Source organism: Lissotriton vulgaris, chromosome 1_1 (genome assembly GCF_964263255.1).
Source record: "Lissotriton vulgaris chromosome 1_1, aLisVul1.2, whole genome shotgun sequence".
Classification (NCBI taxonomy): domain Eukaryota; kingdom Metazoa; phylum Chordata; class Amphibia; order Caudata; family Salamandridae; genus Lissotriton; species Lissotriton vulgaris.
Window position 1 is genome coordinate 1,784,343,818 of NC_141685.1, and position 144,179 is coordinate 1,784,487,996.

The following is a 144,179-nucleotide window of genomic DNA, read 5'->3' on the forward strand; positions in this document are numbered from 1 at the left end:
TCGCAATATCCTTTACAATGCATGTCACTACAACGCAGGCATTACAACGCATACCATTACAAGGCATGACACTACATCGCAGGCATTACAACGCATACCATTACAACGCATAGTACCCCTACACTGTCTAACACTTACCCTACTGTAGCACCCCTTGGAGTTAGAATAGTAATTTTAACCCCTACACTATCTAACACTTACCCTACTGTTGCACCCCCTGGAGTTAGAATAGTAATTTTTACCCCTTCACTATCCAACACTTACCCTACTGTTGCACCCCCTGGAGTTAGAACTGTAATTTTTACCCCTATACTATCCAATACTTACCTTATATTCAATGTAATGGTATGCGTTGTAAAGGTAGTATGCAATGTAATGGAATGCGTTGTAAAGGCCATTTTCTAATATGCGATGTAGTGTCATGCGATGTAATGGAATACGTTGTAGCGGATGTTGCGATGTATAAACTGCGTTGTAAGTGCATGCGTTGTAAATTTATGCATTGTAACGTCATACATTCCCACAGCTACCTCTTGGAGAGCTTTCTAAGGTTGTCTAAGACCACTAAAATCATTTTAAGGGTTGTCTGGAACAGTGCAAGGTGTCCACTTAGGTAGGTGTACATCATATACTGAGCAGCCTCTCACAGAATAATTATCAAAAAGAGGTAGCTAAACCACCAGGAAGAAGGATGTGAAACCTGTTATATCTTTAGTTCACACTGCCCTCGAAATTCATTTATCTTCCACGATGCAGGTACATCTTTAAAATGCTATCTGTGTATAACTGGCCTGAAATTAGGTGGGTAGTTTTAGTTATTTTCAGAGGTAACGGCAGAAGGTAAGGAATTGCAGAAACGATTTCATGTGCGCACCTGATTTTACAAGTGTTTTGATGATAGATTTAATTTTCATGTGCTAAGGTTGAAACGGCCAAATGCTTAAAAAATTTGAAAACAAAATGCCTTACTTGTTTCATGTTTGTATAGACTTATTTACAGCTGGTTTGTGCACTTGGATCACAATTGTTTGTGCTGCTTTGTGCTAATAAGTGCACCTTGTGGTTGCTGGGAATCTGTCCTCACTGCGGGAGGGAAGACTGATGGGCTCTGGTGCAGCGGTGGCGCAAGGGACTTGTAAATAGGGCCCTGAGTGCTCAGGCGGGTGTTCCATAATTTGGAAGAGGCAATGGGAGACCCATTAGTTTTTCAGGGGATAATGTCACACACTGACTCCTTGCCAATTGGGTATTGGGACTTTGCTGTCTACCCCCCAGGAGTGCAGATCTGCTCTCACTTATTATGGGGTGACACGAGGCCTCTTTTCATGGTCAGGGGCCCACATTAGTACACATGTTCTAGTGGTGGGGAGTCATCACTCAGTGTGTACAATTACCTTTTAATGTCCAGTGCATGCTCTTGTTAGCGATGTTTGGGCATAGACCCTTCAATTATAAAGTATAATGAGAGATGTGCTCTTCCCCCAGCGCAGAGCAATGTCATCTAAATCAATAACGTCTCTTAACCTTGTGACCCATCCTGAGATGGATGAAAAAGGTATTTAGTCCCTCTTTGTTCCTGAAATGTTGTAAAAGGCATTCTACACCCAGTCGCTACTTTTCTGTTTTTGGATTTACTATCTAAACAGTAGTTGTGTGTCATAATATCGTGTATGTATAGATCCACATCTAAATACCGTAAATATATATAACATTAAGATAGTGTGGAGATAATTATTATAATATACCATCACATTCTGCATAGTCTTCATCTTCATTCGACATTACGGGCAATTAAGTTTACCTCTAGGCAGAGCATCCAAGCCTCTATTAACATTTTTTAAACGAGCTGCCCTAGTAACGACACCACGAATGTTCTAGTATATGTGTATGGTGCAGCATTGAAAATATATTATAATTATTATATGCACCCTGGTTAATGCAGAATAGCTACTGCTTATATAATCCAGCTTCCATTTTGAAGCACGGACTTAGAAAAGCTGGTATAATGGACATCGCTCTGGAGAGGCCCAGATCTTACATTGCAGACTGAAGTCAAGCTGTGTCTGCACCTTCATTCTCATCCCAGACTTGAAAAACCAGTTGTGATGTATCTCAGGATTCCATGTTGCCTCCCATTATTGAACATATTTTTGTTTCTCCCATAAGGACTTCTATATCAGGCAGGAGGATATATTACATATAATCAGACAATACACAATCACTTTTCAAGACCTCTGAAAGGTGCAAGACCAATAGCAAAGTATTGGACTAAGGACTAGTTTATTCATTAACCCTGATTTGCTGGAGGATGTCCACTCAACTACTAAAGTTGAATTGATCCAAACCTGAGATTCTCGTTGTTAACATGACCTATAATAGATGGACTTCCTTTGGTTGACCACTGTTTATGGCCACCGTCCATTCCCTTGTAAAATGTATCCAAAACGTGGGCATCCACCTACACAGCCAACTTTCATTTGAAACTCAGATTGTGAATGTTTCGAACAGAAGAGCAACTTTCATATAAAGCTACATAAAAGTGGTTCCTATCTTTCACCACATCAACTTATTCCCATTCTCAGTGCCCTTGTGTTATCCAGGATTTATGGGAATGCAATATACTGAGGTACACCTGCTAAGTTCCCTTACCTGCTGCAGCGGGTCCAAAATACCGGAGCAAGACTCATTACAGGTCATCCAAGATTCAGTCATATCAGCCTCATTATCTGGAGTTTGTATTAGCTGGTCATGGTCATTAGGGTTTTTGTGAGAAATTGGGTTGTTGGGTGAGTGGGGGTGAGCCCTGGTCAAGCAACAGTCGCAATCCCTTCCAGGGTGAACCATTAAAATGTAACAAATTAACCTGTGCTTAACCCTGGGTAGCTTGGCAGAAAAAGCAGTCAGGCTCAACTTAGAGGCAATGTGTAAAGTATTAATGAAACACACACACAGTGGGAAAGTGAAAACACAACACAAGAAAAATCCCACACCAATTTAGAAAAAAAGAGTAACTTTTAATAAAGTATTTGACACCAAAACGACAAAATCAGTAGAACTGGAGTTATTCAATTTGAAAGATTTTAGTAAAAATAGCACCAAAAAGCAGAAAGCGCCATCTGATCGAATGTATGATATAACAACGCATACATTTACAACACATGCCTTTACCACACACTTTTTACCTTGGAACATCCTTTACAACGCACTCCATTACATTGCATGACACTACATCGCATTTTTCGAAACTACCTTTACAACGCATTCCATTACATCGCATTACACCTTTACAACGCATTCCATTACATCACATTACACCTTTACAACGCATACCATTGCATTGCATTTAAGATAAGTATTGGATAGTATATGGGTGAAAATTACTATTCTAACTCCAGGGGGTGCAACAGTAGAGTAAGTGTTGGATAGTGTAGGGGTAAAAATTACTATTCTATCTCCAGGGGGTGCAACAGTAGGGTAAGTTTTAGATACTGTAGAGGTACTATGTGTTGTAATGGTATGTGTTGTAATGCCTGCGTTGTAGTGACATGCGATGTAGTGTCATGAGATGTAGTGTCATGCGTTGTAATGCCTGCGTTGTAGTGACATGCGTTGTAAAGGATGTTGTGATGTAATGACTGCGTTGTAAGTGTAGTGTGATGCAATGGTTGCGTTGTAAAAGATGTTTGCCTATCTGATCATCCCGAATTGGGTCAAAGTCACACTTTCAGACTGAGCTCTAGCCTCGAAGATGAGAAGTGGACCTGTAACTTCATCTTGAATTCAAGGCTACCAGCGTGACTCCAAGGGCTAGTCTGCAGGCCTTGTGATCTGAACCTCAGGAACAAAAAAGACTCCCTAACATCCTACAACCCCACCTAGACAAAGCTGAGGCAGGTTTCTGACCCCCAAGTTTTACCCTTCAGGTCCTTGTCCATTAGGATGGCCTCAGAGAGCTGTATTTAAGTTTTTGGGCTCTCTGCAACCACAAACAGGCCCGTCAGCACAAGGAGCTCACCACTCACATTTAATTCAACGGCAGCCACCTCTTCATGCTACAGCATCAACTGCTAGAGAGGACTGCCAATGCAAAGCTCCAGTAATGCCCGTCCATGATGACTTCGGGTTATTTGCACTCCCGCGATGACCACTTGTGATGCCTGGTCTGCTCTTTGTGCTACTCTAGCAGCCTCCTTCTTCGTTCTCCCATGTCCTTGCGGCCCCCTCCACTGCAAACTGGACTCTTGCCTCCGACTTGAGAAAGTAAACTTCAGCAGGGCAACAGTTCAGCAAAGCAGCAGGGCAGCAGTACAGCAAAGTAGGAGTAATTTGAGAAGCACAACAGTCATTCTAGCTGGCAGAGTCCACAAGTCCAGAAGTGTACTGAAGAACTGGTGTCTGAGGTCCTACTTTTATAGCCTGGTGCTCTGGTTCTGGAAAGTGGGAGAAGCTTCTTGATGGTGACTTTGAAGTGCATGGAAGTTCCTGATTCCCCTGCCCTCGCTCAAATCTGGCTGCGGTGACAAGGTGGAGGTGATCAGTCCTTTGTGTGAGGGTAGAGCACACCCTATCGAGTTGCACGTATGGCTGCGCTCAGCTCCGCTCCCTCATCCTGTCAGCAGATGGCCCTTTATGGCAAACCAAATCAGTATATTGTGTAACTGGCTGGGAGAAATTCACAAAGTCTAACTGTAAGTTACACCCAGTCATGTGACCCAAGATAAGCTAGAGGCATCAAAGGATAAAGGGCAGCAAAATGACAACTTTATAAAAGTGGCTTTTTCAAAATTGTTATAAAAAAGGCTTTACCATTAAGTGCGTTTTTTCATTACAATTCCAAAGACACCAATCATGATATAGCTGCCTGCTCCCAATTGTAAATTACAGCTATTAAAATGTAATAAGGAACCCCCAATGTTATCCTATGGGATGGGTAGGCCTCATAATAGTGAAAAACGAATTTAGGAGTTTTTCACTACCAAGACATGTAAAACATATTAATGTCCAATGTTCAAATCACACAGCATCCTACCCTGTAGGATACCTAATGCCTACCTTAGTGGTGGCCTATATATAATCAAAGGGGGATTTAAGGATTCACAAGGGGGTTTAATTGTCAAGTCGAAATGGCAGCTTAACACTGCAATCAGACTGAATGGCAGTCCTGGAACATGTTTTAGAGTGCTACTTACATGGGTGGCACAATAAGTGCTGCAGGCCACTAGTCACATTTAATTTACACTCCCTTGGTATATGGTTTGGCATTCTACAAGAGGCTTACAGGTAAACTAACTGTTAGAAATGGGATTTCTGGTTGGCCAGGGCATGCGCTTAAGCCTGGCACAAACCACCACTCTAGCCAGGGCAAGGGAGTTACACGCTGAAGATAACCCCTGCTCGCCACCTTGGTGGCTGGACAGAGCAGTCAGGCTTATCCCAGAGGCAATGTGTAAAGCATTTGCGCAACACACTCACACAGCAGCAACACACTTGTCACACCACAAAAGAAACTCCACACAAGGTTATACAAAAATAGCCTTTGTATTAGCATAAAAAACACATTAGAACATATCACATATATACACTGTGCCACCTGGCACTTGGTATGACTTTACAGGGATTATATACACTACAGGGGCAATCAGCCCACTGCCGTAACCATCATAATTCCATGTTAGTGAAGACAACCAGTAACTACTGGTAACATTGCATTAGCATAAACACCTTAGGCATGAAACTCATAGCATTACCTAGGACAGCATATTATGCAAAACATAATAATTACATCAGCCCCACCTTTGACCTACACCTTGTAGTGTCATTCCTATATTCCCAATAGACTCTGCGCATTGGAATAATATATCCTGTAGTTTAGACATGGGACTGATGTCGACTAGGTCTCTATCGAATCTATTAGACTTAATTGTGAGTGCCAGCTAGCTCAGAGGCCACTAGAAACTTTCTCAAATTCACAAGAAGGGATTTGTTTCTGACAACCGCATAAACATGACAACTTTATTTCCCAAGATTAAGAAATCAATCTCTAGAGTCGCGGAAACTATAGATAGCTATTTTACTCAGTCAGTCGTGCATGCTTCGTTTCACCAGAGGCTCTGAGAAAATAGAGAGACGGGCGTTTTCAATAAAAAGGATTTATTGAACAGTCTTCTTTCTCAAGCATAAGAAATGTACTGCTACAATCGTAATACTCGTTATAAAGTACACGGTATATAAGACGAAAAGTATTATAAAGTAGTACTGTAAAAGCATGATATGGTTTCTAAGCAATAAATTGCCTTAAAACATATAAAATACATACAGTGATAAAATAATGACTAAAAGTACTCAACTGGTGCTTCTAAAATACGCCTACCCCGGTGTACCTAACCTAAGTCTAGTACAAGGGAAGAAGTAAGTGAGGAGTAGGCATGGGCGAATTTTGCGGATCTCGCGTTCGCGAATTTTGCGGATTTGCGGATTCGCAATCCGCAAAATCCGCGAATTCCCGCGAATTTGCGGATTTTTTTTTTTTGTGTTCGCCCGTGTTTCTGCCAGTTCGCGAGGGTTTTTACAATTTCGCAATTTGCGAACTTACCTGTCGGGTCGCAAGTTTTGCGAACTTGTTGTTTCTACGTGTCCAGCCTGTTTGGGACACTCTTCTTCATCACTGCCACTCTCTGTCACCACTGCCACTCTCTGACTACTCATGCCACCCTCTGGCCCACCCATGCCACCCTCTGTTTCATCACCACACCCTCTGGTTGTCCAGTGTACATTATTTTCGGCAAAGCAAAGCACACCTTCCCTGCCTCAAGTGACCTGAATTAATTTGGGGCTGATTAATGTGTCACAGAATATTTTTTTAGCTGGCACCTGCTTCCTTAGTGCGCCCTGATTAGGGATCTTTTGCACTTGCTAAGTGCTTTCATTGTTGCAAAATTAGTTACAACACCTGCCCTGCCCCAACTGACAATAATGAATTAGGGGCTGATTAATGGATTTTAACTTCCAGCCTGGCTCCTGCTTGTCTCCCTTAGCTGTAATTCAGGACCTTTGTGGCATATGTGTAACTATTCTGAGGTTCAGAGCAGGGTCACATAATAGTTTCAACTGGCAACTGAACTCTGGAGGGGCCCCTCAGGAAGCACTACAGGAAATGGCTACTAATGATGAGCCTGAACTTTTGAACCTGGTAAGTAGTTACTTTCAGTTTTGCTAAGATCGTATTTCTGCAATTTTGCACTTATTCGCGGGGCGCGAACTCACGCGAACAGTGCGAGCAGTGCGAGCAAAATCCGCTGCTCGCGGATTTGCGGATTTTGCGGGAGATTCGCGAATCTCGCGGATTGCGAATTTCCCGAAAATCCGCAAAATCCGCGAGCGGAACGGATTTTCTGCCCATGCTTAGTGAGGAGTAGCTTAAGTTTAGTATTCCTCTGCCAAGAATCGATTCCAAGAATTCTCTAAGGGTCTAATCAGCTCCGTACCTTGGTTTTAGAATGAAGGAGGTCTTGTATCTCTCTCTCAGGACTCGATTTCCCAGCAACCTGCAAGGGTAACTAGGAAACACTGGAGCTTGATTACTCTGCAGGAGAAAAGACAGAGTCTCTCAGTGCGTCTGCTGGAGGGTCGGCTTCCTTCGACACTTGCTGCTGCAGGGCGTTGGGCAAGTAGGTAGTCGATCTGCTCCAAACCACCGTGTGTTTGTCTGGGCAAATGTAGGCATATTTATACTTTGAAGGTGCTGAGTTTGATGTATGATTGGACTTAATAACGTCATTGAAGACTCAGTTCTTTGAAAACTCCATGATTTCCTAGATAAATTAGTATTCAGGCAAGGGGATGTCCCTAGCTGCTGAAGGTGGGTTTCTCTATGAAATCGTTGATGATTCTTGGAACTTAGTGGAAGTAGCCCTGCCGTATTTGGACTGCATAGGCTCGGTCTAAATATGGTAATGATTTCTATGCCTATATAAGGATCGGGTAATCTATACCTATATAAGGGCATGAATCGGGAAAATAACATTAGGGTCCTCTATTCATATACAACAACCTCATGAGCAGAGTAATACCATAAGCACTTATTAGGTGCATACATCACCTATTGGTATTATGTCTGTTAGAAATGGATTTCTGGTTGGCTAAGGCTTGCGCCAAAAGGCAGGCCGAAACCACCACTATAGTCAGGAGAAGGAAGTCACCCACCAAGATAACCCCTGCTCACCCCCTTGGTAGCTTGGCACGAGCAGTCAGGTTATCCCGGAGGCAATGTATAAAGCATTTACGCACGCACCCAGCAACAACACCCAAGGCCCACCACAAAGGAAACTCCACACAAGGTTATATATAAAATAGCCTTTGTATTATACTAAACACATTAGATAATAAACACACAATTTACACTGTGCCACTGGCACGGGCGGAATTTAAAGGGGATTATATACACAGGACAGGGCCACATGGTCCACTGTCAGGAATAAGCACTTGGTAGAACTAGCACTTTGTAGAAATAGCACTTAGAACATAGAATAATTGTAGCACCAAACAGCAAATATAGCACATTTATTTTATTTTTTAAACTAGTAAGGTGCAACAGCTACCCAAAAAGGGTTTCCTGGCGCTGAGACACAGAAAGTGGCAAGGGATTGCAGGGTCATTCATGTTATTGCTCGAACAACCAGGTTTTGATGTTCTTTCTGAACCTAGCATGGTTTTCCTCCTTGCCAATATAGGGAGGGAGTGCGTTCCAAAGGGTTGGTCCTAGATGAGCAAAGGATCTGCCTCCCATTCTTGCGAGTTCGAACCTAGGTACACAAAAGTTAGCTGCTGATTGCGACCGTAGGTTGCGTTTGGGAGTGTAGGGATGGGCAAGTGCTAGTAGGTATTTGGGTGTAGTACTTGCTTTTATTCTGAACATATAGTTCAGGGCTTTAAATCTAATTCGGTTTTCTACCCTGAGCCAATGCAGCTCACGTCGGTAGTTCGAGACCCTAGATGTTTTGGGAATTCTACACAGCAGCCTAACAGCTGAGTTCTGGACAAGCTGCAGCCCCGAACTACGGCTTTATTAGAGCTAAGGTACAGTATGTTACCGTAGTCAAGCCGAGATGTAATGAGGGCACTGACTATGGTTTTTTGGGTGGAGATGGGCAACATCCAAAGGATTTTCCTCAGCCACTTAATGATGGTAAAGCAAAGGCCGACGACTTTGCTGGCCTGTTGTTTCATGGAGAGGGAGCTATCCACAATGACCCCCAGATTACGTACCTGGGGGGCTGGGGTTGGGAAATTTCCCATCTGGAGTGGCCAGTGGGAGGGGTTCATAGATCATGTTGTTTCCCCAGAAGGAGGATCTCCGTTTTTTCTCCATTAAGCTTTAGCTGGTTTCTAGTCATCCAACTGAAGATGTTTTGAAGACCAAGTTTGAGGAGAGACAGGGATAAAGGACTCGATTCAGACAAGGAGAAGATGATCTGAGAGTCGTCGGCATAGGTCATGAGGGTGAGTCCTGATTTGTCAGCTAGGTCAGCCAGAGGTCTAAGATAAAGATTAAAAAACAGTGGGCTCAGAATGGATCCCTGGGGCACACCGTGCGGGGCATCGAACATTCCGGAGCATGCAGAGGAAGATGTAATTTGGAATGTCCGTTGTGTCAGGAAAGACTTGATCCATTCAAGTGCCCTACCACAAATTCCATTTTTTCTTAACCTCACAATGAGTCTTTCATGAGATATAGTGTCAAAGGCCGCGCTCAAGTCTAAAAGAACGAGGGCGACCGTTTGACCATCATCAAGGAGTTTCCGGATGTTTTCGGTGACTCACAGTAGAGCTATTTCTGTGGAGAAACCAGCTCGAAATCCTGATTGAGACGGATGGAGGAGGGAATTATCTTCAGAAAAGTGGGTTAAGACCGAGTGGACGTGTCTCTCCAGTAATTTCGAAAAGACAGGAAGCAGGGATATAGGTCTATAGTTTGCCAATATTCCAGGATTTGCTGTGGACTTCTTTAGCATGGGCTTATCATGGCGTGTTTCCAAAGAGCGGGAGCGGTAGAAAGTTCCAAAGAGGAGTTTAACGTATCGACGATAATTTCAAGGGAGGGGGCATCCAGTTGTTTTAGTACTTTAATAGGGATGGGGTCACGAGGGGAGACGGATTTGATGGTCTTAAAGATGGCTTTCAGTGTGTCTATCGTAATGGGAGGCCAGTATTCCAGGGTATTCTCAACAGTGGGGACATAGTCCGAGTCAGCCTGCGGGGTGGGATCATTATTGTTGCTATTGATATCCCTAACTAGTTTGTCAATTTTGTCAGTGAAAATAATGGCAAGATCTTGACATTGTCGTTCATTTAGCGGGGAAGCAGTAGCTGTAGTTTGCGCACCCGCTAGTTCCTTGACCTTATTAAACAGAGTTTTGGGTCTATTTGTTGCTTCCATAATGGTGTTTGAAACATACAAGGCTCGCGCTTTCGTGCAAGCTGTATGGTATATGTTTCTGGCGTTATGGCATTTCTCTTTTTTGTCAGGTGAGTAGCCTTTCCGCCACTGACGCTCTAGGGCCTTGCATTTCGATTTCTCAATTTTCAGTGAGTCGTTGTACCATGGGGCTGGGGGTCGATGGCTATTTCCCTTTGTGTGAGGGGTTGGTAGGCAGGAGTCAGTGGCGTCACTAAGCCACTGTTGTGTTGCTATTGCTATTCTTTCCATATAATGACCTTTTATGGGTTTTTTTCGCAGAGTACCTTGTTGAGTGTGTGTTTTCCAGTTTTTCCTAGATGTTGCTGGAAAAACAGGCTGCACAGAGGTGATGGTTGGTAGTTTAAGGCTGAATTTTATTAAGTAGTGGTCTGACCAACATATAGGGGTGGTATCGTGCCATGTTAAATCGGTGAGATTGGTAATGATAGGGTCGAGCAGGTGTCCCACCTTATGTGTGGGTCTGGAATTAAGTAGTGTCATATTTAAAGCTGTCAGGTCTTCAAGCAAGCTGGAGCATGTGGGGTTTGATGGGTCGTCAAGATGCAGGTTGAGATCTCCAATTAATGAAAAGTTTTTGGAGGCTATATAAAAAGGTGTGATGTAGTTGGCTAAATTGGACGCCCATTGGGTGGATTTCCCGGGGGGCCGGTATATCAACAGGCCTGATAGCGTAAAATTGGGGTTCAGGGATATTTTAAAAAAGGCCGCTTGACAGTCTGGGATGTCAACTGGGTCTAAGCTACATTTCAGCTCTCTGTGAAAAACGATTGCAATCCCACCTCCAGTTTGGTCCACTCTATCTTTCCTAATGATTGCATAGTTGGAGGGGAGGGCAGTGGCTACGTCGGGGCTTGCACTATCATGTAGCCAAGTTTCAGTCAAAAAGAGGACGCTAGGTTTGTCTTCTAATAACAAATTAAAGATATCTAATTTGTGTTTAGGTAATGAGCGGCAGTTGGTACTATAAAACAGGAAGTCTTGCACCCTAACATTTGGGTGCTGTTTTCGCTTCCTATGTCTGTTCCTGGGATCCGGGTACAGTTGAAAATCAATGAGTGTGAGATTGCAGTTGGGACAAGAAATGGCTCCTGTCTGGTGGAGCTCAAGTGTATTACACATAACGTTTGTGGTCGGGCACAACGCTTTTAACTGACTGGAGGACCTTACCAGCCTGTTTTGAGCCACCGAGTCATGGCCCTCTGCCCCGTGCCCCATCCTGGCCCGGACGGGCACAGACGGGCTGGTCTTTGGCGTGTCTTCGGCGCGTGGACGGTGCAGACGCTGCGCGCATCCGCTGCGCGTACCTGGAGGCATCTGGTTTATGTAGAGGACGGGCTAGCATTCAGCTCTGCCTCCACACACTCGCGCAATCAGTGCCAGCACCGGGAGGGAACCCGGAAGAAGGTACCGCCCTGCACCCTCCACAACAAACAAGCCTAGCGCTTGCGGTGGACCGGGGTTGCAGGGTCGACAGAGTGCAGCGATGGATTCGCGTGAGCAAAGCAGAACAGTGAGTGAATACAAATTAATTTGTTAAAAATGGAGCAATTGCTTCAGCGAAAATATAAAATCAATCACACAAGAAGCGTTTTAAAAATACCAGGTCACGCAACAGAAGTGAATTACATCCGTGCAATTTTTCAGTCAATCACAGCAGATTAGTTTTAAAAATGTTCAGATTACGTTACAAGCAAACGCACTGCAGTCAATCGTGCGCGTGTCATCAGGGAGAAGGTATTCTTTCAATGGGTTTATGTAGAGGACGGGCTAGCATTCAGCTCCGCCTCCACACACTCGCCCTATCAGTGCCAGCACCGGGAGGGAACCCGGAAGAAGGTACCGCCCTGCACCCTCCACAACAAACAAGCCTAGCGCTTGCGGTGGACCGGGGTTGCAGGGTCGACAGATTGCAGCGATGGATTCGCGTGAGCAAAGCAGAACAGTGAGTGAATACAAATTAATTTGTTAAAAATGGAGCAATTGCTTCTGTGAAATTATAAAATCAATCACACAAGAAGCGTTTTAAAAATACCAGGTCACGCTACAGAAGTAATTTACATCCGTGCAATTTTTCAGTCAATCACAGCAGATTAGTTTTAAAAATGTTCAGATTACGTTACAAGCAAACGCTCTGCAGTCAATCGTGCGCGTGTCATCAGGTCATCAGGTAAGCACACCCTACGTAATCCTAAACACCTTAGGCATATATCACGCAGGGAACCATGAACTCACTAGCATAACTACACTAGGAAAAACAACCTCCTAAGCATAAACACATTTAGGGGTATAGGCAAATAAGCATTGCATAATATGCAGAAATCACATTGGGTCGGTAATCACATTTGCGCCAAAAATCGCATAACTGACCCCAGGCCAACTTGGCCTCTCAAGGGCTCACAGGCCCAATGTCCAGAATGTCTGGGCTGGCTGCGCAGGCAGCCAATGAAGAATGCGCAAAGGTTCGGGCCTAAACGATGCAGTTGCCCACTAAGTGCTGGGCAGCTGAGGAACTGAGCCTGGGCACCAGCGTGCACCCTGGATCTTCTCTGGGCTCTAATAAACAACAGTGCCCAAGAACAACGTGGAAGCCTCCTCGGCTCTGAAACAAATGTGCCCCAAACACGTGGGAGCCTCGCAGTCTCTAATTAGCAAAATGTGGCCATACGTTGGAGCCTCGTGGACTCTAGATACAAAATGCCCAATATGTTGGTGCCTCATGGGCTCTGGGCCAAATGCGACCACACTGGGGGAGCGGCCCGCTGCCAGGGCTGCTCTACATTCGGAAATGCCCTCAACAATGTGGGTGTGGGAGCCTCTCTAGCTCTAACTAAAAATGATGCCCAACAATGTTGGAGGCCCTCCCTGGGGGACTCGTGAATCAGAAGGGGCCTCATTGGAGCGGCCTGCTGACCAGACGGGGCCGCTCGACACACCCGGAGAACACTGTGCCTCTCTCCGGCACTATGGACATGCCCGGAGTTCTCCCCCCGCCCATCAACACTTACCGGGCTCTGTTGCGGGGAGGCTCCGACGTCACGTCCAACTTCTTCTCGGGTTGCCAGGGTGTTGCGCGGCTCTCCTCACGCCACGGGAGCCCCGCTAGCACTGGCAGCCCTTCTCCTTCCCTAGAGGCACCCCGGGGCTCTTTTTCCTGGCACGTCTTTGTCGGTGGACCACAGGAGCGCGGGGTAGGCTCCCGCCACTTCCTGCTTCTTCCCTTCCTTTAGGGGCACTAAGTGTGTGTATATATATTAATGCATTTTATGAATTATTTGCAATTTATTGCATTTGCTGGTTGTGATTAAAAACAATGCTGCAAACTTTCTTTGAATTTATTTTATAATCAATTAACATTGCTCTATATTGCTCTCCTTTGTTCTGGGACCATTTTGTTTGTATCATCTTCTCCGGGGGTGCACGTGGGAAGCCCTCGAGCCGGGGACCAATCCCTGCGCGGCCCAGGGATGACTTCAGCGGCTGTACTCCTCAGGGAGGGCTCGGTGCCACTGCGGTAATACAAGTCAGCCGAGGGGTAGGCTCCATCATAAAAGGAAATATAAAGCGGGGTGGGCACCCGCTAGGGACATATGTAAGAACACACTCGCACAAGGTCCCTGGCGGGGTGGGCACCCGCTAGGGAAATAAACCGTCAAAATTGCGGGGTAGGCACCCGCTCAGGAGATAAGAGGCAGATGAGCGGGGTGGGCACCTGCGCCGTAAATAAGCACAAAAGGGGGGGATCCCCACGCCGGGGGATCCCTCGACGAAGGGGACTGCAGCACTGGGCTGCAGGTGAAAGTAGAAGCGCTACTTCTCTCAGGATGCAAAGGAAGCGCTTCCAGGCACTACAAAAAGCCCAGAGTTTCAAGTCCAGGACAAGTTCTTGTAGAAAGGCAGGGGGGGCAAAGGCTGGGCCCAGGGGCCAGCTCACAGCGCCCTCCAGGCAGGTAGGCAGTCCCCAATGGTGGTCCTCCTGGCACCCAGCAGCAGCAAGCCCCCCTCAAGTTAGGATCAGGAAGAAGAACAGTTTACATGGGGTCACAGCCCCTCTTTTATACACATAATTCCTATGTCTCTAGTTGCAGGGTTAAGGGAAAACCAGACGCAGCTGGTTTTGGAGCACTCTGTTGTGCTCAGCCCCTCTCCCCATTCAGAGGACAGGCTAGGGACATCAGTCGCACCACAGCGGACGGAGCCAGCATTGTGTAGAGAAAGCCCAGCCCTATTAAGGCCCCAGGTGCACTCCTCTCACCCATCTGGCTGTCAATCTCTCTATTCACCACCGGGGCATACCATCCTGACTCCTGGAGACAGGCACACCAGCCAGCTCATCACAAGCCAGACAGTCAATTCACCTTTATTACACAGACATGCCAACTTCTAGAAGTGGCACATCCACACTAGACACATTAACGCCGCACACATCATCGCGCAGCATTCGATCTCACGAGTCCGCACATCCCAAACTCGACCCTGCATTCCCCACGCATAAGGAACTACCATGGATACTCACATTCCCCATGCATACCTATGGGAGGGCAGGCCAACCTCACCACCCGCACGCACTTTACCCTGGGAAACAGTAGTAAAGTGCATAGAAGCCAAAAATCACTAGCAGCAGGTCACAATTAAAAGCAAAAAGTTTAGGGGTGAACCTGCCAGAAGGGCCAAGTCCAACAATGTCTCACCAAAACAAAGGGGCGAACATTAGGCAGTCTCATCCTCGGTGGCCTGTCCTGAGCTTTCCCGCAATGCCCCTGTTTAAAGTAAGGACTCTCCAAGATGCATGTCCCTTCCATGGTTATGAGGCTTTCAACTAGCCCCCTAGCTGCAGATGCAGCAAAAACAATGTCCCCAACAGGACTTTAATATAATGGGAGAAGGGGCGCAACTCACCCTTGCCTCTTCTTTGGAGAATGCCCTCGACGTTGCAGCTGCCCGCAACCCTGCTCGCAGCTGTGACTATGCTGGCAAAAACAGTGTGCCTCGCAGGCCCTACTCACCGGGGCCTCTCCCTCTACCAGGAGGGAAGTTGTAGAATGGAGGCTGCGAGGCTCCGGTTAAACGAAGGCAGCAGGGCTTATTACCGGGGTCTCTTCAGTCTCTTGCGGGAGAGTGGACCTTCCTCTGGACTGCATGAGGTACCAGATGCTCTGACTCGTTCCTGCTACCTGCCCTGCCCATGAGCAGGCTCAGGAAGCATGCAGGGCTCTCCTCGGCAACACAGGAGACCCTACTCCAAACAGGCTGCACCTCTGCCTGACTTCCGGTTTCGCTCACGGTCAGGCTCCTTCCGCCTGACCTCTGGTTCACTATGAGAGGTTCTCCCTTGAGAGCCTCTCCTCACGCTGGCTTCACTTACGAGCGACCGCGCAGGCATAATTAAATTACCCTCAGGTCAGAACAAACATCACCTCGCCTGCACCTCTGAGGACAATTGGCTTCGAGGCACACGTCCAGCAGGGAGTAGAGCCACATGAACGCTGCTCCTCTTGGGAAGTGAAAATGCCCCAGGTACAAAGAAAAGTAGAGCGCTCTGTGTCTCCCACGGTGAGACGCAACCAGGGGCAGACAGTGCCCCTCTCATAAGACTGGCAAAGGGCAGGGCTAGGCCCAGGCAGGCCGGATCACAGGGCCCTCCAGCAGAGGGGAAGTCCTTTGTAGCAGTTCCTACTGGCACCCAGCAGTCCTCCTGCAAGCACCAGTTCAGTAAGCACAACAACCAGTACATAGTGTCACAACCCCAATATTTATATCCCTCAAGTTTTTTGTTCTGCCCTAGCACAAGGCCTTGGACCCAGTCCAAGACAGTTTTGGGGGGCACTTGACAAGCGCACAACAGTTCCCATTTTAGTGTAGGCTCTGGCCCCAGACACACCACAGGGGGAAAGAGCCAGCATGTGGAAGGCAGGCACAGTCCTATTCAGGTTCATGTGCTACTCCTTCTCATACTCCAAATGCAGATTAGACCTACTCAGCTAGTGCTGACTCACCCAGGCCCTCTGGGGTCACTGTACTTCCCTAGCCGCTGTCATCCAGAGCTAAACATGCAATACACAACAGGCAGGCACAAAGACACGTAGCACACAGAAATGCCCACTTCTGAAAGTGGCATTTCTTAAATAGTGATAATAAATCTGCAAACACCATTACGTGGCATTTATTGCCACTATTTCAAACGTGATTATGTCACCCCTCTCCTATCAGGACTTACCACTGAAACACATTTAAGGGATTCCCAAAATAGGCTGTTTGTCACTACCAGGACATGCCACACAGTTAAGGCACTTGTCCTACCTTTTACCTAGACCGCCCTCTCCCCATAGGGCTAGCTAGGGCGTACCTTAAAGGTGACTGATATGTAGTAAAAGGGGAGTCACAGATGTGGCAACCACTTCATGTGCCATGTCACAGCGACAGTATACTGGGCGCGCCAGCCCTGCAATGGCAGTGGACTGAGACAGATTTGAAATTCTACTTTGGTGGGTGGCACAAGCAGCACTGCAAGCCCATCAGTAGCATTTAATGTACTGGACCTGGGTATATGAGATACCACTTTACAAGGGACTGGTAGGTAAATTAAATATGCCAAATAGGTGTAGACCAATCATACCAAGTTTACTATAGCGAAGATGCACTTGAACACTAAACAGCAGTGATAAAGTTCAGAGAGTCTTAAAACCACCAACAACAGGTCAGAAAAAATATCAGGAGGAAGGGAAAAAGTTCTGGGATGACCCTGCAAAAAGGGCCAAGTGCAACACTAACTATGCCAATTGGATATAAGCCATGTTTTAGGGGAGTGAGTACATGTCCTTTAGCACTGGTCAGCAGTGGTAACGTGCACAGACTCCTAGGGCCAGCAAATATAAATACAGCAAAATGGAGGAGGTGAGGAAAAAGGTTTGGGTGAAGACCACCCTAAGGCTGACAATTTAACAGTCCTCAAAAGGATCTCCCAGCCTCTTAGCTTCTAAATTAAAGTTGCATCAACCACCACATGCCTCATGGTTCTCACCATCATTGGAGGCTTTCTTTTCCCATGTCCCAAACTGGCTTTTCATGATCAGGCTTTCTTTATTGTCACCCTATTCAGTAGAATTTCCTCGTATTCCTTCTTCAAAGATATCGGAACCTCAAAACCTCTCTTTTTGTTATTGAAAATTTAGGGCGTGATTATGAGTTTGGTGGATGGGATACTCTATCACAAATGTGATGGGTATCCTGTCTACCGTAATCCGAGTTCCATAGGATATAATAGAATAGTAATTTGGCAGACGGAATATCCGTTATGTTTGTGATCGGAGTAACCCTATCCTCCAAACTTGTAATCAGGCACTTATTCTGTTCTGTTATGTAATCAGTGCATTTATCGTTCACTTTTATAGTGAGCCTATCACTTTTGAGGGAACCCAGTTCCTTGTAACTGGTGTGTGAGATTGGCATGTAGAGAGTACTTAAAGTGCCAAGTCTTCAGCTTCATGCATCAGTCAAGAAGAGAGGAGGATGCTCTAATGTGTTGTGGGAGCTCATTTCAGGCCTTAGAAGTCAGGTATGAAAATGCATCACCCCCAACTCTGCTTTTGTGTATGCATAGGGTGTGTGCTTGTGAGAGTCCAGCACAGCAGAGATGTCTGCACGCTTGGTGTAAATGAATGTAGGTATTTAGGTAGGTAGGTCCTTTTTTGTGAGGGGTGAATGAAAAGTTTGAAATGTGTGCACTTGTGTATCGAGAGTCAATTGAGTTCCCTTAAGAGTGGTGTTGTGTAATGCTGGCTTGGAATGTGAGGTTGAGGACTAGTCTGGGTACTGCATTCTGATGTTTTAGTCTTTTTGAGAGCTGGTTGGTTATCTGGTTATAAGTGTTCCCTTAGTATAGTCTGCTGGTGATGAGGGCTTTGGTGATTGTTTTCATGGCACTTTCTGGTAGCTACTTGAAGATTTTCTCCAGCATTCTTAGGGTGCCGAAGCAGGAGGAGGCAACTGTGTTGGCTTGGGTGGCCTGTTGTGCATAATGATTCAGAGGTTTCTCGCATGTGAGCTAGGCTTGCGTTGGGTCTGAGGTCTGTGTGCAACCAGGTGAACTCCCAAGGTGAGGCATCTTCCCCGAAGACCACCACTTCAAACTTGTCCTAGTTCAGTTTTAAGTAGTTGGATTTTATTCAGGTGTCCACTTCATTCATGCATGCAATGCACTTCTCCCTGGTCTTTCGTCTGAGAGGGACAGTATGAATTGCAAGTCGTCTGTGTATATGAGGCTATTTATGTTGTGAGTCTGGAAGACGTCAACCAGTGGAGTCATGTAGATGAGCATCTGGCTGAGCAAAAGAGCCCTTCAGGACTCCACAGATGAGTACCCATGCTTCAGAGGAGTAGGGAGGCATGTTGACAGTTTGGGTTCTTCTGGTTATTAAGGTGCAGATCCACTTGAAGGCGAGTCACTGAATGCCTGCTTCATGGAGTTGTTAGATCAGGTTGGGATGGGAGATGGTATTGAAGGCTGCTAATAGTCCAGAAGGATGAGTGCTGCAGTATCCTCCTTATGACTATCATCCAGGTGTAATCTGGTGCTGCTAAGAAGGTGGTTTCTGTACTGTGTGAAGGTAGTCACTGGCTAGATGGTTGGAGAAGAGCTTGTTGATGGTGTTTTCCAAGATCATGACTGGGTAAGGAAGGAAGGATATGTCAGTTTTTGGCAAGTTTGGCTAGGCTGGGCCGAGAGATTCTGTAGGAGAGCATTGATGCAACAGCTACATGTTTCCGAAGGTGGCTGTACTGATAGAGGTGCTGAGGATGGAGGTGAGGCCTCGCTGATTGGGATCGCTCCTTTGTCGTTGGTGTAATAAATGCAGGAATCCGCCGGGCCTGAAGTGTATGGCAGTGGTTTCCTTCATGATTGTGTCCCACATTGTGATTGTGTTGTCTTCGTTCACCCCTTGAGAGACTAAGGGGCCGCGTGTGAGGTGAAATTGATGTATTTGGAGGTGCTCTTGCTGCAAAAGGAATTTCAAAGGTCATTGCTCAGTTCTTGGATTGGGCTGATGTTGCCCGAGGAAGCTGTAGGTGTGTTGTAATCTTTGATGAATACAAATAATTCTTTTTTTGCTGCTGGAGTGGACATTTTCATTTGATTAAAGTCTTTCTCTTAGTTTCTCAGATTAGCTGGTGGTACATTCTCTGAATGGCTTTGAAAGTATATCTCCATTTCTGTTTCACTGTTTGCAGTGTTGCTTGGTGATCCTGGGGTCTTTTGTGTACCAGCTGGCTTGTGTTCTAGTGTTTGGTATCTGGATTAGTTTCTTGTGGGCTAAGGTGGAGGTTCAGCGGGTGGTGCCCTTGTTGAAATCTTTAATGTTGCATGCTGGGAGGCCTGGGGGTTTTAGTTAGTTGTCTGTGAGGGTGGATGTTTAATCCTCCTCTGCTAGGTTGTTCCAATGTTGATGCACTGGGCCCACTATAGGGGTTCCTCTGCATTGGTGGATGCTGATTGTGAAACTGATTATAACATGGTCAGTCCAGGTAATGGGCCTGAATGTGTTGATGATGTAAAGAGTGGACTTAGGATACGTCCAGTGGCATTAGTTAGTTTCATGTTTCTGAGACTGTCAAGGAGTGCAGCTGAGTTGGGGTCGGTCCAGTCTTCTAGATATCAATTTAGGTATTCTAGTAGTGTGACTGAACTGGAGTCGAGGACTAATGGGGCGATAAAGTGCAAAATGTTGCGGGCAAATTGGCTCTGGGGAATGGGGGCCGGTAGACAAGGGTTTCAATGAGGCTGAAATTTGCAGCGAGTTGTATTTTAAAGTTGAGGTGTTCCATGTACTTTGTTCTGGCTTCTGTGGAGGCGGTGCAGTTTAAAGTACTCTTATAAACAATGGTGATTCTTCCTCTGGTTCCTTTTTAGGTGGTCTGATCAGAAGATCATGTAACCAGTGGGGATGGCAGCAGCGATGTCCAGTGTTGAAGCTATGGTTCGACATATTTCTGTGAGGAAGAGAAGGTCCGGGATGACGTTTTGCAGAAGGTCCCAGATATTTGTGGCATGTTTATTGAGATAATGGGTGTAAAGAAGCATGCATGATATTGATGTGTGAGCGGTATGAGTGTGTTTGTTGGTAGGTGTTTGAGTGTGTGTGGGGGTGAGTGTTGTAGGCATGTGCTTGGTGGAGTTTGGAGTTTCTGGAGTGGTTGTACAGGTGGAGTGGTAAAAGGAGCATGTAAAAGCTCCCTCTGTGTTGTGTGGTGGGGCGCACAAGCAGAAGGTGGCGTGACGTCCGAGGTTCAGAGCACAAAGGAGACAGGTGGCATAGTGCTGGATCGGAGGAGGACCAAGGTTTCTGGTGCTGGATGTGGTCCAGGCATGGACGGCGCAGACGGTCTTGCCAAAAAGTAGGTCCTGAAAGGGGAAGGAGCACAGGGGACAGTAGATGGGACTGAGGAGGAGCACAGGGACATCAGATGGGACTGAGGAGAGCAGGAGAGTGGGAAGAAGAGAGGGGCTAGGATCAGTTAAGGAGCAAGAGAAGATCCCGCTGGCGCAAAGAGGATGAGATATGCAGCGTGGGTAAGGGCATGCAAATACAGTAATATAAGATAGAGTGACATGGCACAAAGGTCACAGAAAGAGTGAAAGATATGGTGAAAAGGCCAAAGAAGTAGTGGGATAGAAGCAAAAAGAGCAAGGGAAATGTCACAAAAGAACCAGAAATGGCAAAAAGAGTGAGACATGTCAGAAACTGTGAGTAATGGCAAAATGAGTGAGATAAATGGCACAAAGCAAGATAAATGACAGAAAGGGTGAGAGAGTTGGCAATGGTCAAGAGAAATGGCACAAAACAAACAGAGCAAGAGATATGGCACTAAAAACAGAAAGGTCATGAGAACTGGCACAATATTTACAGAAAAAGGGAGAAAAGTGGCACAAAAGTTACAGAGAAAGAGAGAGAAAGAGAGAGAGAGAAAGAAAGAGAGTAAGGTGAGATCGAGAGGGAGAGAGAGGAAGATAGGTAAGTTGGGTGACGCGAGGTGTTGAGAAAGGGTACGCAAGGACCTTGGCGAGTTAAATGACTGGTCGCAAGTGAGTCCATGGGGGCTGGGCCATTGTACATGATTAAAGTCTCTATCTATGTAACTCGGCCACATTTTCTTTTCTAGTCTCCAAAGACTTCCTGCAGTCATAGTAGTTTTTTCTTTTACTGTAATATTTTTTTATATTAGTGTCAAGAACCTGCATAATACATTTAACATAACATAACACACATGAAATGAAATGTAATGCTTTCATAGAGCCTATTTATTACTGTAAAAATAATATTTTTTGTGTTTTGAGTGTCAAGTCTTGTAATTCCTGAATAGTGCCAGGTTCACAATAACAAACATAGCACTGGGTTAAGAATGGAATTTTTTTATTTTGCACCGTTTTGTTTGCTGCCTGTATCATAGGTAGTGAAAGTACTTAAAACGTAACCTAAAGGTGGGTAACTTTGTAAACTTTGGGGAATATTTACATGGCAGTGGCGGAGCGTGGCTTTGGCCTCCTTGGCTTACCGCCCCACTTTGCTACTTCTGAAATGCAGGGTTGCACCGTATTTACAAGGATACCGTGGTGGCACTAATTGAGCTGCTAGCGCCAATGCAGGCACCCTTATACCGTAGTGTAAGGGTGCCTGCGTTGCAGGGGAAAATTGTCTATGTGCAGATTGATGTCCCTTCTGCACAAAAACAATCTGAAATGCCGTTTTTTAACTTGCATGTGTGCTGCTTAATGCAGCACACATAGAAGTTGCAAAACTTATTTTTTATTAAATGATTCTTTATTTGCAGGAAGGGGCATCTTCTTGTACATAAATACTCAATGGCCTTTTGCTGTTTCTATGTGTGCTACACAATGCAGCAAACATGGAAACAGCAAAAACAAGGAGAAATTAAACATTTCTCCACATTGTGCCAGGTTAAGATCAGGTTTTCCCTGGTCTTAATTTTGGCGCTGCCCCATATTCACGCCACCCTTGTAAATATTGGGCAGCATCAAAATCAATGGGTGTTGTGGTGGAACCCCAACCACAACACCCATTACCCTTCCCTTTCATTATAAGTATAGCTTGAAAGGGTACCTTATTCACAAAGCAGCATTAAGCCACGATTAGTTACCAACTTTGTTTGCGGAAGAAGATTTACATTTTTTTTTTAATTTGGCAATTTTCTCGCACTTAACTTTAGTGGGCATACTTCTCTAGATAAGTGATTTTGTCATGTTATTCTCAGACAAACCTTTTTTTAATGAGGGGTTTTCCCTGATATTTGTTGTAGGTGAAGCTGTCTGCTTTTTAACAAGTTTACAAAAAAAATCAAAATATTGTAAATGAAAAATCTTTCTAATTTCGCACACCCTGCATATCAGCATAAAGGAAAAACAAAACGCAGATAATGAATATGTTCTGTGATTTCCATCTCTCAACAGACGAACAATTAAAATAGGTTTGCGGTCCAATACGTTTTGCTCCAATTCACAGTGTAAATACTGGAATTAAAGTGTCAAAAGTATTTAATTTATTAGTTGAGTAAAAGGTACTGTATGGCTTAAATCAGATATGTTCTTTATGAACATACAGTATTCAACAAGTAAAATGACATAGCAAAACGTGTCACATACTTTATGCAACAGTGTGATCAGAAGGAACCAAGACCCATCATGCTGTATGCTCCACACATTAGGTAAGTTGACCACGTTTTAAAGTGTTACATTTAGTACAACACCGCCCTCATGCATAAATACAGATATTATTCTTACATATTACAATTGCGAACCTACCTTATGATGCTCTCAAACCAGTTGTATCAAGACAACAGTAGATTTATCACACCAAAATGCCACCCCCTCCATTTATCCAGAGGCCCTAATGCCCACTTCCTTTATTATAACTACAATATTAATGTGTCCTAGACAGTCCTTCGAGTTGAGCCAATATACCAAGGACTTCAAATCTGTTCAATTGTATACCTCTAGCAAGTAGCCTATGTACTCTGCAAAACACCACGGTTCTCATTTAAGGGTTGCAGATGGACCACCAGCCAGACTGCTGGTCCAGAGGAGGACTGTCCACCTAATTTAAAGGCTGTTAATGTTGTGCTGGTGCATTTTTGCTGAAAGTCCTTCCGTCAATAGGGGTGGCAAATTTTTGACAAAACTACACATGTGTGGTCACCTCTGCACAATTGTGGCCACTTCTCAATAAAAACCTGTAGGAATAAAGATGCAGAAACATTCTGGTCAATACCAACTCCTGCTTTACAGAGTCTATGAAAGCAGATAAACATGGGACAACCTTACTAGACGTAACTAACGGAATCAACGGCATTATCCTGAATGGCAGATGATCTACTGTCAAGTTTATCAAGAGTGGGAGTCTCCTGCCGTTTTATATTATACTACCTAAATTGTAGTCGAGATCTTTTACTAAAATGTAATTATTTCAGTACCTAGTTACAGAAGGGAGTGACCATGCTGTGACTCACTTAAATCTATTCCTCCATGGACTTTTTCGCACATGAATAGCATCACTATTACAAAAAAACAGGGTCAAAATATTTGGAATGCTGTCAGCATAAATAAAATAAATGAAACAACAATTTCTCAACAGCTGAGTACAACAAACAACAGCATCAGCCTAATTTCCGGATTGCCAACCGACCCATGCCCCCACCACATCTTCAACAAAGCAGACTCCGTCATCGCACCCCAACTCCGAGACATTATCAACTGCTCCTTCAACACCGCCACGTTCCCGGAGAGCTGGAAGCATGCCGAATTCAGCGCCCTCCTGAAGAAACCATCAGCAGACCCCACCGACCTCAAGAACTACCGCCCCATCTCGCTCCTCCCATTCCCCGCCAAAGTCATCGAGAAGACCGTCAACAGTCAGCTTGCCGCCTTCCTCGAGACTAACGGTTCCCTCGACCACTCACAGTCCGGCTTCCGAGCCAACCACAGCACCGAGACCGCCCTCATCGCAGCCACAGACGACATCCGAATCCTGCTCGACAACGGGGAAACAGCGGCCCTCATCCTCCTGTACCTCTCCGCAGCATGCGATACTGTCTGCCACCGCACCCTAGTACAACGCCTCAACAACGTCGGTATCCAAGAGAAGGCACTGGAGTGGATCATCTCGTTCCTCGCCGGAAGAACCCAGAGAGTTCGCCTCCCCCCGTTCAGATCAGAGGCCACCGAAGTCATCTGCAGCGTACCACAAGGATCATCACTCAGCCCCACCCTCTTCAACGTCTACATGAGCCCCCTCACAGCCATCGCATGCCAACACAACCTCAACATCATCTCCTATGCCGATGACACCCAGCTGATCCTCTCCCTCACCAACGACCCTACCACCGCCAGAACCAACCTACACGAAGGAATGAAAGAAGTAGCCGAGTGGATGAAGAACAGCCGCCTGAAACTGAACTCAGACAAGATGGAAGTCCTCATCTTGGGATCATCACCCTCTGCCTGGGATGACTCCTGGTGGCCCCCGGCCCTAGGCAGCGCACCCAAACCAATGGACCATGCACGCAACCTGGGCTTCATCCTAGACTCCTCCCTCTCGATAACCAGACAAGTCAACGCTGTCTCATTATCATGTTTTAACATCCTATGCATGCTCCGAAAGATCTTCCGATCCCCCCCACTGAAACCAGGAAGACGGTCACCCAAGCACTCGTCACCAGCCGACTGGACTACGGAAACACCCTCTACACCGGAACCACAGCCAAACTGCAGAAAAGACTCCAACGCATACAGAACGCCTCCACACAACTCATCCTGCACGTACCCCGACACAGCCACATTTCTGGACACCTGAGAGACCTGCACTGGCTCCCCGTCAGCAAGAGAATCACGCTCCGTCTCCTCACGCACGCACACAAGGCCCTCAACGACCTGGGCCCCAGGTACCTCAACAACCGCCTGACCTTCTACACTCCCACCCGCCAACTGCGATCGACCAACCATGCCCTCGCCGCGGTTCCACGCAACCGAAGAGCCACCATGGGAGGAAGATCCTTCTCCTACCTGGCTGCCAAGACCTGGAGCTCCCTCCCCATCCACCTCCGTTGTACCCAGGACCACTTCTCCTTCAGGAAGCAACTCAAGACCTGGCTGTTCGATCAGTAGCGGACCCCTCTCCCCCAAGCGCCTTGAGACCCTCTGGGTGAGTAGCGCGCTATACAAATTTCTTGATTGATTGATTGATTGATTAATTTCAAATTTCGAGCAAACTCTCTCATCCATAACTTATGCATTACAGAAGATGGCTTTCCCCTATAACTTCTCCTCCATGACCAAGAAGAACTTCCTGGTGGGGGGATATTTTCGAAAGAAGGAATGGGCCAATCAGACAGCAATTCATCACCTTTTCCGTTTCTAGGAAAATAGAAATGGCCTCCCTAAAAAAAAGAACTGAAAAGAATTAAGAAAAAACCAGCAGAGAAATAATGGATACAAATTGGAAATTAGCAGCCTGGCAAAAAAAAGCAAACAATTCTGCCACCTAATCTCAAAAGGAATCGGAAGTAGAAAATCACTGAAGGCCACTCCAGTTTCACAGAAAGATTGGGAAAGCTATCTGCTGGAGCTATACAAAGCAAATCCAGATCATCTCAACAGTAGTGAAGTCTGCAATTTGAGGTATGAACCTGACCAGCAATTAACACCACCTTCAGAAAAACAATTCGAATCATATATCATGAAGTCTAGGACCTCAGCCTCTATGGGTCCAGATATGATCCTAGTAAAATTGATCCAAAGCAGTCTGGCAAGTAGGAGAATTTACTTAGCACCTCCTATTTCTCATTGTTATGACTCAGGCCAAATTCTCAACTCATGGACAGGAAGCATCATCATCCCCCTCGCAGAAAAAAGGCTCTCTCCTCAATCCCAGTAACTATTCTGAAATTGCACTCTAAGGGCTACATGTATCAAGCTATTTAGCGCTCGCAAATGGGCCGATTCACAGAATCGACCCATTTGCGATCGCTAAAAAGGCTTTTTACATGTATTAAAACCCATTTTGCAAAACGGTAACCTGTTACTTTATTTAAAAGCAATCACAGACATGGTAGTCTGCTGGCCCCAGCAGGCCACCATCCCTGTGATTTTAGCGACTCCTAGGGAGCCGCAAGTAGCGAACTACCTCATTAATATTAATGAGGTAGAGCGATTTGTGACCCGTAGGAAACGCTATATGAAACACTTTGAGTTTCATAGATTGTAAATTGCGATTACCTAATTGCGATTATCAGAAATTTGCAATTAGATATTCACAAAAAAATACCATACCTAGCATATGCAGATGACATAGTGATCTTGTCTCTAACTCCGAAATGACTCCTGTAGCATCTGAATCAACTACATACCTACAATACAGTGAACGGATTGATAGCCAATGTGTCAAAAACTAAATATTTGACGTTTGGACAGTCTTAAAACCTCAAAAGTGGATATTAGAATAAACTTCAATTGAGGTAGAGAAACAATACAACTATCTCAGAGTAATCTTTGGCCATAAGTTATCATGATCAAGCCATAAGGCCAGTAAAAATGCAAAATCAACAATTATTACTAAATCAATCTTGAAATTCATGAAAATATTTGGAGGGAATGCAATTCATTCATCACTTAAAGCATTACAAATGAAATTGATTATTTCCTTATTATATGCATCTCCAGTAATGAATATGAAAGTAATTCTTGAACTTGAGAACTGCTTTATGAAATGAGTACGCACCATACTTCATCTTCAACAGGCAACACCACATTGTATCATAAGATTGGATTTGGTCTAAAATCCCTGGAACTGTGGCATAAGATAAGTTGTGTGTACTACATTATTGATTGTGTCAAGGCTGATCTATGCACATTGAAACACCTAATATTTGAAGAGCTCAGGTGTGACAAAGTCAGAGATTTAGAACTCTATAGTATAATCATGGAATTAGGATCTTATGGTCTGCCTGACATACAGGAGAAGGGATGAAAATCTAATACATAATACGCAAACTACAAAGCAGTAGAATTCAGATCTTCTACAAGCTAAAAAATATAAACATATGGATTTTGTAATCAATACATATACCATACAGGCTCAAGAATATTTAGGATGGAATATACCTAGTTACATAAAATGGAAATATTTAAGGTTTAGGCAATTATACATCCCTGTTGGGGAGATTGAAGGGAAACGGAACAAGGCACTTGAAGGTATACAAGCACGTCGGCTTTGTGGAACTTATAAAGAAACTCTCGAACATTTAATATGCATCTACCCTAAGCTTCTGTCCAAACAGAGGACATATTTACATCCCTTATATAATTATGCTACAATAAGAACAATTGCAGAGGCTGTATGATACTGTTTCAGGCTCAAAGAGGACAGTGCAATAAAAAGGAGAGTACTGTTTTTAGAGCATGCCTATAAAGTATTAATTGTTTAGACGGCTTTTATAATATCTATATATATGTAAATTCACTGAAAATGCCATAGGTTTCAGGGTTGTTATAGTTAGCTGGACATTTCACTCGTACAAAACACTTGAAATTCCTCCGTTATAGTTAGTTCTACTAACTATAACTTGCGCGCCCGCAATCCACTGCTGATGATGTCCCATATTACACCAATCATGACATGGTCAGTGAAATCACGGATGACATCTCAAATGACATCACTGATGACATCATTGATGACATCATCCAGTGAATGTGGTTTGGTTTGATATTGTATTGGTGAGTCAATGGTTTCAAAAATGGTACTTTGTATTTTATAGTGAGTGAATAAAGGTTTTACTAGTATGTGATAAGGTGTAACAAATTGTCACATGGATGATGTCATAAGTGATGTCATTGGAGATGTCATCAGTGATGTCATCAGTGATGTCCCTGACCATGTCATGAATGATGTAATATGTGACATCATCATCAGTGGATTGCTATAGGGGAGGAATTTCAATGGTTTTGTACGAGTGAAATGTCCAGCTAACTATAACAACCCTGAAACCTATGGTTTTTTTCAGTATATTTCTAAGGTTTTTTAAATGCTAATTACTAACAATAACATGTCTGAAACCTATGTTTTTTTCAGTGAATTTCGAAGGTTTTTTAAATGCTGATTCCTAACTATAACATGTCTGAAACCTATGGTTTTTTAGTGAATTTCAAAGGTTTTTTAAATGACAATTTTAAATATAATACATTTTATATTTACTTTTTTGATACTTATTTTCTACATTTTTAACTATTTATTTTTACTGATTTATTTGTTAATTACATTATATATTTTTAATGGAAATGAAAAAAATGTTTTTTTTAAAAATTGTAACTAATGTTTTTTATTTTTTTAATAATTTTTAAAAATATATTTATAATATTTACTTGATTGTTTTTTTTCTCCAAATTTTTTTGGGAGTCGCGCACCCAAAGCGTACTGTTCTCGATCACTGCGCGGAACCTAGCTGCCATTTTAGGATTGTTGCTGTGCGATTGCCATGCGATCGGTACGCGACTCCAGGCGCATACGCGACACATATGTATTACTTTACGCAATGCTTGCTCGCTCGCTTACGCGTGACGTCATATACATGTTCAACGCGGTGGGTGCACGAATGTCTAAAATTATATATATATATTTAATGTACATTTTAGGGCAAGACATTATCTAAGCTAATCAGAAAAATATTATACTTTTACGTTTAACAAACTTATATTAGTTTTAAATGCAATTTCACGAAGTCGCATTGAGTGCCTGCTGCCTGTGCGCACGGTGTGCGGACCCCATGTGACCTGAAAAAAAAAGATTTGAATGGTTCATAACATTTCTATTGTAACTATTGAAGGACCCCACTCATTTCAATCATTCTTCTTAGACCTTCTTTGGAGGAACATCTCAGAGCTGAGAAGAACTTTTATTTGCTGATTTCCACAGCTGATATTGATTTCCATCCCAAGACAATGGCTTCTGGTCAGCAGCCACCATCAGACTCAGAACACTCTTCTGATGATGGATTTGTTGCTGAACCTCCACGGCCAGAGAAATACACCTCAGTGGTGTGGAAGTTTTTTTCCATACCTGAAGGACAAAAACGCTCAGTGCTGTTAAAGTTACCTGTAAAGTCTGCCAAAGGGTCCTGTCTCGTTGTGATCCATTTAAAAAGTACTCTTGTTGGACCGCCAGCATGATGAAGCACCTCAAGACTCTGCACCCCGTGAATCTGGCGAACAAGGAGTGCAGAAGACTCCGCCAGAAGTGGCAAGCACATCTACGGCATCGTCATCTCCTGGTCACCCGGACATACATCCAGTATTTGGAAAAGTTAAAATTAGTTGCATTAAATGCAACAAAATGCTCTGCTATGGAGAGCAATCAATTTACCTTATCTGCAGAGCGCAGAAAAATCACCGGTGTTAGATTTTTGTTTATTTTCTTTTCCTGAAGTTCACTGCTTTGTTACTCCTGTTCTATTTCTTTTTCTTTTTAAAAAATCACAAAATTGTTTAAAAAACTACAAAGAAATATAAAACAAACAAAAAGTTATTTTCAGAACTAAAGTCTCTGGTTAAAAAAGAGCTATCTTTGTATGATAGTGTGTGAAAGTTTGGTTGAATGGATGTGTAGTGCATAATTGACTAAAAGAATGCATTAGTAGTGTATAGTGAATGTATAAGTGCAGAACCACTAGGAAGTGCTGCAGCATGACACTGTAACCTCTTTAGCTGATGTGTGCTGTGGTACTTCTGAAGCACAGGGATGCCACATATGTCCATAAATATGTTGCAAGTCTATGTTTCCCTCTGCACTGCTGCTTAAACTGCAGCCATGTAGTGACACAGGTACCCTTGCACCATGGTGCAAGGATATCTGTGTTGTGTGGAGTTTGTTTTTGTGCAGGAAGACACACCTTCCTGCACAAAAACAATCAGTAGAGGTCATTTTTCTCCTTCAATGTATGACGTGCAAAGCAGCATATATTGAAAGAGATAAAATGAGGAGAAATTAAAACAATTCTCCTTGTTGAGCCTTGCTACACCAATTGGAGAAAGGTGCCGCATTCACACACATGTCCAGATTTATGTTTTCTGATAGATCTGGAGATGTGTCTTCTTCTATGAGTGTTCTGTGGAAACAAGCACAGCAAAGCCTATAGAACGCCCTTTCAATGCAAAGTGATGTGTATGATTAGGTCGTATTTACATGGAAAAGAAAAAGATACACAGAGTGCCTTTTCCTTTCTGATTATAAATGGAAGAGTGTCTTGTGCCATAACTATGTGACAAAAAGTGACATATTGTTGGCACAGGATGCTTTTAAATTTGCCCCATAAGTGCTTAGTTATTGGCAGACTGTTACAATAAGAACATACTGCTACTTCGGTGTTTGAAAAATTGCATGAGAGTTATCTCTCCAAAGATGCTCAAAGAAGAATGAGTGACATGATTGCAGTCCTTCAATAGGCACAATGGGAAATGTTTTGAACCAATCAAATCTTTTTTTTTCAGGTCACATGGGATCCTATGACACAGTGATTCCAAAACTACATAGGAATAAACTATGTATTTTAAAGACTGCATTAATGGAAAGGGGCGACCACTCGGTCCCCCCGAACGTATGGCTGAGTGCCTCGATCCCCCCGGGAAGCCATTTTGGGCGGGAGGCGCGTCTCGGCTGGTATGCCCGAAGCGGCGTAGCCGGGGCGCGCTTTTTCCCGCCCTAGAGTGGGCTGGCCTAGACACCGACGCAGCCAGCCACGCCCTCGGGGCGGGCAGGGGCGGGTTTTCGCCCGCCCTGAAGACGGATAAAAGAAGGCGCAAGACCAGAAGACGTCCTCTTGTTCTTGTGCTCCGAAGCTGCACCTCCTCGCTACACGTGAGCTCGGGACAGAACGAAGAGCCAATTTTGAGCGTTTTTGATCCTTTTCTTTGTCTTCCAGATACTTCCTCGGAGAGATGCCCAAGAAAGGCGCAAAGAGAATGACGACCGACCAGATGGTGCGGGCCCTTTGCAAAGAGGTGTCCGACATAAAGAAACGGTTGGCGGAGCGAGATGGGGAGGAGGGTTCGGGCCCTGCGCCGGCTGGAGGGAGACCTAAGAGGTCGAGAAGGGTTCCAGCCGGTGGAGACGCCCCGGTTCCCTCTGCCCCGCTCGAGGCGCCGACCCCAGTACCGGCCGAGGGGAATCCAATCCCCGTTGTCGTCACCCCGACACCCAAGGAAGACATGCCCCCCGAGCTGGCAGCACAGCTAGCAGCATGGTTGGGGGATAGCAGTGATGGCGCCACGGCTGCCGAGGCACAGGCGCTGATAAAAGGGCTTCGTGAGAAGAAAGAGGCAGCTAGAGTGGCTGCACCGTTGGCAGGGATAGACAAGCCGCAAGCGGCAGAAGCTGCGTCCGGTTCAGGTAAGCGGCCATTGCCGATTGCACGGGACGAGTCAGCACCTTCTCGTAGAGAGAGATTGGGACAACATGTCCCCTTAGCGATAAAAGAAAAGATCTGGGCAGGGGAATACGTGAATATTTTTTCCTTGCTTGTTGATCATTATGATGTGGAGCATGTAAAAAGTCAGAAGGACCTAATGCATCCGAGTGTTTGGCGCGCAAAAATGGCCGCCTTTAAGGTAAATGAGAATATTGGTAACTGGGGCAATGCTTGGGGTATTTTTACATCGATTTTGGGGGAACGTAGGCCCGAGTTACTTCCTGAGTTTCCCGTTTACCAATCAAGGATTATGAGTTACTCGACAGCGTATCAAGGTAACCATTGGTTTTGTTATGATAATCTGTTCAGGAAAGAAAAAGAACATAACAAGAGTTTGACTTGGGATTGTTACGATTCTTTAACATGGGATAAAATGAAAGAATCGGGAATGTTAAGAATGCCATTGGTTGGGAGCAATGTTGTTGATTACTCCCGCCAAAATGTGGGGTCGCCCTTTCGACCAAGTTCGAGCACCGACGACCAGTCGAGGCCCGCAGGCAATACAGGGAGAAAGGGTTTCTGTTATAACTTCAACAGAGGGAAATGTACCAGGCCTCCGGGATCATGTAAATTTAGACACGAATGTAGTACGTGTGGGTCATCCCATCCTGAGTCAGCGTGCAGAGCCAGAACGAGTGAGAATGGGGGTAAGGGAGGCGCCAAACAGGTCTAATCTAGGCCGAGGGGCGCCTTTACCAACTCCGATTGATACCTTGGCAATGATTCCCTGGCTCAGCGAATACCCGGATCGGACTTCTGCCGGGATGCTGCGGAACGGTTTTACACATGGTTTCCGCATCCCGGTAGGGGACTTTCAGGGTGTAGGGGTGTGCAAAAATCAACTTTCCGTTCTACAACATACATCTGTAGTGCAAGAGAAAATTCAGAAAGAGGTTAGCCGGGGACGGGTCGCCGGCCCGTTTAGTGTACCCCCGGTACCGGATTTTGTTTGTTCTCCGTTAGGGGTGGTCCCCAAGAAGGACCCAGGTGAGTTTCGATTGATTCATAATCTGTCTGCTCCACATGGTCTTTCAGTGAACGACGCAATTGATCCAGAAGTTTGTTCGGTGCGATACGCATCTTTTGATGAGGCAGTAGCCATCTTGAATCGCCTGGGGCCCGGGACGTTGATGGCGAAATCGGATATCGAGTCAGCGTTCCGGTTGCTCCCGGTACACCCAGACGATCAGCGTCTTTTGGGATTCGGGTTCCAGGGATCATTTTACATGGATAGGTGTATGCCAATGGGATGCTCTATATCATGTGCTTATTTTGAGCAATTCAGTACTTTCCTGCAATGGGTGTTCACTAAGAAAACGGGTTTTCGAAATGTAATGCACTACCTTGACGATTTTTTGTTCCTTGGTCCCGCCCAAAATCCCGAATGTGCCCAGGCCTTAGATGAATTCTGTTTGTTGATGGGTCAATTTGGCGTGCCATTGGCACCGGGTAAAACTATGGGTCCCACGACTTGCCTCGAGTTTTTGGGGATCGAGTTGGACTCAGGGGAGGGGTGTTTCCGTTTACCAGCTAGCAAAGTGTTTAAATTCAGGACAGCCCTCCAAGTATGTTTGAATACACCTAAGGTTACACTGCATCAGTTGCAACAATTAGTGGGGAAGTTAAACTTTGCCTTGAGAGTAATCCCAATGGCTCGCCCCTTTTCCCGCTCCATTGCCCAAGCGATGGTTGGCCTGAAGGAGGGTCATCATCGAACGAGGTTATCGGCTGAGGTCCGCCAGGACATGCGGATATGGTTAGCATTCTTGGCGGACTTCAATGGCCGAGTCGTCTGGAACAAGCCAGCCGTGACCTCGGAAGAGCTTGGGCTATGGACGGATTCAGCAGGAAGCATAGGTTTTGGCGCCATCTTCGGCACAAACTGGTCTGCTCAAAGATGGCCCTTATGGTGGCACGAGAAGGGGCTAACGAGTAATATTGCTTTCCTTGAATTATTTCCCATTCTCGTGGCCCTGAGAACCTGGCCAGAAGGTTTCAGAGATCATTCTGTCATTTTTTGGTCCGACAATATGACCGTGGTAGAATGCATCAATAGTCAGTCAGCCCATTGTAAATTGATTTTGAGGCTGCTTAAAGAAATCGTCCTACTTTGTATGCAACTGAACGTGGTATTCAGAGCAAAACATGTCCCAGGGGTGATGAATCAGGCTGCTGACGCATTGTCTCGTTTTCACATGCAGGCTTTCTCGGGTTTCCTTCCCTCAGCGGACCCGGAGCCGGCACCCTTCCCCGAAGCTCTCTGGTCTCTCGGTGCCCCGAACTTCGTCACCTCGTGGGAGAGAGTCTAGCACCCAGGACAAGGAAGGCATATGAAGGGGCGTTCCAGGCCTATTTAGCCTTTTTGGGGGCAGAGAGAGGGGGTCTTTGGGGTCAGGAAGAGTGGGTAGTGCTCTTTCTTATGTCTTTGCACAGGGCTGGGAAATCGGTGGCTACGGCCCAAAGGCATCGTGCCGCCATTTCCTTTGTTGCCAGGGCCCATGGCATCCGGGACCCAACAGCGTCTTTCACAGTACAGAAAGCGCTGCGTGGGTGGCAACGCCTAGAGGGTCGCAGAGTAGACGTGAGACGACCGATAGGTCTAGACAGGTTGTCCCAGTTACTGGCCACACTCCCGAACACATGCTCGTCCCCTTTTGAGACTTGTTTGTTCCGGACTGCATTTACGCTGGCGTTTCACGGGGCTATGAGAGTTAGTGAGCTGGTTGCAAGGAACAAACAGGATGTGACGGGGGGCTTGTGCAGGGAACATGTTCAGATCAGGGGGGATGCGATGATTGTCTCCTTTCTCAGGTCTAAGACTGACCAAGATGGGAGAGGGGACTGCACGATCATTCGCAGGAACCCCGAGTCATCCATGTGCCCGGTACAGTGCTTAGAAAATTACCTAGCACAGAGAGTGGCATCATGGGGGGGGACATTGTTGAGGCATGCAGACGCCACCCCGCTGACGAGGTTTCAGTTTCAACGGGTGCTTGCAATGGCCATTGCCGCAGCGGGTTTGGACCCGGGCGAATTTGGGACCCACTCCTTTCGTATAGGGGCTGCCACTGAAGCTACAGCCAGGGGTCTTAATGTAGAACAAGTGAAACGTGTGGGGCGCTGGTCCTCCAATTGTTATAAGAGGTACGTGCGATTGCACATGTTGTGAAGCTGTAATCATGTACTCACGCCTCTTGTCTTTTGTTTGTTTTCAGTTGCGCAAGCCTACGCGGCAGGGCAGACTGAGCAGTCAACCCAACACCGGGCCAGCGGTCGCACGTCACCGGCTGTGAGGAAGGAGGTGTGGGTCGTGGGCCACTCATACGTGAGACGGGCCGCAGACGTATTCAAAGCAGGTGACATGATTCACGTACCTGGGGAATACGGGTACAGAGTGTCCTTCTACGGAAGGGGCGGTCTCTGTATTGACCAGTTTCAGGAATTTTTTGAGGGCTTGTTAGAGCGGATAAGGTCACCGCCGTCCATAGTCATAGTGCATTTGGGGGGCAATGATTTGGTCACCACCGGTAGACGACTTCTCCTGGAGGCTATGCTTTCCACGGTAAGTTGGTTAGCAAGGAGAGTTCCGGGGTGCCTAATTGCGTGGTCTCATATGATCCCACGAAAAGTGTGGCGGGGGGCTATATCGATCCCTGCTTTGAATCATTCCGTTAAAAAATTGAATAATAAAGTGAGTAGGTTGTTCCGTTCCAAGACATTGCATTCGATCTCGCATAATTGTATTAATGATGACAGTATGTATCTGGGGGATGGTGTGCATTTGTCGAGGGCGGGGAATGAGTTACTCATAGGAGACTTCTTAGCCTGGTTAAAATCTTTAAAACATGACCTTTAGGTAGGAGTTTTTGTGGGGGGTCCGGATAGCCGGTCAACTATCCGGACCTGTGGCGGTAAGGTCATGATCGGTGAGCACTAATTGGTAGATCCCTATGAGTAGGCGTCACCCAACACGGATGGGAGCGCTCGGGAGAGGTGGCCATTGGCCCCTCAGTGGGGAGGCGGTCCCGTCTAAGGGCGGGTCGCCGGAAGTAAAGGAAAGGCGGTCAAGGCCCCTTCCTTTGTAGGAGGGGTTACAGCCCCCTCCTGGGGAATTTCCCGGGGCCAGTGTCATCTGCGACGGCAGATGCGGTAAGTTGTGTGGGGTGGGGAGAGGTCAACGATACCTTCTAGATACCACACACAAGTGTTCGAACGACCTTTAAATGGCGTCGAGTCTTAAGTGCCCCCGTCAAGTCAAGGGAAATTGTTCGTAGTTGCACTTGAGGTAAGCCTCTGTGCTGTCGCCCCTCCCACGTGGGAGGGGTAAGTCTGGTTAGGGATCTTGACACCGGTTATGACCTTGCCGTTGGCCCTTAAACGTTAGGATGTACAATTTCAGTGTTATTAGAGAATGTTTTTGTAGGATGCTAGTTCGGCTAGGAGAACCTCTGTATTAGAGATTATGTTAAGGTTAGCCAAACATCGTAATGTGATAATGAAATTGTACATAACATGAAAACGTTTAATGTTTAATTTTTTGTTTTAATAAATACGGCCGGGGATGGTCACTCCATCCCACATCCAAAAACTTTAAGAACTGTTTCCGGTTTCCCTCCTTTTGGGGATTGTGTTGAGAGGGGGTGGCGGGTATCTCAGCCATATGGAAAGGGGCGACCACTCGGTCCCCCCGAACGTATGGCTGAGTGCCTCGATCCCCCCGGGAAGCCATTTTGGGCGGGAGGCGCGTCTCGGCTGGTATGCCCGAAGCGGCGTAGCCGGGGCGCGCTTTTTCCCGCCCTAGAGTGGGCTGGCCTAGACACCGACGCAGCCAGCCACGCCCTCGGGGCGGGCAGGGGCGGGTTTTCGCCCGCCCTGAAGACGGATAAAAGAAGGCGCAAGACCAGAAGACGTCCTCTTGTTCTTGTGCTCCGAAGCTGCACCTCCTCGCTACACGTGAGCTCGGGACAGAACGAAGAGCCAATTTTGACCCACCCACCAGCCCCTGAGGACAGCAAGTTGTTGTACAATAAAGTGAATTGATAAGTTTGTTTTTTCCATTTCGTTTACAGGCTGTGACAGTATCAGTTTGTGGTTAATCATAATAAAGTATGGTGAATATCGTCTAGGTTGTTACGATTAAAATGATTTGATGTAGTGTTGCATTTCTGGCATGTTCTTTCGGTCATAGCGACCAATGTTTTATAGGTTTAAGAATTGTCGTATTTAATTTTTGGTAGGCGGTAAGGTCATGATCGGTGAGCACTAATTGGTAGATCCCTATGAGTAGGCGTCACCCAACACGGATGGGAGCGCTCGGGAGAGGTGGCCATTGGCCCCTCAGTGGGGAGGCGGTCCCGTCTAAGGGCGGGTCGCCGGAAGTAAAGGAAAGGCGGTCAAGGCCCCTTCCTTTGTAGGAGGGGTTACAGCCCCCTCCTGGGGAATTTCCCGGGGCCAGTGTCATCTGCGACGGCAGATGCGGTAAGTTGTGTGGGGTGGGGAGAGGTCAACGATACCTTCTAGATACCACACACAAGTGTTCGAACGACCTTTAAATGGCGTCGAGTCTTAAGTGCCCCCGTCAAGTCAAGGGAAATTGTTCGTAGTTGCACTTGAGGTAAGCCTCTGTGCTGTCGCCCCTCCCACGTGGGAGGGGTAAGTCTGGTTAGGGATCTTGACACCGGTTATGACCTTGCCGTTGGCCCTTAAACGTTAGGATGTACAATTTCAGTGTTATTAGAGAATGTTTTTGTAGGATGCTAGTTCGGCTAGGAGAACCTCTGTATTAGAGATTATGTTAAGGTTAGCCAAACATCGTAATGTGATAATGAAATTGTACATAACATGAAAACGTTTAATGTTTAATTTTTTGTTTTAATAAATACGGCCGGGGATGGTCACTCCATCCCACATCCAAAAACTTTAAGAACTGTTTCCGGTTTCCCTCCTTTTGGGGATTGTGTTGAGAGGGGGTGGCGGGTATCTCAGCCATATACTTTGTAGCTTCTTCCAGCTCTGCATGCATAGTTTATAAAGAAATTAACTTGTACAAGGGTTAATGGCTGACCCAAACCTTAACTATATGACTAAGAAGTAGAGTAATTTCAGTAGTGGAAACAGAAAACAACATACAATTATAAGTACTTAGGTTTTGTCTAAGTGATAGGACATGTTTATAGCGTGGTGAAGGGAAGGGATGGGGCCTTATGTGACATGTGCAAATACTCTCCGAGACGTGTTTTAAGTTGAGGAATTTAGTCTCTATTAATCTTGAAAGTCCCTGGGTCCTACTAGCTCAAAATGTCTCTCTATTTAACATCATACAGCTGCGCTGCAGAGAGGTGGTCCGACGCCATGTCCCATTTACACCTCTCTGCAATACTACTCTCTGGCACTTTATGCACATATCTGGTGGCTTAGTTGGCCCCCAGGGACACCCAGGATTCAAGGAAACTTTATCCCGTAACTTAATACGCCCACAGAGCACCTTTCCGCACATATCTACTCCGTCCTTTCTTCACCAGTGTGCAAACACGGGCCCATTGTTCATTTTAATACTTAGTTAATCTTACCTTCACAGTAATAGGTATAAAAAATACTAGACATTTTTTTCAGTTGTTTTTATAATTAAAATTTCTGAAAATGTTATGTTTAAAATTAGGATCTGTGAAAGAGGAGAAAAATATACAGTTATATTATATAATATTATATTGTTTACAACACAACATAATTTTATCATTTTATAAATTATTTTCTTTGCCTTTTTTGCTATTCTCAGAATATATTGAATTTCACTACAAACAGTGATTTCAATGTTACTCATCACATAACAGCAGGCAAAAAAAACAATCAATTAGATTGTTTAAAAAAAAACAAAACTACTTCTAAAATATTTTTAATATACTCAAGTATTTCTGAACATTCCATAAAAACTACATCCTCAATAAAATACCATATAATACAAATCTTTCTAGTGATGGCATGTCTTATAGCTGACATAAAACTGTTTACTCTTCCTTTGGTTATGACAGGAAGTGGAAATCCAAAACGACATTTGGTATAAAACCTTTCCTTACAATTGTACTTTCGTCGACAGTATTTTCCACATCGATGGCATTGGAATCCTAAGACTTGTTGTCTTAAGTTTTTTTCTTCTGTTCTGTTGGGTATAACACATGTGGCATATTCCTCAATAAAAGACACAACAGTATCATCAGAATCACTTCCGAATTTGGGGGCATCCTTGATCCACATCAGCATATGTATATGAGGAGCACCTCTAGCTTGATACTCCTTTCTCCAAAAGAAATCCACAACTTCGTTACGAGGAGGATTATTTTTATTGCAGATAAAAGACATCATAGCTTCAAATCTATGATTGAAATAACTGCATACATTAACAGGATCCAAAGAGCACAATTCTCCAGGTGTCTTGTATTTAATATTTTTTAAATTCGAGTTTGCCTATTGAAGAAATTCAAGTAAATCATCCCAAGCGTATTCAGCACAGCTTAGGGTAAGAAACCACATAGGAGTTCCTAAATTCCCTAGCATGCATTTAAGTTCTCCATGACAACGGTACCAGTACTCACTAGTTCCATGCTGACATGCCATCAAATTAATCAGCTGAGATTTTAAATGATCGTCTCTCTGATGTACTTTATCTATAAATTCCTTTGCAGAAACATTTTGAAGATGTACTCCTGTTTTCAAAATGTGGTTGACTGCATATGAAAGTCTAGACAAGTCACTCTCAAACAAAAGATGAAATATATATGGGATGCATTGTCAAAATCTTGGATCTTCTGCATACAATCTTGTTGTTCGATATTCCGATGCAGAAATCTGTACAGGTCGTTCATCATATCATTTACCTTTTTCAGTTGGTAAGAGCTGCGGGAAACAACGAGCTTCCAAACTTTTCTTCCATACACTCATGGGAGTACCCTTTCCTTCCTTCATTTGGAATAATTCAATAGTATTCCCCATCACTTCTTTTAAATGAATTGGAGGTACACTATAATGTTCATAGATTTCTTCACTTTTCGACATGTCCACTTTTTCAATTTGACCACTTGACATTTCAGTGTCATCTCCTAAAAGTATTTCTTCTTGTCCCACATACACATTTTTACAGTACTCATTGTTTTTTTCAGATACGGTGTTGCCTTTTGCACTTTCCTAAGATCCACTAATTCTTGCCAGATTTTCTTACTCTTAGTAGGAACACCATTAACTAGAAAAACTAATGGTTCACTTTCTACATTTTCTATACCAATAGTTTCAATATTTTTCTTTAAATGTAGAGGTAAATATACAACTCTTCCTTCTAATTCTCTCTGTAAATCTGTAGGAGGAAATGTACCTGTTTTAGACTCCATACGAACAATAGCCTGAAATGGGTGAACACATGGAATCAGAATAGACTCATACGTGTTTAAATCTATCAGTTCTGGAGGAATAGTTACCAACTCTAGATTATTATGGACAGCTGTAGCGGGCATTTTATTTTTGTCTAATTTGTTATAACAATATTTGCAAATACGCTGATCAGAACCCAAATCAAAACAATTCTCTACCAACAAATAAGCTGTAAATTCCTTCCACTTATTATTATTTTCTCTTTCCCTTTTTAAATACAGATCAACACTCCTAGTCTGATTTTTATAGTGCGTTCGCCGGCAACAAATACAAGAATATTTTGGCCTTTCACCTGAAATCACCTTAAACTTTGTAATTCTTTCCTCAAAATGTTTTTGTAGTAGTATGTTGCACATTCTCTTCAACATTTTCTTCAATTAATGTCTCAATGTTTGTACTCTCTTGTTCAGGACCAAAGTATCAAAACTTAATTTCATCACAAACCTTCTTCACATCTGATACTGACCCACGCAAAAGAGCACTGTTCAACTCATTTAATTTTAGTGCTTGACTTTTTGCATAATACAATCTTCTGACTAACTTCCGCATTTAAGAGTAATGTACTGCTAACATCCTGAAATGATGATAAACACTTTGACATACTTTTCTAGAAAGACAAGCAAGATAACGACCTTGCAAACCAGTATTTTTCTCATCTCTGCAAGAGTCTAGTCCTTGCAACATCATAATCTTTTGTTTAACACTTTTTTTATTGTATTGTCGTAAGAAATTGCACAAAATATCAATAGATTCTTGTCGTACACTACAAATACGACTGCAATTTCAAGTGTATACTGGGCTTTAGGATGTCTTCCTAGAACTTCATCAACTAACACTTCTTCTGCATTTCTGGGAACCATCTTCTCTTTCTCAATTGGACAACCATTTCTAACCTCATAAGCTCAACCACTCATATCAACTGCATGCTATAAGTTATTGGTCTGAAAATAACTCTCTTCATTAAAGAAAGGCTCTGCACTTGAACTGTGTTTTCATTCTCCCAAAAAAAATCACAACAATTAGTTGTGTTAATTACTCTTTTCCTCTTACTTTTGGCCTAAATAAAACGGATTGGTTTATCTAGTGATTGGATTCTGTTTAAAACTAAAATAAATAATTTCCCTTTGAATTCAAAAGCTTTTTGAACAATGGATTCAATATGCTTCTTTTTTATAAAATAGTGCTTTTTAAGAAATATTTCTTCACATCTTTGAGCAAGTTAAAAACCACTCTATTTAAAACAATCTTTTTCCTGATTTCTTTATACTGATTTTGTCTTCTTTTACCATTCATTGTGTCTTGTGAATATAACTTTCCATTTCCTCCTTTCTTTTTACTTACATTCTTTTTTCAGGTCGAAGCATTATTTGTAGTTTGTACAATCTGCACACTATTGCTAGGCTTTGAAAGTTTTTTAATTCATTCTTTATTTGCCTTACCAGAAGACGTTTTCTTTTTACCACCATGATGTTGGTCATCCAATACTTGTTCTGTATTTTCTTCAAATAATTGTCCTTTTGCTGTCGTTTTCTCTTTCTTGATTTTTCAGGCATGATGACTTTATTTTAATGTTGATAAACAATATCTGTAAAAAGTTATTATAAATACATTCATTTTAATACATTTATAAATTATACTTTTCAATTACTATACAAACATGTTGCATGTGCTAAGGCCTAGCTCACTGTATGAGTAGTTGATTAGCAAAACAATCATTTGAGTACTACAAAGAGAGTGCCTGGGTCAATGTATAAGTGGTTCAGTTTTGGCAAAGTGAATGGATTAGTACATAGTGCTGAATGGGTCTCTACAACAGTGTAAGGACAGTTACAGGATGTTTTCTGGAGTGTATGGGTACTGCCTGGGGGAAATTAAGGTGTGTAGGATAAGTGTGTAGGTGATTAAAGGACTGCATGCATATTCAATAAAGATTTGTAGCAGTCCATGTGCTGAAGCCTGGATCACTGCATGAGTACTTGCGTACTGATTAAATGATTAGAGTACTGCAAGGAGAATGTGTGGGTGAATTTATAAGCAGTTGGATTAGTACATGCTGCAGAATGGGTCAATACAAGATTGCAAGGGGAGTGACAGGGTGTTTCCTGGAGTGTAAGGAGACTCACTGTGGATTTAATGGCCTCAAACACAAGTGCATAGATGGTTAGAGGACGACATGCATAGTGGATAGGAGTTTGAAGCACTCTATGTGGTGAAGCTCTAAATCACTGAATGAGTATTTGGGTACTAACTGAATGATTAGAGTACTGTAAGGAGAGTGCCTAGGTCAATTTATAAGTGATTGGGTTTTGGCGCAGTGAATGGATTAGTACATGGTGCTGAATAGGTCACTAGAGGAGTGCAAAGGGAGTAGCAGGGTGTTTGCAGGAGTGTATGGATACTGACTGGGTAATTGAAAGTGTGAAAGACAAGTGTGTAGGTGTTTAGAGGATTGCATGCATAGTAGATAGGCGTTTGAAGCAGTCCATGTTGTAAGGCATGAGTCTCTCGCAATGGTTGCCCAACTTGACAACATGACAAGTTTTAAAGCAGTTATCTGTCTGCAAAGACATGAAGTAACCAAATGCTTCCCTCACAATGATTGCCCAAATGCACAGAGACTCACTGTGTGATTCTAGACAAGCAACACTATTCCTTGGAGTTTACCAAAACACATTCACTAGTCTGGAAGGGGTAAGGTGACTGCACACATTTTACATAATTCACTACTACAGTCTAGTGTGAATGCCTGTCTAATTTTGCAAATGCATAAGCAAAGACTGGGTTATAATACTACTAAAACTTGACAACATGACAGGTTTTAAAGCAGTTATGTGTCTGCAAAGACATGTAGTACCCATATGCTTATCTCCCAATGGTTGCCCAAATGCACACAGACCCACAGTGTGATTCTAGACAAACAACACTATTCTTTGGACTTTCCCAAAACACATTCACTAGTCTGGAAGGGGTAGGGTGACTTCACACATTCTACATAATTCAGAACTACACTCTAGTGTGAAAGCCTGACTCATTTAGCGAATGCATAAGCAGTGACTGGCTTCTAATACTACTAAAACTTCACCACATACCATGTTTTAAAGCAGTTATCTGTCAGCAAAGACGGGAAGTAAGTAAATGCTTCTCTCACAATGGTTGCCCAAATGCACACAGACTCACAGTGTGATTCTAGACAAGAAACACTGTTCATTGGACTCTACCAAAACACATTCATTAGTCTGGAAGGGGTAAGGTGACTGCACATATTTTACATAATTCTCTACTGCAGTGTAGTGTAGATACCTGTCTCATTTTGCGAATCCATAAGTAATGACTGGCTTCTAACACTACTAAAACTTGACAACATGACAGGTTTTAAAGCAGTTATCTCTCTGTAAAGACATGCATTAATCAAATGCTTCCCTCACATTGGTTGCCCAAATGCACACAGACCCACAGTGTGATTCTAGACAAACAGCACTATTACTTGGACTTTCCCAAAACACATTTCCTAGTCTAGAAGAGGTAAGGTGACTGCACACATTCTACATATTTCAGAACTACACTCTAGTATGAAAGCCTGATTCATTCTGTGAATGCATAAGCAATGACTGGTTTCTAATACTACTAAAACTTGACAACATGACAGGTTTTAAAGCTGTTATCTGTCTGCAAAGACATGAAGTACCAAATGCTTCTCTCACAATGGTTGCCCAAATGCACACAGACTCACAGTGTGATTCTAGACAAGCAGCACTGTTCCTTTGGCTTTACCAAAACAGATTCACTAGTCTGGAAGGGATAAGGTGACTGTACACATTCTGTACATTTCAGAACTACACTCTAGTGTGAAAGCCTGACTAATCCTGCATAAGTAGTGAATGGCTTCGAATACTACTAAAATTTGACAACATGACAGGTTGTAAAGCAGTTATCTGCCTGTAAAGTCATGAAGTAACTAAATGCTTCTCTCACAATGGTTGCCCAACTGCACACAGACTCACAGTGTGATTCTAGACAAGCAACACTGTTCATTGGACTTTATCAAAACCCATTCATTAGTCTGGAAGGGGTTAGGTGACTGCACATATTTTACTAAATTCTTTACTGCAGTGTAGTGTGGATGCCTGTCTCATTTTGCGAATGCATAAGCAATGACTGGCTTCTAATACTACTAAAACTTGACAACATGACAGGTTTTAAAGCAGTTATCTCTCTGCAAAGACATGAAGTAACCAAATGCTTTTCTCACAATGGTTGCCCAAATACACACAGACCCACAGTGTGATTCTAGACAAACAACACTATTACTTGGACGTTACCAAAACACATTCACTAGTCTAGAAGAGGTAAGGTGACTGCACACATTCTACATAGTTCAGAACTACACTCTAGCATGAAAGCCTGACTCATTCTGTGAATGCATAAGCAATGACTGGTTTCTAATACTACTAAAACATGACAACATGACACGTTTTAAAGCTGTTATCTGTCTGCAAAGTCATGAAGTAACTAAATGCCTCTCTCACAATTGTTGCCTAAATGCACACAGACTCACAGTGTGATTCTAGACAAGCAACACTGTTCCTTTGACTTTACCAAAACAAATTCACTAGTCTGGAAGGGGTAAGGTGACTGCACACATTCTGCATATTTCAGAACTACACTCTAGTGTGAAAGCCTGACTCATTTAGTGAATGCATAAGCAGTGAATGGCTTCGAATACTACTAAAACTTGACAACATGACAGGTTGTAAAGCAGTTATCTGTCTGTAAAGTCATGAAGTAACTAAATGCTTTTCTCACAATTGTTGCCCAAATGCACACAGACTCACAGTGTGATTCTAGACTAGCAACACTGTTCCTTGGACTTTGCCAAAACAAATTCACTAGTCTGGAAGGGGTAAGGTCACTGTACACATTCTACATATTTCAGAACTACACTTAGTGTGAAAGCCTTCCTCATTAACCAAATGCATAAGCACTGACTGGCTTCTAATACTACTAAAACTTCACAATATACCAGGTTTTAAAGTAGTTATCTGTCAGCAAAGACATTAAGTTACCAAATGCTTCTCTCACAATGGTTGCCCAAATGCATACAAACCCACAGTGTGCTTTTTGACAAACAACACTGTTCTTTGGACTTTACCAAAACACATTCACTAATCTGGAAGGGGTAAGGTGACTGCACACATTCTACATATTTCAGAACTACAATGTAGTGCAAAAGCCTGACTCATTTAGCGAATGCATAAGCAGTGACTGGCTTCTAATACTACTAAAACTTGACAACATGACAGGTTTTAAAGCAGTTATCTGTCTGTAAAGACATGAAGTAACCAAATGCTTCTATCACAATGGTTGCCCAAATACACACAGACCCATAGTGTGATTCGATACAAACAACACTATTACTTGGACTTTACCAAACACATTCACTAGTCTAGAAGGGGTAAGGTGACTGCACACATTCTACATATTTCAGAACTACACACTAGTATGAAAGCCTGACTCATTCTGTGAATGCATAAGCAATGACTGGTTTCTAATACTACTAAAACGTGACAACATGACAGGTTTAAAAGCTGTTATCTGTCTGCAAAGACATGAAGTAACAAATGCTTTTCTCACAATGGTTGCCCAAATGCACACAGACTCACAGTGTGATTCTAGACAAGCAACACTGTTCCTTTGACTTTTCAAAAAGAAATTCACTAGTTTGGAAGGTGTAAGCTGACTGCACACATTCTGCATATTTCAGAACTACACCCTAGTGTGAAAGCCTGACTCATTTAGCGAATGCATCAGCAGTGAATGGCTTCGAATACTACTAAAACCTGACAACATGACTGGTTGTAAAGCAGTTATCTGTCTGTAAAGTCATGATGCAACTAAATACTTCTCTCACAATTGTTGACCAAATACACACAGACTCACAGTGTGATTCTAGACAAGCAACAATGTTCCTTGGACCTAACCAAAACACATTCACTAGTCTAGAAGGGGTAATGTGACTGCACACATTTTACATAATTCACTAATGCAGTCTAATGTGAATGTCTGTCTCATTCTGCAAATGCATAAGCAATCACTGTCTTCTAATACTACTAAAACTTGACAACATGACAGATTTTAAAGCAGTTATCTGTCTGTAAAGACATGAAGTAACTAAATGCTACTCTCACAATGGTTGCCCAAATGCTCACAGACTCACTGAGTGATTCTAGAAAAGCAACATAATTCCTTGGACTTTACCAAAACACATTCACTAGTCTGGAAGGGGTAAGGTGACTGCGCACATTTTACATAATTCACTACTGCAGTCTAGTGAGAATGCCTGTCTCATTTCGCGAATGCATAAGCAAAGACTGGGTTATAATACTACTAAAAATTGACAACATGACAGGTCTTAAAGCAGTTATTTGTCTGTAAAGACCCGAAGTACCCAAATGCTTCTCTCACAATGGTTGCCCGAATGCACACAGACCGACAGTGTGAATCTAGACAAACAACACTGTTCTTTGGACTTTACCAAAATACATTCACTAGCCTGGAAGGGGTAAGGTGACTGCACACATTCTACATATTTCAGAACTACACTCTAGTGTGAAAGCCTGACTCATTTAGCGAATGCATAAGCAGTGAATGGCTTCGAATACTACTAAAACTTGACAACATGACAGGTTGTAAAGCAGTTATCTGTCTGTAAAGTCATGAAGTACCCAAATGCTTCTCTCACAATGGTTGCCCGAATGCACACAGACCGACAGTGTGAATCTAGACAAACAACACTGTTCTTTGGACTTTACCAAAATACATTCACTAGTCTGGAAGGGGTAAGGTGACTGTACACATTCCACATATTTCAGAACTACACTTAGTGTGAAAGCCTTCCTCATTAACCAAATGCATAAGCACTGACTGGCTTCTAATACTCCTAAAACTTCACAATGTACCAGGTTTTATAGTAGTTATCTGTCAGCAAAGACATTAAGTTACCAAATGCTTCTCTCACAATGGTTGCCCAAATGCACACAAACCCACAGTGTGCTTTTTGACAAACAACACTGTTCTTTGGACTTTACCAAAACACATTCACTAATCTGGAAGGGGTAAGGTGACTGCACACATTCTACATATTTCAGAACTACAATGTAGTGCAAAAGCCTGACTCATTTAGCGAATGCATAAGCAGTGACTGGCTTCTAATACTACTAAAACTTGACAACATGACAGGTTTTAAAGCAGTTATCTGTCTGTAAAGACATGAAGTAACCAAATGCTTCTATCACAATGGTTGCCCAAATACACACAGACCCATAGTGTGATTCGAGGCAAACAACACTATTACTTGGACTTTGCCAAACACATTCACTAGTCTAGAAGGGGTAAGGTGACTGCACACATTCTACATATTTCAGAACTACACACTACTATGAAAGCCTGACTCATTCTGTGAATGCATAAGCAATGACTGGTTTCTAATACTACCAAAACGTGACAACATGACAGGTTTTAAAGCTGGTATCTGTCTGCAAAGACATGAAGTAACAAATGTTTTTCTCACAATGGTTGCCCAAATGCACACAGACTCACAGTGTGATTCTAGACAAGCAACACTGTTCCTTTGACTTTTCAAAAAGAAATTCACTAGTTTGGAAGGTGTAAGGTGACTGCACACATTCTGCATATTTCAGAACTACACCATAGTGTGAAAGCCTGACTCATTTAGCGAATGCATAAGCAGTGAATGGCTTCGAATACTACTAAAACCTGACAACATGACAGGTTGTAAAGCAGTTATCTGTCTGTAAAGTCATGATGTAACTAAATACTTCTCTCACAATTGTTGACCAAATACACACAGACTCACAGTGTGATTCTAGACAAGCAACAATGTTCCTTGGACTTAACCAAAACACATTCACTAGTCTAGAAGGGGTAATGTGACTGCACACATTTTACATAATTCACTAATGCAGTCTAATGTGAATGTCTGTCTCATTCTGCAAATGCATAAGCAATCACTGTCTTCTAATACTACTAAAACTTGACAACATGACAGATTTTAAAGCAGTTATCTGTCTGTAAAGATATGAAGTAACTAAATGCTTCTCTCACAATGGTTGCCCAAATGCTCACAGACTCACTGAGTGATTCTAGAAAAGCAACATAATTCCTTGGACTTTACCAAAACACATTCACTAGTCTGGAAGGGGTAAGGTGACTGCGCACATTTTACATATTTCACTACTGCAGTCTAGTGTGAATGCCTGTCTCATTTCGCGAATGCATAAGCAAAGACTGGGTTATAATACTACTAAAAATTGACAACATGACAGGTCTTAAAGCAGTTATTTGTCTGCAAAGACCCGAAGTACCCAAATGCTTCTCTCACAATGGTTGCCCGAATGCACACAGACCGACAGTGTGAATCTAGACAAACAACACTGTTCTTTGGACTTTACCAAAATACATTCACTAGCCTGGAAGGGGTAAGGTGACTGCACACATTCTACATATTTCAGAACTACACTCTAGTATGAAAGCCTGACTCATTTAGCAAATTCATAAGCAGTGACTGGATTCTAATGCTACTAAAACTTGACAACATAACAGGTTTTAAAGCATTTATCTGTCAGCAAATACATGAAGTTACCAAATGCTTCTCTCACAATGGTTGCCCAAATGCAAACAGACTGACAATGTGATTCTAGACAAGCAACACTACTCCCTGGACTTTAGCAAGAGAAACACATTAGTTCTATTACAAATAAAGGCACCACATACAACCCCGCACAAATTAATAACTCGCCTTTCAAATTGATTTGTAGAATAAGAAGTATGTCATTCAAACACCAGATTTTCTTATACAGAAAGTCTGTATAGCACTGCTCTTAGCAAAACCAAAAAATGGCAAACTTTCCCTCTCATTCTGCACACATATACATGTAAATATCAAATCACATTGCTTCCCACATTAATTTAAAAGCTAACACACATTTCTATTGGTTACACATTTCAATACTTTCCAATTGACATAACTTTGAACCTTACCCCCAATCTTCTTACTGTCTATTACCATAGTAACAATTCATGGAACACTCAACTGAACTCACAGGTCACAAATTCAGCACACAATGTTGCTAATCCAGACAGCAGTGTGCATGACTTTTCAAAATATCAGCTTATCCTATGTAATGTTCCTTTCAAACAGTTTCATGAACCAATAAGAAACATGCTTTTAAAACACAGAAACATGCACCCTACTTTTCAGTCTATAATGTTCTCAAACGTCCAATCATTTCTTTTTTTTAAACTTCATCTTATCCACCATTTTAGAAAAATCTTACTTGTCAAACTTCCATTTCACATACAGACACCTTCTGAGTGCATCTAGACCTCGTTTCAAGATGCTTACAGTGTGGATTGTGGGACACAGCTATATTTTATGGAGCCAAAAGTAGGCAGAAAACAGTGGCATTGACAAAGACCTAGCTTTGCCAAATGTAGACATTAAATGGACTGGACAGAGAGGTTTAAAGTGGCACCAATTGATGCCATTGGTTAAATCCTTTTTGTATCTCCAACACCCTGACCTCATAATTGTGCACTGAGGAGGCAATAACCTAGGCACATTGACTGGGGTAGATCTGGAATTGCTAACAAATTGATATCACTTTTCCCCCAAACTGCCTTTGTCTATTTTAACATATGTCAAAGACAGAAATGGAACTGGTCCAATATATTTTGTCCACAAATTGAGAAAGCTAGGAACAATGTCAATAAATCATCTTCTGCTTATCTCAGAGATTATAGAATGGGGTGAATTTACAAGAACAATTTGCGTTTTAATATGGACGACATCTACAGAAGAGATGGTGTACATTTTACAGATGAGGGTAACAGAGTCTTTCTCAACAACTTTAGACTCTGCATTGTTACTTACTTGTAGGTACCAAAATCTCCCAATAAACACAACAGCTCTTTTTAGAGCCACCCAAGATCTAAACACATAAGCTTGATATATATCTGAAAAATATTACTTTTTTTTGCTTGGAGTCGTGCACTCAACGCGTTAGGAGTTGTGCACCCAACATGTTAGGAGTCACACACCCCACACGTGCACACCCGAGGGCAGTGCTGAGCGCCGCGCTGGATGCGCAACTCCTAATTTTACAGTAAAAAAAAAATTTGAACCTATGACTAATTTTTATTCTCCTTGGGGACCTCATCCCCCGGGGCCTATATACAACGTTGGGGACCATGGGGGGAGCCCCAATGCCCCCATGGTCCCAGACGGCTCCCCATGTCCTTCGGGAGCCGGCATCCCTGTATGGAAAAGCGATCTGGTTTGCATTTTGAAAGAGAGAGCAGGTTTCCCTGCTCTCTCTTTGAAAATCCAAACCAAGTTTGCTGTGACAGGGCATGAGCCTCGACTCCCACCCTGCCATAGCAAACAGCAGTGTCCCGGGGTGGGCACCCTAGGACACTGCAGGATCCAGCCCTGGGGGTGGCGGTCCCCAGGGCCATGACAGGCTCTGGGAGAAGGGCCGCACGGCCCCCTCCCACCACTTACAAAGCCCCGGGGGTGGTGGTCCCCGGGGCTTGGGGGTCCGTCATGGACCCCTCAATTAGAATACTTAGTGCCCTGGGGAGGTGGCAGTCCCTGGGGTGTGTGGGGGGCTCAAACCCCCCCACACAGGTTTATTTATTTTTTAAAAGCCCCGGTGGATGGCGGTCCTCGGGACTGCGGGTGGCGTATTTAATAATATTTATTTATTTATTTATTTTCTTATAGAGCGCAGGAATCGACCCCCTAGAGGGGCATCTCCGCGCTTACGATTTTTCCAGAGAAGCCAAATATTGACCATAGCTGTGGTAGACTGTGTGTTACTATATTTATGGAGCCGAAAAAAGAAACGTTTTTAAGGTCTTCCTAAAAGACAGAAGGTTAGTAGTTTGTTTCAGTGTGTGGGGAAGTGAGTTCCATAGAATAGGGCCTTTATATGAAAGAGCTCAACCTCCCTGCCTAGCCTTCCTGATCCTTGGAACCTGGATCAGTTGCTGACTGCTTGAGCGCAAAGTGCACTCAGGACTATAGGGGTTGAATTTTTCCTTCAGGTACTTGGGTCCTGTACCAAACAGGCATTTATGTATTACGCAGCAGATTTTATATTTTACGTGTTGCCTTACCGGCAACCAATGGAGTTTGTCCAGGAGAGGGCGTGATGCGGTCCTTGGCTGGGCATTGAGAACAAGTCTCGCTGCAGTATTCTGGACTACTTGCAATCTCTGTAGTTTTTCCTCATTGGCCGAGATGAACAGGCCGTTACAGTGGTCCAGTCTACTAATTACCAATGCCTGAACAAGTGTTTTCCTATGGTTGTCAGGTACGAATGGAAAGACACGTCGTAGCAGTCCAATGACATGAAAACAGGATCCTGCTACTTGGTTTGTATGTTCTTTTAACAGGAGTGCCTTATACAATCGCACACCAAGATTTTTAACAGTCTGTTTGGGAGTTGGTACTGGTCCTAAGTCCGGGGGCCACCATTCTGGGGACCAGAGAAGCATGGCCTCCCCAAACAACATAACCTCCATCTTGCCTACATTACACTGGAGGCAGTTTAGAGCCATCCAGTCTGATATCACACTTATTCCTTCCGCAGAGGATCTCTGTATTGCAGGCGTCAGTGTCTGGAAGGGGAACAAAAGCTGAGTGTTGTCAGCATATGACACCGGGGTGAACCCATATGCTCTTGTAATGTCTGCCAAGGGGGCCACATACACATTAAAAAGTGTGGGGCTTAGGCATGAGGCCTGTGGCACTCCCTTGGCGAGCTTCTTTAGGGTGGAATGATGGGAGCCCAATCTGACTTCTTGCGAGCGACCCGAAAGAAAGCTCTCCAACCAGGACAGAGCTACACCTCCTATACCCACCTCCCTCAAACGACCGAGAAGTATTTCATGTGACACCGTGTCAAAGGCAGTGGATAAGTCCAACAGCACCAGAATCATTGAGCCTCCTCCATCTAGTGTCATCCTGATGTTATCGGTCACTGAGAGGAGGGCTGATTCAGTGCTGTGGTTGGGCCTGAACCCAGATTGAGAAAAGTCCAGGCCCTCCGCTGCCTCGATGTATTTAGACAAGTGGGTGTTCACATGTCTCTCAGTCATTTTACTAAGGTAAGGTAAGAGGGAGATGGGTCGGAGGTTAGAAAGATCCGTACAGGGAAGTGCTGCGCTCTTTCGTATGGGGTTCACCACCGCTTATTTCCACTCTGTAGGCACACATCCTTCCCTGAGAGAATGATTTATTATTCCTTGGATATAGGGTCCAAGCAAAGTATTCAGGGAGGCAACTATTTTGGCAGGTAGAAGATCGTCTGGAGACCCTGATTTTATGTGGCTAAAAAGGGACGGTAAATCAGAATCACTGACTGCTGGAAATGCCATTAATGAGATGTCTCTCGGCTTTGGCGGGGTAGAAGGAATGAAGATAATATTCATTTTATTCTTTTGGTCAGTGGCCTTCATTATTTTATCATAAATCAGATTGATTTTATCTTCAAAAAACAAAGAAATATCATCACATAGGAGTTATGAAAAATTATCTGGACTTTCACGTGCTACTGGTTTAACAAATGCCTGTAGTATTTTATATAATACCTTAGAGGAATTGCTCGCCTCTGCGAGTTACTGAGTGAGGCTGTTCTTTCGTGCAAGGTTAATATTCTTAAAGTAATTAGACTGAGCCTCATTATATAATTTCTTGCTTTCCTCTGTTCGGATTTTCCTCCATTTCTTTTCTATCCTCCTACATACCTGCTTCTCTATTCTGAGGGCTTCAGTGTACCAAGCTTCATGCTTGGAGGTGGGGTATTGTTTGTGTATCTTCAGAGGGGCTATTTTATCAATTGCTTCTATGAGCGAATTGTTAAAATTGGATAGTGCAAGTTCTATGTCATCCTTTTCTATGGGAGTAGGCTGTGTCCATACCTTCTGCAATTCCTCTGCCGTTACTTTGTGCCACTGTCGACGCAAAATAGGTGGGAGAGTGTTCTTTTGGGAGGACTTGTCAATTCCTAATAGAGAAAATTCCACTATAAAGTGATCAGACCAATTTATTTGGACAGTGGGAAAGCATCGTACTCTAGAGCAGTTGGAGAAAAATAAATCCAGAGAATGACCTCCTATATGTGTGGGTCCGCTATTTTGTAGTTCTAAGCCAAGAGCAGATAGATCATTGATCAAAGATGTAGTTTCTGGATGTACTAAAATGTCGGCATGAATGTTAAAATCACCAAGAAGAAGAAATTCTTCTTTTGCTTTAAATTGTGGGGCTAAAAGCTACAAGAGAGAAAGAGAGAAGTTCACACAAGATCCTGGTTAAAACCTCATGTAAATGAGGCGATAAACTAAAGCTCCTTTCCCGAAGATTTGTGTGGCAGTATTAATTTTAAAAATCATTATTTCTAGTTGTGGGCAGTATTTGTGTTCTAATATGGAGACCTTTAGGTGTGTTTTATACATTATGGCTATACCACCACCTGTTTTCTCTGGGCGGTCTATATTTAAAAACTTATACCCCAAGGGAACCCCAACGCTATGGCCAGAACGGTATGAGGTTTTAACAAGGTTTCCGTTAGGAAGAATAGATCTAGTTGCAGTGTGTGTACCAGATCCCATACTTCCAACTGGTGTTTGGGTAGGGATCGGACATTAAGAAGAAAACACTTTAGCCCTTTTAGTGGTACTGATGTCACATTAGTGACCTTAAAATTGGGGCTAACATGAGATGTCTGAAAATGGCAATTGAAGCAGGAAAAGGCAGCTTCTGGGCATGGCCAGAAGTCTCTATTGCACTCTTTGTGAGGAAATGTCCTTAAATCAGGTAAAGTTTTAGCCGAATACCTGATTAAATGTATCCCTACAGATGGTTTATCCATAAGAGTTGATTCCATAGCCCTTAGTCCCGTCCTGTCGCGGACGGGCGCAGACGGGCTTCTCTCTGGCTTGTCTCAGGCGCGTCCCTGCGCACGACCGCTGCGCGCTCCTGATGACGAGAGGGCTAAATAGCCCTTCGGTTTAGCAGCTACAACGCTAACCGCTCCAATGGCCGGAAGCACCTGGCTCTCCCTGTCCCGCCCTCCGCTCAACGGTACTAACTACCGAGTCGGACCGGGGCGGGCAGGATGTAACATCGAGCACAGGCTTCCAATGTAAGTATCAGCAACCCTTAAGTTTCCCACAAGCACAAGAATTGTGTCACAGAAATAAAGATGTTGTTAAAACACGGCGCGTATGTGCAATTTAAATGCAAGCAATCTGCACTTCGAAATTAAAAGGTTTCGTGATTCTTTAAAATGATTACTTAGATCAGATCTAATGCAGGAACACAGGGAATCTATGCAGCAGCACCCAAATCGGGCTCAATGTCTGTTGCAAAGCGTAAAGCGGGTCGGAGAGACACTGTAACTGTCGCTCCCTACCGCCATATTGCCCCCGGGACTTGACTCCCCGAGGCTTATTACCATTATATCGGCAGGAAACGCGCAACCTGCGCACATCTTCCCATTTAAAAAACAAAAAACTATTTTTGGCCCAAGGGCTCCTTGCAAGCCTAGGGGGTCGGGTGTTACTGCCCTCCCCTCTATTTGTGTCTTGTGCACTTTTTTCAAGGATTTCTTGTGCCTACCGAGGCACAAAATGGCTGCCAACACTTCCTGATTTGAAGTGTTGACAGCCAGTTGACAGCCAATTAGCATGCAGCTTGTGATCGGGAGGGTGCAGGCAGGGTGCGCTCAGGGTGCACGGATCTAACGCGGTCATAGATATATATATATGATTTTACTTTTGATTTTCTCAGCAACTACTGAATGGATTTACACCATTTAACCAAAAGGCACGACTCTGATCCAAGGGCTACCTCATTGCCAAATTTGATGTAATTCCGTTCAGCAGTTCGGGCTGTAGCTGCGACTAAAGGGTTCTATTGAAAATTGCTTTGGGAAAACATGTTTTGGGACCCCCCTTTTTCCTCAGCCCCCATTCGACGAATTTCCCTGAGATTGCAGGATAGGAGCGGACTGGAGCTGGCCAAAAGTTTTGAAAATTTTGCGAAGATTCGTCAACCGGCGCCAAAGGTTTTGGGAATAGGATGTTGCGGATTTCCTATGGAAAATAGGTCCTAACTATATCTACCTACAGGCGACTGCCAGTAGGTAATATATACATATATACATATACTAGCAGCCCGTTCCGACATTGTCCGGGTATGAATTGCTGCCGGCCAGTAGTATATTGTTTTGTAGGATTTCGTTTTGATAGCAATTTCCTATCTGTGACAGGCCTGTGAAACGCTCCGATTCACAGTGCACTGCTGATGCACTTAAGAGTGCGCGTTCAGTAGTGTGTGAACTCGAATTTCCCTACTTTATTTTTCATTGCAATATTATATAGCGTGAACTCGACAACATGGCATGAGCACAATTTACATTACAGAAGAACACATTCATTTGTGGTAGGCACGGGGAACCAAAGCGATTTGCCTGGAATCACAGGATGTTGAGCTGATGCCGAGATTCGAACGTAGCTCCCTAGCTCTAAAGTTCGCAATTCTAGAACTTGTGGCGGGAGGTGTGTCTAAAAGTGTATGTCCGTGTTGGCCATCAATGAGAGAGACCTGTGCATTTTTCAAATCGGTGGTGAACAAATATCAGTATGTTGCTGGAGATGTGGGCCGCCGTGCCACCAATGTACTTACCGGGGGAGGGTAAACACACAATGTTCCGCAACTTTCTTTCCGCATACCATCACTCCGCATACTTTCATTAAAAAAGTACCATGACTTCGCAATGCCATTATTACACATGGCATTACAATTTATATGCTTTTACCACGCATACATTTACAACAAAATTTGTTGTAAATGCATGAATGGTAAAAGCATGTTTTTTTCAATGTTTGGATAAGGTAAGTATGGGTATAGGGGTATATGTTTTGGGGACTGAGGTATATGTTTTGGGGTGTTTGGGTATTTTAAGGTTTCAGATATAGTTTTGGGTTATGGTGTACAGGGGTAGTTTTAGGGTTTAGGGATAGGTATGGGTTTTGGAGTACAGGGGTATTTTTAGGGTTCAGGGCTAGGTTTGGGTGTTGGGGTATAGGGGTATTTTTAGGGTTCAGGGGTGGGTTTGGGTTTTGGGGTAATGGGGTATTTTAAGGGTTCAGGGCTAGGTTTGGGTTTTGGGGTACAGGGGTATTTTTAGGGTTCAGGGATAGGTTTGGGTTTTGAGGTACAGGGATATTTTAGGGTTCAGGGGTAGGTTTGGGTTTTGGGGTACAGGGTTATTTTTATGGTTCTGGGCTAGGTTTGGGTTTTGGGGTACAGGGGTATTTTTAGGGTTCAGGGCTAGGTTTGGGTTTTGGGGTACAGGGGTCTTTTAGGGTTCAGCTGTAGGTTTGGGTTTTGGGGTACAGGGGGTATTTTTAGGGTTCAGGGCTAGGTTTGGGTTTTGGGGTACAGGGGTATTTTTAGGGTTCAGGGGTAGGTTTGGGTTTTGAGGTACATGGGTATTTATAGGGTTCAGGGCTAGGTTTGGGTTTTGGGGTACAGTGATAATTTTAGGGTTTAGGGATAGGTTTGGGGTTTGGGGTACAGGGTATATTTATAGGGTTAAGATGGGTTAGTGTTTAAGAGTGTTGGGGTATTTTGAGTAAGGGTGGGATATGATTATGGGGTGCAGGGATATTTAAAGGGAGCAGGGTGGACACCCGGAGCTGGAATGTACAGAACCTGGGAAGAAAAAACAATGAAATAATGGGCACAACGCTCGCTTTTTTCCGTAATCCCGCGCCGCACACACTCCCACGCCCCCACCACAAGACCCCACAGAACATGATATGAGACATGGCATGAAGGTCGGAACGTACCACACGCCCCCAGCATTTGTCACGCCTCAGCACATGCCCACAGGGGACTACTTTACTGGCACGGTTCTTTTACCTTTTAAATGTATATGGTGGGCGTCTGCATAGCCTATGTCCTTCTGCTGCAACTCCCCTTTCCAACGCTGTATTGGGTGTTGTGATTGGTGCTGTGGTTCCTGAGATTACCCGCCTCAAAGGTTTGGGCTCTCTCTTTATTATGTTAGTATGCATATATACACCGAGGAAGGATATGCGCCGAAACACGTCTGTTCGCTTGGCAAGAATAAATAATTAAAATTTGCCTTACAGGTTACCCCACGAGTGTGGCTTTTCTTTGTTGAAACAAAGGAATTTTGGAGCTATATATATATATATATATATATATATATTTGTGAAGCTCGTCACTTTGAAGACAGAAAGACAACTGCCGGTTCCACAGTGACAAAGAGTCGACCCAAGAAAGTGCTGGTGCAAAGGTGGTTTATTGAAATAAAGCCAGCGCTGCCGCCATGACGCGTTTCGCCTTCGGAGAGGCTTGATCACATGACAAACTGCTCGTCATTGAGCGGGGCATTTAAAGTGACAGTGCATTGGAATGATTCATAAACATGGTAAAAATACTTTAAACATTAGCGCTGTTGTTATTGAATCGGTGAAGTAAAACATTTAGGAATCATATATATTTCCAAAAATACCTTACATCCAATAGAAACAATTATTTAGTTAATATATGTACAAGCATATTTACATAGCACGCAAAAATAGAGTTGATACCATCTAAAAAACATGACAATTAGTTATGCCTATGTATATACTAGCAGCCCGCCCCGGCGTTGCCCGGGGGCAGAAGGGGGCTGGGGGCTGCATTTTGTGCTTTAGTTTAGTCCCGGCCAGGCCCCCCGCCCTCCCGCCCCGACATTGCCTATACCACTGCCCGACCGCCTGCCTCCCACCCGCCTCCCGCCTCCCGCCTCCCGCCTCTGCCTAGCAGCCCGCCCTGGCGTTGCCGGGGGGCAGAAGGGGGCTGCATTTTGAGCATTTGTTTAGTCCCAGCCGGGCCCCCCGCCCTCCCGCCCGCCCGCCCGCCCTGACATTGCCTATACCGCTGCCCGCCCATCTGCCTGCCGCCCGCCTCCCGCCCGCCTCCCGCCTCTGCCTTACCTCAGCCTCACTCCGCATTAGCCCCCACTCCCGGGCCCCCGCCCGCCCGACATTGCCCGGACCACCTCCCGCCTCGCCTTACCTGAGCTGCCGCGCCATTCCTTGCCGCAAGTCGCAGCTCGTCCCCGCTCCTCCCCGCCTGTCGACATCACGCAAGTGTAGGTCTTGGTCAGCGCTACGTCGTGGCCGGCGCTTGTTTTAGGGGACTACTTTGTTTTTAAACTTTAATTTTTTAATTTACGTTTATTTTATGCAGCCTATGTCCTTCTGCACACCCTGAGGATTACAACAATGTATTGGGTGTGTGGATTGGCGCTGTGGTTCCCGAGTTTACATTGCCAAAAGGTTTCTGTTCTCTCTTTATAATAGTAGTAGGCATGGGCGGATTTTGCGGATTGGCAATCCGCGAATTTGCGGATTTGCAAATTTGCGGATTGCGGTTGCGGATTTTTTTGTTTTCGCACGGGTTTCTGCAAGTTCGCGAGGGTTTTGTACAATTTCGCAAATTGCGAAATTATACAAAACGCTCGCGAACTTGCAGAAACCCGTGCGAACACAATGTGCCTACTCATGTATGTGCCTCTTGTGTGTATAAAAGGTCAGAGAAAGATCAGTTCAGCAGATGAAGAGAAAGAAGCTCCTGGTCACAGGAACAGCACGGGTATTGCGCTCGTGAAAGTCAAGGATGCAAAGTCTATCCAGCATCACAGCTGATTTTCCACGGTAGATTTGGGAAGAAGGCACACCTGTCCAGCCTCGACGACGCTCACGATTGTTTTTGGGCTAATGAATGAGTCACTGAATTTGAGCATCAACTAGTTCGAGCGACCATGTGTGTGTTACTATGCAATCGCCCCGAAGGGCGCAGGGGTCCCTTGAGTGAGCTGTAACTATTTTACAATGGCGCCAGCAAGCTGTCAGCTCCGTTGTAAAATAGTTACAAAGGACCCGATTCACAGAATGAACTTAAGACTAAATCCTAAACTTACTACTATTTGGTATTCACAGAATGCACTTACTACTTTCGGGATTCACAAAGTGAACTTACTACTTTCGGGATTCACAGAATGAACTTACTACTTTCGGTATTCACAGAATAGATTTAAGACTACTAACTTTACGTCCGCACTCGGGCCGTAAATTCCGGCCCGGAGGTGGAGTTTCCAGCTTCGGGGCGGGGCTTACGGCCCGGAGGCGGAGCTTGCGGCTTGGAGGCGGAGCTTCAGGCTCGGAGGTGGGTATTTAGCCATGGCTGAAATCTCCACCTCTGGGCCAGAAGCTCCGGCTCCAAGCCGCAAGCTCCGCCTCCGGCCCGGAAGCTCCGCCTCTGGGCCGTAAGCTCCGCCCCCACGCCGGAAACTCCGCCTCCGGGCTGGAATTTACGGCCCGAGTGCGGACGTAAAGTTAGTAGTCTTAAATCTATTCTGTGAATACCGAAAGTAGTAAGTTCATTCTGTGAATCCCGAAAGTAGTAAGTTCACTTTGTGAATCCCGAAAGTAGTAAGTGCATTCTGTGAATACCAAATAGTAGTAAGTTTAGGATTTAGTCTTAAGTTCATTCTGTGAATCGGGCCCAAAGTTAGCTTGCACAGGAAGCACTTAGATAAAATAAAGCAGCACCTGCTTCGTTTTATCTAGTGGTTCCTGTGCAAGCTAACTTTGTAACAATTTTACAACGGCGCTGGCAGCTTGCTGGCGCCATTGTAAAATAGTTACATGAGTGGGGGTTCAACTTTTGAACACGTTACGTCCGCGGATTTTTTTTTGCGGATTTTGCGGGATATCCGCAAAATTCGCGGATTGCGGATTTCCCAAAAATCCGCTAAATCCGCGAGCGTATTGGATTTCCCGCTCATGCCTAAATAGTAGTACAGGGGACTACTTTGTTTTTAAACTTTAATTTTTTAGTTTACGTTTATTTTTTATTTTATGCAGCCTATGTCCATCTACACACCCTGAGGATTACAACAATGTATTGGGTGTGTGGATTGGCGCTGTGGTTCCCGAGTTTACCTTGCCGAAAGGTTTCTGTTCTCTCTTTATAATAGTAGTATATATATCTATATATATATATCTATATATAAATATATATATATTTATATATATATATATATATATATATATATATATATATATATATATATATATATATATATATATATATATATATATATATATATGTGTGTGTGTGTGTGTGTGTGTGTGTGAATACGGTATTATGAAATGTGTAACACCTTTTATAGGAAGTTTTATTGGAATAATTACATCTCCTAAATGCTCGCATTTTTATTGTAATCTAATGATTAATACAATAAAGCATTTTGCTACTACTATTTGCAATTTACAATTTTGATACCTGTAGCCCTTAGACGCTATTGGTAAAATTTTCACAATGAGTAATCTTGATCATCTAAAAGACTAGACTTCCTCCAGGGAGGTAATTCCAAAAGTGCAAGCTGGGTTTCAGTCAAACCATTCTCGGACTGACAACAAGAAATCACAGGTGGTATATAGTCTGGTTGATGATTTCGCAACACCTTTCGGCAGGGTTTATGGACCTACCCTGTGGAGGAAATTAATGAAAATGGGGATATCTGATGATCCCTTGAGGCTAATTGTTGCCCTCTATTCTTATACTTAGTTTAATGTTCAGATGGGGGAAAAAGGTTTGACCCATATGATGCCCATCTCAAATGGTATAAAGAAGGGTTGCCCTTAAGCCCCCATCTTGTTTTCGCTTTTCCGAAGTGACTTACCAAATAATTTTACAAGAATAAAGAATTTCCCTCTCAAAATAGCTTCCGCAAATATTCATGTGCTAATGTGTGACGACAATGTGGTTCTCTTCGATCTCACTCCTTTCGGCTTACAGAGTAGCATAAACCCCCTTAGTAGGTATACAGAAGCAAATAAAAAAATATGTAGCTCCAAAGCAAAAGTGGTTCAATTTAGGGGTGGAAACATTATATCCACTTCGATTGGAAATTAGATGGGATACCAGTTGAGGTGGCAAAAGCATATACCGATCTAGGGTGACCTTTTACATATTCTCTAGAAACCACTTCCATCTTCCAGCATATGGATCTAAAAGTGGTAGCTCATATAAATGCGCTCCAAAGGTTTTTTTCCTCTTCTGGTAAGAGACACTTTCATTTTCTTCTTGAAATATATTGGGCTAAAATTCCCCCTAACTTAACTTACTCAACAAAGTATATCCCTAATAACAAATGGCAGATTCTGAATCCGAATGAAGTTAAATTACTATGCAAAATAACATTTTTGAGCTAAGCTACACTTGTTCAAGTTCTTTAACTAGAGCTCTCCATTGCTAGTGCCTTTTCAAGAGATCTATCCAATGTAATCAGATGGGCATTTCACCTTTTACATGCAGAAGAAAGCTTTTAAGGGGCCTTGTTAAAACATGAAACTTTTAAGGCTGGAATAAACTGTAAGACCTGGTGTTATTGGTGAGGGTTTCCCCTGTATTTTCGTCTTTGACACCGGGTAATTTGTTGTGTGTTAGACTTCGTTTTTGCTGGTCTAGATACTTTGGGCACTGTGCCACTGCTGTGCAATGCCAAAGTGCAAGTGCTCTATTTGTAAATTGTTATTATGGATTGGTGATTCCATAATTGGCAGATTTGATTTACTAATCAGTCCCTAGTACAGTGCACTGTGTGTACCCAGGGCCTGTAAATAAAATGCTGCTAGTAGGCTTGTAGCACTGATTGTGTCACCTACACAATCAGCTTGGAAAAAGGTCTCAGGCCTGCCATTGCAGAGCCTGTGCAGTCTGGTAGCCATGTCAACTTGGCAAGGGCACCCAGATGCAGGCCCTAAACCTCCGCTTTCTTACATGTTAGTCACCCCTAAAGTAGGCCCAAGGTGCCACTGTGGGCAGGGTGCAGTGTATTTTAAAGGTAGGACATGTCCTTGTGTGTGTGGCATGTCCTGATCATGAAATACTGCCAATTTTTCACTTTTGTAAGGCTAACTGTCTCCATAGGATGGAATGGGAGTTTGCTCATAACATCTTATGATTCAGAAAAGGGGGTGGTGATGAACAGAGTGTCTGAATTAAGCAGACCACTCTTACCCAGTCCAAAGATCAGGGCTTGATCCATCACCGTTATTTATCTCACTGCACCATCCCAGCTCAGAACCTGGCTATATGCAAATCAGTCTGTCCCTGGCCCAGTGCATCATGGGAACAGGGCAGACTAAACTACCAAGCCAATTCTTCACCAGAAAGGAGACAAGCTACCGGGGACCGGTTTCTGGCATTTCAGCCGTCTTCGGCCCGGCTTGCTTGAATCCTGATGGTGCAGTGAGAAAGGGACTCATGTCTGAGTATACCCTGCCACACCTATAGTGGCCAAAAACGATTCAGAAAAGGGGGTGGTGATGAACATAGTGTCTGAATTAAGCAGACCACTCTTACCCAGTCCAAAGATCAGGGCTTGATCCATCACCGTTATTTATCTCACTGCACCATCCCAGCTCAGAACCTGGCTATATGCAAATCAGTCTGTCCCTGGCCCAGTGCATCATGGGAACAGGGCAGACTAAACTACCAAGCCAATTCTTCACCAGAAAGGAGACAAGCTACCGGGGACCGGTTTCTGGCATTTCAGCCGTCTTCGGCCCGGCTTGCTTGAATCCTGATGGTGCAGTGAGAAAGGGACTCATGTCTGAGTATACCCTGCCACACCTATAGTGGCCAAAAACAATTCAGAAAAGGGGGTGGTGATGAACAGAGTGTCTGAATTAAGCAGACCCCTCTTACCCAGTCCAAAGATCAGGGCTTGATCCATCACCGTTATTTATCTCACTGCACCATTCCAGCTCAGAACCTGGCTATATGCAAATAAGTCTGTCCCTGGCCCAGTGCATCATGGGAACAGGGCAGACTAAACTACCAAGCCAATTCTTCACCAGAAAGGAGACAAGCTACCGGGGACCGGTTTCTGGCATTTCAGCCGTCTTCGGCCCGGCTTGCTTGAATCCTGATGGTGCAGTGAGAAAGGGACTCATGTCTGAGTATACCCTGCCACACCTATAGTGTCCAAAAACGATTCAGAAAAGGGGGTGGTGATGAACAGAGTGTCTGAATTAAGCAGACCACTCTTACCCAGTCCAAAGATCAGGGCTTGATCCATCACCGTTATTTATCTCACTGCACCATCCCAGCTCAGAACCTGGCTATATGCAAATCAGTCTGTGCCTGGCCCAGTGCATCATGGGAACAGGGCAGACTAAACTACCAAGCCAATTCTTCACCAGAAAGGAGACAAGCTACCGGGGACCGGTTTCTGGCATTTCAGCCGTCTTCGGCCCGGCTTGCTTGAATCCTGATGGTGCCCATGGAACAAGATAGGAAAATAGAGTTTGATATTCCTGAACTCAGAATATTAAGATGCACCTTTTAGTGAGGGTGATTTTTACCAACCCGGGGCATAGTGGGGCTACGCGGTGAACCACGGAGTCTCATGATAAATGCGCATGCTCGGGCGCCCGCGCATGCGCAGTTGTCATCAAGAAGTCACGATGGAGGAAGAGGGCAACCTGGGGACACCGCAGCTTGTATAATAATTGTTAATAGGGCGGTGGGAGGTGGGGGCTGGTCAACTCCGCCCATCGCAGACTTTTGCCTACTTCTCGGAGCGTGGAGTAGGCAAAACTCTGCACACACCGTGGTCGGGGAGGAGCTCACCACCCACCCTTAAGTTTTACATTCAGGATTTGAAGATACCACTTTTAGAAAGCAGGTATTTTATTCGACTAACCGTCCAGTGTGCCTGTGCTAGGTGGTGTATTGATTGTCTGGCTTTAGAGTGACAGGGGCTGTGCATTCTGTTCAGACCGCCACTTGGGGGTTGAGGTTCAAGTTCAAGTTCAAGTTCAAAAATTTGTATAGCGCACTACTCACCCAGAGGGTCTCAAGGCGCTTGTGGGAGGGGGGGTACATTACTTATCGAATATCCAAGTTTTAAGTTGCTTTCTGAAGGAGAGGTGGTTCTGTGTAAAGCGGAGGTGGGTGGGGAGAGAATTCCAGGTTTTGGCCGCTAAGTAGGAGAAGGATAGTCCCCCCATGGTGGATCTATGGATGCGCGGAATTGCGGCGAGGGCTTGATTGGACGATCGTAGTTGGCGGGTGAGGGTGTAGAAGGACAGGCCTGTGTTGAGGCATTCGGGTCCTAGGTCGTAGAGGGCTTTGTGTGCGTGGGTGAGGAGTCGGAACATTATCCTCTTGTTGACGGGGAGCCAGTGGAGGTCTTTCAGGTGACCGGAAATGTGAGCTCGGCGGGGGATGTCTAGTATGAGTCTGGCTGAGGCGTTTTGGATGCGTTGGAGTTTTTTCTGTTTTATGGCTGTGGTACCGGCGTAAAGGGTTTTTCCGTAATCCAGTCGGCTTGTGACCAGTGCGTGGGTGACCGTTTTTCTTGTTTCGGTGGGGATCCAACGGAATATTTTTTTGAGCATGCGTAGGATGTTGAAGCATGATGATGAGACGGCGTTGACTTGTCTGGTCATCGAGAGGGAGGAGTCCAGGATGAAGCCCAGGTTGCGTGCGTGGTCCGTTGGTATGTGTGCTGTTCCCAGGGCCGGTGGCCACCATGAGTCGTCCCAAGCAGAGGGGGATGAGCCTAAGAGTAGGACTTCCGTTTTGTCCGAGTTCAGTTTTAAACGGCTGTTCTTCATCCACTCGGCTACATCTTTCATTCCTTCGTGTAAGTTGGTTTTGGCGGTGTTCGGGTCTTTGGTGAGGGAGAGGATCAGCTGGGTGTCATCTGTGTAGGAGATGATGTTGAGGTTGTGTTGGCGCGCGATGGATGCGAGGGGCCTCATGTATACGTTGAAGAGGGTGGGACTGAGTGAAGATCCTTGTGGTATGCCACAGATGACTTCAGTGGGCTCCGATCTGAAAGGGGGGAGGCGGACTCTCTGGGTTCTTCCGGCGAGGAACGAGATGATCCAGTTCAATGCTTTTCCTTGTACTCCAACGTTGCTGAGGCGTTGTATGAGGGTGCTATGACAGACTGTGTCGAAGGCTGCGGAGAGGTCAAGTAGGATGAGGGCAACTGTTTCTCCGTTGTCCAGTAGTGTTCGAATGTCATCTGTTACTGCGATGAGGGCGGTTTCGGTGCTGTGTTTGGCTCGGAAGCCGTACTGTGAGGGGTCGAGGGATTCGTTGGATTCGAGGAAGGCGGCGAGCTGATTGTTGACGGCTTTCTCAATAACTTTGACAGGGAATGGGAGGAGCGAGATGGGGCGGTAGTTCTTAAGTTCAGTGGGGTCTGCTGTGGGTTTCTTCAGAAGGGCGCTGAGTTCGGCATGTTTCCAGCTTTCCGGGAAGGTAGCGGAGTTGAAGGAGCAGTTGATGACGTCTCGGAGATGGGGTGCGATGATGGAGTCTGCTTTGTTGAAAATGTGGTGGGGACATGGGTTGGTTGGCGATCCTGAGTCGATGGAGATCATTAGGCAGATGGTGTCTTCAGTGGTGATTGGGTTCCAGGCGCAAAGGTTGTTAGAGGGGGGTTCTGGTTCGGAGGTGGGTGGAGTGGACTGGTCTCCGGATTGGTTTTCAAAGCAGTTATGTATGTCGGCGATTTTGTTGTGGAAGAAAGAGGCTAGGGAGTCGCAAAGGTCTTGGGATGGAGTGATGTCGTTGGTGCCGGCGGTGGGGTTAGTAAATTCTTTGACGATGTTGAATAGTTCTTTGCAGTTGTGGACGTTGTTGTCAAGTCGATCCTTGAATGCTGATTTCTTGGTGGATCGGATCAGTTGGTGGTGTTTGCGGGTGGCGTTCTTGGAGGTGGTCAGGTTGTCGGTGGTTGGGTTTTTTTCTCCAGGCTTTGTTGAGGGTACGACATAACTTCTTGGATGTCTTAATGTCATTGTTGAACCAGGGGGCTTTTTTGCTACTTTGCTTGATTTGATGGTTTTTCAAGGGTGCTAGTTCGTCAGCGCTGTGGGTGATCCATTGTGTGAGGTTGGTGGCTGCTTAGTTTGGGTCCGATGGAGGGTTTTGGTGAAGCGAAGTGAAGAGCTGGTCGGTGGTAATTTTGTTCCAGTTTCTTCGGGGGATTGGTTGTGGGAGGTTGTGGGTCGTGGTCATTTTGTAGTTGAAGTGAACGCAGCTGTGGTCCGTCCAGTGGAGAGTTGTGGTGTGGTTGAAGGAGATGTGCTTGCTAGAGGTGAAGATTGGGTCGAGCGTGTATCCGGCATAGTGGGTGGGGGTATCAACAAGTTGTTTGAGTCCGAGATTGGCCAGGTTGTCCAGAAGGGTGGTGGTGTTGCTGTCGTTTTTCTTTTCCAGGTGGAAGTTGAGGTCTCCCAGTAGAATGTAGTCCTCGGAGGGGAGGGCGTGTGGGCTGATGAAGTCAGTGATGTCTTTGCTGAATTGTGTGCGGTGTCCTGGTGGTCTGTATATGAGGGTGCCTCTGAGTGTGGTCTTGGGGTCGGTGTGGATCTGGAAGTGAAGGTGTTCGGCGGCTGCAAGGATATCGTCTGAGCTGGTTGTGATGCGGATGGAGTTCTTATGGACGATGGCGATGCCTCCTCCTGTTTGAATGGTGCGGTCCTTTCGGATGATCTTGTAGCCGTCCGGGATGGCTATGGCGATGTCGGGAGCTGATGAGGCGTTCATCCAGGTTTCTGTAAGAAAGGTGGCGTCCGGCGATGTGGTGTTGAGTAGGTTCCAAAGTTCAATGGCGTGTCTATGGACCGAGCAGGTGTTGAGTAGGATGCACTTCAGGTGGTTAGTGTCGGAGCTCTGTTTGGAGTCTGTGGATTTGGTGTGGGTCCTGATGCAGTCGAACTTGCAGGAGTGGCAGGTGAAGGGTCCATGGGTGTGTCCTGGGGCAGCTTGGTAGCAGTCTTGGAGGCGGCCGGGGTTGAGTGCTGAGAGGGATGCGGCATCATATGTTAAGCGGGTGGAGTGGGATTTGCGAGGACCAGGGGGTCTGGCGCTGGGCGCAGTGCAGGCGTGGACGGGCGTAGACGGGCTTACCTTTGGCAAACCTTCGGTGCGCATAGGGCGCGACCGCTGCGCGTGAACGCTGCACGCAAATGCATCTGACATAAGTGGACAGTGGAGGGGGGCGGAGCGAGGGAGGAGCAGCTGGGAGGCGGGAGCGGGGTGGAGAGGACGGGCTCCGAGGCACAATAACAACAAAATGGCAGCAAAAGCGAAACCGGAACAGTTGGGGCACAGAAATCAATTACGCTCTGGGCAGTGGCACTGGCACAATCAGGCACGATTTATTATTTAAATAAATAAAATCATATAATGCAAGCGCTATTATACGAAACTGGCCCAGACACTCTTTAAGGCAATGCGGGCGATGTACAGGGAGGCAGAAATACCCCAATGCGAGCAATGCACAGAAGAGAACACAAGCAGGCACTACTTCTAATTAAGGCAGCAAAGTAATGCGAGCAGACAATACGATACCCAGGAAAGACCAGGAGGCGTGGGGAGCAACCGCTTCTGATGGAGTCAGGACGGTCACAGTGCATCACGGGACGGGGCGAGCCTTAGCAGACAGTGGGAGGGAGGAGCAGCTGGGAGGCGGGAGCGGGGTGGAGAGGACGGGCTCCGAGGCACAACAACAACAAAATGGCAGCAAAAGCGAAACCAGAACAGGTTGGGGCACAGAAATCAATTACGCTGTGGGCAGTGGCACTGGCACAATCAGGCACAATTTATTATTTAAATAAATAAAATCATATAATGCGAGCGCTACTATACGAAACTGGTCCAGACACTCTTTAAGGCAATGCGGGCGATGTACAGGGAGGCAGAAATACCCCCATGCGAGCAATGCACAGTAGAGAACACAAGCAGGCACTACTTCTAATTAAGGCATCAAAGTAATGCGAGCAGACAATAACGATACCCAGGAGAGGGTGAGCCGGAGCTGGGCTGAATAGACCTGGGCTGCATTCAGAATAGGGGTAGGAGAATTCTTTCACACCTGAATGGGCCTGGTCTGCCAAGGATAATGCTGTCTTCAACTCCTGCCAGGAAGCTGAACCAGAGAGGACAGAACTGGGTTTGACTGGGTAAAGAGCTTCTCTGCATTAGAGAACAAAGAGGTTTACCCTATAAAAAGAAGAACCCAGACCCCAGACTTTTAGATCACTTCTGGGAAATCAAGAGGAACCTTTGCCAAGGACAAGAGCTGGAGAAACTAAGGAGGAATACTGCCCCTGTGCATTTTGCTGTCTGGGGTTGACCTGCAGTGGCTACTTTCTGCCAAGAAAACTGAAAAGGACTTTGCTGTTTGCTGTGTCGCCTGCTTGAGGAAGATCTCCAAGAGCTTGAAGAAGAGCTTGCCTCCTATTCTGATGTATCAGGGACAGAAATACTTCACCCTCAAATCCCCTGAACTTCCTTGCTGGGAGTTCTGACCGCCAGGAGTTGCCTGTAGCTGTTCTGGGCCTCTGTAGGTTGTTCTGGCTGTGGGAGTTGGAAAAGCAACGCAACAACGAGAAGTTTGACACATCCGTACCTGTTTCTGATGCATTGCTGAAGAAACCAATGCAGCGCCTGCCCGTGGATCAAGAAATCACTGCACGCCACATTGAGTGTATCGGTCTCCAAAGTCTGAGATCACTGCACCTATTCTGATGCAAGCTCAGCTGTGCGGTTTCAAGAACCCATGCATCGTCCTGGATCGTTGCATCGCATCGAGGATCTAGGTCTGTCGCATCATTGGGAGACACAGTAAGAAACCAACACATCACCTCCCCATGCAGTAAGAAACCAATGCATCACCTCCTCTCCAGTAAGGAACCAATGCATCACCTCATCTGTGCAGCAGTAAAGAACCGACCCTTCACTTCCCCAGAGCAAGGAAATGATGCATCACCTTCCCTGTGACCCTTTTTATTTGTGTGCGCAATGCATCCAAGGTACTATGTGTGAAAAGTGTCATATCTGCAATTTGTACAAAATATACAACAAAGAGAGGCAACAGAAAGACAATTAAGTAGTCAATTGTGGAGGGAGCAACTGAGTTCAATGCGAGTCCATTCAACACGAGCATGGGCTGCATGTGCACTTGATTGAAACCATTAAAAGAAGAACTCTATTTACCTAAGACACAAGAATATCTCTTTGACTATTTCATTGTCTTTCTGTTGTCTCTCTTTATCTTATGATTTACATCATTTAATTGTAAGGAATAGAAGCAGCAAACCTTGGAGGTGGGCAATACCATTTCCATGTGAATTTTAAGTTCTAAACTAACCAAAGTGACTATCTGGGCTGTGCGGCTTTAATCATCCCTTGCTGCTTGTATATCTTGAAAAAGCATATGCAATTTGCATTGAGCTGAACTGTGTATCCCATTGGAAAGTCATATTTTTATTGCAGTAGTGTGGATTTTTGTTGTTTTTGTCTTTTTTGGTTTAGATAAAGATTACTTATTTTTCTAAACTGGTACAGTGTCCATTTGTAGTGTTTTCACTGTATTACTGTATGATATCACAAATGCTTTACTTACTGTCTCTGAGATATGCCTGTCTGCTCGTAGCAAGCTACCAAGGGGTTGAGCAGGGGTTATTTTAGAAGTGTATCCCCCCTTACCCTGACTAAGAAGAAGGGTCCCTACTTGGACAAAGGTACCTACCTCTGCCAACTAAAGAGGCCCATTTCTAATATAAACCAATATACTTTTAACAAAAATCTTAAGATAGTCTAAGAGTACTTTCAATGCACCAACATTTTCTTACAATCGTGGTCTTGAGTACATTTAGAGCTATTTTTAAAAGATTTGACTCCATAACTTAGGGCCCAATTCTGATCTCATTCGGAAAGCATACCAAACTAATCAGTTCCAGAATGCTTTCTGTACAACTCAGATCGGGGAAGTCCGACGGAATGAGTACGATGCATCTGTATGCATCCAGATATGATTACAGTGGGGCACCCATTGGCTTCAATGGGAACCCGTGTTCCGAATGAGAACACAGGCTCCCATTGAAGAAAGGGGTAGCTGGGGAAAACCTTGCACCCTGTGGAGGACATGGTGCCTGCCCCATGTGTATAGTTGGAAAGGGGTCCATTGGGTACCCCCACAGGCCCGATCTGGATGGCCCTGGGTGAAGGGGGACTGCTAGGGGCCCCAACGACTGATTTCAGAAGCCTTTTCTTTACAGGCAAACAAAATCGGAAAAGCTGTCCAAATCATTCATAGTACTTGCTCACTCTGAAACCAAGTTCGTAGAGATGTACGCATTGGCTCTGGAAGGCTCGATCTCTCTTAATGCCTTCAGGAACCGATTCGGTCAATGCTAAGGGTGTCCAGGCATTGTACTTGGTCATTCAGAACTGGGAACGATTCAGTCAGAAACAAGGGCCATATCTGATTTGGAGCCCTTCCCACCAAGAATGAAATCGACCCGATAGATTCTATCTTGATATGGAACACTGTTATCAACTATCTCATTATTAGTCTTTTGCATCTAGTATTGAGTTCAAGACTCACCAAAAATATCTGAGTTACACTCTAGAACATAGTGTCTGACGATGCATTATTATGCTTCATATAGGTATATTACCTGTGCCTGCTTATACAAACAGCTGGAGTGACACAAGTGAAAGCACAGAAATAGGTGATAAATGTAATAGAGGAGGCAGAACTTAACGTATGCACTTTAAGTTTGTTCCAATAAAGTTCTGGTAGAGGCTGGGGACAATTTTTTAAAACCCATATGTTTTGGTTATAACTTTCCACTATTAATGACCTGATTGGTTTTATGAAATACCTGCCAAATTAATTTGTTTGTTATAATATATATATAAATTCTTTAACCCCTTCGATGCTGATGACGAGCTCAGCTCGTCATCAGCCACGGGTGACGTGTGCGGATGACGAGCTGAGCTCGTCATGTAACGCGGTTATTAGAAAACAGCCGCACAGCGCAAAAATCACCGCAGCAGCGATGCAGTTAAATCTTTTTTTATCTATATTTTAAAAGGTAAATCTTTATCATCATGTTTAAAAGTCAAAAGCTTTATATAAATTATATAGATTATGTATTTATTTTAAAATGTTGATCTCCGTGGAGGTCTACATCAACAAAATAAAATTGAAAAAATATTGTAATTGAAAATCAGTAGTTAGGCCACCCCTCAATGTCAAAGCTGCAGGATCATCTGGCTGGCAAGCGGGAATTATTATTTATTTTTCCATTTTTCCCAACAAATTTCTAGAATGCGATTTGGTCTTTTTAGAATGTAAAATCAATCTACCTATCACACTGACAGTATTTGTTTCCTAATAAATGAGGGGCTTTGCTATTTTCCCGGACTGGCACTACCACGCAATGCATTGAGTTTCTGAGGAGAAAAAAATGGTTTGGAAGCCTACCTGAAGTGAGGCTGGCTGAGGGCTGTACTATAAAAAAAATGGAGATGGTGGTCTGCTGATGCTGGTGTACTGCAAAGTTGTTTCCAAAAACGGAGTTTGCTGAAGCTCTGTCACTGAAATATGGGAGTTCCACCTCCTCTAATTTAGCCAGGAGAACAAAGAAGTGGACAAATATGGTTTTCACATACTGTTTGCAGATGACCCATTACTATCCACCTCTGAAAAAAGCCCTACGTTCAGATAACTGTCAGTACAACTCTATCTGCTTTGTTCAAATGTGTGAGCCTTTGATAGGTTGGATGTCCTGTAATAACCAATGTGGTGACCATAAAAGGTGGAACTGTATGGTTCAATGTTGGTCCCGTATAAAACCCTTGTTATTATCATAAATTGTGAATAAATGGTCCTCAAGTATGATGTCTGTGTTTGAACAGCTCACCATTTCAAGTTCAACCAGGAGCAATATAACAAGGATTTACCAGATCTGTGTAAATCAGAATAACTATTATTTGAGTATTCTTGGCTAATTTGCCAATTTAATATTAGAAGCACCGACTCATTATCTGCAGAATAATTCGCCTTCAGTTGTCCAGCCATAATATTCTGTCAAACACTGAATGGTTTGATCCGGAGCACAGGAAAGTGAGGCCAGTCATTGCAAAAGCCCAAGGGCCTCCTTTATGAGAAGGGAAGCATTGCTGCGTGAAAGCACTGATGCGTCTCTTCTCAGTGCGCCCTCCTTGTGGTATGATTGATGTGTCATATTTACTGTATGACGCATCATGTCGCAAGGAGTTAAAGATTTGTCAGTATTTCTGACCTATCTGTATGGCGCAAAAGTGACGCATTGCTGGAGTGTGTCACAAAAGTGACGCAACTCCAGTAATGTGTCCTTTCACATGGGGCAAGCCCCATATGAAAGGGCCTTCGTCAGTATTACGCCTGCTGTGAGGCAGGCGTAAGATATTGATGCATTTGCACCCTAGAAGTGGCGCATTGAAATCTGGTAGATTTCACTGCGTCACTTCTACGAGGCTTACTTACATGGGAATGCCCACCCTGCATACATTATACCTGACGCAGGTATAATGTAGCGCAGGAGTTTACAAAGTGACGCATCTGCTTAGACGTGTCACTTTCTAAATAGGGCGCAACAGGAGGCATGTTTTACGCCGCCGATGCGTCACAAAAAGTGACACAATGGAAGCACAAACTGTCACAAGGCCTCATAATTAAGGCCCCAAGTATTCACCTCATAGGTGCCAACTGATATCAACCAACCCGTTTCATTTTCAGGCTCAAAATCTCAAAGGACTTTCACCCATCCCTCTGAGGTTTCCCACCACTTGTTCCTTCTTTAGAGTATTAACCGAGTTTAGGGTGTATACGTTAGTCATTCCTGTAGCAAAACTAGAGGAGAACTCCCCTCGCTACTGAACCCATGCAGAGAAAATTAGACCTAAGATAGTTGACATTTATTTCACCATTCACTGCAGTAATACTTTCTGGTTTAAAATGTATTCTTTTTCACTGTTACTTGAATTCGGATAAGCTAGAGTAAACATAATTTTCAATAGAGCAGCATTGTTTTTGACAAATATACGTGATCCATTTTAGTGGTTTGCCAAAACACGAATTAAAATACTTATGTTGTTGAGGAAATTGGTAATAACGATGCGGGTACATTCTTTAGAATGCTTACATTCCTTTGAAATGGGGCTGACATTGCCATGTTGAGCTGAATGTTCCGTAAAATGTTAATACTGTTTAAATGAAACTGCGTATGATTAACATGCTCACTGCACTGATTTATGACGCTTGATAATAAATATGCAATTGTTTTTAATAACGGGTGCAATTCTATTTGAGCAAACTGCTGCTATTAAGCTTACAGAGAAGCGTCTTGTGATGAGAACAATGCACAGGTCGTCTTTTCATGTACAGTAGGTCAGAATTAACAGATGAATAGAGAGAAATCCTTCCAGTAAGGACGGGTCACTGCACTCAGGCAGCAGACAATCAGATGCAGCTTATCTTGAACCTTTCTTTTAGGCCGGGCACGCCACGTGTGATTCACACAATAGGCTGGGGGTGCAATTAGGACCGCCCACGAGAGAGAGTCAGGGATTGTAACTAGGCACGTGAATAAATATAATTTCACTGACACGTTTCGTAAAGTGACAAAGTTCGCAACTTCACAATGCTAACAATTTTCCACAGGATAATATATTGGACTGCTGAACTAAGATTAAGATTTTCACCTTTACCTAGGTTTGAATTGATCATAATTTTTTTGTTTCTGGTTGTTCTTTACTTTGTCTGAATGAATTGTTTATTCACAGTAGTATTATCCTATCTCCACAACTTGATTTAGAGATTTGAAACATGCTTATGTCTTAACTAATTACTGGTGTATACCAAAACGGCTTGTAGGAGACGCACACCTGTTTGCTAATGTAGACAAAGTATATATGGATGGGTGGTGCCCGCGGAGTAACCCCCCTGTACTCGGGGTGAAATAAAGCTGAATTTTGCACTGTTTCCCTTGAGATCAGTGTCCCCCCGGGGCACTCGGGGGTGAGTTCATAGGTTTATTCAAAAAAGGCAGTCAAAGTTCTCTTATGAAGTTAGTTTCATTCTTCATGTGCCTTCACTTCAGTGTATTTCCGCATTGCCTCCTGCACCAATGCGGTGAAGTCAGGGAACACAGCCAATGTTGATCCCTGCCAAGTGATTGCTCCTCGCTCTCTAGCAAGGTGCAGTGCAGTGTTCCTGTCTTAGAAGTTCAAGATGCATGCAATTATGGGTCTAGGAGGGCAGCCAGGATTGGTGCGAGGGTTTAAGGAGCGGTGTGCGCACTCAACAAGAAAGCCAGGCGTGAAAGCCTCTTTACCAAAAAGGTCAGATAGTAGACTTTCAAGAAATAGATTGATTCGGCCAGTGTTGGTGAATTCAGGGACCACAAGAATATGAATGTTGTTCTGCCTACTGCGCGCCTTTAAATCCTCATTTTTGATAAGAACGTTCTTGAGGATTTTTGCTATACTTTCCAAGCACTTAGTTGATTGGGCTGTCCGGTCCTCCAAATCTGAAACCCTCCCTTCCACTGTGTCCAACTGCTTATCATGGACTTCAATTTTGGCCCCCAGGTTGTCCAAGCTCTTTTCCAGGGCGACAAATCAGTCATCTAGTGCTCTGAAACCGGCTTTAAGCTCTTGTAAACCGGGCTTGTCGAAGGATCGCTTGTGGGGGTGGCTTCTTCTCCACCTTTGGAGTTCTGGACTTTTTGGTTCCGTCCAGAGGTGTCAGGGAACAACACCCGAAGACCCCGGAGTTCCACCTGCCTTGGTGCACAAATAAACAGAAACACGGGCTTCTCGATGGTGGCGTCAAAGACCAAAGGTTTATTACTGCAGGGACACAGAAGTCACAGAAACCACGCATGGGCAGTGTCTAGGAGCCTGTTCGATTTGTACATAGAGGGTTGCTCCTTATATACTAAAAATTGTGCTCCAGGCAAATACTTCACATGTTAGTACATTCCCAAACCTTTGTGTCCTAAACAATAAATATTTGGCGTTACACAGGAACCGTTGATAATATCTGATGCCAAACATTACGAAGAGGGGTTCCCACTAGTTCATCACAATCCCTTGTCAATATTGCATTCAAGAGCCGGACCGCCTCATCGTAAATTTCGTTGCCTCCCCCTAATAAAGATTCAGAAAGAAAGGAACGGAGCCAGGTGTGGAAGATAGGAAAGTGGGATAAGGGATGTTTGTGGGTTGTAAATGGGCAAGGCTACCGGCTTCGGCCGCCTAATCATGATCGGGACAATGGACGCGAGAACCAGTTCAGTAGGGCTGGCCTCGGGCAGAGGAGGCAGCCTTTGTCGAGTCATGCAGCTACAGCGTGTTCTGTTCCAAGGTGCACGTGTCACTAAAGAGGTGAATCGCCGGCTAAGCCTACGTGTCCTTAATCGAAATGAAGTGATCAGAGGTTATTGCGTATGTGAGGGCAAGAAACACAAAATGGCTGCCATGATCTAAGATGGATGCCATGGGTAGATCAGAAATGTGTTTATGACAGGAGTACTCTTGCTCGTAGCATAGCGAAAACACCAGGATATGCTAAATGGATCATTTGCGGTTCGCTGATACCAATATTATGTATTTCCGACGATATTGAAAACACGGGTTCAAATCGTCACGGAACCTCAGGCCCTCCTTTTGCCCTTACATAGGCAATTACTCAGTCTATGTCAGAGTCTAATTCTATGCTCATCAGGTCAGTGACATGCTGTTGTATCATCATCCTTTCTCGCGCCTTTTCTCCAAACGTGGGTGGTTTCCTGAAACACGTTGCAGCACAAAGACTACACAGAGCTGGACCACACTGGATAATCAGGCAGCATGAGAAGAGGAATATTAAGATGACACCAATGACCATTAGAACCTTCCATCCCCACGCTGAGATCAGAGTCCAAAACCACTCCATGAAGGACCAGTTTCCCTTGTCTACATGAATAGAGTCGGAAATCTTGTGTAGCTTCGAGATCGCCTCATAGACTGTTGGAGCATTATTAGGAATAAAGACACAGCAGCTCGATTGGATCATTCTGCATACCCCACCTCGATCTGCAAGTATTACGTCTAGAACCATACGGTTCTGCAACGTCATGAGTCTATCCGCCTGAAGCTCAGCTGTCAAATTGCTAAGGGCACCAGCAGTTTCGGTAATAGTAGATTCAACTACCCGTGTTAGCTGACGTATGTTTCTACTATTGGCCATAGGCCCCCAGAACGGAAGGAAACCTTTGAAGAAGTCTCCAGCTTCCTGACCAGCGGTATCTTCCTTGCTGAAGACACCTCTTGCTACTCTGGTCTTGTGGTAGTCAGATGAAGCAGTGTATGTTGGAGGTAACAATCGAGCAATATAACATGATCCTGAAAAGTCAGCAGGCAACCATGTATATGCCCTGTCTCGGCAGATGAAGTAGGTACCCCTAGCAGTAAGAAAAGCAGGGGAAGAGTTAGACGGAAACACGTAAGTCTCTACGCATTCACTCCTCCCTAGCTGAGCTCTCGGATTTCTCCCATTACCTTGCAAACAGACTTGACCTCGGTGAGGTACGACCCAGATTGGAGTTGAGCTTTTACGCTTGCTTTCTCCCAAACTAAGGTGATACTCTGAAGAATTCCAACTCAAATATACTCGCAATTCGTCTCTAGGGTAAGATGGAGTATTATTGACGTCCTTGATCATGTCAATAATTCCCTTGACTAAGGCTTTGTTGGCAGAGTTATATTTAGTGGAACGTGGTGGACGCGGAGGATAGGTTTCAAGGGCATAAGCAAAGATGGTTTGAAGGGCCTGAAATGATCCATTATAGCTGAAAGGCAAAACCAGATAGGGAATGCCTTTATCCATAGTGTGGGGTATCAAGCCACACACCCAGCAGTCTGTAGTGTTAACTACCAGTTGGTGTTGGTGCAAGAGCTGTACAAAAGTGTTATTAATGAATTCTGAGCGTCGAGCTTGTTCATGTTCAGGAAATGAGTGAAAAGAGTGTATAGAAGAAACAGTAGAAGTAGCAGGATCAAGGGGAGGTACTGTGGTTACTGGCATAAAAATCAAACTCATACCAAAGACGATTCCACCCACCAACGTTATCAAAACAATCAAAAATGTAATGGCACATTGTATCAAAAAGCATTTGCTGTGAAGAATTCTGTAAAGTCTGTTTCTGCGAACATAAATCACATTTTCTCGTTGCAGCGCAGGAAGCTCCATCTTTTACAATCCGCTCGCGACCACTGATGATGTGTACGTAGATGAAAATGCCTCTATTAGCCCTGGGAGTTCCCAGAACCAACAGAAAGATCGACCTTGTGTCTGACCCCCGCAGATTCAACTAGGCACACAGCCACGACCCTACGGCTACCCAGACGGCAAGGCAATTTTAAAAACAATAAAACAATAGCAAACTTCCTGGCTGAAGGCAAAAGTTCAAAATTTCAAAATATCACAATAGGCAGTTGCCTGCTTTATTTGTCCATATTACGAGGTCGTAAATTGTATCTTTGCTTTGCAGGTACTGTTTGATCGGCAAATAGCGTATCACTAGTAGTTGTTGCAGTGTTCAAGTTCGCAGATGACAGAGTTTTTTCTGATGCAGGGGACAAATGTTCAGAGTTCAAAGGAGTCTTTTCAGGAGGAGAGTCAGAGTTCGGAGTGTCGGTAATCAATTCGGCATCGCTGAAAGGGATGAACTTTGGCGTTTTTTCAAATTCGGAGGCACCAATTCCCTTCTTCACCCAGTCGTCGTAAGGAAGTGGCAAAGGTACACGTTTGACATGGGACGCATGTACCCAGTGCTTGCGACCAGCTACACGAACAGCGGTTCTTGTCACAAGCAGAACTTGGAATGGGCCGACGAATCTTTGCTGAAGGTTCTTCGTCCTCGCGAAGTTTCTGATCACGACGTGATCGCCGGGTTTCAGCTGATGCCCTGGACTCTCCGGAGGCTTTGGCAATGCATCGAAAACCTGTTGGTGAATAAGACTCAATTTAGCAGTCAAGTCGTAAAGGTAGTCGATCAACATAGGATATTCTAGAGAACAAAACTCCTTTGGCCTAGGCACACCCCACACATTTGCCGGGCGGCCAAAGACAATCTCATAGGGACTAAGCCCTACTCTAGAATGTACAGTTGCTCTCGTTGATAACAAAGCCAAGGGTAGTGCGTCTGGCCAGGATAAACCAGTGGATGCTTGTATTTTGGCTAGTTTTAGTTTGAGGGTGCCATTGTAACCCTCAACTAAACCAGCAGACTGAGGATGGTTTGCACTATGGAACTTCTGTTTGATGCCCAAACCGGCACACACACTCTGCATAACTTTCCCTATGAACTCACTTCCGTTATCTGACCATACAATCCGTGGCATTCCGAAACTAGGGAAATATTCTTTGAGAAGAATTTTGGCAGTTGATAGGGCAGTATTGTCCTTTAGTGGATATGCTTCGATCCATCTGGAAAAAGCACAGACTACCACCAGGACGTATTTCAAATTATTACACCGATCCATGTGAATGAAGTCTAACTGAATCACTTCAAAGGGGCAGGAAGGAGGAGCGAAGTGACCAGCAGGAGTTGGAGTTCCCTTGCCAGGATTATGCATCAGGCATACCATACAATTTTTCACCACTCTCTCTGCACATTTACTGATCCCATCATTCTTCCAGACTGGAGCCAACATCTTACAGATTCCTTTAGAACTTATATGCGCTACTCCATGCGCCATCGTCACCACTGCAAGCACATACGCATCAGGCAACATCCAACGCTGTTGTTCTGACAAATCAATCCAACACCCACTCGAATCCAACTTGCCCGTACTTTCTCTCCATACACGTTTTTCCTCCTCAGTTGCTTCTTTCTGAATCTCTTTCACACTTTCCATTGTATCCTCACACATTCCAGACTCAGCAATCCATCTTGCAGACGTAGCAACATACATTCTACTCATCATGTCTCAGCTGTCTGTTTAGCGGTCTCATCAGCAAAAGCATTCCCACGACCAACATCATCCGTGATTGCTTTATGAGCACTGCACTTTACAATCGCAACTTCAGTCGGCAAGGTTAGAGATTCCAACAGATCGTTAACTAGCTGACCATGTTGAATCTTAGTCCCATGGGACGTAATGAAACCTCTTTCTTTCCACAAACGGCCAAAACTATGGGCCACGCCAAATGCGTACTGACTATCTGTAAACACATTCACTCTCTTTCCCTTAGCTAAAACACACGCTCTTGTTAGAGCTATTAATTCTGCAGCTTGGGCAGAATTCTGACTCACTCTTGCAGTCACAAAAGAACCTCTGGTGGAAAGCTCCACTAGTTTTCCAAGCGCACTACGAAATTTTAAAGTATATCAATCGAAGACAGTGAATTTCTTAGTATTTCAATTAAATAATCAAAAAGGAAGAAAGATTTCTTTAGAAAACGTTATATTTTTGTAATCAATCACATATGAATACACATTCGTTACAATAAATCAGTCATGATTCAATTAATGCTGAACCTATTTCTTAAAAATAGCAAATGAATCGCTCCAAAAATAAATTGTTACAATGAATATTTTGCAGAGAATTGTTCTGATACAATAGAGATCAAAGTTGAGAAGTAGGCCCAATGCATTTCGGGGGGATTCCCTTCTTCAGGGGCACTGCGAAAATAAAACAATGTATCAGTGATTCACAATTACAATCCTTAGGTTTAAACTTAAAAAACATTCAGAAACTAATTAGATGCGGGGGCAGTTCATAAAGATCAACTGAGAACACATATGTAAGTCAAACTGTAAAAGATACATATCTTTTATAAATCAAACATGTGCATTAAGGACATCTTAACCAGGTCACCGGACTGGGGCGTCAAAACTTGTAGTTGAAGAGAAAGACTCTTATTACCGGTGGTAAATGTTGTTGAATATTTGTGTATGAGAAACACAGATAAATATTTGCGTCAAATTCAGTGCCTAATTCAACGTATTAAATAAGATTGTGTACTCACATCTCAACTATTCACATTCACATTGTAATAGGAAGATACTTCAATCACGTGACTACCTCTGTTACAATTCTTTGAGCTGAGGGCGCAAGAAAATGAAATTGTCACCACTTATTATACATATGCTGATTGAAACACACAGCCATTCTCCTCCAATGAACCACAACTTACTTATATGTATTGAAAACTCTGGCTGGTACGTCACTGAGCTCTGTGCTGATAGTAAACACAGAAGCTGATCAGGCATCTACAAGCATTAAGTCCATCTTTGAAAGAGCGGATTATCACTGCAGCGATATAAATTTCAGTACTGTTATTTCTGTGGTGAAATGAAAAAATTCCAGATCAGTAAACCCTGCCGAGTCAAATTTGTCCAATAGCAGATACTAGATGAAAAAGAGTAAAGTACTCCTTACTGGTCAACAAAGCTATTCTGAACACCTACTAAGCCAAGTTATAACCATCTATTATTATCCAAAAACGATTGCCAGTTTGTTCTAAAAGCATCTGTTGACCGCGTTTCTACTTAACGTCACACGAATCACTGTCTTGGTACTGGAAATACTAAGTATTAACAAGTGAAAAAACGAGTGAAAAAGTATCACGCTATATCGAGTGTATCCCAACGTGCGTTGAAACACTCCGTGTGTATGCTAACTCTAATTTGAAGCTCGATACCTGACATGTTGACACTCACCTAACAAGTTAAATAGCTCTCCCGAGTGACACACCGCTTTTCTCTTCAAATCTGTGAAAGACAAGCATGTCCCCTTTAAGCGTACTGCACTGAAAAAAGCGCGCGACACTATTGTTACTACAGACAACCGCGACTCACCTCTTACTGCAGCAACACGGCCGTTCGTCTTGCTAGCTCTACCACGGAAAAATATCGGTTGTGGGCTTTGCCTATTTGTACCCATAATGGTTAAACACGGAAACAGGACTACGATGTATCATTGACTACTCAGTACCCACGTGACCACTATTAACAGAGTAATAGGACAATAACCCGAGCGTCCATCTTGGAGTAGTAGAATTCTAAGTTTCCTGCACTATTGCTAACTTTGATTCATACGCTAACCAACACCCGAGTATCCAATGTAAACAAAGTAATGGGATTAGAAAGTAAGCGTCCATATTAAAGTGGTGTTTTGCGAGAGCATCATAGACTGTTGCTTACTTATGTATGTGAACTGCTGCTTTAAAACTATAACGGGCACTATTCTAGATGAAAGGAACGCAAGCGATGGTAAAAGCTATGAATACACATGCATGTTTGTCAGTGTGTGAATGGTGGAAATAAAATATGACCTGGTTAAGAGTCCGGCATTTAGATAGACATTCAACAGCATATAAATTGTTGTTATGCTTAATCCAAAGCGCAACGTCAGTGACTTTAACATGATTATGCTTTGTTGACTATAATGCATTTGACAGACATTGCATCCACTAGTAATTAATGAATTGTTGATATGCTCAATCACGGGAGCACATGATTAGTACAATAAAGATCATTAAACATTATTTGACAGTAATATGATTGTGTAAAGCCAAAAGAGATCAGTCTCTACATTAGTCAAATAACATTTCCTCAGAATAAATAGCATGACAGATAACTGTGTTTAAGGTCAGCACTTCTTGTAGGAATGTTAGGACTTTTATCCTATCCATGAGTTCTCTCAAAACCCTAGTCTATAGAGATTTTGTTTACCAAGGTTAGTAGTACATCAGGTCACAGATAGCTATATTAAGAGACACGTATCTAAAGAAAGCACTGTAACTCAATCCTATCATTGAGACCACTTGGAGCCATAGTCTGTAGGAACTTTGTCCACCAGGCCTCTCTCTGTGCTAGGTGTTTTGGATGGTTGTGATCTTGTTTTGTTGAGATAATTTCAAGAATGGTGAACCTTAATTGCGCATTGGTGTGTTGATGTTCTAACCAATGAGTTGCAAAAAAGGACTTGGTGGACTTTGTTCTGAATGTGCTTTTGTGTTCTGAAATACGTATTTTAATTTTTCTGGAGGTTTTACCTACATAAAGCAGTCCACATGGGCATCTGATGGTATAGATTACATTTGAACTGTTGCAGTCTCCGTTGTATTTTAATGAAATGCTTTTCCCCGATTGCGGGTGGTTGATGGTATTCCCTATTATTACATTGTTGCAATGTACACAATTGTAACATTTTCGCATTCCATTGAACTGGGGTTGGTTTTCAGAGACCGCAGTTTTCAAAATTTCTTTGAGATTCTTACTTCTTGTGTATGCAAATAAAGGCTCATCTTCAAATAGTCCCTTGAAGTCAGGCTCTTGTCTTAGCAGTTCCCATCTCGTTTTTATAATCTGCTTAATGGCTTGAGATCTCGATGAGTATTTAGATACGAACACGTGTCTGTTTGTCTCCTTTTTTGGTTTACTTGTGAGCAACTCGTGACGAGGTTTAGTTTCAGTTTTCATTAAAGCTGTTTCCAAAACTTTTTCAGGATAGCCTCTTTGTTGGAATCTCTGTAATTGCTGTTGTAAGGCTCCTTGCAGATCCACTGGATTTGAAGTTATCCGTTTGACTCTGAGCAGTTGTGAATACGGAAGGTTGTTCTTCAATGATGGAGGGTGAAAACTCGAATACAACAATAAGTTGTTCCTGTCAGTGGGTTTTGTGTACACTGATGTTTCCAATCTATCTTCTCTCTGGGTTATCAAGACATCCAAATAGTGAATTTGTTGTGGGCTAATCTCGTGGGTGAATTTAATTCTTTCATGTTTGTTGTTAAGTTCACCTATAAGCTGTTCTAATAGATCTTGTGAACTTTTCCAAACCAGGAATATGTCATCTATAAATCTGATATAGAAAGCTAAATTCGTTGCCCAGGTCTCTTGTTTGAAAATATGTATATCCTCAAATTGTGCCATGAAGGTGTTGGCATACGCTGGTGCGCCAGAAAAACCCATTGAGGTTCCACTTATTTGGAGGTAAAATCTATCTTGCCAAGATAGGTAACTGTGTTGGAGACAAAAAATCAGTAATTCCAAGATGAAAATTTTGTTGACTTCCTGATCAGGCAGTTGTAACAGAGCCCATTCGCTAGCTTCTACACCATCTTTAAGAGGGATAGATGTGTATAGTGATGTCACATCAATAGTGCACATCAGCCAGTCCGGATTGTAATTCTCCTGTACTTCTTGAAACAAGTTCAGGAAATGAGTAGTGTCCTTTACATAACTGCGCCAAGTCTGAACAAATTTCTGCAGGAAGTGATCAATAAGCTGTCCCAACGGTGTGAAGATGGAGTCACAGCCTGAAACAATTGGTCGAAATGGTGGATTATCCAGACTCTTGTGCACTTTCGGAAGCATATATAGTTTTGGTCTTCTCGGGTATTGAACTGTCAGAAACTTGCGTAATGGTGGTGTTATCCATCCTAATTTTTCTGCTTTGTCTAGAATTGAGCAAAGTGATGCCATATATGTATTGGTTGGGTCATTTTCCAATAATAGATAGGTCGTTGGGTCTTCAAGGTGCTCATTAACCTTCTGCACATAGAAACTCCTGTCCATTACGACAAGAGCACCACCCTTGTCTGCCATTTGGAGCATGATTTGATCGTCTGCGCTTAATCTTCGTAAAATGTCTAGCTCATCTTTTCTTAGATTTCCTCGCATCTTAGGGTGTAGGTTAAGCTTGTTAAGGTCATGGCGAATCAAAGATTCAAAAGTGTCCAGAAGTTTATGTGTCACCGGGGACATGAACGTACTTTTGGGTCTAAACTGCCTCATTTCCGTATCTTCCTCTTCTTGTTCCAATTGTGGTGTATCTGTTGTAGGCACTACATTGGTGAAGAAATGTTTTAATCTCAAATTACGAAGAAACCGGAAAACTGATACTTCAAGTTCTAGTTTGTTGCAGTCTTGCAGTCTCCACAATCGTTCTTAGAGTCGTTACCGCATAGGCAGCAGTCACATCACCATTCTCCAATTTAAAGCATGACCCATCAACATACAACGTGCCATCTGGATCTGACAATGGAGTGTCTTTTAAATCAATTCGTCCTTTTGTCTCTTCCTCCGTTCTAAAACAACAATCATGGGGCTCGGAATCACTCGACTCTTGATTAGCCGGCAACAACGTTGCTGGATTCAATACATTACATCTTTTGATCTGAATATGACTTGCTAATAATGTCAGCTCGTAACCAGATAATCTCGCACTGGTAAGGTGTTGTGTCTTAGTTCGATTCATGAGTGTGTCCACAGCATGAGGAACCATAACCACTAGCATGTTGTTCATCACCAAACCAGCAGATTGTCGAATGGAAGCCGCAGCTGCCGCTGTAGCTCTCAAACAACTAGGTAACGCTCTAGCTACCGGATCTAATGTTGATGAAAAATACGCACAAGGGCGTTGTTTATCACCAAATGTCTGTGTCAGAACACTCAACGCGCAACCTTCTCTCTCGTGAACGTAGAGCGTGAATGGCTTGCTGTAATCAGGTGTACCTAATACAGGAGCTGAACAAAGTGCATTTCGTAACTCAGAAAAACTCTCCTGACATTCAGCAGACCATGGCACCGGACTCGGAACATTTTTCCCAGTCAAAGCTACCAACGGTTTTGCTAAAAGAGAAAAATTTGGGATCCACTGCCTACAGTAAGAGGTAATACCTAAAAAGGCACGTACTTCTCTCTGTGTGCGAGGAACATTCATCTGCGTAATTGCTTTTATTCTCTCTGGGGTCAACTTCCTTCCCTCCTTTGACAAGAGATGACCTAGGTAGGTCACTTCTTGGCAGCAGTATTGCATTTTCGAAGGTGATACCTTATGATTCAAATTAGACAAATGATGCAATAACGAAATCGTAGCTGCTTTGCAAGTTTCCTTGTCATCGGCAGCCACTAGAAGATCATCTACATACTGCACTAAAGCAGAGCCTGGAGGAAGGACAAAGGAATCTAACTGACTTTTTAGTGCTTGACTGTAAATAGATGGGCTCTCACAATAGCCTTGTGGAGCGCGTTTAAATCTGAAACTTCGACCTCCTAGACAGAAGCCGAAAATATCTCTGCTTTCTTCGGCTATCGGAATGCTGAAAAAGGCATTCTTTAAGTCGATGACTGAAAACCATGTGGCTGTAGCAGGAATCAATGTTAACAAGGCCGTAATGTCTGGAACTACAGGAAACTGCGGGACCACAATCTTATTAACTTCTCTGAGGTCGATGACAAACCTATACACTGGAGGCTTTGTAGGATCAGTTCGTTTCAAAATCGGTAATACAGGACTGTTACAGACATTTCCTCTAGTTTCTTCAACCACACCTTTCCTAATCAAATCTTGTACAATCAATAAAAGTGCTCGTTCACCTTCACTAGATATTTTGTATTGAGGAATTCGTGGAAATTTTACATTTGCTTTCAAAGTGACTACATATGGTGGTATTTCTAAAAGGCCTACATCGTTAGGACCAGTCGCCCAAAGAGTATCAGGGAGTGAACGCAGCTCTGGCGGGAGTGCATCCATTGACAAGTACATCGGAGAGGTGATTCTTTTGCCCAATGTAAGCTGTACTCCTTCCGGAGAACAGTACAATGTCGCATATAGTCGTTTTAACAAGTCTAAACCAAGCAGATTTTCATTACAACCTGTCGTCAAAATTAGGGGTGCTTTCAATTGACACGGTCCAACAGAAATAGACAAAGGACCAGATATGGGGTTGTAAACAGGGGCGCCTGAAAAACCTACAGAAACATTTGTTGAGCCGGACAAAGGTGCGCCAGGGAGTTTCGCATGAATGATAGAACTTTTTGCTGCACCAGTATCCAACAGAAACGGTTCGATTACACCTGACGTTGCTACTGCGACATAAGGCCCACTCTGATCCACTGGAACTGATACTACTCCCTCTCTCTGTCCATGGCTGTCCTAGTACCCATTGTGCTGAAATCCCTCATCCACTTCACAATAGTCTTCAACAAGATACTGTTGAGATCTATTTTGTTGAGCAGACTGTCCATTTCGTTGATCAAAGTGATTGGAAGGGCGATCATTCGTTTGTGGAGGCATAGCACCTCGCCCTCGACCTCTAGAATTTTGCACAAAACCACCACGACCTCTCTGAGCTGCTGCTGCGTTATTTTGCGCTAAGACTGGATACTCATTCTTGTAGTGACCCTCTTTCTTACAGTACGCACACTGATTCCACTGATATTGAGGTCTCGGTGAACTATAATCTGTTCTTTGATACGAGCCCTGTTGCGTATTAGTCTGATTCGTGCGAGGCGGATACGCCTGTTGCAAGAGAACTTTAGTTTTTAAGTCTTTCGTTTTCTTATCTGATTTTTCTTTCTCCTCTTTATCCCTATTTTCATAATACTGTGCAGTTGCAAGTATTTGCGCAGTTGTAGAGACAGCCCACGCACTCTCAGAATCTTTTAATTTGTTGCATAGCTCAGGTAACAAATTATGTACGAACTTATCGACAAACAGTCTCTGTCCTCCTTCTGTGCTCATATCCTGACCACTATGATCTACAAAAGTCTCTTCGAACCTCGTGAAAAAGTCGGAGACACTTTCATCTTTCTTTTGCCTGCATGCGGCAACTTGTCCCAATTAACTCGCAATGCGGGCATCAGAGTCTTCATTAAGTCGATTATCCTACCTGGAAGATTAGCAATTAGAGGTTCGGGTTTTGAACCACCTATTTGCTGACCATCCGCTGCAATGATAGCTGCCCAATCACCACCTAGGGCAACTGGATGATTCTCTTTACGAATTTTAGCCCAAATTGGTTGTGGAACTACATTACCAAATAACATATCAATGTCCGCCAGATTCATTACACAAGCCTCAACTGTCTGTGTTAATTCTTTATAGTATCCGGCAGGATTCTTACGCGGGTCTGGCAAGGCCTGCTTCACTGCTAGCACTTCGGCTCGTTTCCATGGAATGTGTATCCACACTCTTTGGAATTGGGCCGGAGCTGCTACAATACCATTCGGTGCGTCAGCTTGCACAGCTTCGCGCCAAATTGGAGGAACCTCCCTCATTGGATATTGGCGAGTCTGCTTCATCCTACTTTTCTCTAAATCTCTTGGTGAACGAAGTGATGGATCACTCCTATAACTTAAAATCAGTTCCATCTCTTCTTCTATATTTTGACCTACTATCATTCCTGCAGCAAACTCTTTCTGAACCTTAATTAAGTCTTCTAAATTTGATTCAACATCATCTTCTTCTACTTCCTCACGTAAAAGCGAGCACATCTCATCAAAGACATACCGTTGCGTTGGTTCCTTCCATTGCATAAATGTATCTAGCACATCTCTCGTACTATATCTCCTACTCTTCGAAATCCATCTGAGAGCCGTGGAATCTAAAATTCCCCGTTCCTCAGTACTCGGAAGCTGACTACGTCTTTGAACAGAGTCAGAAGTAGGAGTCTTGATTAAAGTTTTATAGAAAGGAGACAGAATGCTAGAAACAGAATCAGTGATTCTTCGACGAACAGAAAGTGGAGTCAACACACTAGCAGACGCAGAGAACACAGTAGAAGTAGGAACAGATAGCGGGACAGTAGGAGTATCGAGGAAAATAGTTTGTGGAACAGTAGGTGTAAGCGAGACAGATACAGGTATAGGTAGAGAAGTCGGCAACCCAAGAAGAGGAGGTGCCGTAGGGACATTCACATTGACCACAGGAGGTACAGGAGCTTGATTCTGAGGAGCAGGAGCAGGAATACCGGGTTGTCCAGCAACCGGCAATTGAACATTCGGTAAAGGTGGAGCCGTAGCACCTTGTGCATACGGTGGAGGTGACCTTAACAAATAAGACAACAAAGGATCGTTTTCGGGGTCCTCCAGTATCTTAGCTGTTTTCGATGGCAAGGCAGGATAGCACTTGTCGATCGCTAAATTATGCTCTCTAATGGCCACCTCTATGGCCTTCTCAGACTCATTAACTTGCAGCTGTTTAGCCGCTTGTTCTAAAGTCAACTCTTCTTGCTCTTTCTGTTCTTTCTTCAATCTTTTAATCTCTCTCTGTTTAGATTCTTTTCGCCAGTAACGGAAAGAATCAAACATTGCCGGCCGGGCTTTCTTCCTAAACAATTTCGCTTCTAAATTATCAAGGATTTCGGGTTCAAAACTACCATGCAGTGGCCAACTAAGGACACCATCCTTTTTCATATAGCGGACCCACATCTCATTATAAGATATAGGACCCATACCATGTTTACAGTACAAGTCGTATAAGGGAGTCCCAATCGGAGGAACCAGACATGAGTCCTCCAATCGTGAATCGCTGTTGCAACCAAAACACGACAACATACAATTTCTCCGACTTACCATTTTGCAATCCGGAACACAGAACAAACAAAACACGAAACAGATATGTGCACCTGAACCAAGAACTTAGGCCTACCAAAAGCGAACTGATGTATCGATACCCAAAACTAAGCCAAATAGATTATCGTAACCAGAACAACCAGTGATAATCTTACGAAACCAAACCAAACTAAGAACCAAAAAGGATTTAACAACCCTCACGAAATAACCAACTAGCAACCACTAAATACTTAACTGAGGCACTGAAGACGTCACCAAGGAGAAACCCGTCACGTTTCGCTGTACTAAGGACTGCACCTCGGGTCCAAGACAGGGCGACGGTCAAGGCAACGGCCCACTGCAGCCGTCCTGAACGGGAACCCTCGTGGAAAAGAACTTCGGGCCACTTTTGCGATATGCCGGGATCGATGAAGTGGGGCGCCTCCCTCAGGAATCTTCACACGAAGCTTCTCGAACTCTTCAGGCTTTTAGACCGGTACCGAATGACGTCGCCCCACGTTGGGCGCCAATTGGAGTTCTGGACTTTTTGGTCCCGTCCAGAGGTGTCAGGGAACAACACCCGAAGACCCCGGAGTTCCACCTGCCTTGGTGCACAAATAAACAGAAACACGGGCTTCTCGATGGTGGCGTCAAAGACCAAAGGTTTATTACTGCAGGGACACAGAAGTCACAGAAACCACGCATGGGCAGTGTCTAGGAGCCTGTTCGATTTGTACATAGAGGGTTGCTCCTTATATACTAAAAATTGTGCTCCAGGCAAATACTTCACATGTTAGTACATTCCCAAACCTTTGTGTCCTAAACAATAAATATTTGGCGTTACACAGGAACCGTTGATAATATCTGATGCCAAACATTACGAAGAGGGGTTTCCACTAGTTCATCACAATCCCTTGTCAATATTGCATTCAAGAGCCGGACCGCCTCATCGTAAATTTCGTTGCCTCCCCCTAATAAAGATTCAGAAAGAAAGGAACGGAGCCAGGTGTGGAAGATAGGAAAGTGGGATAAGGGATGTTTGTGGGTTGTAAATGGGCAAGGCTACCGGCTTCGGCCGCCTAATCATGATCGGGACAATGGACGCGAGAACCAGTTCAGTAGGGCTGGCCTCGGGCAGAGGAGGCAGCCTTTGTCGAGTCATGCAGCTACAGCGTGTTCTGTTCCAAGGTGCACGTGTCACTAAAGAGGTGAATCGCCGGCTAAGCCTACGTGTCCTTAATCGAAATGAAGTGATCAGAGGTTATTGCGTATGTGAGGGCAAGAAACACAAAATGGCTGCCATGATCTAAGATGGATGCCATGGGTAGATCAGAAATGTGTTTATGACAGGAGTACTCTTGCTCGTAGCATAGCGAAAACACCAGGATATGCTAAATGGATCATTTGCGGTTCGCTGATACCAATATTATGTATTTCCGACGATATTGAAAACACAGGTTCAAATCGTCACGGAACCTCACCTTCCGCCATGTTGGTACTTTTCCTGCACTTTCTCTGTTGCCTTTCCAAACTCTAAAACCCTTTGCTTAGGGTCTTTACGACCAATGCCTTCATGCATGTGCTCAGTGGATAGTAGCTTCAGTCTAGTAGCAGGCTTTTAGCCAAATCAACTGGGTAATTGTCCCCCCCTTGGGGCCGGTAGTTGGAGGTCTAAGCCTGTGGCATGCCCTAAATCAAAACAACTGGATAGTGTTCCTCATCAAGTCAGAACCCCGGTGTGTGTGGGATAGCAGTCGAGGTATCAAGGGCCTAGCCAATGACTCATCTCATTTTGACGCTTGCGGGGAGTTCTTGCGTTATCATTCCCTTCATGCCCATGTGCTAGATAGATGCGCAACCAGTGGGTCCACAGCACGCCGGATCACAACTCCCCTGCGATCGCTAACATTGATTGTGTGGTGGCCAGCTTCCACGTTGCCCAAGGATCTACTTTTATTCTGGTCGACAGTCGTGCAGCACGGTTCTCTCCTCGCAGCACTCAGGGCCGGAAATAATTGATTGCGCCCTATTTTAAGCTGGCAGTGCAGTCCCAAATCTTGGTGCTCCCGCTCCCTGCAGGCCTGTGCTTACAGCCGGGTGGCTGCCTCACAGGCTCACCTGCTGTCCCTATCACCGCGGTGCCTCCGGGACCGGCACCGATCGAGCACACCCACCCCAACAAAAACAGAAAGGAGCGCTCCAAGCGCACTAACCTCGCTTGCGGCACGAGCGGGATCCTGCACTTTCGTTCTTGCGGCTTGGGGGGCTTGTACTCGAGCACGGGTATAGGCCAGGCCTTCCACTAGGCCGCGATGCACTGCAGCAGCTGACTCCTCCCACAATCTGGATCCAGGCTCAAATCGGACAGATTCCGTTAAACTCTGCAGCTATAAACGGCACCGTGGAGTCTCCACTTAATGGGTTATGACTCGGTTTCAAATGCAATTTTCGCGCATAATCATGCGATAGGAGGCAGATGCTGCGATTGTCCGGCTGAGGATCAGTACAGCACGGTCATATTGGTCGGCAGCCTGGCCTCGCCCCCATCCCAATGAATAAGTTTGCCACATTTTGCAGTCACAGCGGATTGGAAATTAATTCTTCCTAAACAAAATACATTATTTTCAACCAACATTAATCATAGAATGGTGTATGCAGGGATGGGCATTTCAGTCATGGAAAGGGTCACAAATGCTGGATATCTGGGGCCATATTATGGAATATAGCGCGCTCTCTTTGTTTGCACCGGGCGCAACTTTCAAAAGGTCCTCCCGGTGCAAACAAGGAGAGTGCACAATTTTATATTGAATGTTCTGCCCCCAGGGAAGCAGTGAAGTTGTGTTGCCCTGGGGGCAGCCTATTCAATCGAACTACAGAGTGGCTTTGATGCAGCTGCTCCATGTTTCACTGTGCAGGCAACAACCCCTTGCAGGCTGGTACAGAGAGGGACTGCACCTACTTGCATGGGAATGTCTGGAGGGTCCATAGGACCCCTTTACCCCCTCCAATCGAGCTGCTGTCAGGGGGCAGACTGACAGTGTGCCACCTTCTACGTGGAGCACTGTCAGTGCATTCCTGACAGCTTCTTTGCCTCTGTGCCCCTGTCTATAATGCGGCACAGAGGCAAAGGGATTCCATCATTTCCATGGGGACACACCCCAATTCAAATGAGGAACACCCTCTGGTAATCGTACTGGCACTACATGTGCACCAGCACTGTCAATATTACAGAAATGGCCTATTATGTAATATAAAAGTGCCCCGGGGTGCACAAAGTCGGCGCACATGCCCATAGTGCCCCCGGGGCACTTTCCATAATACAGCCCTGGGCATAAAGCTGGCCCGCCCTTTGTCATGGTCTTCACAAATTACCAAAAGTCCAGTTCTCCAGAATAATGCAGCACCAGTTTAAAAAATATTTAAAACAATTTCATTTAGGTCTGCATTGCCAGTGCTAGAAACATACCGAGCAAAAACCTTAGGTACAGCTGTGTATGGTGCAGAAATCTCGGTAAAGTATAATGTCAACATACCTCAGAGTGCATCCACTACTTCCCTTGGATCTGAATAGGGATCTGATATGAATAGCACACACAGTCAATCTCATACCATTACTTTATTGGCTAATAATCGGGCACACTGAGGAGCTGGCTCCAAGCAGAAATGCTCAAAAAGAAGACATAACTCAACCTCATAGGCTGGCAAGAAATCACTGAAAAATATATATTTGTCATACATGATGGATAAGTGCTGTCCTCACGGTATGGCAGAATTATCAATTACTTCTTAGATTTTAAGTATGAAACATAGTTTGATACTTTTTGGGATTATTTCACCCCACCTTCTGCCAAATATTTATCCTAGACACTTAGGGGCCTGTTAGGAGGGGGGCAAACTTAGGTCCGCCCGCCACCCTAGCGGTGCTGCGATCACTTGCCAGTGGTGCGACGGGCCCGCACCGGCAATTAGGATGCCACTGTCATGGTGGCGGTGGCATCCCCCATCCACACCATTGTGGTGGGCGGTGCACTGTGCATTTGCATTCACAACGTGGCACATGCGGTGCATGCCACGCCATGCATGCAAATAAAAGAGGGTACCATAGGTACCCCCCACCCCCCAACATCCTGGATGCCCGCAACAGGCCCCAACTGAAACTGCATGCTTTTCCGCTCCTTTCTCCTCGTCATCTTTGCTCTTTAAATGTTTTTCCGTTGAGACCTTGCTATCTGACTGATGCCCGGTGGAGCTACCTGATAGCTGAAGAGGAGATGGGCTGTGGATTCCCCTGCGGCCGTCACCTACCCAGCCGGTTATGGGGCAGACTTTCTCTTCATCTCTCCATTGCATCTATACCTTACCCCCTTTCCTTACCCCATTTCCCTTCTGCACTCCATTTTCCTTACCCTGTATGTTCTTTAAACGTTTTAATGGTATTTGTTGCAATTTGTAACTGATGTAACTTGGCAACCATGTGGATCCTTGTGGAAAGCGCTCTGATACCTCCAGGTATAGCTAGCTCTATATAAAACTCTTTAAAATAAAAATTAAATTAAAAAAAGGTGTACTACAAGGGAGATGCAACCAGAGAAAGGTATGGGGAAAGAGCTGCAGTCTGGAAGAGGATCTTGCTGAGATAGGTTCAGGTTGAGAGATGTATAGTCAAGTAGATATTTAGAGATAATTCGGTGCAACGTATTTAGCTTATTATCAAAATGTAATACAATTTTGTTAATATATTTAAGGCTAGATGTAGGTAAATAGGTTTTACCGATTCTTAAATATCGAATTTTACCAATTCGGTATTTAAGAATCGGTAAAACCTATGTAGGTAAAAAATCGGTAAAAAAATACTGATTCGGTAAGATTCGGTATTTACCGAATCGGTAATTACCGAATCGGTATTTGCCATTGATTCCTATGGGCCTTGAAGCCCATAGGAATCAATAGCAAATACCGATTCGGTAATTACCGAATAGGTACATTTATCAAATTGACAGGGGGAACAGGGTGTCACTTTGACACCCTGTTGCACCCCTGTTTCAGGCTTGTGTGCCATGTGACACACATACATGCCCTTAGGGCATGTCTGTGTGCCACATGGCACAGGTGTACATGCACAGATGTGCATGTACACAGGAATTCGTTATTTACCATGTCATAGTATTACATGGTAAATACCGAATCCTGAATGGCCTGTAGCACTGTTAACAGTGCTACCTACATAGCAAATTACAGATTCCGTATTTTTACCAATCAGTAATTTTACCGAATCAGTAAAATGTACAGAATCGGTAAAATTACTGATTCTGTAAGTTTTTCAAACCCCTACATACCAATGTCCAAATACCGGTCGGAAACGGCCGAAAATCGGTATTTTCGGCCGTTTCCGACCGGTATTTGAACACCTACATCTGGCACTTAATTATTTAAATTACATGAGTATAGTAACCTCTTTTTAGTGAGTTAAACCACAATCATAGAATCATATAATTTTAATCAAAGAAAAGAAAAATAGCGAAATCCTAATTCATCTGTGACTCAAAAAGCCAAGATCATAGGTTTAACATCAATATGCTAGGATTCGCTTTCACTAATTTATCCTCCTTCTCAATTGATGATTGTTTTTTTACTCCCGAACTAACCTGTCTGACATTTTAGTGGCAGTAGATAGAAAATGTAACTATTACAATGTTCTCTCACAGTTCAAAACCTCATGGCTCAAGAAGCAAATGCACATATTATTATAACCTATATGAGACACCCAGGTCCTGAATTACAATGGTAAACTTACATTTTTGCATAACTTTTATTTTTTTGGGTATCCACAAACTAATCAAGTTAAGAATACGTTTACGACTTTGGAGACTCCTCAGTCAGGGCAGAGAACTCCACACATAAAAGGATAGGACATGTCTTCCTTTTTATGTGCTGAGTTCTCCTCCCCAAATGAGGAGTCTCCACAGTCATACATTTTTTACTAACTCATTGTTTGGGAATTCCAAAAAAACATAACTTTACAAGTGTGCCTTTCTGAATCAGGACCCTGGGGTTCCTCTGGAATGCAAATGCACTGTTTTCCCAAGGCAACCATCTACTAAGAATCCAGCCTCTGACTCTTCTTATAAAACATTTTAACACAATAAGATGCTTTTAAATTACTTATTTATGACTATTCATTGTAAGAACATTCAATTGACGTACTCCTGTGGAGTTCACAATCAATCAATCAATCTAATCTAATCTAAATAAAGCTGACGCGGTAGTACATTTGATCAATTCAATTTCCACAAAAAATACATGTTTCTAAAACATTTCTTTACAAATCAATTGCTTTAAAGAGTCACATTGACAGAAGAACACATGCAGCTTAAACCACTCAGTCCTACCTTTGTAATAAAGAATACTTTAACAGTTTCTCTGAACAGCTGTGCTAAAGTGTTGTATGACACTATATGGAGAAAAACAATATTGACATACACATTTGTCACAAAAAATATATATTTTAAATGTGACCCTATACCTCAACAGTAAATACACAAATAATTAGTGAGAGGGTATGCCTTATTGGCTGGGGTGGCTGACTTTGAAGTTGGGGAGACTCAAATCCTGTGATTCTGGGAACATCTTTTAGTCTCCCTGTGCCTAAAAATGTATGTGTCCATCTATAATGCAACTGGTGCTCATGTAAAGCTTTCAAAAAACACAGTTGATGGACAGAATGCAGAACAATGTCTTACATTCACCCCAGTACAAAGATCTGCCCCCAAATCCATCGTTTTTTTGCACTCCACACCACCCTAGGCCAGACAATGGCTATATGCAAATCAGCCTTGACCCTGTGCCTCATGGGAACAGTCTAGCCCGAACTACCAAGCCATGTCTTTCCTAGACCGGAATCAAGCATCCAAGGACCGGTTTCTGGCTATCAGCCTTCTTCAGCCTGGATAGCTTGACTCCAGTGATGTGGAGAGCCTGGGACTCATGTCTGAGCATACCCAGCTGATAGCCAGAAACCGGTCCTTGGATGCTTGATTCCGGTCTAGGAAAGACATGGCTTGGTAGTTCGGGCTGGACCTTTCCCATGAGGCACAGGGTCAAGGCTGATTTGCATATAGCCATTGTCTGACCTAGGGTGGTGTGGAGTGGAAAAAAAGGATGGATTTAGGCCCAGATCTTTGTACTGAGGTGAATGTAAGACATTGTTCTGCATTCTGTCCATCAACTGTGTTTTTTGCTCATGTAAAGCTCTCTGATACCTTTGGGTCAAGGTTGTGCAGTATAAAACTGAAAACAAAAATATATCAATGACAAATATATTGCAGAAAAATAACTACAAAATAACAATATATTGAACAAAAAAAGAAATCTCAAATTACATCTACATATTTAAACGAATTAAACAGAATAACAATCACAAAATCACATACATTGAAAACTCGAAACTCACCATAGTTTTTCATAAAATACATAATATTACCTGAAAATTCATTTAATAAGTAACAAAAAAACTAATTGTACTTTGTTATAAATGATGAAAAACAAAAAATGAAAACACATTTTTTCCAATTACCAAACAATATCGAAAAGCACGAACAAACACAACAACTTCTTCCAAAAAAAAGAGTTGAAGAATTGCAGCAGGATCGCGTCACTCTGCCAGATTGGAATGCTGCAAGCAAAGTAAGTACAACAATCAATGAAAGCTAACAAAAGAAGTAAATAGCTATAAGTATTTTAAGAATTCAAATAATTAAAAAGATGCTTAATGTTAATTTCTTAAAAAACAGGTGTATTCTCGTCAAAAAGATTTCCTCTCCGCAGACAGCAGCAAAAGAAAAGTGTGCCAAAAACAACACCAAATAGACCTGAAAAGCAAAGTTTTACAACTAGAGCAAAGAAATGACAACATCCGGAATGAAAGTTAAAATGTGCACCTGCAATATAAAATGATAAAATAAATAAACTTAGAGATAATTTTCTGGACCTCAATAAAGCCAGAAAATAGTTAAGGTTCCCCCCATATTCTTTGTGGTGAGAACTAAGTTTATACATTAATTTTCATTGGTTGGTGGACAGCAGCTCGAATTGGCTTCAGCCAATAGGTAGTAAGGGAGGGGTCCCAGGGGGAAGGGGTGATGAGGAGGGGAGCACGAGTGGTGGGGTGCATAGGGGTAAAAAAAATGAAAACATTTCCTCATTAAGCATAATAGGTGTTAAGAGAAGTGGCCTGACCTTGAACACCAATGCTGGGGGATAAGGGTAGACCACGGGGAGGAGAACCCCTGGAGATATTTTGCTGTAATTTGAATGACGTAAGGGTCAAAAGAAGACAGCGTTTGGCCCTTCAATACTTGAAAGAAAGACCTGTTAGGGTCCTCCTGCTCTAAGAGACACACAGTTTACGAACCAAATGTCTAGCATTATTTATTAGGCAAAGATGAGTAGACAAGGGTATAGCCACAGACCACCAATATTGTTATAAGAGTGTTGCCATAATATTTAAAGCAAACTCTGGAATAGAACTACTTAAATCACAGGCAGATAAAAGTGGGCGAGAGCTGGTATTGGAAGTAAAAAGCTGTCCTAATCTATACGCTCTGCCCAGTTATTATGGCCTGAATGAAGATGATACCACACCCCTGAATAGTCCTTGCTCCACTTTGTTTGACTTTGAGGTCCCTGTGATAAAGTGTGGGGATTTCAATATCCTTTTAAATAATAAACTAGATAGATTTTCGCCTCATATCCAAATTACTTCACAGCGAGTTAAAGCTTACCTTCTTGTTATGCTAGATAACCTATATTTATGTGATATTTGGCGAAAGAAAAATGGTGATTCGGGGATTACTCCTTTTTCAGTAAAAAGATTGGTCACTATTCTAGGATTTACTATATATTTATGGAGCTCCCAGAAGTGGGAAAGGTAAAAAAAAATTGATTATTTTGCCATCCACCTATCAGATCATGGAGCAATAAAATAAAAAATCGAACTCCCTTGAATAGAAGGTTACTTCTATATAAGCAGATATTCTGAGTAAGATAAAATGGGATACAGATAATTTTTTTTATCAGAATTCAGCATCTGCCATATGGCACATTGTTTGAAACGCTTTTAAGGACTGGCTAAGAGGGGCTTTGAAGGGTGCTGCAGCGGTCTGGGATAGTTCAGAAAAAAGAAAAATTGGCTCACTGGAAGAGCGGAAAACAACAGCAATAGCAAATCCAAAGTCTGGGCATATCCAGGGGGTGGACAAAGAGAGCTCAGTGGGGATAGTTAAGGATCTGCAACAGGGATTTAGACTCATGATGTAGGGATCATGCTACATAAATGGGATATATATATCGAGCCCTGGCTCAAAGTCTAAGGCAAAATAAGGACATACCTCCCTTTATGATAGGCGGCTTCTCTAGGAAGCTAGCTCTAGATGCTGATGACCATATCATGTGTATATCTGATGCTAATCAAACCCTCCCAGAATTATTCACTGAAGTACAGTCATTTGGAAAAATGTTTGAATATGAGGTTAACAGTTGTAAGATGTGAGTGATGACTTAGAATTTGGAAGCTCAGGGGGTCAGGCTGTCAAATGAGATAAGATAATTAGGAGTAATCATAACACAAAATTTAAAAGAAAAGCCTAAAGTAAATTTAATGAGAGTCTCTAAGGAAGTTAACATGTTGTTAAAAGATGGCAGAGTCTTCCACTCACACAATATCGGCGGACAAATTTGGTTAAAATGTATGTCTTGCCCAAGTATACTTATCTGTTTAACAATATACCCTTGGTGTTTGATAAGAGTCTTCTTGTTAAAATACAGGGAAGAATCTCTGCACTTTTATTGGCTGGTAAGTGGATCAGGCTATCCTGGAAAAATCTAAGATGTAAGCTTTCTCACAGTGGCTTGGGTCTTCCAGATCTCCAACTATATATATATTTTTTTTAAAAAAATTTTTAAGACCTTTATTGTCAAACAGTGCACACAGCTATTCAGCCTTACATCCCGGAGGCTAGGCAGCAGAGCGGAACACAGTAAATCAAAGTGCAAAAATCAGTACATCAGAATGAGTGAAGGTTAAGTTTTCAAGTTTATATAACTAATAGAAGAAAGAGAGAAAGATACAGAAAGAAGCGCCGAAACGGGCGCAATGAATAGGCAATGAAACTGAAATCAGTGAGGCATAGTTGAGGGGCCGGTCAAGCACAGCGAACACATTAATAACCAGTACAATAGAGATACTAGGAACGTTGGGGGAGGGAAACACAGGATAGCAAAATATCAAATCTCCAGTTGGAATCATTGGCTATGGGGACAAGTGTTCTTCCTGCGGAGCGGATTCTGGAGGTACGCAAATGTCACCCCTATACTCGTTCCAGGCCCCCCATATTTTCTGCCATTTTTTAGGCTTACCCCTGGCAACATACACAGTCTTTTCCCGGAAAATACACCAATCCATGTTGGCCTTCCACTGCACCACCTTCGGGGCCGTTGTAGCTCCCCACATCTGTGCGATGTCCCGTTTCGCAACCATGTTACCAAGGGTCACCCATTGGGTCTGGGCCACATTATGATCTGTCGGGCCCCATATATGCAAGAGGCATCTTCTGGCCTCCGCATGTACTTCCACCCCGGTCACCTCGCTCATGATCGAGTGCACACGTCTCCAATAGGAAGCTACTGCATCACACTCCCAAATAATGTGCATGAATGTGGCAAGAGCACCACAACCACGTCTACAGAGGCCATCAACTGAGTGTCCCATATGTATAAGCCTGGGGCCAGTAACGTAGACCCTGTGCAAGATCTTTAGCTGCACCAGCCGAAGACGGGAAGAAATAGCGACCTCCTTGGGGGATGACACTGCACACTGCCAATCTTCATCGTCAATCTCTATCCCGTCCCGCACCCACTGATCCCTCACCCCCAGGAGGAGGTCTGTACGAACATTGATAAGCTTCTTATACGTCAAGGAGATGGCACTGTCCGGTATGTGGCCATCCAGTACCCTATCCTCCAAGGGAGAACTGTCGGGAATCGCCTCGCCCTCAGGCATGGCGGACAATAGTGCGTGTTCCAGCTGAGCGTACCGGAAGTATTCCGTTCCACCCAGCCGAAACTCTGTCTGTAATTGGGCAAAAGATTTTACCTCGCCACGCAGCAACATGTCCTCCACCCTGGAGATGCCAATCAAATCCCACTTATCAAAGCCTTTAGTGTGCCACAGTCTACCCAGTATGTCCGAGTCATAGAGTGGGGTCACCTTTGTTAGCCTGCCTTTCCACCCCTGTGCCTTTGTAATTGCTCTCCAAATGTGTACAGCGGTTTTTGTTGGTCCGGACATCCGCCTGTCAAGAGACCTCGTGTAGAGTGCCCTATGATATTTCCCGCCACCCAGAAGCCACCGATCCATGGTGTACCCCGGATTGTCCACTGGACCATATAGGCCATTATTAATGGCTGCTAACTGGGAGGCCCAGTAATATCTCCGCATATCAGGTAGCGCTATCCCCCCATCATACCACGGGAGCGTAAGCTTCGTGATAGCGATGCGAGGCCGATCATCCCAAAGTAGGGCGCGTTGCAGGCTCTCAATCTCACCAAAGTATCGGGCTGGGACTGGGTCTTGAGTGTTTTGCAGGGCGTAGCGAAATCTGGGCAAGGACATCATTTTGAACAGCGCCGCGCGCCCAAGCAGAGAAAGCGGGAGTTTACGCCATCCCTCCACGTCTTGCCGGAGGCGGAGAAGAGGGGGGAGCAAATTATTCTCATATCTCGCTTTGGAGTCAGTGGAGATATAAATCCCTAAGTATTTGAAGCCTTGTCTCGCCACCTGTATGCCGCAGCCTCTCGGGAGGCGAGGTGTCCCCCGTTTCAGAACGCACAAATGCGACTTGGACCAGTTAATAACTAGGCCGGAGTACTGACCAAAAAGTCGTAACATGTCGCAGGCCACAATGAGGGACTTGCAGGGGTAAGTGAGGTACAGAAGAATGTCATCTGCATACAGCGACACTCGGTCCTCGAAGTCAGGGGACCACCGGATGCCATTAAAGTCAGGGTGGCTGCGTAGCCGGGCCGCCAATGGTTTGAGTGCAAGTGCGAACAGGAGGGGCGACAGAGGACAGCCCTGCCTGGTGCCCCTCTGAAGAACAAAGGGTGCTGAAACTCGACCATTGACCGCTACATTAGCCAACGGACCGGCGTATAAGAGTTTGACCCACCCTACAAACTCCGGGCCAAAACCGATCTTCGCCAACACTGCCTACAGGTAACTCCACTCAAGGGAGTCAAAAGCCATCGTGGCATCCAACGACGCCAGGACAGCCGGCTCCTCAAGCGTATGGGCCCTGGCCAGGGCACCGTGAAGTCTACGAAGGTTAAGAGCAGTGTTGCGGTGTGGAATAAAGCCCGACTGGTCCGGGTGCACTAAGTCGCCGATGACACCAATCAGTCGATTGGTGAGCATTTTGGCTAGAATCTTAGGCTCTGCGTTTAACTGAGAAATGGGGCGATATGATCAGCACAAATCTCTTGGCTTCCCTTCCTTATGGATAACCACGATGGTGGCCAACCTCTGGTCGTGGGGAAGTATGCCAGCCTCCCGCGCCTCCAAGAACATGTTCCGCAAGTGCGGGGAAACTACTTCCGGTTTGATTTTATAAAGCTCTACCGGAATACCATTAGGGCCAGGCGACTTGCCAGACCTCAAAGAGCGAATGGCGAGTGCAACCTCGTCCGCAGTAATGTCCCTGTCCAGATCGTCACGATCCGCCCCCGACAGGCACGGGAGATCAATATCCGCCAGGAGAGCGCACGAGTCGGCCTCAGACCGGTCCGAGACAGAGGAGTAAATACTCCGAAAGTAGTCCGAGAACGACTCAACGATTGCACTTGGGTCAGTAACCAACAGACCGTCGTCCCCCAACACCTCCGGGACCACGCGACTGGCCCTCTCCTTCTTATCGAGCCAAGCTAGTAGCTTGCCCGCCTTGTCACCGACGTCATAAATCCGACCCTGCTGTTCCCTACCCATGACGGTAGCAGCGTCGGTGGCAAGGTCTCGATATTACAATTGCTTAAGGGAGAGATTATGTAGTAGATCGGGCACGGGGCCCGCCTCCAATCGAGAGTCCAACTCCATAATCTCAGCCTCAATGCACACCATGTCGGCGTCTCTGTTCCTGCGAACGTCCGCTATGAGGGCAAATGCCTCACCCCGCAAGACCGTCTTAAACGCCTCCCATAAGGTGGCAGCCGATGTAACCGACCCCACATTCTCCGTAAAGTAGAGCTCGATAGCCTTGGCCAAGAGACCACGTGTCTTTAGGTTTCGGAAGTACCACGGATTGACCACCACAGGCCGCTCCGCAACCACAATGTTAAAATCGAATGACACCCATACCGGGGAGTGGTCCGAGATGCCCCTCGCCAACAGGCGGGCCTCCGAGATCGCCGGTGCATGAGCAGCCAAGGCAAGGACATAGTCTATTCTCGACAGGCTACCATGTGCGCCAGAATGAAACAAATATTGGCTTTGGGTGGGATGCAGGAGTCTCCAGCAGTCAACCAACTCCATAGTATCAAGGAAGTTGGGCAGCCACAATTGCGAGCTACGGAGGTCTCTAGACGGATGTCTGTCTAAAGACCCGGAGCAAACCGAATTAAAGTCACCCCCCACAATAAGCAACCCTGCAGGCAAATTCAAAATGGCGCTTCCAAGGTCTGAAAAGTGTTGTTTTGCAGCCCCGGGGGAACATAAACCGAAACCAGAATCAAGACACGCTCCTCCCACCGTCCCGCGACGGCCGCATACCGCCCCCTCTCGTCCACAACAGTGGAGTCAATCTCGAAAGGGAGGGACGTGCGCACCATAACACCTGCCCCCCGGGACGCCGAAGAGAACCCTGAATGTGCCACCATCTTGAAACCGTTCCTGTTGAGCGCTCGGCACATATTCCCCACCAAGTGTGTCTCCTGCAACAGAACAACATCAGGCATATGTCTTTTGAACAGTTGCAATACCACCCCTCTCTTAATGCGATCACCCAAGCCATTAACATTCCAACATAGAACTTTCAATTTCCTACCCCCCATCGTCGTACCTCAAGCCTTTGCCAGCCCCTAGAGGCCCCACCGATGCATGAAACAAATCAGAGCATACAACACATTGCCTAAGAGAAAGAAGAAAGAAACAAAGAAAACACACAAAACCAGCCATCACACCACCCCCCACCCTGCACTCCTGCAGCAGACTAAAAAGCCCCCCAACCAGCAGTGTGCCTGTCGCCCCATAAACTAAGCTACAAGAAGACCCTAGAGGAGAAAGGAGCCCACGCAGTCCCCCCCTGCCACCCTCCATGAAAGAAAAGGATATACCCAATAAAGTGCAATAGCTTGGCATTATTGGTCATAGTCAACGGGCACACCAACCAACAAAGGTAGTGCGATAAGTACTACTCCTGATGATCGGGGCCACCAGAGGCGCCTTCAGAATGTTCCTCCTGCTCCTCGCGTCGGTGCGGCAAAGTGTCCAGCCAGTCACTCGCAGACTCAGGCATATCGAAAAACAGAGCGCGGCCATCACGTTCAATGCGCAGTTTAGCGGGGAACAACATAGAGTATTTCAGCCCCAAGTCTCTGAGGCGTCGCTTCACTCCCGCAAAACTTTGGCGCTGTCTCTGAACAGCCCTAGTGAAGTCCGGGTAAAAGTTAACATCCGCGTTCTGGAACTTGAGAGGCCCATGTCGCCTCGAAGCCTGGAGGATCACATCTCGATCTCTGAAGTTGAATAGGCGGGCGATGATGGGTCTCGGTGCGACGCCCGTCTTCGGAGGGCCGCCCGGTATTCTATGGGCCCGCTCGACCGAGAAAAAGTGACTGAGGCCTGCTGGAGCCAGATGAGTCTTAATCAGATCCTCGACAAAGAGGTCAGCGGCCGCCTCCTCCGCACCCTCCGGTACCCCAATAATACGCACATTCTGCCGCCTGGCACGTCCCTCGAAATCCTCCAGCCGCCTTGAGAACAGGTCATTGACCGACCGCATGTTACGGACCTCCATTTGCAGGTCCGAGACATCGTTCGTGAGGCTGGCAGTTTTGATATCAAGCGATATCACTCGATCGTTCGTTTTGCCCAGGTCGACCCTAATCAAATTGAGGTCGATCGCCAGGGTGTCCACTTTGTGTGCCAGGACCTCGTGCTGTTTGTGCATCTCGGTCCTGATGCCAGCGATAGCCCCCATGATGTTGCGGAGAGTGGGCTCCGACCCGTCGGGCGAGCCCACACGTAGAGAGTCTTTAGATTGAGCGACAACAGTGGGCGATGTCCTTTGCTGGGCGTACCGGTCGATCTTGTTGGTCTGAGGTTGGACTGTCTTCCTGCTGGCCTGGTTTGCCGTTCTATTGGGATCATCCCTGCCAGCCATGTTGGATCTGGGCAGAACAAAGGGTAGTAGTCCGATGTCGCTTTAGGCACTCAAGCGGACGCGGAGCATAGCCACCACAAATGTCAAGTCAGCAGCAGGCCACTCCGCAGCTACGTTCGCTCCGCCAGCAGAATCAGGAGGCGCTCACTCAGCATATCGATCATGCCCTGCGTCATCCCAGCCGTCGGCCATCTCTGGAACAATGGTGCACCCCTGGCACAAAGTTCAACACGACATAACTTCGTCAAGGAGTGTCGGATTTGGAAACGGAAAGTGGATACCGTGTCCACGACCACTCGCCAATTAGAATCCACCACCGTGGATCAGGATTTCTTCCAGGATATGTGCGGAGGGTCGGAGGGTCTGCGGAGCTCCGAGCTTACGCGGCCATCTTGCTTGCCCGCGAAGCTCCTCCCATCTCCAACTATATTGTTGGGCATTCCAAATAAAGAACTGTAGGATGCTGCTTATTAGGCCAGACGGCACTTTGGCCAGTCGCATGTTTAAGTCTATGCTGGTGGACAGTCCAGATGAGGGTTCTATGTACAAATTGAGTGTCCCCAAATTCTTTAAAAAAGTTTGTCTGAAGGTTTTACATGCTGCTGCAAAACAATGGTTTGATTGTCGTTCATGTTTAGGCATACACTTTTACGCCGAATGGGCCTGGTGTGCGACTCCCCAGGAACATCTGAGAGTCTTTTAGATGCCCTAGCAAAACCACTGAAATTAGCGGGTGTTACAGGATGTGGGGACATAGTGGAAGTAAATAGCTGTTTGTCTTGGGATACCTGGAGAAACATGACCAATAACATACTATCTAGATTTAAACACTACCAAATGTCAACAAGGTGTAGGAACCAGCAGTAGCACTCTCCCTCTGATGATTCAATTGAGGAAGACCTGCAAGACTAAAATCCAAGGAAAAAGGAAAGAATCACCTTTGTACAAACACTTACTTACTGCAGAGGACAGAAAGTTGAGCCATCCTTATCTGGTATGGGAGAATTGCTTGCCCGACGAGGAGGAGAAAAACAGCATCCAAAGTATTTCCATCTACCATATATGTATATATATATATATATATATATATATATATATATATATATATATATATATGTGGGAGGATGTGGGAACACCGAGGTATTTCATCTCAGGAAGGCGATCTGTCTAGCATTTGACAGCCACTTCTCACATTTCAACCGAGCGCATCTGGTAGCTGCGGAGTTCAAGGAGACACAGCGAGGACACTTTTTGTTTCAGTGGCTCTGTGACCCATCCGACTCACCTGAAGCCTGCACTGCACACATTGCTGTCCACTGCTCCACACCACCAGCTCGGGATGCCATGATGGGGTATGCTGGGATATGGAGTCCACTAACTATGCACACGGACTCTAACTGGTGCGCAGACCGCGTTAGGAGGAGGGACACAGGTGCCGGCAATTATTTAAAACAGGAGGAGAACATTGCAGTGGATCTTAACAGCCTAAGGCGCTGAAGAAGGCGCAATCGCCGAAATGCATTCGCCAGAGCTGAGACTGCATGAAATAAAGCTGTCTCTAACCTGATTCCCCTTGCGGCCTCTGTTCTTTTCTTCGAAAGGGATTTTCTCCATATATATATATATATATATATATATATATATATATATATATATATATATATATATATATATATATATATATATTCCAGCTCGAGTTTGCACCAACAGCGACGGGGCACTGGCGGTGGGTGCCGCTGACACGGTGGTGCACCGTGTATAGATACCGCTCCAAGTCTCCTCCCCAGCCGGGAAAGAAAAGGCAGCAATCGCGGGGTGTTTTGTCAATTATCCAAATTTATTCAAGCGCTTCTCACAGACGCGTTTCAGGTCAAGCCCTTTATCAATGTGTCAACACGAGTATTGCACCGAAGCTCATTTTTAAGTGAAGCGTGCGTTCTCATACAGAAAGCGAGGTAGGACAACTCATTGGTATTACATGAGCGCCATCTTGGAATGTGCAAAATCGGCAAAGACCGTATACACCCAGTTGTGTGTTAAACATACACGAGTATATTATTTAAGGTTGAGAACGAAACTAAAAAGCTAATAATCATAAAATGCTTTCAAACAACCTTTCTACACATGCATTGAATGTCAAACAATTGTTCTTGATTAACGACTTGATCAGGCCGATACAGGGCTCAATGTAACATTGTTAAATGTGTTTTAAAATGTTTATACATGTTTGATCATATGAAATGTTTCAGTTTTAATTATGAACTGGGTGTATATGGTCTTTGCCGATTTTGCACAGTCCAAGATGGCGCTCATGTAATACCAATGAGTTGTCCTACCTCGCTGTCTGCTTGAATAAATTTGGATAATTGACAAAACACCCCGCGAGTGCTGCCTTTTCTTTCCCGGCTGGGGAGGAGACTTGGAGCGGTATATATATATATACATATATATGTATATATATATATATATATATATATATATATATATATATATATATATATATATATATATATATATATATATATATATATATATATATATATATATATATATATATATATATATATATATATATATATACATATATATATATATATTACCTACTGGTGGTCACCAGTAGGTAGTTATAGTTAGACCTAGTTTCCATAGGAAATTCACAACATTCTATTTAGAAATAACTTTGTCGCCGGTTGATGAATCATTGTGACATTCTCAAAGAAGATGGCCTGCTCAGTTCTGCTCCTTCCCTGAAAGTTTGGGAGTGATTCGTGAAGAGGGGGCCGAGAAATAAGGGGGGTCCCAAAACAGGTTTTCCCCATGCAATTTTCCTTAGGGAGAATTATACACGGCTACAGCCCGAACTGCTGAACGGAATACACCAATTTTGGCAAAAGGGTAGAGTTTGGTCCATAGATTGTGCTTTTTGTTAAATGGTGTAAATCTGTTCAGTAGTTCCTGAGAAAATCAAAAGTAAAATCATAGATATATATCCGAAGATATACCGAACACGTACTGTCTGAGGCTTTTACGCGTACCATTATGAGCACAAACTGCATGCTAATTGGCTGAAAACTGTCTGTCAACACTCCAAACCAGGAAGTGTTGGCAGCCATATTGTGCCTCGGTTGAACCGAGGCACAAGTAAATTGAAAAACAAGTGCGCAAAAGGCACAAAGGGGGCAGAGTAGAAGCACCCTGATCCCGTAGGCCTGCTCAGGGGGTCTCACAAGGACCCCCAAGTGCGCAAAAAAATATATATTTTTTTTTAAAGATCGTGGGATACTTGTAGGGTGCGCGTACCACTTGAAAAAAAAAATCGAAGCCCCCTTTATTGTTAATTAGCCCCCGGGGGGGGGCTAAATAACGGGAGCAATGTCTTATTTAAAATGGGGGACCTAGAGGGGCCCCTCAGCCCCGGGGACCGCCACCCCCAGGGCTTAACCAATACATATGCAGGGTGGGGGTCCACGGCTCCTCCGCAGCCCCGGGGACTGCCACTCATTGGGGCTTGTTTTTTTTTTTAAACCTCGGGGGTGGAGGGCTCAAGCCCCCCCACAAGCTCCGGGGATCGCCACTTCCCCGGGGATCTAATATTGAAAATAGGGGGATCCTTAAAGGACTCCCCAGCCCCGGTGACCACCATCCCCTGGGGCTTTTAAATGTTGTGAGGTGGGCCGCACTGCCCCACTCATGGAGCCTTGTGGTGGCCCTGAATGAATTAATGAATGAATGAATGAATGAATGAATGAATGAATGAATGAATGAATGAATGAATGAATGAATGAATGGAGCCTTGTATAGCGCAACTTTGCCCGAAGGCGTCAAGGCGCTGAAGATGGAAAGAGAAAGCTGAGTGTGAAAAAGAGGAGGAATACCTGCTTGAGGTAGCCTTCCCTGAAGAGCCAGGTCTTCAAGGCCTTCCGGAATTGAGAATGAGAGGATTGATCCCTAAGTTCTGCAGGAAGAGCGTTCCACATCCTAGGGACAAGGATGGAAAAATCTCTCCCATCCCATCTTGCCTTCAGAATTCTGGGAACAGCAAGAAGGTTTTTGTTCGCGGAGCGAAGGATCCTACCGGGGACATAGAGGGACACAAGAGAACTGATGTCTTCTGCCCCAAGCCCATGAAGGGCACGATGAGTGAGGCACAAGGCCTTGAAGTCAATCCTGGCTTGCATGGGCAGCCAGTGCAGATCTTTCCTAATGGCTGAGCCTGTTGAACGCCTAGGAGCGTCAACAACGAACCTTGCGGCCGCGTTTTGCAATATTTGGAGACGCTGGACAAGTTGTTTGGTAATTGCCAAATAAAGTACATTACAATAGTCCAGGCAGGAGGCTATAAGGGCTACCGTAACCTGTTTATGGGCTTCGATTGACAGGTAATTTGCGATTTTCCTCAGAATTCGCAAAACCCCGCAGCAGGTTGAGGCCGTCCTGCTGACCTGCTTGTCGAAGGAGAGTAAGAAGTCAAAGATAACGCCCAGATTCGGAGCTGACTGGGTGGGTGTGGGGCAGGCACCGAGAACAAAGGGCCACCAGTCCGCAGACCAGATCTCCTGCTTTCCTCCAGAAATGATCACCTCTGTTTTCTCCCCGTTGAGTTTGAGGTAGTTTCTTACAATCCACTCCGTGACTGACTACATACAAGCTTTAAAATTAAGGGCAGTGATGTCTGCGGTGTGTGAGATGGAGACCATGATCTGGGTGTCGTCAGCGTAGGATACGACTTCCAGACCAAAGGATCAGACAAGCCTGGCCTAAGGTGTTACATATATATTGAAGAGTGTGGGGCTCAGGGACGAGCCCTGAGGAACCCCACCCTGCACAGGCTTGACAGGGGAGAGGTGGTCACCCAACTTGACCCTTTGTTCGCGCTGAGTCAAAAAAGATGTTAAAAGGCTAAATGCCGGCCCGTCCACTCCTATTTCCCGCAGACGTCCAGCCAAAATGGCAGGGGACAGAGTGTCGAATGCGGTGGTGAGGTCGAGCAGGACCAGCAGGGTAGTTTGGCCACTGTCGACCTTCCCTCGTATGTTATTAGCGACAATTGTCAGGGCGGACTCGGTGCTATGGGCTGTACGAAAACCGTGTTGGGACGGGTCAAGAAGGCTGCCGTGATCTAAAAAGGCGCTCAGATGGATGTTTAAGTGAGTTTCCAGTATTTTCGCTGGGGCAGGGAGCAAGGAGATGGGGCGAAAATTCTTAAGAATGCCAGGGTCTTACGTGGGTTTCTTAAGGAGGGGCTTGAGGATGGCCAATATCCAAGGCTTTGGGTAATCTCCCTCAAGAAGTGCTTGATTGATCACCTCTAGAAAGGGAGGAAGTAGGACATCCCTGCATTCCTTAAAAATTTTAATTGGGCAGGGGTCAAGAGGAGATCCAGACTTCAGGTTGTCCGAAAGCAGATTAATTTGTTCTGAGGTAAGCAGAGGGAAGTTAGTGAGATAACCCCCCTGCGGTGTAACAGAGGTGGCAGCTGGTGAAAAAGTCTCCAAGTCAGAGGGGGGCCCTAGATCATGATTAAGGGCTTCTAGGCCCGAGTAAATGTTTGAGATTTTCTCATGGAAATAGGTGGAGAGTTGATCACAAAGGTCCTGTGAGGGCTCAATAGGGTCAGGAGATTGAAGGGCACACAGACAGTCCACAATTTTAAATAGCTCCCGAGGTCAGCTAAGAGATGTGGTGATCTTAGTAAAATGGGATTTCATTTCTACCAGCATAGCGGCTTTGTATTCCTTGAGCAATCTCTTGTGGATGTATTTTTCAAGGTGTTCAAGGTGGAGTCTCCAGAGCCTCTCCTGCTTTCTGCAGCCCTGCCTAAGCACTCTGAGAGCGTCTGAGAACCAGGGTGCTGTGGGGCGTTTCCTTGCAGTATAGTGCTGCTTCAGCGGGGCCAGAGTATCAACGGCTTTAGAAATAGCATTGTGGAGGGCAAGGACCGAGGTGTTAGATCCCCTGGTAAGAAGGGGCGTAGGACTGGACAGCAAACGGGCCAGAGTTTCATTATTTTTCCCCAAAAAAATTCTCTTTCATTCTTTCATTACCATCTGCTAGAGTCTCCCTGCGCAATATTGGGAAGAGGGAAGGAGAAGGCAAAAGGGACAGCTAAATGATCTGACCCAGACAGAGGAAGGGGGGTCCCTATCCTTATTCTAGGGTCATTGGAAAAAAAACCGTCCAACTTGTGTCCAGCGGAGTGTGTGGGCCCTATCACAGTTTGTGTTAGTCCACAGGAAGTCATGGAGTCTAACAAGTGGGTAGTATCTCTGGAGGTGACATCCTCCAGATGGAAATTAAAATCCCCTAGGATGGTTAAATTGGGCCTATCAATATAGGGTTCCAGAACTTGCGATCGGTCATGGCTGAAGCTAGACCTGGGTCCCGGTGGCCTGTAAATCAAGATGCCCGCAAAGGAGATAGTAGGAATGGGGCTGAGGACAAAAAACATGGCCTGAAAAGATACTACAGGGAGATGTTCGATATGGCATTTTATCGAAGTTCTGTGAAGTATTCCTAGTCCCCCGCATCTCCGGACCTGCCTATCCATTCTAGCCAGGGAGTATTCCTCGGGAATGGCATTTAGAAGTTGAGGCCCATAGCACTCGGAGGCCCAGGTCTCAGTAACAAATGCCCATGCGGGGTTTCTTTCTGAGATGAAGTCCCTAAAAGCAAAGTTGTTTTTAACTAGGGACCTAGCATTAATGAGGAGCCCAGCCTCAATGATCGGCAGGGAGGGCTCAGTTTTCTCAGCCCTAAAGCGTTTATGAGGCGGCGTAAAGCGGGGTAAGGTAAAATTTCTCTCAAAGCAGTGGCACGAAGGAGTAATAAGAAGCAACTCCTGGGTGAGCGTATGGTGACAGCTCTTAACGGGGGGTTTGAGTGCAGTTAGCATTTGTGAGTCGTAATAGATACTAGCCTGGCTGTGGCTACCAGGTCAAACAGCCGTCCCGGCCCCCGGCGCATCCTTAGTGCTGACGGGCGCAGAATGGCTAGACTCTGGTGTGACTCCGGCGATGATCCGGCGCGGAGGTGTCACCCTTTCTTTTATGTGCGTAATGACTAGAGCGTTGCAGGAGAATCCTCCCACCCACCTAAAATGGCCGCCGCTAGTTTCAAGGTCCGTGTGCCTCAGCCCTAAATCGGCTGGGCACCAGAATGCGATTAGGTGAGCTAGCGATTAGGGATGTCGAGTGAACAATAGCAGGCTAGGTTAGTGATAAGCTTTCCAGTTACGTTTTTGATTTTAATCTTAAAAGCACTTCAACGTTTAAAAAGGTATTTGCCTTTTCAATCAGGTGAAATAAAACATGAGAGCAAGATTAGCTTAGCACACACCACACCACCTCCCGGCTTCCGCCTCAGGAGGGAACAACATTCAGCAAGACTCGCGCCTGCTTGTGGAGCTCTTTTATGTGCGTAATGACTAGAGCGCTGCAGGAGAATCCTCCCACCCACCTAAGATGGCCGCCGCTAGATGGACCACCACCCCCCAGGGCCAGCTCCTGCAGTGCCCCGGGGTGCTACCCCGGGACACTGTAGTTTGCTATAGTAGGGCGGGAACCTCGCCGCTCCCGATCTACTATTGCAAACTGCTTTCATATTTGGATATTAGGTAAACAGATTGCTTTTCATCAGGGGGAGCAGCATGTAAGCTTCTCTCCCTGACGAAAAGCAATGCCTGCTCCCACAGGACATGGTGAGCCGGCTGGGCCCGTGGGGGCATTGGACCACCTCTCACGGTCCACATCGTTTTATTTGAGCCCCGGGGGATGGTGTCCTCGGGCATAATAAAAATTTGTTGTAGGGGACTATTTTTTTTTATGGTAAAAGTATAGTACGAAGTATGGTGCGAGGTTTCTAAGTTATCCCGTACGCGTACTTAAGTAAGAAAAAGAAAAATATTTTTCAGATATTTATTACCTTTATGTGTTTAGATGTTTGGTGGCTCTAAAAAGAGCCCTTGTGTTTATTGGGAGATTTTAGTACCTACAAGTAAGTTCTGATGCAGAGTCTTTAGTTCAAGAGGAAGACTCTGTTCCCCTCATCTGTAAAATGTACACCATCTCTCCTATAAATGTCATGCATATTGAAATGCAAATTGTTGTTGTAAATGGAACCCATTCTATAGTCTCTGAGAAAAGCAGAAACAGATTTATTTACATGTTTCCTAGCTTTCTCAATCTGTGGACAAAATTGATTGGACCAGTTCCATTTTTGCCTTTGGCATATATTAGAATATACAAAGGCAGTTTGGGGGAAAAGTGACATCAGTTCAGTAAAGGTGTCCTTAATAAACATGTCCAGACCTACCCCAGTCAAAGTGCCTAGGTCATTGCCACCATAGTGCACAGTTATGAGATCAGGGTGTTGGAGATGTAAAAAGGATTTCACCAATGGTATCAATTGGTGCCACTTTAACCCTCTCTTTCCAATCCATTTAATGTCTACATTTAGTAAACTTAGGTCTTTGTGAATTTATTTCTGTTCTGCGTACCTTTGGCTCCAGAAAATATAGCTGTGTCCACACTCTAAGCATTTTGAAGGGAGGTCTGGATGCACTCAGATGGTGTCTGTAAATGAAGTGGCACTTTGAAAAGTTACAATTTTCTAAAATGGTGGATAACATGCTGTTTTGAAAAAGGAAAATAAATTATTGGTTGTTTGAGAACATTCCACACTGAAAACTAGGGTGTATGTTTCTATTTTTTAGAAGCCTGATTTTTGTTGGTTAACAATAACTGATAGAAAAGAACTTAACATAAGATTGGCTTTTATATTGACAGTCAAGCACACTCGAAGTTTTGATTTGCAACAATGTATGATGAACTTTTGACCTGTGTTCTCAGTAGGTGTTTCATGAAGCGTTTCTATTGTAACAGGCAGAAGGCAGAATGGGGGTAGGGTATAAAGTTATGTCATTTGGAAAGGGTTTCTTAAGTTCAAGTTCGTATTATAGCGGGGGGCACATGACTCCCCCAGGCCGGGGACTGCCACCCCCGGGGCTTAGGTTTATAATGATGGGGGGCCTCTAAGGCCTCCCGAGCCCCGGGGACCCCCGGGTCTTAAATGTTACATATATGGGGGGGCTCACAGAGTCTTGTGGTGGCCGTGGGGACTGCCACTCCCCAGGACTGGCTCCTGCAGTGTCCCTTGGTGCTTATTCCTGGGACACTGTAGGTTGCTATGGTAGGGCTGGAGCCTCGCGGTTCACGCCCTACCATAGCAAACTGCTATCCTAATTGGGAAAGAGAGCAGGTTACCGTGCTTTCTCTTCCAAATAGGAAAACATATTGCTTTTCGAAATAGGAAGCAGCATGTAAGCTGCTCTCTCTGGCAAAAAGGAATGCCAGCTCACAAAGGAGGCGGGGAGTCGGCTGGGACTGTGGGCACATATGGGCTCTCCCCACGGTCCCCAACGTTTTATTTGAGCCCTGGGGGATGGGGTCGCCAGGGATAATAAAAATTTGTGATCGAGGCTATTTTTTTTTACAGTAAAATTTTAATTTGCGTAGCAAGCGCGGCCGTACGACGTATGGTGCGAGGTTCCTAAGTCGTCCTGTAAGCAAACCTAAGCAAGAAAAAAAGAATTAAAAAATATGTTTTACTGATATCTATCAAGCTTATGTGTTTAGATGTTGGTTGGTTTTAAACAAGAGCTTTTCTTTTTATTGGTACTTATGAGTAAGTATCTTTTGCAGAGTGTAAACTTGTTGAGGAGGAGTGTTTTACAGTGTGCTGAACTTTTGACCTCTGTGGACAGTTGACTTTTGCCTGATTTGTTGGAGGTAGGGTTCAAAGTTATGTCAGTTGGAAAGGGTTCAAATGTTGAACCAATAGAAATGTGTGTTTGGTTTTGAATTAATGTGTGACGTAATTTGATTTGTTATTAACATGTATAAATGTGTAAATTGAGAGGGAAGTGTGTGATTGTTTGGTTTTGCTAAGAACACTAAAGTAGAGAGATTCTGTATAAGAATATCTGCTGTGTGACTGGCATTCTTCCTAATCTACAAATCAATTTGAAAGGTGAGCTGATAACTTGTACATGGTGCCTTTTGTTTTAAGTAAGAGTAATGTGTTTATCCTTCTAAAGTGTGTAGAATCAAATTCTGAGTTTATCTGCATTTGGATAACTATTGTGATAAAAGCATTTGGTAAGTTAATGTGTTTAGTGAGTCAGCTTTGTGTAATAAAGTGCAGTACTAAAAAATGTAGTATTTGTGCAGTCACTTTTTCAATTGTAGAGTAGTTAATAGTGGTGCTTGTTTAGAATTAGGCTTGTGTTTTAAATCTACATTTTTTTCAGCCAGTATACATGCACTACTGTTAACTCTCTGGGACATATTTACAAGCCTCTTGTGTGTCTTTGTGCTGCCATTCTGTTACTTTTTTGATGCAATGTTCGCACAAATAATGCAGCAAATTGTTTATGTATTTGCAAAATGAGTCAGGGTTGTGCATTGAAATGTAGTAGTTATATACATGGAATGTGTGTAGTCACTTTATTGTTTGTAGATTAGTAAATTTGTTTTTTTATAAAATGCAAGGTTGATATTTTTTGTCTAGAATTACACTGTGCGTCTCTGTGCATTTAGGTATTATTCTGAGCGAAGCATTTTTGTATGTTTTGTGTTTGCGGAGATATTTTTGATATTGTGAATAATATCTATCCTTTTTAGAGGTTTTGATAGAAATATAACCTAATTATTGTTTTTGGGTTTGCAAAACGACTCATGGTTATACAGAAAAAAAAGAATAATTATTGTTCTGTAATGTGTGCAGTCATATTAGCCCATGAAGATTAATTAATAGTGTTTTTTTGTCTACAATCACACTGTGTGTTTGTGTGCATGTAGGAATTGTTCTGAGAGAAGCATTTTTGTATGTTTTGTGTTTACAGATACATAAGTGGTTATAAAGCTATCCTTTTTTCTAGTTTTGATAGAATTGTAAACTGGTTATTGTTTTTGTATTTGCAAAATGACTCATGGTTGTGCAGTAAAATGCAGTAGTTATATTTCTGTAATGTGTGCAGTGATATTAGCCCTTCAAGAGTAATTAATAGTGTTGCTTGAGTAGAATCAGACTTCTGTTTTAAATCTACAATTCTCCAGTCAGTATACATACATTGCTGCATACACTCTTCAGCAGATTTACAAGCCCCTTGCACATTTTTGTTGTTCTATTGTGTCACTGCTTTGATGTAATGTTGGCAAAAATAATGCAGCAAATTGCTTATGTATTTGCAAAATGAGTCAGGGTGGTCCACTGAAATGTAGTAGTTATATACAAGGAATGTGTGCAGTCACTTAACCGTTTATAGACTAGCAAATGTGTTTTGGTAAAATGCAAGGTGTTATATTTTGTGTCTAGAATCACACTGTGCGTCTGAGTGAGTCACACTCCTTCTCTCTCTCCTCATACCCCCTTCTATCCTCATAGTCCCATGTCTCTCTTCATAGTTCTCTCTCTCTCCTCATACTCTCCCCTCTCTCCTCATATTCTCCCTCTCCTTATATTCCCCCCTCTCCTCATACTCCCCCCTCTCCACATATTCCCCCTTTCCTCATACTTCCCCCTCTCTCTTCATACCCCCCTCATTCCTCTTACTCCCCTATCTCCTGATACTCCTTCCTGTCTCCTCATACTACCCCCTGTCTCCTCATATACCCCCTCTCTCCTTATATTCCCCTTTTCTCCTCATACTTGCCCTTCTTTGCACATACTCCCCCGTCTCTGCTCATACTCTTCCTCTATCTCCACATTCTCCCCCTCTCTCCTCATATTCCCCCTCTCTCCTTATACACATCCCTCTATCCTTATACCCCCTCTCTCCTCATACTCGCCCCTCTCTACACATACTCCCTCTTCTTTCCTCATACTGTCCCCTCTGTCCTCATAGTCCCCTCTCTCCTCATACTCCTTCTTTCCTTCATACTCCCCCCTCTCCTCATACTCCCTCTTTTCCTGATATTCACCCTCTCCTCAGACTCCCCTCTCTCTCTTCATATCCTCCTCACTCCCCATACTCCCCCATCTCCTCGTAGTCTTCCCTGTCTTCTCAAACTCCCGCCTCTCTTCTCATATTCGCTCCTCTCTCCACATACTCTACCTTCTCTCCTCAGAGTCCCACCTCTCTCCTCATACATTCCCCTCTTTCTTCATATTGCACCCTTTCCTCATTCTTCCCCTCCCCCTCATACTCCACCTCTCCTCATACACCCCCTTATTCTTATTTTCCCTTCTCTCCTCATACTCCCCCTCTCTCTTCATACCCCCTCACTCCTCATACTCCCCCATCTCTTCATATTTCCTCCTCTGCTCATACTTCCCCTCTCTCCACATACCCCCTTACTCCTCATACTCCCCCATCTCCTCATACTCCTTCCTGTCTTCACATGCTAACCCCTCTCTCCTCATACACCCCCTCTCTCTTTATACTCACCTTTTCTCCACTTCTCCCTCCTCTCTCCTCATACTTTCCGCTTTCTCCTCATACACATCCCTCTCTCCTTATACTCCCCCTCTGTCCTCACACTCTCTCCTTTTTCATATACTCCCCCCTCTCTCCTCACACTTCCCTTCTCTCTTCTTATACTCCCCCCCTCTCCTTATGCTCCCCCTTTCTCCTCACACTCCCCCTCTTTCTCCTCATATACCTCTTCTCTCCTTATACTGCCCCTCTCTCCACATTCTACCCCACTTGCCTCATACTCCACCCTCTCTACTTATACACACCCCTCTCTCCGTATACTCACCCCATATTCCCACATACTCCCTCTTCTTTCCGCATACTGCCCCCTCAGCCCTCATAGTCCCCCCTCACCTCATACTCTTCTTTTCCTTCATACTCTCCCCTCTCTTTATACTCCCTCTTTTCCTCATATTTACCCCTCTCCTCATACTCCCCTCTTTCTCCTCATACCCTCCTCACTCCTCATACTCCCCCATCTCCTTATACTCTTCCCTGTTGCCTCGTATTCCCGCCTCTCTCCTCATACACTCCCTCTCTCATTATACTCCCCCTCTCTCCACATTCTCTCGGCTCTTACTCCCCCTCTCTCCTCATACACACCCTTCTCTCCTTATACTCCCTCACTCTCCTCATATTCGCTCCTCTCTCCACATACTCTCCCTTCTCTCCTCATAGTCCCACCTCTCTCCTCATACGTACCCCTCTTTCCTCATACTGCACCCTCTGTTCATACTTCCTGTCTCCCCTTATACTCCCCCCACTCCTCATACTCCCCCCACTCCTATTCTTCCCTCCTCTCCTCATACTCCTCCTCTCTCCTCATACCTCCCTCACTCCTTATACTCCCCTATTTCCTCATACTCCTTCCTGTCTTCTGATACTACCCCCTCTCTCCTCATTCACCCCCTCTCTCCTTATACTCCCCTTTTGTCCACATTCTCCCCCCTCTATCTTCATACTCTCCCTCTCCCCTCATACACACCCTCTCTCCTTATACTCCCCCTCTGTCCTCACACTCGCTCCTCTTTCATATGGTCCCCCCTCTCTCTGTATACTCCTTCTCTCTCTTCTCATACTCCTCCCTCTCTTCTCACACTATCCCTCTCTCTCCTCATACTCCCCCTCTCTCCTCATACATACCTCTCTCTCCTTATACTCCACATCTCTCCTCATACACATCTCTCTCTCTCGTTATATTGTCCTCTCTCTCCTCATACTCCTCCCTCTCTTCTCATATTCCCCCCTCTCTCTTCATTCTCCTCCTCTCTCTTCATACACTCAATCACTTATAAATTCAGTCAGGCACTCTCCTTACAGAACTGTAATCATTTAGTCAGTACCCAAGTACTGATGCAGTGAAGTAGGCCTTAGCACATAAAGTGCTTCAGACTCCTATCAGGACTATATGCATTCTTCTATCAACCTGCACACTTGTGTTTCACATCTTCAATTTTTGCACTCTGTATCTTTATACTTCCATCAAACACTCTGTGCCTGTTCTTGCCGTACTATAGTGATGTATTTAGGAGTCTGTGATAATCTTTTCACTGCACTAACACTCAAGCACATATAAATTAAGTCAGGCATTCTCGTTTCAGAACTGTAATCATTTAGTCAGTACCCAAGTACTGATGCAGTGAAGTAGCCCTTAGCACATGAACTGCTTCAAACCCCTATCCAGTATATATGCATTATTCAATCCACCTGCACACTTGTGTTTCACATCTTCATTTCTCCATTCAGTATCCGTATACTTCCACCAAACACTTAGTGACTGTTCTTACACTACTATACTGACACATTTAGCAGTCTGTGATAATCCTTTCACTGCAGTAACACTCAAGCACTTATAAATTCAGTCACACACTCTCCTTACAGAACTGTAATCATTTAGTCAGTATCTAAGTACTGATGCAGTGAAGTAGGCCATAGCACATAAAGTGCTTCAAACCCCTATCCAGTCTATATGCATTCTTCTATCTATTTGCACACTTGTGTTTCACATCTTCAAATCTTCACTCTGTATCCTTATACTTCCAGCAAACACTGTGTTAGTGTTATTGCAGTTCTGTAGTGACCCATTTAGCAGTGTGTGATAATCTTTTCACTGCACTAACACTCAAGCACTTATAAATTCAGTCAGGCACTCTCCTTACAGAACTGTAATTATTTAGTCAGTACCCAAGTACTGATGCAGCGAAGTAGGCCTTAGGACATGAACTGCTTCAATTCCTTATCCAGTATATATGCATTCTTCTATCCACCTGCACACTTGTATTTTATATCTTCAATTTTCCATTCTGCATCCTTATACTTCTACGAAAAGCTCTGTGACTTTTCTTGCAGTACTGTAGTGACACATTTAGCAGTCTGTGATAATCCTTTCACTGCACTAACAGTCAAGTACTTATATATTCAGTCTGGCACTCGCCTTACTGGACTGTAATTATTCAGTCAGTACCCAAATACTCATGTAGTAAAGTAGGTCTTAGGGCATATGTAAGTCCTTTAGCTTTAGCACAGTGAATGGATTAGTACATTATGTTAAATGGGTCACTACAACAATGGAATAGCAGTGATAAAGTGGTTGGTGAAAGTGTAAGGATAGAAACTGGGAAATTAAAGGTGTGAAAAACAAGTGTGGAGGTAGATACAAGACTGCATGCATACTGAGTAGGGGTTTGAAGCAGTCCATACCCTAAGGCCTACTTTGCTGCATGAGTATTTGGGTACTGACTGAATTATTACAGTTTTACAAGGAGAGTGCCTAACTAAATTTATAAATGTACATTTGTCTTTCACAACTTCAATTCCCCAGTTAGGATCCATGATGTTGCAGAAAATAGTTTTTGTCTCCCCTTATATTGTTCTTCTGTTGTATTCAGTACCACGCAGTCATGCATTTAGTGCTCCAAAATTCAACATCTGATAAATTCATTCAGATACTCTTCTTGCAGATGTAGTTTTTCAAACTCTTTTGCAGTATGTATACATTTTTGTTATTAATTACATACTGGATTTTTATACTTAATGAATATATTCGTTTAGTAATAGAATGTTATATTTTTATAGATTTATTTTTATAATATTATATATTTTTTTAAAACAGATCCTTTTTGTGAACACTAAAAGAAATTCATCATGCCATCAAAAAGTCAAAAGAGAAAACAATATAAAAAAGATAATTTTTTCCTAAAAAGTCATCCACAAGATTTACCTGAACAACAATGTGTGAACAAAAAGAAAAAAAACTCCTGGTAAGACAACTAAGAATTTTTTGAAGAAGTTATCAAACAGTAGGAATAGTGTGGACAATGTGAAAAGTAAAAACACAGTAGCTGCTACAAAAAAGAAAAACAAGACAAAAAACAAAAATTATGGGAAATCATGTTGTAAACAAACACTGTATAGTAAAAGGAGGAAGAATCAATTTAAGGAAAGTAGAAAAAGAATGTTTTATTATAGAGTAGTTTTAAATTTGATAAAGGCAATGACGAAATGTAAAAGAAAATCAGCATTTCATAATAAAAAGAAATATATTGAAAATATTGTTGAGAAGGCTTTTCAATTAAAAAAAAAACATATTATTTATTTTAATATTCAATAGAATTCGATCACTAGATAAACCAATCAATTTGATGAAGGTGAAAAGTAAGTGGAGAAGACTAATTCAAATAACTAATTTTTGTGATGTTTTTTTTGGTTGAATGGAAACATAGTTCAAGTTCTGAGTATTTTTATTAATGAAGAGACTTATTTTCAAAGTAATGATTTGTTGCATGCAGTTGACACCAGTGGTTGAGCTTATGAGGTTAGAAATGGTTGTCCTATTGAGAAAGAGAAAATTGTTCCCAGAAATGTAGAAGAGGTGTTAGCTGATGAAGTTTTAGGGAGACGTCTTAAAGCTCCAGTGTTCACTTGGAATTGCAGTTGTATTTGTACTGTACAGCAGGAATCTATTGATTTTTTACACAATATCTTACGCAAGTATACCAAGAAAAGTGTAAAACAAAAGATTAAGATGTTGCAAGGACTAGACTCTTGCAGAGTGAGAGAAAATACTGGTTTTCAAGGTCATTCTCTGGCTTGTCTTTCTAAAAGAGTATGTCGAAGTGTTTTTCACCATTTCAGGATGTTAGCAGTACATCATACTCAAATGAGGAAATTAGTCAGAACATTATATTATGCAAAAAGTCCAGCACTAATGTTAAAAAAGTTGAACAGTGCTCTTTTGCATGGATCTGTATCAGATGTAATGAAAGTGTGTGAAGAAATTGAGATTAGTTACTTTAGTCCTGAGGATGACAGTGCAGAAACTGATACTTTAATAGTAGGAAATATGGAAGAGAATGTTCGACACTATAGTACAAAAAAGTTTGAGCAAGAAATTACGAAGGTAAAGGTGATTTCAGGTGAAAGGCCAAATTATTCTTTATTTGTTGTTGACAAACACATTATAAAAAATCAGACCAGGACTGTTGATCTGTATTTAAAAAGTGAAAAAGAAAATAATAATGAGTGGAAAGAATTTGCTCCTTATTTGTTAACAGATAATTGTTTTGATTTGGGTTCTGATCAACTTATTTGTAAATATTGTTATAACAAATTATACGAGAACAAAATGCCTGCTAGAGCTGTGCATAACAATCTTGAGTTGGTAAATATTCCTTCTGAACTGATGATTTAAATACCTATGAGTCTATTCTTATTCAATGTGTGCATCCATTTCAGGCTTTTGTTCGTATGGAGCCTAACACAGGGGAATTGCCTCCTTCAGATTTACAGAGAGGATTAAAGGTAAGAGTTTTATATTTGCCTCTAGATTTAAAGAAAAATATTGAAACAATTGGTGTAGAAAATGTAGAAGATAAACCTCTAGTTATTCTGGTTAATGGCATTCCTACTAAGACTAAGAAAATATGGCAAGAATTAGTGGATGTTAGAAAAGTGAAAAGGGCAACGTTGTATCTGGTAAAAAATAATTAGTACTATAAAAATGTGTATGTGGGAGAAGAAGAAATAACTGTAGAAGAAGATAGTGACTCATCAACTCGACAAATTGAAAAAGTAGATGTGTCCAGAACTGAAGAAATCTACAAACATTACAGTGTTTATCCACTTCATTCCAAAGAGGTGATGGGGAATACTATTGAGTTATTCCACATGAAAGAAGCAAAGGGAAGTCTCATTAGTGTATGGGAAGAAAGCTTGGAAGCTTGTTGTTTCCCTCAGTTGTTTCCAACCGGAAAAGGTGGGCGATATGATGAAGGACCTTTGCAGATTCCTGCATCTGAATACCGGACATCAAGATTGTATGCAGAACAGCCAAGATTTAGACAATGTATTCCATATTTGTTTCATATTTTGTTTGAGAGTGACTTGTCTGGACTTTCTTATGCAGTCAACCATATATTGAAAACAGGTGTACATCTGCAAAATGTTTCGGCAAAGGAATTTATGGATAAAGTACAGCGGAAAGATAATGTTTTGGAATCTCAGCTGATTGATCTCATGGCATGTCAACGTGGTACTAATGAGTACTGGTACCGTCGTCATGGAGAACTTAAATGTATGCTAAGGAACTTAGGAACTCCTACATGGTTCCTTACTCTAAGCTGTGCTGAATGTGCTTGGGATGATTTACTTCAATTTCTTCGAGAGGCAAATCCAAATATAGTAAATATTGAATACAAGACACCTGGAGAATTGTGCTCTTTGGATCCAGTTAATGTATGCAGATATTTCAATCATAGATTTGATGCTATGATGTCTTTTATCACCAAAAAAAAAATCCTCCTCTTAGAGAAGTTGTGGATTTCTTTTGGAGAAAGGATTATCAAGCAAGAAGTGCTCCTCATATACATATGCTAATATGGATCGAAGATGCCCCCAAACTCGGAACAGATTCTGATGATACTGTGTTGTCTTTTATTGAAGAATATGCTACATGTGATATACCCAAAAGCACAGAAGAAAAGGATTTAAGACAACAAGTCTTACGATTCCAAAGCCATCATTGTGGGAAATACTGTCGTTGAAAGTACAAATCTAAGGACAAATTCTATACCAAATGTCGTTTTGGATTTCCAAGTCCAGTAATATCAAAAGGAAGAGTGAACAGTTTTATGTCATCTTTGCGACATACTATCACAAGAAAGTCTCCAAAAAATACCTATAACTTAAGAAGAAATGAAGAGTTAAAAATATAAATGACTACAAACCAGTTATTTTGTCCATGTGGAATGCTAACATGGATATTCAATACAATGCCGACAATTCCATTGCTGTTGCTCGATATGTAACATCCTACATAACAAAATCAGAAAAGACGGAATTGAAGGAAATGTGGGGAGAGATTTCCCACGAGAAGAGTCTAAGTAAGAAGTTATATACTTACAGTGTAAAGATGTTATCTCATCGAGTAATTGGAGCGTATGAATGCTCGGATCGATTATCATCTGCAAGTCTTTATTCCACATCTAGAAGAAACATTTGGTTGAGTCTAGGTCTTGCTGCAACACGAAACCGAGTTCTTAAATCTGTACAAGACATTGAATATTTAGCTGAAAAAGAGCCTGAAAGTACAGATATTGTGAAAACAAATATGTTGGATACATATTATCCAAATAGAAGTCATCATCTTGAGAACATTTGTCTCTATGAAGTGCTGCTAAACTATATTTTTTAATGGAATATTACCGAAAACATTAATAATGGTATATATGCCATTATTGGTTGGGAAGGATGTCTGGTGAAACAAAGAAAAGGACATTTGATTAATCACTTTAAACTGAGTTGCGAAACACCTGCCAAAAGGGAATTTGACTATTTAGCTCTTTTACAACTTTTCAAGCCATGGCGTTCAGAATTGGAATTACTTGGACATTTCGAGAGCTATGAAGATTCCTTCAATGCAAGTAAAGATACTATAGAATGTTCTGCTTTTGCTATTTATGTGAAAATGTTGAATGACGAAATTGAGCAAAAGCTAGAATGGAAAGGGGCGACCATTCGGTCCCCCCGAACGTATGGTGGAGTACCCCGATCCCCCCGGGAGGCCATCTTGGGCGGGAGGCGTGTCTCGGCTGGTATGCCCGAAGCGGCATAGCCGGGGCGCGCCTTTTCCCGCCCTGGAGTGGGTTGTCCTAGACGATGACGCCGCCGACCACGCCCCCAGGGGGCAAGGCGGAGGCGGGTTTACGCCCGCCCGAAGACGGATAAAAGGAGCAACAAGCCAAGAAAGCATCCTCTTGTTCCTGTGCTCTGAAGCTGCACCTCCCCGCTGCACGTGAGCTCGAGACGGAACGAAGAGCCAATTTTGAGCGTTGTAATTTTGTTCTTGTTTTACAGATATCTTTGTCGGAGAATGCTGGGCAAGAAGGTCGGAAAGCGGGTCGGTACCGATCAGATGCTCCGCATGCTCGTAAAGGAGGTAGCCGAGTTGAAGAAACAGATGGCTGTAAAGAACGGGGAGGGAGGCCCGAAGCGAGTCGTAGGACCAGCATTGCCGGGAGTAGTCCCTAGCGGGAGAGGCAAGAGGCCCAAGAGGGGGGCACCTGGGGGGGAGGCCCCGGTTTCCGATACACCGTTAGAGGAGGCAGTCCCAGCTCCGAAGGAGGGGCATCCGATCCCCGTGGTAGTCACCCCCGTGGACGAAGAAGATATGCCTCCCCAGTTGGCTGCACAACTGGCAGCGTGGTTGGGAAAGGATAGTGAGGGCACCATGAGGCAACTACGGGAATCTAGACAGGCTGCGAAGGCACCATCTTCTGTTCCCCCACAGGTTCCGGTGGCTGAGATTGCAGCAGGCGCAAGTTCGTCGGCAAGTACAGCACCTTGTTCAGGTAAGCGGCTACTGCCGATTGCGGGGGAGAGGTCTGTACCCTCGCGAAGGGAAAAAGTGGCCCAGCATGTTCCACTGGAAATTAAGGAAAAGATTTGGGCCAATAAGTATGTTAACATGTTTTCTTTGCTTACTGATCATTACGAGATCGAGCATGTGAAGGCCCAAAAGGAGCTAATGCATCCAAGTGTTTGGCGCGCAAAAATGGCCGCCTTTAAAGTCGACGAGAACATTGGTACTTGGGGCAGAGCATTTGGCATTTTTACCTCCATCATGGGTGAGCGAAGGCCTGAATTGTTGACAGAGTTGCCTATTTATCAGACTCGTATTATGGAGTATTCTGTAGCGTACGAGGGCAATCAGTGGTTCTGCTATGACAATGTTTTTAGGAAGGCCAAGGAACACGACCCAGCTCTAACTTGGGATTGTTATGACTCCATTTCCTGGCAAAAAATGGAGAATTCAGGCATGTTAAAGGTACCATTGTTGGGGGGTAGCGGGGGTGAGTCTTCCCGCCAAACCTCTGGGACACCCTTTCGGACGGGTGCAGGTAACGAGCATCACTCGAAGTCGAGTGGCAACTCAGGAAAAAAGGGGATTTGTTGGAATTTTAACAGGGGAAAATGTACTAGGCCTCAGGGGTCATGCAAGTTTAGACACGAATGTGGGGGGTGCGGACAGTCCTCTCATCCCGAGACCATGTGCAGAGCCAAAACGGGTGATAACGGTGGTAGGGGAAGCGCCAAACAGGTCTGAAAGAGTCCGAGGGGCGCCTTTTCCTACCCCGGTTGATACCATGGCAATGATTCCTTGGCTCAATGAATACCCGGATCATGTCTCTGCTGGGGTGTTGCGAGACGGGTTTTCGTATGGTTTTCGCATTCCAGTGGGGGATTTTCAGGGTAAAACGAGTTGTAAGAACTAACTGTCGGTCCTGCAGCATACGGAGGTGGTACAGGTAAAGATTGGGAAAGAGGTGACTCGAGGGCGCGTTGCCGGTCCATTCGATGTTCCACCGGTTGCTAACTTTGTTTGTTCCCCCTTAGGGGTGGTCCCCAAGAAGGACCCAGGTGAGTTTAGGCTGATACATAATTTATCAGCCCCACGAGGTCTTTCCGTGAATGATGCGTTAGACCCGGAAGTGTGTTCGGTGCGGTACGCATCTTTCGATGAGGCCGTCGCCATGTTGAATCGCCTGGGGCCCGGAGCGCTGATGGCCAAATCAGACATCGAGTCAGCGTTCCGGTTGCTCCCGGTACACCCAGACGATCAGCGTCTCCTTGGTTTCATGTTTCAGGGCCGCTATTACATGGATAAATGTATGCCAATGGGTTGCTCCATATCTTGTGCTTATTTTGAGAAGTTCAGTTGTTTTTTGCAATGGGTATTCACAAGAAAGACGGGTTTTCAGCATGTGATGCATTATCTCGATGACTTTCTGTTCTTGGGGGCAGCCGGGGATCCAGAATGTGGGCAGGCCTTAAAAGAGTTTTGTGTCCTAATGAATCACTTTGGCGTGCCATTGGCACCAGGTAAGACTGTGGGTCCCTCGACTACACTCGAGTTTCTGGGGATCGAGCTCGACTCGGGGGAGGGCTGTTTTCGGTTGCCCAAAGAAAAGGTGTTGAAGTTCAGGGCATCCCTTGAAACATGTATTCGAGAGACGAAGGTAACACTGCATCAATTGCAACAGACGGTGGGCCAGTTGAATTTTGCCCTTAGAGTAATCCCAATGGCCCGCCCCTTTTCCCGCTCGATTGCACAAGCCATGGTCGGCCTTAAGGAGGGACACCACCGCACGAGGCTCTCGGCAGAGATTCGTCAGGACATGCGCATTTGGTTGGCGTTCCTGGCGGATTTCAATGGTCGAATTGTCTGGAACAAGCCGGCGGTGTCCTCCGAAGAGCTGGGGCCGTGGACAGATTCGGCGGGGAGTGTAGGTTTTGGCTCCATATTCGGTACACAATGGTCGGCTCAGAGATGGCCGACATGGTGGCATGAGTGCGGGTTGACAAGTAACATTGCTTTCCTCGAACTCTTTCCTATTTTGGTGGCCCTAAAAACATGGCCTGAGGGGTTCCGAGATCACTCTGTGGTTTTCTGGTCTGATAACATGACCGTGGTTGAGTGTATCAATAGTCAGGCAGCCTGTTGCAAATGGATTCTGAGACTGCTGAAAGAAATTGTATTGTTGTGTATGCAGTTGAATGTGCTCTTTAGGGCGCAACATGTCCCAGGGGTGCTGAACCAAGCGGCTGATGCGCTTTCTCGTTTCCGTATGCAGGCCTTCTGGGGTTTTCTGCCCGCAGCGGACCCGGTGGCGGCACCCTTTCCCGAAGCTCTCTGGTCTCTCGGTGCCCCGAACTACAAAACCTCGTGGGAGAGAGTTTAGCACCCAGGACAAGGAAGGCATATGAAGGGGCGTTCCATTCCTATTGGTCCTTTTTGGGTTCTGCTAGGGGGGAGCTTTGGGGACAGGAAGAGCTTGTTGTACAATTCTTGCTGTCTTTACATCAGGCAGGCAAATCTGTCGCTACGGCCCAGAGGCATAGGGCCGCCATTTCCTTTATGGCAAGGGCTCATGGGATCCAGGACCCGACAGCGTCTTTCGTGGTTCAGAAAGCGCTTCGTGGGTGGCAACGCCTTGAGGGTCGAGGAGTAGATGAGAGGCGCCCGATAGGTCTGGATAGGTTGGCCCTGTTGTTATCAGTACTCCCTGCGACATGTTCATCCCAGTATGAAACAGGGTTATTCCGGGCCGCCTTTGCGTTAGCATTTCATGGGGCAATGCGGGTAAGCGAACTGGTGGCGAAGAACAAGCGGGATACGATGGGTGGACTGTGCCGAGAGCACATTCAGGTAAAGAAGGAAACGATGACTGTCTCGTTTGTCAGGTCCAAGGCCGATCAGGGTGCGATAGGAGATTGTGTAGTCATACATCGTATTCCCGGATCTCCCATGTGCCCTGTTGTTTGCGTAGAGGAATATTTAGCGCAGAGGGCGTCATCATGTGGGGGGACCTTGTTGAGGCACGCTGATGCTACCCCACTGACGAGGTTTCAGTTCCAGCGGGTGCTTGCGATGGCAATTTTGGCCGCGGGCTTGAACCCCGGCGAGTTTGGGACCCATTCCTTTCGGATAGGGGCTGCTACTGAGGCTACAGCCAGGGGTCTGAGTATAGAAAAAGTGAAACGTTTGGGGCGTTGGTCCTCGAATTGTTACAAAAGGTATGTGCGGTTGCACATGTTGTGAAGCTGCTATCATGTACTCACGCTTCTTGTTTTTGTTTGGTTTTACAGGTTCGCAAGCTTATGAGGCGGGGCAGACTGTGCAGTCGACCCGACACCTGGGAACCAGCGGTCAAACATCACCGGCTGTGAAAAAAGTGGTGTGGGTCGTTGGCCACTCATACGTGAGGCGTACCGCGGACGTATTCGAAGCAGGTGACATGATTCACATGGCTGTGGAATACGGGTACAGGGTGACCTTCTACGGAAGGGGCGGGCTCTGTATTGACCAGTTTCAATCCTTTTTCGAGGGTTTGTTAGGGCGGACAAGGTCACCGCCGTATATAATCATAGTCCATCTTGGGGGTAATGATTTGGTGACCACTGGTAGACGACTGCTTCTCGAGGCAATGCTTTCCACTGTAAGTTGGTTGGCGAGAAGAGTTCCAGGGTGCACAATTGCATGGTCCCATATGATTCCACGAAAAGTGTGGCGGGGGGCGATTTCTGTTTCTGCTCTGAATCACTCAGTGAAGAAGGTAAATAACAAGTTGGGTAGATTGTTTCGTTCAAGTGCACTGCATTCTATTCCGCATGGTTGTATCAAGGGGGACAGTATGTATTTGAGAGATGGGGTCCATTTGTCCCGGGTGGGGAATGAGTTACTCATAGGAGACCTCATAGCTTGGTTAAAGAGTTTACAACATGACCTTTAGGTAGGAGTTGTTGTGGGGGGTCCGGATAGCCGGTCAACTATCCGGCCTGTGGCGGTAAGGTCATGATCGGTGAGCAGTAATTGGAAGATCCCTATGGGGGGGCGTCACCCATTACGGATGGGAGCGCCCGGGGGAGGTGGCCATTGGCCCCTCAACGGGGAGGCGGTCCCTTCTAAGGATGGGCCGCCGAAAGAAAAGGAAAGGCGGTCAAGGCCCCTTCCTTGATAGGAGGGGCTAAGGCCCCTCCTGGGGAATTTCCCGGGGCCAGGACAAGTAAAGATACTATAGAATGTCCTGCTTTTGCTATTTATGTGAAAATGTTGAATGACGAAATTGAGCAAAAGCTAGAATTGCAGCTGCGTTTGCTAGGGTGTTATCAAGACACTCAAAGTTCTGCTCCTTTGAGTCAGGACCCACTAGGAGAAACAATTGTTCAAAATGAGGCAGCAACTGCTATGGAAAAGGTGGATACAGCAATGTATCAAGGTCAAGAAGATGTAACAAACTTAGGAAACTTGGAAAAACAACTAAATCAGATTGACCACGGATTACTCCATGAGAAGAAAGAGTGCTCTTGCTCATCATTTGAACCTATCCGAATGTACGTGAGCGGACAAGCTGGAACAGGCAAAAGTTTTTTAATTAAAGTAATTCCAACTTTTCTACAGAAAACAACTGAGTCGCATTTGTCTTGTGTTTTCACTGCTCCAACTGGATTAGCAGCCCACAATATTAAAGGAATTACTGCACATTGTTTATTAATGCCACCAGTAGAGCATGGAAATAATGGGGAAGTATCGATGAGAGGAACAGTGGTAACTCCATCAATAGCCTGTACTACTGTACCCACTACTGTACCATCTGCCCAAAGTCCGCTCTTACAGATTGCCCCAGCACAACATGGGTTTACGAAGGTACCTGGTGGTGCGAATAGCCTGGTTAACTGTGCCAACCTACCATTTAGAAAATATAATCAAAATACAACCCTAAAAAGTTTATCCTGGAACGTAGCAGGTTTTGTCGCCAATCTAGATATTCCTGATTGGTGCGCCTTTGTAGACCTCCACGGGATATGTTTATTCTAGGAAACATGGGTTCTTAATCCTACACATAGACTGGGTTATGTCACCTATATGGAGCCAGCTACGAAGGGACCCAGAGGCAGACCATCGGGGGGACTGTGCATATGGGTAGGTGCTCACCTTGGGTTCACCTTGAAAAGAATAGACACCAATAGCCCTGATCTGATATGTATTCTACTGTCACACATCAAAACACCTAAACTGGCACTCATTAATATCTACTCGAGGCCAGCTGGACCGGGAGGCACCTCCCAGACTCTAGATTCTCTGACCACTCTTCTTCACTCCCTTCCGGGAGATGTCGCATTGATGATTGGTGGTGACTTCAATTGCCTCTATGAACCACTCATTGGAGTTCGCCGAATCTCAACAGAAGAGGATGAAATATGGTCAATCCCTTACCGGAACATATATCCAGTAAAACAATGGTCAGCCCTGGTACTCCAGTTAACTTCCATCACCTATTCTTTTTCTATAAGAGCGTGTAACGGGCGATTCCAGGGGATAGCCCAGGGCAGTAAAACTATAGTGGAATGGGGCGCACTTCTGTAATTGATTATTTTATGATTAGCACGCCCCTTTGGTCTAAAATCCTCAACTTCCACATTCTTAGTCGCACGGAAAGTGACCAGAACCCCCTGTCAATTGAGATGAATTTCAATCTGATCACTGAGGGTAATGAAACCCATGAAAACAGTGACCTTAGAGTAATTCAAGGTGGGAGGAGAATCCGATGGGCTAATTTGAAGAAGTCTACTGAAGATATGGGCAAATTGTATCTGAGTTTAATACCTCTGCTAGAAAGGGCAAATTCTATTATGGCTCTCCCATCTGGAAATAGTGCGCAAGGCACCTGTTAGGATTACATGAGGAACTTACCGCAATATTGGCGAACTCCTTTTATAAAATAGCGCCCATTAAACCTAAGATTCAGGCTGCCAAACACCCCTGGTTTAATAAGGGTTGTAGAGAATTGAAGCATGCACTGCTTAGGGCACTGAAACAAGGTACGCCGGTCACAGTGACTGAAGCCAGGCGCGCATGCAAGCTAATGATTTTTAACGCAAAAACAGAGTGGGAAGAAGAAGGATGGCTGGCCATCAGATCTGCACTTGAGGCTAAAGATACACAGACCTTTTGGAATCTCGTTCATACCGGGAAACCAGAAGGCAGGACCTCGATTGATCCAAATAATCCTGAAGAATCCTGGTCTCTGCATTTTAATGAGCTTTACTCCATCCCCCCAATTTTAAAAAGTGCAGCCCCTTCAACCCTGCTGGTCATATCCTAATTGCCTACACCGCTTTTTACTTTAGATGAAGTCCATACCGCTGTGCACAGCCTGCAACGCAACAAAGCGCCTGGGTTAGATAGGATTCCAGGTGACCTCTTTAAAGAGGAACCGGTAGTTTGGGCCCCTTATCTATTACTACTATATAATGCAATTTTGCAGGGCCTACCTCTTCCAGGCACTTGGTTGGGGGCGGAGATAATACCCATTTACAAGAAGGGTTCTCCGCTCGAACCATCAAATTATAGGCCAATCAGCCTTATCAATGTAAGTCAGAAAATCTATGCAAGGCCACTCTTACAACGCTTACTGGACTGGGTCAATGATAACAACATTTTGACCCCCCTTCAGGCAGGGTTTAGGGCCAAAACGTCCACAACCGATCAATTATTTTGGCTCCAGGTCCTTTACTGGAAGCACGTTGTTCTGGACCGGGGAAGCTTATACTTAACGATCGTGGACTTAAAGTCAGCATTCGAGTTGGTGGATCGAAAGCAACTTTGGTCTATTTTACTATCCATGGGGGTACCACCATACCTATGCTACCAATTTAAACTCCTCCACTACGGCACTTTTGCCAGAGTACGTTTTGGAAAGTACGGCCAACTAACTGGGCCCTTTCCGGTTGAGAAGGGGGTCAGGCAGGGCTGTGTGCTTGCCACAACCATCTTTTCCCTCTTCCTCAACGGGCTTATAGAAGATCTACTATCCATTAAAGACATTGATTCCCCGAAATTGGCCTCTCAGAGATTTCCCGCATTAATGTTTGCAGATGATACCTTGCTGCTTTCAAAATCCCCCATGGGCATGCAGAGGGTCTTAAATCAGTTCACCAAATTTTGTAACCAAAGAAACCTGGTAGTCAACATTGATAAGACCAAGTATATGGTATATAACGCCAATACCACTAATTGTCCCCATCCTATGATGGAAGGTAGACCACTAGAAAGAGTCCCAACCTTTGACTATTTAGGTTTAACCCTAAACGAAAGAATGGGGTGGAGCGCACAAATGGCCAAGGCCAACTTAAAATTAATTCAGACAACTGGGGAGATTTTAAAAGTCCAAAAAAACTGTGCTTCCAAAATCGTTAGTGCCCCACTCGAAATTTTTAAAGTTCAAGCAAGGTCATCATCCCTTTACGCGGTGGAACTTTGGGGGCACGTCCCTTCTACCGAGTTAACCACTACAGAAAATAATTTTATTAGGCACATTTTAAGTTTGCCCAGAAACACCCCACTTGTTCCACTCACGTTGGATTTGATGCCATCGCCTCACGCCCACTCCTTTATTGGAGGAGGCTTTGGACCACTCCTGAGCTGGAAAGCTATAAGGAGGAATTAAAGGTGGTGCTGTCTTACTCAGGAGAAGGTAGGATTCCATGGCTGTGTTTTGTAAGACAGTCTTTCGCTCTGATCGGACACGAAAACTTATGGTCAAACCCTGAAGCGTCCTGCTCAGCTATTTCCAAGAAAACATTGTCCGACACTATAAAGGACTTTAACCTCAGGAAGACATTCTGCTCAGTTACACCAACGAGCCTGACTGGCGCCTTCCTGAATCATAAGTCACTCTACAGCTTTGAACAAGAAATAAATGTAATCCAACCCACCCTAGCGAAGAAGCTGTACTTACAGTTTAGATTTGGAACACTGCCCCTTTATTCTATGACTGATAGGTGGACGGGGGTCCTGTACTGGCTGTAGAACAGAAGATGAAACAATTCTCCACGTCATCCTCATCTGTCCAGCCTACTCATTCATACAAAGAAAGTGGATAATACAGCTGTGCAATAACTTGGGCATCAGGAATTATCTAGCTTTCTTCAGGATTTTGAAGTCTGATACAAATCCAGTGATAGTGTCCGCTGTAACCAAGTTTTTGTTTTCTATGTTGATTACCCGAAGGAAACTGCTTACCTAAGGATGGCACATATGTATATATTTGTAGAGACTCGAGAATTAAGTGGATCAGCAAATGCTATCTTAATTTTTTAAACATTTGAAAATAATTTAAAGTTTTATAGTCTTAACTTATTTTCTTCTCCCCTCTGAATTTTAGACAATGTATTTTAGCATATATAATTACCAATGAATTGTTTAAAAACTGTTTATGTATTTCTAAGTGCTTTGATGGTTAAAACTAACCGAAATAAAGTTTTTTGAATGAATGAAAATAAATTAGAATACCATAAGCTATCTGGAGAAGCTTCTTATGAAGTTTCAAGACTCTTGAGGAAAATAAAACTTCTCATCATTGATGAGGTAAGTATGGTATCAAACTTAATGCTTGCTTTTGTGCATTTAAGAATGCAGCAAATTCTTAAAACAGAGTATGACGTATTATTTGGAGGAAAACACGTCATAGTTTTTGGAGCTCTTCTACAACTTACTCCTGTAAAAGGACAGCCAGTGTTTGTTTAAAACACTGTCGCATGAAGATACCAGAAAGTCTTTGAGGAGCATTGGAAATTTAAACATTTGGTCATATTTTGAGTATAAGGAACTTATTACAAATATGCGACAGGCAAATGATGCTGATTATGGAACTATTCTTCAAGATATAAGAATTGGAAAAAATGACTGAACATGGCAAACAAGCTTTACAGAGACGATTACTTTCGAATTTGTTTCCAAATTAAAATATTGTCCCAGAGAAAATATACATGAGAATTGCAGAAAAGCAATCTGTTATCTGCTTAATGCCAACACTACGTGAATGTTCTATATTCAATGAAGAAATGTTAAAGTTGGAAAATGAAGAAATTATAAAGATGGAAGCTATTGATAAAATAGAACATAAAGGAATCACTATTTTGTTTAATGAAAAGTTGAAGAGGAAATTGGATTCCTTAGAGAAATCGATAAGTAAAACTGCAGGTTTAGAAAAGAATTTGTATGCATGTGTTAACTGTAGGGTCATTTTACGACCTAATTTGAATGTGGAAAAGTGTTTATTAAATGGAGCAGTGGGTAAAATTGTTGATTTGGTTAATTATGTAAATAGAGATAGAATTGAATTTTTGAAAATCAAATTTGATGAAATTGCTGAAGTACAATAATTTAGTCGTTGTTCATCTCGGTTTTTGCTTTTAAAAGATTTGTATGTACACAGAAAACAGTTTCCTGTTTGTTTGGCATATGCGGTGACTGTTCATAAATCTCAAGATTTAAGTGTAGATAGTGCTTTAGTGAATATTGGAAATACCGTATTTAAAGAGGGGATGGCATATGTTGCTTTGTCTCGAGTCAGAACTTTATCTGGATTGTACTTGATTGATTTTGATGAGACAAAGGTTAGTGCAGATCCAAATTGTGTGAAAGAGTATAATAGGTTAAGAAGAGAATATGCCCCCAATTTAGGTCAATATCCAGTATTTGAAAAGCGTGTGGTAGGTAGAAAAAGAAGATTTGAGAATATCTGTAGTGAAACTGTAGAGAAAGAAAAAAAACAAGATGAAGTTGCGCCTGCAAGCAAAAACAAAAAGGACAGTGTTGAAGAGAATGTTGGTTATCGGTTTGAAAATAGTTGTGATGTCAACTGCTATGCTAATGTACTTGTTAATGTTGTTTTTGTTCTTTAAAGTTTGCAACAGCAAATTGTTGAAAATCAGGACGAAAGATTCTGTTCATTGTTGTATTCTGTTTATGAGAAATGTAGTAGTGATAAAAGTAAAATACAAAGTGTTTCTGATATTTTAAATGTTTTGGACATATGTTCTGGTTCTAGTCAATTTACGCAGAATATTCAGCAAGATTGTCAGGAATTTTTTATGTTTATGCTTGGTGTACTGAAAGATGAAGGTATAGATATTGAAAACCTTTTTGGCCTTTCTTATAAATGGCAACATGATTGTCAAAATTGTTTGTTTACATGTAGCACTAACATAGACACTGAAAGATCATATATTTGACGTTACTTGACTGTGAATCAGTGTCTTCTAACAATCTAATTAGAGGAGCAACTCAAAACATGGAGTGTAGGCAATGTAAATCAGAAATGTCTTCAACATTGTTTATACAAAGATATGGACAGTTTGTAATTTTAATGCTGCAACATTGTAGAGCTGATGGAAGAAAATTGGAAACTTTAATTAAAAATATTGTAGCTGGGCAAATTTCAATATCAGGAAGAACTTTTGTAGCTGTTGCAATTATTTTTCATGATGGACCTTCTACAACATCCGGACATTACACTGTTTATTTAAAATGTCTGAAAGGTCGGATACAATTTAATGATAGTCAATTCGTTTTTAATCAAAGTTTGCCTACAGAGTTACCAAATTCTTACCTAATATTTTTAAAGCCAACATTTTAAGTTCAAAATTTGGCCTTTTTAGGATTACTGCTGTTAAGGTACATTAGTCTGGTGTTGTAGAGTATTTTGTAAGTGAGGGTGAGGACGTTGAAGGTGACCCTCTTGTACACTGCCAAATTGAGGCAGTGTACTGTATTAGGTGGTGATTTATATGGCTGCAGCAGGGAACATTGATATTCAGTCAGGTGGTGGTCTTTTGAATTAGTTGAAGTTGTTGTAGGTGTTTGGCTGGAATTCATGTGTAGAGTGTTTTGACACAGTGTAGTCTGCTGATGATGAGGGACTGTGTTACTGTTCCTCTTCTTTTGGTAAGGATCCACTTGTAAATGTTATGGAGCATGTGGAGGGTGTTATGGCAGTCCGATGAGACGGTATAGACTTGCCTACACATGGAGAGGGAGGAGTTTAGGATGAATCCTAGGTTGTGGATATGGTTGCTAGGTTTTGGTAGTGTCCACAGTGTAGTGAGCAAGCAGGAGTCTTCAGAGGTAGAGGGGGTGTGTCTGAGGATGAGTACTTCAGTGTTGTGCGTTTTCATGTTTAGAGAGCTGCTCTTTATGTAGTTGGTGATGTCCTTCATTGTCTTGTGGAGGTTGCTTTTGGTGGTATGTGGATTCTTTGTGAGGAAGAGGATGAGCTTGGTGTTGTCGATGTAGGAGACGATGTTGAGGTTGTGATGGCGGGTCACTTGTGTGAGGGTGGTCATGTAGATGTTGAATAGCGTCGGGCTGAGGAATGAGCACTGGGAGACGGAGCAAATGGTGTCGGTGGTTTTGGATCAGAAGGCTGGGAAGCAGACGCTCAGGATTACTATTGAACAATTAGCAAACTAAGAATTTGACGCATACAATTTGGCCATGTGGAATAGTATGTGAAACCGCAAAGGACTTGTTGTTATATATTTTGTCAGTATATATTTGTAAGTAATATTATTTACAGTGCATGAAAATTAATCATAATGTTTTGTTATGTTATGATTGTTTGATACCACCACCATGGATGTACGGTATTTACAATGTGGTGTACCATGGGACAAAAATGGCACATATATGCCCCTAACAAACACTTACAAATTCACCCAGGCAGTTTCACTAGCAGCGCATTCTTTTTTAATTTACTTTTGTTTTTATTTTACATTAAAAATATAAAATGTAACTTTAAAAATAAAATAAATATAAGTATTTATAATAAAAATGTAGGAAATTACTATAAAAAGAAAATAATATAATAATTAATACATTTTAAAATTATCATTTACAAAACCTTTGAAATTCATTGAAAAAACCATAGGTTTCAGGCACGTTATAGTTAGGAATTAGCATTTAAAAAACCTTAGAAATTCACTGAAAAAAACCCATAGGTTTCAGCCACGTTATAGTTAGGAATTAGCATTTAAAAAACCTTAGAAATTCACTGAAAAACCATAGGTTTCACCCATGTTATAGTTAACTGGACATTTCAATCATACAAAACCTTCCCTTGGACCCCCATATCCCAGAGCCGCTGTAACAAAATGTCATGGGAGATGGTGGGAAAAGCGGCTGATAGGTCTAATAGAACCAGGATAGCTGATTCCTTTGTTTCTAAGGCACGCCTGATGTTATCTACCATTTCAACTACAGCCGTTTCGGTACTATGTGCCACTCGGATCCCTGATTGAGAAGAGTCAAGGAGTCTATGACTTTCTAGATGACTGGTGAGTTGTTTGGTTACCAGGGCTTCGAGGGCTTTCCTGAAATAAGGCAGCGAGATGGAGCTAGTTGGCTAGTTCACTGGCATCTAGGGTGTGTTTCTTGAGAATAGGCCTAACTTGTGCTTTCTTTCAGCTGCCGCAAATAACTGCTTGGTCCTGAGAGAGATTAAAAATCTCTGTTAACCTCGGTATCAGCTGGGGTGCTAATTTCCTAAAGATCCGGGGAGGGAGGGAATCTATAGGGGAACCGGATTTATTCTTGACAATGACTTCTGATACCTGATCACAAGTTACTGATTGAAATGTAGTCAATGGAGGTATCAATTGATGGCTGCTCCTGACTAACTGCATATCAGTCTCTTTATCTTGCGGGAAGGATCTGTAAATAGCTTTTATTTTATCATCGAAGAAAAAAGATATTTTGTCGACCCAATCTTGTGTAGGGACAACAGAGGATTGAAAAGCTTCAGGGGTGGTGAACTCTTTCAAGATTTTGTATAGCTCTTTGCTTGAGTTGGCTGCATTATCGATCCTCCCTGCTAAATACAGCTTTTTTGCCTTTTTAATATTATTTAAATATGAGCGATGACTTTCTCTATATATAATTCAGTCACTGGCTGTTTTTGTTTTTCTCCAGAGACGTTCAGCCACCCTGTTGGACAGTTTCTCACTTTTAAGTGCTGAGGTGAACCAGGGAGAAGGTTTGCTCTTGGTCTTAACTCTTGAAAAAGGTGGTATTGTGTTCAGGGTCGATGTTATAGCCTGTTCAAAGTCCATGATCACTTACTCAATGTTGTTAGTGTTCAATTCAGCTTTGATGATGAAATGGTTAGAGAAAGAGGCAGTCGTAACTTTGCCCCGTGGTCTAATAACGGCGCTTTCTTAATCACGGCTGAATATTGGATCATTTATAAGAAAACTAAAATTTATTAGGGATGATCCGTCCAAAGAAGCTGTAAGGGTTGTCCAACTACAATCTTAGTTGAGTTTGTGTACAAGAGGTCAAGAGTGTGGCCGGCCTGATGGGTAGGCCCAACTACCAGTTGCTCCAACCCAGGTTTCTGCAGGGATGTAATCAATTGGTCAGTGTTGGGGTCCGTTGTTAAATCGGCATGGTAATTAAAATCCCCAATGGAAATTACTTGCATCCAAAAAAACAGGGCGCAATAAATTCTACTGACCAATTTACAAAATTAGCTTTCTATCCAGGAGGTCTATAAACTAACTCTCCTGTCCATATTTTAGGAGACTCCAACATGAGTTTAGAAATCAAGATTTCTGCTTTATCTGAGTATAGAGAATCCACAATGATGGTTTCTAATATGCTTGTCTTAGCAATTGCTATGCCTCCTCCTCTCCCAACTGCTCTGTCCAACCTTACTAGCTTATATGATGGTGGAAAGGAAATGGCTATGTCCGGAGATGCCTGTTCATGAAGCCAAGTTTCAGTTATGAAACAGACATCTGGTTTCTCCTGATCTAGCAGAGTTCATATTTCCAACGCTTGTTTTGGAATCGACCGTGCATTAAAGCACATAACCTTCAGATGTTTAGAGACAACTACTGGGGCCTTAGCCCTTAGAGGGCTCAGGAGAGATACCTCAAGTGAGGTCTGCCCTTGAAAGGAAGTGGGCTCATTCTCAGGTGATATGTACATGGGTTCGACCATGTGGGGGGACTTATTAAAGCAACAAGCTCTGCTCTTGAATAATACGTTTTAGCCATGATAAGAAAGAAAAAATAAAAGTCCTTGTGTATTATCCAAAGACTTAGACAAGCAGGGAGCCTGGCTGCTGGTGGCGGTCTGCCACGGATGGGCGCCGACGGGCTTGCCTTTGGTGCGCCTTTGGGGCGCCGCTGCGCATCCGTACCCCACCACTGTTTAAATAAGTGAAGGGGCGGACAGCTAGACCGCCAACCATCCTCCACAAGCCAGTCAGACCGGACGTGAGGAGCTTGAGTGCCCACAATGTCCCTCTGCTACAAACGGCACAAGCCGCGGCAGAACAGGGACAAGGAGCAGAATGAGATGAGTAGAGAAAGCCGTTTTAAAAAGCCCCAGCAGTGGAGCAAACAAAGCTGGCAGATAGCAGAGAGCAACAGTGGTGCAGATAAAAGATCAAGTGTACCTCGCGGACGCATAGATTAAAACAAACAGTATGCCAAATAAGCTATGTAACAACCTACTAACAACGATGCCCGATGAGGGATATGGCCCCTAGATGGTAGCGAGTGGTCGAGGGTCCGCTGCGCGTCGGCACCCCAGCCGTGTTTAAATAAGTGCGTGCGGGCAGCTAGACTGCCAAGTGTCCTCCACAAGCCGGTGCGACCGGAAGTGAGGAGTATGAGTGCCCAAGAAGTCCCTCCGCTACAAACGGCACAAGCCACGGCGGAATGGGAACAAGAAGCAGAATGAGGTGAGTAGAGAAAGCAGTTTGTTTTAAAAAGCCCCAGCAGCAGAGCAAACAATGCTGGCAGATTGCAGAGAGCAACAGTGGCACAGATAAAAGATCAAGCGTACCTCGCGGACATATAGATTAAAGCAAACAGTATGCCAAATAAGCTTTGTTACAGTGTCCTAACAACGATGCCCGATGAGGGATATGGCAACTAGATAGTAGCGAGTGGTTGAGGGTCCGCTGAGCATCCGCACCCCAGCCGTGCTTAAATAGGTGCGGGCGGACAGCTAGACCGCCAACCATCCTCCACACGCCGGTGAGAACGGAAGTGAGGAGTATGGCCGCGGTGGAACGTGGACAAGGAGCAGAATGAGGTGAGAAGAGAAAGCAGTTTTAAAAAGCCCCAGCATCAGAGCAAACAATGCTGGCAGATAGCAGAGAGCAACAGTGGCGCAGATAAAAGATCAAGCATACCTCGCGCATGCATAGATTAAAACAAACAGTATGTCAAATAAGCTTTGTTACAGCCTATTAACAACAATGCCTGATGAGGGATACGGCCCCTAGATGGTGGCGAGTGGTCGAGGGTCCGCTGCGCCTCGCACCCCAGCTGTTTTCAAATAAGTGCAGGGGCGGGCAGCTAGACCGCCAACCATCCTCCACATGCCGGTCTGACCGGAAGTAAGGAGTATGAGTGCCAAAGAAGTCCCTCCGCTACAAACGGCACATGCCGCGGCTGAACGGGGACAAGGAGTAGAATGAGGTGAGTAGAGAAAGCAGTTTTTAAAAGCCCCAGCAGTGGAGCAACCAATGCTGGCAGATAGCAGAGAGCAACAGTGGCGCAGATAAAAGATCAAGCGTACCTCGTGCATGCATAGATTACAACAAACAGTATACCACATAAGCTTTGTTACAGCGTACTAACAACGATGCCCGATGAGGGATATGGCAACTAGATAGTAGCGAGTGGTCGAGGGTCCGCTGCGCGTCGCACCCCAGCTGTTTTCAAATAAGTGCGGGGTGGGCAGTTAGACTGCCAACCATCCTCCACATGCTAGTCTGACCGGAAGTGAGGAGTATGAGTGCCCAAGAAGTCCCTCCGCTACAAACGGCACAAGCCACTGCGGAACGGGGACAGGGAGCAGAATGAGGTGAGTAGAGAAAGAAGTTTTAAAAAACCCCAGCAGCGGAGCAAACACTGCTGGCAGATAGCAGAGAGCAACAGTGGCACAGATAAAAGATCAAGCGTTCCTCGCGCACGCATAGATTAAAACAAACAGTATGGCAAATAAGCTTTGTTACAGCCTACTAACAACGATGCCCGGTGAGGGATATGGCCCCTAGATGGTAACGAGTGGATGAGGGTCCGCTGTCATTGGTTTGGTGGTTTGTGTACATTCATTTACCTTTCAGTATTGTTTGTATTGTCTCATATCTTGCATAATATGAGTTTGTTTTTAAGATTTGCCCCAAGTATCGATTGCCTTATGTATTGTGTACATTTTAATCTTTTTAAATTTTATTTATATTTTTTGGGCTACTGCTACATTTTATGGTGATTGCCTAACTGTTTGAATGTGGTGTGCAAAGAAAATGGTATGCTTATGAGAAATCCCAAAGGGAATTTGTTCCTGACCTAGTAAAATTAAACTCCAACATGAGAAAAGAAATACCTTAAAAGTAAAACCGTATCAACCCACCCAAAATCTAATTACAATACAAATAGAAGTACACTACATCAATCTTAAATCATAGAACACACATGTAAAATAAAATTGAAAATAGTCTTACCTGAATTGGACACCAGCAGCAGGAAATCACAAATGCAAGCTCTATGAGCAGCCCAAAATCAATCAAAGCAAAATCAAACAGATGCGAAAAAATGGCAGACATTGAAAAGTAACAAATATTCTTCTTAACCTTATAAATCAATGTTAAAAATACCTATTTATTAAGCTCTATAAAATACTAAACAACATGTAAACAGATTACTGTACAACATAATTAAAGGTATTGTATAATTTAAATGTATATCCATTACAACTATATCATAATTTAAAAAAAAAAACATTCTTAGAAATAAAAAATATTCTGAAAACCCTGTTGTAAATATTGTAAAATAATGTACAGTAAAAATGTGTGCATATTAAAAGAATATACCTAGCACTGCAAACCTAACCATGTTGGGGAAACTGTTAGACTTTGTGGAGTACATTTTTATGATTCCTATTCTAATCTTTACCACATTGTAAAAAGTATTGGACTTTGGGTAGTTTATATTTACTATTCCCACACCAAAGTTAACTACTTTGGGGAAAGTATTAGACATAGGGTGTTAAGATGTAATATTCCCCCTCCACACTTAACCACATTGAGCAAAATGCCATTCTTTGAGGCATTCAGATTTACGCTGCTCCCACTTCACACTTAATGATATTAGATTTAGGGGCCTACTACGATGTGAGTCGGAAGGCCTCCGACCACAGGTCGGAAGCTTTCCCACTCAGATCGTAGTTTTTAAAATCTGACAGCATTAAGGCTCTCAGATTTTAAATCAGCTAGTCGGACCGGCTGGCTTCCGATGGGCTCAAGGAGCCAGTCGGGCAGTCAAAGGCCACTCATAATCCCCTATGTATGGCGTTTACACAGTGGGGATTATGATGTCAGTTTACCGCAGGTGCTTTTGATGTTGGGTTTTCCGACATGAAAAGCCTGTCGAAAAGTGTCTTTGGGGGCCCCTAGCAGCGCCCCCATGGCAGGGCCACTGTGTCTCTGCAAGCTCTGGTTGGGGCCTGGGGGGAAACCTATGGTTCCCCCCGGTAAATCTCTGCACTGTTTGGCAGTCACAGGGAGGTGCCTGCCACTTGGTGCATCTATTTACACAGGCTCTCTTTTTTCCATGGGAGCTTGTGCAAAGTAGAATGTGTGACTTTAGGGGGACTGTATGTATTGTTCGTACAAGGAACCAAACCACATGAGGAAAGTTTTAGACTTTGGGGAAATCATTTTAATTATTCCCATTCCAAAATTACTAGGGGTGGGCGGCCAGCTACGCTCCGTGCACGGAGTGTGCGTAGTGCCGTCTCCTACGCATTTTGCGTAGCGGGCGTAGCCAGGCGGCACTAGGCACGCTCCGCAGACTGTGCGTAGCCGGCCGCCACTCGCCTCCCTCCCGCCCTCCCTAAATACTTCAATAAAGGCTAGAAAGCTTTTAAAAACACTTACCTTGTCCGCCGCGTCCCCGGGGCTCCCTCTCGCCGTCCCTGGATTCGCGCCGCCATTTGAAATACTAATGCGCATGCGCGGGCGCCCGCGCATGCGCATTAGTATTCGGAATGACGGCGCGAATCCAGGGACGGCGAGAGGGAGCCCCGGGGACGCGGCGGACAAGGTAAGTGTTTTTAAAAGCTTTCTAGCCATTTATTGCAGTATTTAGGGAGGGCGGGAGGGAGGCGGGCGGCGCGTAGTGGGGCTACGCGGAGTGCGCGGTGGGCGTAGTTTTGTGCCCACTTCGCGTAGCTCCGCGTAGCCCCACTCCGCACACTACGCCCAGGGTTAAAAATTACCCACATTGGGGAAAGTGCTGGGCTTTATGGGGGTTTACATTTATTATTACAACTCCAAATCTAACCACATTGAGAAACGATTTAGACTTTGAGTAATTCAGATTAACTCTGGTCCTCTCTGAACTAGAACACAAGCAACCCAAGATTGGTTTCATCTTGAGTGGGGCTCTTCAGTTGGGCGTAGCTTGGTGATAGTGGCACAGTGAGTATGCTAGCGAAAGTGATTAAGCTCAATTAAAGTGGGCTGCCCACGCACACCGATCCGAAGCAAGATGGTGGCCAGACTGCTAGGTGAGCAGCCTACTGAGTTGTTGATTGTAGGAGAGTAGGATCTGCTTCTTTTGGTTGCCCCCACTTTTTGCTGATGTTTCACTGTTTTTCACCTTTAGTCTGGCTGGAGCCCTGCTATCCAGGACCCCAGCCTAGCTGCTTCCTCTCTAAATTGATTCCCAGTACCTTAGGTATACCTCAGATTGGGTTCTAGGGTACCCTTATAAGTATATGGTATACAATGTACCCAGGGCATAGGTAACCGAGAGGGCTATCAGGGGCTGCAGCTTGTATTATGCCACCCCTGGGAAGACTTCCAAAATGACAACACAGGGCTGCTACTGCAGCCTGGGTAAGGTGGTACAGGCACCTCTTACTTATATATAGGTTACCTATATCTGCCTTAGATCACAACACATATAAACCTATCAGTCACCCCTATGGCAGGCCTTATCAATCCTGAAGGCAGGGTGCTGGGTTTTGTGTAAGAGGGTGCCCATGCATGAGCAGGGCCTCTCTGCAGCCTTCAGAATCAATTCTCCGGGGTTTTTCTGTGATGCTGCCAGACCATATACTCTTAAGTGCATTATAACCTCGCTGTAAATACTAACTTTGGATTGGCTGCAAGGAAACATGTTGTGTTTGGTATCAAACACTTTGGAGTCATACCTCCCCACCAGTCCTGGTGGTGAGGGTATGATCCCACCCTTCTAGAGGGAGAGACATGTACACACCTGTACACCCTGTACCAGTTTAAAAGATCCCTGACATCACAAACTGGATGCCACAGGCATGAGTCTGGCCTCCTGCTGCTGGAAAAAACTCTGGCAGGGGAGGCCTGGACAATAGGTTTCCTGTCACAGGGAGGTGTCACCACCTCCAAGACAGGCTTTAGTGTATTGGAGCAATGTGAGGGCACTCTGAGAGTGCTTTGAAGTCCGCACTGGGGGCACATTTGGTGTCCCTGTGCATAGCCCAGTTCAAACCGGTTGCAGGGGCTACCAGCCCCTGCTCTGGCAGGAAACTGGACAAACAAGATAGGTGTAGCCACCCCTCTTTCCAAACAATCCAATAGGTGGGTCCCCA